The sequence below is a fragment of the Canis lupus genome, chromosome 6, assembly GCF_011100685.1.
Source record: "Canis lupus familiaris isolate Mischka breed German Shepherd chromosome 6, alternate assembly UU_Cfam_GSD_1.0, whole genome shotgun sequence".
Lineage (NCBI taxonomy): Eukaryota > Metazoa > Chordata > Mammalia > Carnivora > Canidae > Canis > Canis lupus.
Genome location: NC_049227.1, coordinates 46,531,592 through 46,675,770, shown reverse-complemented (window position 1 = coordinate 46,675,770; position 144,179 = coordinate 46,531,592). Strand labels below are relative to the sequence as shown.

Sequence of the window (144,179 nt, the reverse complement as noted above, 5' to 3'; positions counted from 1 at the left end):
AAATACATTTATCAAACAGCTCGTAGGGATAAGCTTCTCAAATGCTTTGAATTCAAGTGCTTTAAATTAAAAAAAAAAAGCAATCAAACATAAAAACTAACCAAACAACCAAGAAAACCTACAGTGGCATAGGATGTTCTTGCTATTCAAGTAGACAAGGTGACCATTATGTGGATGTCAGTTAACTTTTTTGCAGCTAAGGTGCTTGCTAACTGAGGGCAAAGAGAAAATGGAAAGGATAATGGAAAACCTTATAAATAGCCAGAATTCTGTAATAGTTATTCACATTTTTCTAATATATATGCATTTATGCCAATTTTGTTTCTTTGTCTCTGCTATCACTTTATATAAGAATTACATTGGTGAGGGGTGCCTGGGTGTCTCAGCCGTTGAGCGTCTACCTTTGGCTCAGGGCATGATCCCAGATTCCTGGGATTGAGTCCCGCATCAAGGCTCCTTGTATGGAGCCTGCTTCTCCCTCTGCCTATGTCTCTGCCTCTCTCTGTGTGTCTCTCATGAGTAAATAAATAAAATCTTTTTTAAAAGAGTTACATTGGTAGTAGCTTTATCATTTAGCCTTGAGGTTGCTAATTGTAAAAGAGGAATTGTACTAAATGGAAGAAGAATAAACTTCACTCAGATATGGAATAATTAGTTGCTATCTTTGAAGGTCTTTCCCTATTGTAAAGGGACAATAATCTTCCTATTTTTAACAGATATATGTGTTCTTGTTATCTAAAAACACATTATTGCAAAAAACACATTATTGTCTTGAAATTTAAGGACATATATTAAGATGAAATATATTGGGTATGATGAACTGGCACTAAGCATCTTTCTACTAGCCTAGTAGGACTTTCTATAAAGAATAGACTGGAAAGTTGGAAACTACTTTCCCACTCTTTTTTCATTTGAGTTCATGATGTGAATTGGGCTCTGCCAATTAAACTGGCAGCCAGTATTTTGAAGCTAGATTTTAATTGGCTTCTCCACATTTCTAGCCTATGGAAGCCAAAGTCAGAATGTTGAGTGGCATGAAGAAGGAAGATCTAGAGCATTTCTCCCTCTCTCTGCATCAGGCTTTATCTCTAATGGCTAATATAACTTCTCCATGGCTCCCACACCAAAATGAGAAACCTACCATGGTTACTGGATAACTGTGGTCTCTAAACTCTGGTGACATCTCCTCTTTATCTTTCCTTAATAGGAATAAAAGTGTTTCTTGGTTTTTAATCTTGGAAGTTGGGGAAGGGATCATTATTCACCTTTGGCTTCTCAGAAAACAAATTATCTTCAGTAATTTCCTCTGTTTAAATTCTTAGGTTGGCTTCTGTGATCCTGGTAACTCTGATTGAAATACCCCAGACATTTCTGTTCTCAAACAAAGTCTTATAGATAGACTTATATCTAGAAGTTGCTACAGTTCACTGACCAATCAAAGCTTCATTCATATAAAAAATCTATGGAGCTAGATGACCTCAGCATTCTAGATGTCTAGTCACCATTTTGTTGATGTTGGGCTATAGTTGTAGCAGTGGCTTCTTGATTCCAAATTTCAAAGATACTGAGGTTCACTAAGACAATATGTTCCCAAACTCCCTATTTCCAGAGGTGACCTATGATTTCATAAACATTTGCATTTTCTGCTAGCAAAACAAAAAAGAAACAAAACCCTAAAGTGAACTGTATTCCTGTACAGAACCCTAACTGATACAATCTGAGTATTTAAAAATATAAAATTCAGGTTAGGTTAAGATATTACATATTTTACCACATTTTAAAACATTTTACATTTTTGTCTAATCCATTTTGAACCATAATTTATAAAAGAACTAGTGTTCATATTTTACTAAATTTATGGAAAACATTTTCCTTACAATATTAAGTATTTTTTTTAAAGGTTCTAGCTATTTATAGGCCTCCAAGAGTTTCATAAACCTTGGATTGATTAAACAAATAAAAACTAAACCCTAACTTAAAAACCAATTTCAAGTGGTTATGTTGTCATGAATTCAAAATTATACTGTTAAAACAACTTTTCTCAAGGGTATCCAATAACCTGAAATATCTAACAACATAAGAAATTTAAAGTTAAAAGAAATCCAATTGCTTTTGGAACGTTGTTTTTTTTTTTTTACCCTGTTGCGTGGGATCCCAGAATTAAAATGTTAATACATTATTATATTTTCATTTGTATTTTAATCCAGCAAACATTTCTTTTAATCACAGTGGTGTTACCAGTAGTACTATGTGATCTGGAAAATGGAGCTGTCTTGTTGATCTGAATTAATAAATTTTCACAATGCTAATTATTACTCTTTACCAATAGATTGCAAACACCACACTGTATATATTACTAATTAGAAAATACTGAAAAACAGGCTACAATGTGTAGAAAATAAAAATGAGACACGGTGACTTTGTTAAAGAAGGATTTTAACTCTAAGATTTCTTTATATGATACACACACACAGAGTCAGGCACTACTTATTTATGTAGAGAGAGAGAGATATTTATAACTCTATATATGGATAGATATAGATGGATATATAATATAAATACAAATATAGATATATGGAAAAAGACCTTTAATTATTCTTGAAATGTGCATTTTTATATAATTTTAATAATAGAAAGCATATATTCACTCTATTGTAATAAGTCAGTTGGCATTTTCACAAAAATTGGTAAATTTTAATTACTATAGCAATTAAGGGGATCTTAGAAAATACTTATAATGAGCTGAAGTCATGTTTTTTGTCACCCTGGAGCTTTTAGGCACCTGCCATATGTTGCCTTTAATAATTGCTACAGTTGCCTTCTCTGTGCAGCATAAGTACTTATTAAGTTACAGTGGTTTACACAATACATTCAATTGTAATTAATGCATATTTGAAAATTGTCTGTATTTTTCTTTTTTTATTTCATTTGAAGATACTCCTCCTCCCTTAGGAAAAAAAAAATCAAAGCGATAGTCAAAGAAAATCATATGGGAAATAATGTAAGCAAACAAAAACAACCATAATGAAGTAGTGATCAGAAAACCTGGAATTTAAGAAGCCTTTATCTCTGTGGTTTGTAATTCAGGAAATAACATTTAACCTGTTTCAAACTGCTTCTCCTTTATCTCAGGTAGATTAGCAGAGATGATTTCTTCTCATGTACATCATAACCATGAACTGTAGTGGAAAAGTGAAAGACAAAAGATTATATGTAAAAAAAATATGAAGTATAAAATGAATACAGGTTTAAAGAATTTTATTACTCTTCCTCCAACGTAGTTTTGAAAGCAGAGACATTATCGACTTGTGCGATGCTTCTCATGGTCAAGAGAAATACCAAGAACTTATTTTGCAATAGAGCTTCAGCAGCTGTGTAGAAAAAGGATGACGCACCCTATTGCTTTAGCGCTCAAATGCTTCTGCCTAGGACATGAAAAGAAAACATCTATCCTCTGTTCTTGCTTATGCACTTACCTGAGGCCCCAATCCTTTAGGAGACAGAAACCTATTTTCATTGCAGACATATAGCAAAATTAATTGCTGCAATATTATATTATACATACTGCTCCATATACACACTAAATTTTAAGGGTTCTCAAAGCATGCACCAAGTCTTATTTATCTTTATATATGCAGAATTTTAAAATAAGGCCTAGCTTATAAAGCATGCCAAATGGATGTTTTACAAAGAGCCCAACAATTTGGGAGTAGAACTTACATCTCAGAAATTCTAGTTGTTAGAGTAACACTATTGATTTTATGTTCTTCAGTTGTATAATATAGTCCTAGTATATTTTCCTACAAGGGAAAGTGGTAGATAAAAGAGTAAGAAAAAATTTTAATGATAGGAATATATTTTTTTCTTATAGCCTGTACTTTATGTACATTATACAAAAGTGTCTATTTCTACATTCATTCCACATTCATCAATATTAGTTAACAGTATTGTTTCTTATTATAAAAATCTGCAGAGCAAGAAACTGTCTGCTCTTGTTTGATTTGCAATTGTTTTGTTATTGGAAGAGTTAAGTATTTTACTAGTATAAATAATGACCTTTTATGTTTCTTATTTCATAACTTGCCTAATGACATTATATCGTTACATTAAATCAACAATATTTTATATTCGAATTCATATTACTGTCATCTTTACATATTTAAGATGTAAAACTTTTTTGTCTCCATCTTGACTGCAACCTAATGATATCCCCAAACCAGAACTCTAAGCCATTCTTAGATTCTTGACACTATGAAAAAAGTAAATAAATAAAATAAATACAAGCAGTCCTCATTTTTCATGGTTCTAATATGCACAAATATCAATTACTCTTGTTTAGTTAAATAACACTAGTCCCCCAACAACACTGTTCAAATTACAGTTACCATAGCCCATTAAAGAGCCTCCTGGACCACCAGATCCAGCAAGAACAAGAGGAAGAGAGAGGTCCTCAGCTGCTGGGGAGTCCCTGCTCCAACTTAATCCTCCAACACACTGAGAATCTCCTGACCTCCAATTTACATTCTAGACCCCGAGGAAGGGGAGGGGCTTGGGGAGCCCTACCTTGTCATGTACCATCAATAAAGTATATTGTACCCAGCCCCCCCCCAAAAAATGAGTAAATACAGAATGTATGTACTTTGCAGTTAGCTTTTCAGTCCATAAGTCTCTATGTAAAACACAAAAGATGCTATCACTTTCAGTAACTAATCACTATTTCTTTCAAAGTCTGCCACTGATTGGTCACTGCCTATCTATTACTCAGTTCATTCACAGACAGCAAATCAGATAGTTGTGTTGTTTCTTTGTGTCCTAATGATAAACCCACATGTTATTTTACAAAAATGGATAACCAAAAGAGGGAATTACCCAACAAAGATGAAAATGAAACAAATTGTTAAAAGATTAAATATTTTACTGTGTTATGGAAATGACTGCAAGATTCAAGCCAAATGTAAATGAACTTGTAGAAAGAAAAAAAAAATCACCGAATAAGCCCCACATTTACTTTAATGCTTTGAAATTCTGAATACTTTTTGTCTTTGAACTTTTGTTTGTTAATGAGTTTCATGGGACAGTCAATTGTACAGGTGACCACAGGACATTCACACAATATGTGTGCTTGCCATTTCTTACTACACTATTTGCATAGGGTCTTCACAATGTCCCATACATAAAGAATTATGGTGGATCCTCCATGGATGGGAGTTCAGCAAGATGCAGGTAAGTAAATATTAAGCATATATTTCTGGGTTTGAGCAAGTGGAGGTGCTAATAGCCCATAGTCCAAACCTTTTGTTTGAACCAGGACTTCTTTTAAATGCAGAAAGAAAGCAAAAGTGTTTTAAGATACTAAAACAATCAAGGAACTCTATGGTATCCTTTCTCACTAGCGTTAATTTCCTGTCTTTATTTATACTTAAATGATGACATAGAAGGGAAGGGAAAGATACAGAAACTCATACATTCTTCTCCATTCAGTCCTTTACTTACTCATCAATACATTCATTAAGGATAGTATTGGTAGAATGAGTGCGTATCAAGAAGTGAAATAAATAACAATTGAATTGGTTTTTAAAAGTATTTTCCCTCTCTTAGTTAGAATGAAATATATATTTGTGTAATAACTATGAAATCTGATTTGTAAATTTCTGTTATTCCTTATGTGCATTAAATGACCTTATATATGCTTTTCAACTGGTATTTAACAAAATGATTGTGAACAATAAAATTCATTTCATAATTAAAAATTGTATTTTCTTTACTTAGAAAGACATGAATTAGCAAATACAAAAATACTGCAATAAGTTGAGAAGAAAAAAAAGAGAAACACTTTATATATCATTTCTTTTCATAGTACACTTTTCCATTTTTTTTGAATATGCCCTTTACCCCTGCTTTCTCCACGTATTTTCATTTTACACTGGGCCCCACAAATGATGTAAAATCACACCTCTGTAGTCACGTGGCTACAGAATGCAATGAAGTCTAGGAAATGTTGGCTATTCAGGTATTGTGTCCCAGAAAAACTGGAGATGAGATTTTAGTTAAGAAATGGCATTCACTTTTTGAGTGGGTCATTTAAAACAGACCCAAATTTGGTCAATTCATCCTAAAAAGTCTATGCTCTCTACAAGAGTCTTCTTTTAATTATCCCCCAAAATATAGAATATTAAAATCTAATAATTGGATAGATTGAGTAGTGATCCCTTCAGTTCCTAGAATGTTTATTGCAATGCCACTATGCTAATGTAACCGTTTTCCCCTTCCACAGGGAAGGGAAGAAGAAGCAGGCTGTTGAAAACCTGTGTTTATAGTAGCCATGGAAATGCAAGTGGGATGCATGGGGGAGAAACCAGACTTCCATATTTTTTATGCCATTCATGCAGTTCTGTGTATGAGCTGTATAATGCAGTATCTCAGTAGCTGCGTCATTCAGACTGAGTTCTAAAGACCGTTTTTTAATCCACATTCATGTACTCCATCAAAGCAAGTGCCAGAGTCATCCTAAATCAGGTATTACACTTTTTTTCCTTTTATCTTGTTTTCCTTACAAAAAAAAAAATCAGTTTTCACACATACAAAAATTCCTAGCAATTTGCTGAGTTTTTATTCTCAGTTGCAATATCTTCTGGGTGTCTCAGTTTTTAAACAAAGTTGGTCTCAACTTTAAAAAAAAAGGAAGAAAGAAAAGAAAAAGAAAACATCTACAGAAATGAGCGTCTTCTATAGGTATTCACTTATACACGTGTGTACGAGGTGCAGAAACTTCACGTTTACTGAAGAACGCAGAATTTTTGTCTTCTTTATACTATGATGTGCTTTAAATTATTCTTTTAGCCTGATATTATAAGAGACATTCCAATTCCCAAAGCTTTGACATCTGTGCTCTTTGCAAACCTTTGCCCAATGTTTTTATTAACTCAATTTAATGGAACCTTTTTTATGGTGACCTTAAGAATTTAATAACTCCTCAATGCAAGGACAATACCACCTGCAGGCTCCGCTGGGATTAAACCGTGGTAGTTCAATATGTCTGCTGGAAGACATTAAAGGAAAGAAAGGGCGGGGGGGGGGGGGGTAGCTGCAACACAAATCAGGCCCTTGCCTCTAACTGACAAGTTCTGCTACTGTTTATGATGGTCAGTCTGTTCCAGACACGTGTAGAAAATTTCTGTGGTTGCTAAGGCGATATGCGGCTCACTTGCAACTCCTTAATAATATTAATCTAACTTTGATCATGTCAGATAGGGTAGCGATCTTCGATTCCAAAGTGTCTCTCTTCCTGACAGACACTCTGCATATCTTATAGATGCGATCAATACGTTATTAGTCAACAACCCGACACTAGCCCATGAATTAATCCCTTTCTGTCATCCTAGCAGTTTCCAGTCTTTGTAACCTCATCCCCTCAGTATGGATGGGACCTGGCTTAATCCAATTAAGGTAAAATTAACTTTTTTCCTTGTGGTACTCTCCATCTATGTTAATTCAAATCTCGGAGGACAGCTGCTCCAAGCAAATAATTTTATGCTTGACCTTTTATGTGCAAGATTAAAGTGGTATAGATGTATGCAAGGGGAGTCAATGAGCTGTCTCTCTATTTTCACCCTCCTTTACTTCCTGGTAGGGCAAAAAAAAAAAAAAAAAAAAAAAAAAAAAATCAACCAAACGCACAGGATGGCTAAATGACAGTGATATATTTATTTGGGTTGTAAAAAGGACTCTGTCACTTTAGCTATGTGTTTAGTATATGCGGTAGCTTTGTCTTTTTGAAAGGTAAATTAATAAGTGGTGACAGTACTCTGGGCAGTATTGTAGATTTGACAAGCAAAGGATGTTAACAGTCTGTAATATGCAAGGCTAATCATTTATATTCTTGGTACTTGTGTGATACAATGATGCTACCTGCTAAGAAAAAAAAAAAAAAAACTGATGGGAAACATTGCTTCTTTCTAAGTCAAGGCATGAATGCTAGGTTTTCTCTATCATTTGACCAATACAAAGATTATATCAGGATAGTATAGCAGTCTTTATTCTTAAGAACCTGGCATGCTCAGCTTTGAGGCTCAGTGGCTATCATGCTTTAAAGATTGGAAATCTAGTAATCCTCAAGCCAACATTTCAAAGGTGTTTGTCTCCTGGGCAAAAATTGTTTCCATTCTCTATCCCTTCCCTCCTCTGCTAGGCCATCACCTCCCCTGCTGCCCCCATCCCTTAGCTGGCTTTGGTCCCCATCTAACCTCTTTTGAGGCATTTAGGGAAATCTTACTTTCCTCTGCAAGTAAAATCTGTTCTGAGAAGATGATATATGACAAGTCATTTCCACTTCTGTGTGAATTTAAGGAAATATATTGTCTCCTTGCAGCTCTGTGAGAATAAAAAATTTTGACCCTGCTAAGGAGAAGTGAAATATTGATAAGGAACAAATGGAAATAGTTTTACTTCAACAAACTCCAAATATTGTTTTTTTTTATAAATGATTATTGCAAGAAGAACTATAAGAAGCAAAGGCTCTACAAATAGCAGGAAAAATGGTCGGAGCTAAGACTAACGAAATATTAAATTTATTTTACATTTTTTATCAACCACAAAATCTCAATGTGGATATAACCTGTATGTTTACTATTGAGTGTTTTTTTTTAAGTTGAAGTAAATTAACATACAGTGTTATATTAATTTCAGGTATATAATATAATTAGTCAATAATTCTATACATTATTGATTCTATACATTAATGTAAAATGTTTTGATGAAATGGCAAACGTCTATGATTCTATACATTAATGTAAAATGTTTTGATGAAATGGCAAACGTAGAGATTTTGGCTCTCTACATTTTCATGAAGGACATTTGCTTTTATCTGTTCTACTTTCCAACCATTGGGATATTCAAATATACACATTTTTCATCAGTTCAGGAATGGCCTGTAATTTTCCCTATAAACAAAGATTCCCCATTCTTTTGTTCTTTTCTTCTGTAGTTCCAAGTAGGTGTGTTGGTATTTGTGCTCTACCAAGACCTTTACATTCTTTCGCACTTTTTTCCAACTCCTTCTTGCCTCTGGACACTCTCTGTAATTTTTAAATTCATATGAACAATTTTTTGTGGCATTTTGTTTCTTTCTCATATGTTTAAACTATATTAAAAAACTGTAACTACATTTCGTTTAAGCAAAACCATCATATTTACTTCATACAGTAATCTGAGAAATTGCAAATATCTTAAATACTGTGTATTTGCTGTGTATTGTTTCTGGTGGCTCACATTTGTTCATTCTTTCCTTGTGTGCTTTGTGATTTTAGAACTCATGGGGTCTATATTTTGATTATTGTATTAAAGGATGGCTCTTGTATTAAGAATTATGTTTGTTCCTCACAAAATTTTTTGTTGTTGTTGTTTCACCCAGTTTAGAGCAGCTCAGAGGACAAATTTCAAATGAAGTTCATAAAATTATGAATCCTCAGCAAAGACTTTCCTGCCTCTTCCAAATGCCCGGATTGAGACAGAAACCTTTTTACTATTTCTCTCTGTACATCAGCTGTATTTCCATCTCATCCTTATAAAGTGAATACAACATTTGGATTCCAGCTAACTGCAGAATGTTTCCTATTAGACTCTCACCAAATTTGCGTAGTTCAACACATTTTTTTGTCCCTTCAATTCCTTAGGGCCCTCAAAAATTGTAACTTGTGCAATCTGTGTGTAAATTGTGTACTTAGTGCAGGAATACTCAGCTATCCTGTTGCAGACTCATCCTTACTTCCAGGGTGCTTGGAACCTTAGTATGACCCTTGGCCAAACTGAATAAATTGTTCTAACTAATGATTAGAGTAGTCTTATGTAAGGATTTGAGACAAACCTAGAGGAAATTCACATCACTTTATGAGTTTACAGAAAATGAACAGATTGAAGGTTTGTTCCGGTTTCTGCATTGTTTCTTTTGGTTTCCGCTGTGGAGCATAGTAATGCAGACTCATTTTGGCTACATGAACAAAGGAGTACATAAGTCCTTCCTTCTTCAATGAGGCAAAGGTACTCCTGAGACCTAGGTATCCAGCTCCCACCCTACCTGGAACCCATTCCACATGTGGTGATTAACAACCTTAAGACCAAGTGTGAGTTGTGTATCAAGAAAGGACTCTGGGAGTTGCGTATGTAAGTCTTGGGCCTGTCTGATGTTTGCCTGTGCTTTTCTTTCTCCTGCTGGACTGTATATTTTACCTTATGTGAGTATACCCTGTGGAGTGTGGTGAGTCCTCTCAATTATCTGACCCCATGTAATTGCTCTTCAAGCATTTGACAGATACCCTGAGGGCAAAGCCCTTCAGAATGTGCTTGCCTCTTGCAGTAGTCCCAAGCTTCCTGCTCTCTGTTTTTAGCCTCTCAGAATTTCTTACTTTCCTGCCATATCAGCTTCCATTTAAGAAAATTTTCAAAATATTTTATTGAGCAGTTTTAGGTGCTTTCATTGGGAAGGTCATTTAGGATGTGGAATACGGCACACTGCCGCGGGTAAAAGTTAGTGAAAATTAATATAGAAAGAAAGAAAGTGGAACTAAAGGTGACATCACTTATTATTTCCTCATCAGAACATGAAAATAGTTTTTACTGAAATAAATTGCCGAGTGCTCATCTTGCATACCAATGCCACCAGCATTATCATACACATACATGTGTACATCTACAGAACTACCTAGCTTAGCATTACGTATGTGTTTTTATTTGATTTACATGCAGAATAAATAAGTAATTCTTAAGTGTTGGGGAATTTATGCTTCCAAAATATTCTTCTCAACTCTGTGGCTGTTGTCAGATAGTCCATCATCAAATCTGCCTGACTTTGACCTTAGGTATTATCTCATACAAAATGACAAATTATCATGAAGGACATTAAGCCTTATGCATAATTTTCATCCTGAAGTGAATGGATGAATGTATCACCTTTTTTACTGATAACAGGTGTAATGAGAAAGGGAGGGAAAAATCGATGAACGCACTGGTTAACTGGGAGAAGTCTTACAAGAAGAGAGGTGCATGAAAGGGGTGCTCAGAAAGGGGTGAAATAAGAAGGATACAGGGCACCCAAGGCAAAGTTGATCACATGTGCTTAGTTCTGGCCCAATATCCCCTGATAACTTGTAAAGAAGCATCATAGTTCGACCTAACATGCTTTCGTTGGCCAGGTTGTGTCTATTTGGCAAATAAAAAGAAAGAGATACTTTATTGCCCATGTGGGTCCTACCTGCTTGGCTTCCTTTTAATTGGCACCTGCCCTTGTTTGAGTGGTGGGTGGCGGAGCCTCAGTGAGTGCTTGCAGCTGAGCAGCTATGATGAGGCCACCTTCTTCAAAAAGAGTCTAAGCTTTATTTCTGAGTTTAGGAGATTTAGTTGGTTTCATTTGTAGAAAACCTGCAAGTATACCTTTCACCTGAATAAAGATGAAAGACGTTTCACATTGAGAAATCATCCAGGGACCCAAAAAGGAGACAGCTGGAGATAGACTATTTAAAAATCCTTTCTGCTCATTCTGATAATGTAAAAGAAGGATAAAAATTTCCGTATAGAGCTCAGAGAGGGTAAAATAAGGCACACAGTCTGGTGACTTCTTTGCCTTGGCCTCGTGCCCTTCTAGTTAGCTGAAGAATATTTTCTTCCTGAAGAAACACATTACTGTGAACCAAATTTTTAAAAAATAATAATAATGTCTCAGTATTTAAAAAATAACTAACTATTCATTACCAAAATAGGAAATGCCTTAATTGAATGTCTGTTGAAATAATAGATCTGCCAAAATATTTTTAAGGTTTAAACAAAATCAGATATATTTTAATTTAAAGTGAAGACACACTTGTTTCCAGTTTAAGTTTAGTGGGAGAGTGGGCAATGGATGCTGTCTATTCATGGAGATTTACAAATCAGCTATTTCCAGATTATTCTTAGATTCACAATAAAAATATCAATAGTCAGAACAAATGATAGTAGTTCACCTTCAAAGACAAGACCTAGATTGACTAAATTCTACCCAAAGTCATTCCTATTTGCCACAACACAACCAATAATTTCATTGTAATTTGAAGATTGTGAGCTCTCTTTAAAAGAATTTTGTGGGGATGTGTGGTGGCTCAGCAGTTGGGCATCAGCCTTCAGCCCAGGGCATGATCCTGGGGTCTCTGGATAGAGTCCCACATCAGGCTCCCTGCATGGAGCATACTTCTCCCTCTGCCTATGTCTCTGCCTCTCTCTCTCTCTCTCTTTCTGTGTCTCTCATGAATAAATAAATAAAAATCTTAAAAAAAAAGAGGGTTTGTTTTGTGAAACACACTGATTGAATGCATGTGTGCCCTGATATAGAAATGAATTATTTAAAATTCTCTTACTTTGTCATTCCATTTTTTTTTTTTTTTTTGGACAGTGGGTAGCATAGGAGCATAGGGACATTATTGCTTCACATTCAAATATGTTCCCATCCCATGCCCTCTATAGCAGTTCTACATCTCAATAAAGTGCACATCTTTTGGAGGCGAAGTATTCAGATTATCCACCCACCAGCTCTGCAATGACACCTGAAGCAAGGTACTTAACTTTTATGAGTCTTAAGCTTTTCATCTGTAAAATGGAGGTGGTCATTAACTGTATCTAAAACATAGAGTTGGGGATCCCTGGGTGGCTCAGCAGTTGAGCACCTACCTTCCGCCCAGGGGCGTGATCCTGGAGTCGCAGGATCGAGTCCCACATCAGGCTCCCGGCATGAAGCCTGCTTCTCCCTCTGCCTGTGTCTCTGCCTCTTTCTTTCTCTGTGTGTCTCTCATGAATAAATAAAATCTTTAAAAACAACAACAATAACACATAGAGTTCTTGTGATAAATGAGTTTCTGTAAAACAGTTATTAGAGTGGCTGATACAAGTCAATCCTTAATATCACTAAAAGTATTAGCAATAATTATTATTAAAATATAAGGAACTCCATTAATCTGGTGATCAATTGATAAATAAACTCAGAACGTTAAACACCTGTTTTAATAAGCCTACACCTTTGAGAAAAAGGAAACTTAATTTACCCTGTGGGAAACTCAGAAAAACTTCTGAAAATCCTGGGTTAAAAGGAAAATCTCTTATTTTGTTTCCAGATATAGTGAGAGTATTTATTTTATTACTTACTCAGGTTAAGTTACATTGAAGAAAAGTAATTTTCAAGGTGCACCTTGAAAAACATAGTACCTCATGATTATATTGTAGAGATACAAATGTATAATAATAAAACATATACAACCCCTATTATTTGTTTCTACTGTATAGATTCTTTTTGTCATACAGGTCAAGAAAATATGTGTTCTTGTTTTTTTTTTTTTTTTTTTGTGTGTGTGTGTGTTCTTGTTTTAAAAGAGATAAATTATGATTGCATCATTAAGTTATATTATACATAAAGACCTTAGTAGAGAACTTACTCATATTAAATATTCTTTAAAAAGATAATTTATTACTATCATCTTTATCATTATTACTCTTAGTATAAGCCAGTACTCGAAAACTCAGTTCCTGTTTTGTTTTGTTTTTTTGAAACAACAGTTTAATAAGAAATAAAGTACCCATTGATGGTCATCCATGTAATACTGACATTATGCAATGTTTCTGCGGCCTTTTATTCAATGCATATGGGCAAATAGACAAAAAAATGATTTTTCTTAAATAAGGATTGGGTAGTTCTCTTATACTTCAATGCTACTTCATTTATACAAACTTTGTGCAATATTCACAGAAATTCTGTTTTCAAATGTCATCCTTAAAGGTAAGAATAAGTTTGTTGATCAAGATTGCTCCCTCTCCCATGCATATTTATTACCATACTGACTATGAATTGCTGAAAAAAAACATAGGCACATTGCTAGACAATGTTACAACACACAAGATGGTCCATTTTGTTTGCCCTAAACACAAAGTTGAAGATATAAATTTAGAAAGACAAGAAACTGCAAGAAGGTGAGATCAAATACATAAAAAATAGTAAGATACTCCCTTCCTCTCCCTTCAAAACAGTTCAGAGTAATGAGAAACTATAGTAACCAATGAGAAGGCATCAGCTCTTGCAAAAGATGTCTTAACATCAACCACTCTCTAGTTTGTAATACTTGCTCAGATTACCTTAAATGTGAACTTCAAAACTTTAAAAAAACTTACTTCCTCAATATATACCCAGATTGACTAAAATATCATTTCTGACCTACTTAAAGGTTTGGTTTGTGGTTTTGATTCGCATTTCCCTGGTGACTCCTGATGGTGAGTGTATTTTCACGTAATTTTGGCCATTTATGTATCTTTGAGAAAATGTCTGTTTATGTTCTTTGTCCTTTAATAATGTGTCAAATCTCCTGTATAGCATTTTCAGCTGGTGTGGTAAATTTGTCAAGGAGGGGAATGAGAGATTTATGCATTGAAAACTATATGGCCTTTAATGAAAGAAATTGAAGAAGGCACAAATAAATGGAAAGATAACTATGTTGATAGATTGGGAGAGTTAATATTGTTAAAATGTTCATACTACCTAAAATAATTTATAGATTGAAAGCAACAGTTATCAAAATTCCAATGACATTTCTTTTTACAGATATAGGAAAAACAATCCTAAAATTTGCATAGAATCACAAAAGACTCCAAGGAGTGAAAAAAAAAAAAAAAATTGAGAGAGAACAAAGCTGGATGCACCACACTTCCTGATTTCAAATTATATTAACTATATTAATCAAAACAGTATAATACTGGCACAAAAACAGTCACAGAGACCAATGGAAGAGTAATGACAGCCTGGAATAAACCCATGCATAAATGGTCAACTAGTATTTGATGAGGTAGCCAAGAATAATCAATGGAGAAAAGATGATCTCTTTAATACACAATACTGGAAAAAATTGGATATGCGTGTGTAAAAGAACAAAACTGGATTCTTATCTCACACTACTCACAAAAATGTACTCAAAATAGAGTTTAGTCTTAAATGTAAGATTGAAACTAGAATTCCTAGAAGAAAACAGGGGAAAAGATCCTTTGGCATTGATTTTAGAAATAATTTTTTTACATATGACCTCCCAAATTACAAAACACAGAAGCAAAAATAAACAAGTGGGATTGCATCAAACTAAAAAGCTTCTGCACAGCAAAAGAAACAGCCAACAAAATGAAAAGGCAATTTAAAGACTGCAAAAAGAAACTGCAAACCACCTATATCATAAGGGATTGATATCCAAAAAAAAAATAAAAAAATAAGGAACAGTAAAAAAATGAATAATCTGAAATTAAAGGACAAAGAACTTAAATAGACATTTTCTCAAAGATACACAAATGGCCAAAAATACATGAAAATACACTCACCACTGCGAGTCATCAGGGAAATTAAAATCAAAACCCCAATGACATACTGTGTCACACCTGTTAGGATGGCTATTATAAAAATGACAAGAGATTATAAATAGTTGATAAGCATATGGAGACAAGGGAAACTGAGTTCAATGTTGGTGGGAGTGTAAATTGGTACCGCCGCTATGGAAGCAGTATGAAGATTCCTCAAAAAAAATTTAAAAAAGAGCTGTTATATGATCTGGCAATCCCACTTCCGAATATATGTCTGAAAGAAATGAAATCACTATCTTGAAAAGATATCTGCATTTGTATGTTTTATTGCAGCATCATTCACAGCAGCCGAATATGAAAATAACCTACCTGTCCATTGATGAATGAATGGATAAAGAAAATATACTCAATAGAAGTTTATTCAACCATAAAAAAAGGAAATTCTGCCATTTGTAACATGGATGAACTTTGAGAATATTATGCTAAGGGAACTAAGGAAATGAGGACAAATACTGTATAATCTCACTTCTATGTGGAATCTTAAAAAAAAAAAAAAAAAAAAAAGAACTCATGGAAACAACAGGTTGGAGGCTACCAGGGACTGAGGGGAGGTGAAGGAAGTGGGGAGTCATTGGCTAAATGGTACACACTTTCCTTTATGAGATGAATACGTTCTGAAGATCTAACACACAGCATGGTGACCATAGTTACACTGGGTTAAAAACGTGAAATTTGTTGATAGACTAGATCTTAGACATTCTCACCACACACACACACACACACACACACACACACACACACACACACACAGGCAACTATATGATGTTACCTTTATTGTGATGGCTGTATGAAATAATCTTATTATTCTAATCATTTCACAATATAAATGTATATAAAATCATCACAGTGTACCAGTGTAGGCCTAACTTGACACTATTGTTTTTCAAGTATGTCTCAATAAAGCTGGGAAAAATAAAATGATAAGTTCATGAAAAGAAAAAGATCGACTAGGATTGAGATCATACGTAACTAAAGGTCTAGCATCAAAGACTGATTAAAAAGACAATTACAGTGCAGTTTTGATTTGGAAGTATATAGGGCTGCTGACATTCGACGATTCAGATTTTAAATTGCTGAATATAAATTCAAAGTAGAATCTCGTTCTTGCGAATTAAGCAAACAAGAAGTTAATTCTGGAGTAGATGCAGGCCAGTGGACACACAGATATGCAGAAGACTCTCCAAGTGCAGAGATACCAGGATTATAGAAGTTAGATTAATTTGGGGTTGCACTGGAAATCTATAGCCTCATTGCTTAGTTCCTGTCATTCAACACTTCAAGTAACTATCAGTAATTAAAAATGTGTAGAACCTGAAATAGGATTAGCAAAACCAAAAAAAAAGGGGATTAAAAAAAAAGGGGGGGGGAGTAGCAAAACCGTAGGTGGCTGATATTGATGAACAGATTTCTATATCTTGGACAGAGCGTAGAAGTCAGATTTCTAATGGTAAAAATCAATTATGAGCCCCCTCTGGGTCTTCTTTTTAGGGTTGACCTAAATTGAAATCACTTGCAATTTGCTGGAGTTGTAGCAGGCAAATATCAGAAGGGGGCAGCAAAGAGCTATCTGGGCTGAAGAAATGCCTAACAATTTGAAAAGTGGAGAAAGAGGAGGAAGTTAATTCAGTGTGGATTAAGTTACATGAAAAACGCTATTCCAAATGGGTGTCAAATCGCATCAGAATTGTAGACCCAAGATGACCTGTGACTTCTGGATATTATGTGGCCCTGGTTTCCTCCCTATCTCTGAACATTTCTACTCAATTTTCTTGACTGGATTTTTTTCTTCTATATGCATCCCTTAAATATTTATTTTCCAAAGTCCTTTGGTGTGCTTTATTCCTACTTTCTATATTCTCTATTTTATTTTAATCTATAGTTTTTCATCCAGTTCCATGATAATAATGAACTATCAATATACCAACAGAACCTCCATGAGCATGTGAGACAGCCTAAAGGCCAATTAGAAAATTATGCTCTTTCTTGGCACATGGATTTCAAAAAGCAATCCCCACTAGGGTTAATAACATCTCAGACAAACCAATGGCTGTTTTTACTCTTTCTTCAAAGAGTAAAATGTCAAGACCCCTCAGTCAAGCCACATGTTGCAAATCATGAAGACGAGTCTTTATTTTATTTATTTTATTTTTTAATTTCTTAAAGCAAGTCTTTAATTCTCAGAATTCACAAATCCCCTATCACTAACCACTCTTTTAATACCTGGACTTCATTGTTATTTTTAAACCAGTTATTTCCACCAGCACATGTGGTAAACATGTCAAAAACAAACTCATTATCTCTCACCAAAAACACATGTTTTCTTTCATATTTGCTCTCCTGGTTAGTCATGATTCCTTATAGCCCATCTGTCAAGGTAGAAAGCTCCCATTCACTATTTCCTATTAACTTTATCTTAAAGGGACATCTCAACTTAGAAATCAATTAGCCTCCTTTCTCAAGACTTCAATTATATTGAACCTGGAGGATAACCATTAGTAATTAAAAACAGGTAGGACTAGGAAGAAAAGGTATTTTCCTTTTGCTAATCTCCATTGAGTAGTTTACACCTTCTCTCTCCATTCTTCATGCAGCATTTAGTCTTCAAACCATTGCCTCATGGTTTTCATCTTCACTCTTTATAGGAAACTATATTCTCTTCTCTTTGTGATGCCCAGTGCACACTTCCCAGTTCTTACCTTGTCTTTTCAGTATTTGAAAATATTCAACTCTACTTCCACAAAAATGTTCTGTATCAGTTTTAGGGAAGTGTTCTGTCCTGTTCGTTTCTGTTACAACTTTTTTCAGCTGGTGTGTGTGTGTGTGTGTGTGTGTGTGTGTGTGTGGTCAGTCTGTATCTCTCTGCATCTTCTACATAGATGTTATGGTCACATCCATGGCCTCAACAACTATTATATATTGAAGACTCCCCAAATTTGTACCTATATCCAAATATATGATATCTTCACTTAGAGGTCCCTTGGGAACTTGAAAATAAACATAATTAAAATATAATGTAACTTTTCCCCAACCATGATATTTCTTGAGCTGTATATATATCTGTTAGTAACAAAATCACTTACTAACTTGCACAAGCCTACTGGAAGTCATTCAGGATTCCTTGCTCTATCTCTGTCTTTCATCCCCCACAAAAAGTCAATCCCCTCTTTCATTTGTCTTCCAAAATGCCAATACTTTCTCTCAATCCACTCTATTGCTGTTAGAATTATTGTTTCTCCCTTAGATTGCTATAATAAAACTCCTAATAATCAGGTTTACTCTACTTTGACCTATTCTATCACACCTTTCTACAATGTAAATCAGATCAAATCATTACCTCCTGCATTTGTCTTAAGTGCTCTATAGAATCTATACAAAATGTACAAAATGCTTAAAGTCATCGTCCCTCTGCTCCCCATATGCTCCTCTCTCACTACAGTAATAAAAACAACTTCAGTAAAAATAATAATGGCAAATATTTGCGGGATAGTTACTATACACCAAATATTGCAGTTTCCTGAGTGTAACAGGTTCTCTCTCACCTCTTGCCTTTGTGCTGACTACATCCTCTCTCTAGAGCGCTTTCTCACCACTGTTTATTACCAGCTCCTGTCTTCGAAACCAGGGGCCAACTCTCCCTAGGTTAGGTCCTCTGCTTGTGCGCTCCTGACACGCTATGCATATTCTGTCTTAAAACAAAGGTATATAGTAGTTTTTCTCATCTGTGGTTTCACTTTTCACAGTTTCAGTTTTCCATAGTCAACTGCAGTCCAGAAGGGAATGATACTCCTGAGAAATTCTCAGGTCAATGGTAGCCTAACACTATGACACAATGTTTATGTCATTCACCTCACTCCGTCTCATCTTGTAGGCATTTTATCATCTCATATCACAAGAAGAGGGGTGAGTACAGTACAAGATGTATTGAGAGACCACGTTCACCTAACTTTTATTACAATATATTATTATAAGTATTTTATTTTATTATTAGTTACTGTTCTTAGTCTCTTACTGTATCTAATTTATAAATTAAACGATTATAGGTGTGCATACACAGGGGAAAAAACAAACTATATAGAGAGTTCTATACTATCTTTGGTTTCAGGCATCCACTGGGGTCTTGGAACATGTTCCCTGCAGATAAGAGGGAGACTACTGTACCCACAAAACCATTAGACAGTATTCAAAATTGGAACAAAACTCAAGGTTTAGAGTAGAATAGTCAACCTACCAATTTCCTCAATGAAAGAATTGGATACACAGAATTTACATTTGCTATACACATGTATTGAATGGAAGGACCTGCAGATATAATTGAGACTTAAATATATACACAACCAAGGAGAAATTGAGGTTTTGGCCTTTAGAGATTTGTCCTTAGTTATGTTTATGTTTCTTCTAGCAATGCAGTAATACATTCTACATTTAATATTATGTTAAAATTAGATATGTATTCACTCTTTATATTATCTATTGAAAGACTGTTGACATCTTGGGATCAGGCATTATTGGAATCAAGATATTAGTTTCACAATCTATAGTTGTCTTGACTACATACTTTCACTAAGGAATTTTAAAATGAAATGTAAATCCTATCTTTCTCCCTAGTCAGCTTCATTTTAAATGTCAAATTATATTTAAAATAATAAACTCAACTCTTAAACATGTGATTCAGATATTATCCAAGCATAAAATACCATAGGCAGATTTTCTCAGCTTCTAGGGAGTAAAGGTACCTGACACCTCATTGTCTTGATTTTCCATAGCCTTGAAACACACAGTGGCCAGAACAAATACAGTTGTTATTAACTATATTCATTTTGAAAGAAAAACTTTGGATATAGAAGGGTCTCCAAATTTTCTTTATATGATTTAAATCTTTAATATTATGCAACCCATTTGCTAGCAGCTTCATGCCACTCTGGAACATGATTTCAACAATTGTATTCTCCTTTGTGGAAAGGTAATCTAAGTATCTGACCCTGTGTGCAATAAAGTACATTAAGAGCTATCCAAATGGGGTGCCTGGCTGTCTCTGTCAAAGGAGCATGCCACTTTTGATTGTGGGGTTTTGAATTTGAGCCCCAAGTTGGGTGTAGAGATTACTAAAAAATAAATAAATAACTTTTTTAAAGGTCATTCAAGTGAACAAAAGAACACTTTCTATTCCATCAATGGCATTTAGGCTCCTAATTCTTTTTATTCTTTTAGGACTCTTGTCTGTTTTATTATTATTTTGTTTTATTGTGATCAAAGCACAAATATAAAATTTACCATCTTAACCATTTTTAAGTATACAGTACAGTAGTGTTTTAACTATGCACATTGTTGTGCAACATTTCTAGAACTTTTTCATCTTGCAAAACTGAAACTCTGTATCCATTGAGCATCTCCTTTCTTTCCCCTCCTCCAGTTCCTGGCAAAGGCCACTCTACTTCCTGTTTCATGACCTGAGTTGAAATCAAGAGTCAGTTGCTTAACCAACTGAGCTGCCCAGGGCCCTCTGTGCCTTTCCTTTTCATTCATTTCAAAATTTATATTGAAATTATATATTGAAATAACTCTAACCTCTACTAATTTATGCATATGTGAAATATGTTTTTGTTTTGTTTTTAATACTTGCATTATCAGCATCTAGCCAACATAGTTTGACATGTTGTAGGTTGTGAAGATAGGTTAAAGAATGAACGGTGGAGGCATTAAAAACATGTTATGAGTACAACTAAGGACTACCTGTATTAGTCAGAAAATATCATCTGGTCAGGGATTCAGCAAAGACTTGGGGCGTGAAGTGTATGTGATATTTAATAATGAAAGTCCTGGTCCCATCTGACATTAACCTACATAAACAGTAACAATGACAGTTCAAAATTATTTTTTATGTGCCTTGAAAGATTTTATTTGGTTTGTGCTAAATTTAAAAGAGTTTTATTGTACCATCCTGCTAACCATATAAATAAAACTTTTATGAAAATTCAGTACTGAGATCTTTTTATATATATATTCCTTGATATACATATGAGATCATTAAAATAAAGGAACAAGTAACAGAATTTTAAATCACCTAAATATAAAAATAACACATTTCTCCATGAACTCATTGAATTCACTTCATTTGTGCAGTTAGTATCTCTGTAAAATAGTTGGTACTCTTTATATATTTATTGTCCTTTACTCACTGATTCATTTATTCAGTGAAACAATATTTTAATGGCTATTTATTGTATATGTTATTGCAGTAATTACATTATGGCCACTTGGGGTTGGATTATTGAAAAGACTTATGTGACTACACAAAATATACTCAAATGAAGCTTTAATAAAGGCAATGTGTAAGATAGAACAGAAGAAAGAAAACATTAGGCAAACAGCCAAGTTTCAGAGATCCAGACAAAGATTTTAAAGGTCTCTCATTTTCTCAGGACATGACTCAATTCAAGATTACCAACCATGATGACATATGTGTTATGTCTTGGCATCATGGAAGCTGAGCCTAAAGCTTCTGAGGTGTTTTATTTATTTGTTTGCTTGCTTGTTTGTTTATTTCAATACTCCATTGGTCATATAGCAAAACTGGTGTTACCAGCTAAACCATTTCTATGAGCTTTTCTATGCATTTTTATAATCAATGTTGCATTGATTCCAGGGGAGTTTTAGGACTTTAAGGAGCACAAAATAAATCATTAATATAACACTTCATCTAAATCTTAAGAGGTTGATAAAATGGAGCTGTGGTAGCATTAAAAACACCACATATCACCTGGGAACTATACAGCCTTGCATGCTCTCCTTTCCCTGAAAGGTCGAATCGTACTTTAATATTTCCTATGTGTAAGCCACAGAGCACTAATTAGGGTCAAATACAGACTCTACTTTGCTTGCTAAGGAAAAAGAGTGCCACTGTAGAGTTAAGGCAGGCAGTTTGTTACATGCTACTTTCATCTGGGTGACATGTTTCTTACCCTTCCATAGCCACTTTTCACCATTCTCCACCCTGTTCTACCTGCTGGTGCTAGTCTCTGTGGACTGCAGCAATGGAGTCCCAAGCTATCTGACTTCTAATGAGAAGTCAAATGACTCTTTGGCTAAAGAGAGACACCAGAATAGAACAGGAGATTCAAAGAGTGAGATTGAGCGCTTAGTCCTAGGTCAACTGCTAAGGAATGGAAGTATATTGGCTACATCATCCATCTGTGTAATATTAGTTTATGTTTGCCTACTTTCTCCATATAGTTCTGTCTCCAGGATACAGTAACTTTTCCCTCTTTTCTCCTCTTAGTCCAAGGGGAGGGATTGCTACTATCCTGATTTTACTACACCATTTATGCTGCTTTTTCTTAAACACTGCTATCTAAGAACATTGGGAGAAAATTCTTAAACTAAAAAACTAATTACTGATTTAAATTTCCAAAAAAAGGAATATGCCTTGTCCTTCCATCTTTTGTTCCTCTTGTTTAGGACATTCTTCTTCAATCTACCCTTTGCCCATAATTTCCCCTAGCCAAACTAATTTATGATTTCCCCTTAGAAGTTACTTTCTTTAGGGGCACCTGGCAGTTGGTTGAGACTCCAGCTCTTGGTTTTGGCTCAGGTCACAAACTCAGGGTCCTGAGATTGAGCCCTCTGTCAGCCTCTGTGCTCAGCATTGAGTCTGCTTGAGAATCCCTTTCCTTCTCTTTTCACCCCACTTGCTTGTATCCCCTCCCCACCAGAATAAATTAATATCATTAAAAAATTAAAAAAAAAAAAAGAAGTTACTTTCTCTAGGAAGCACATCCTGTTCCCCATAATTAGATGGTATTCCTCATCTTTGTGGTTACATATTATACATCCACATCACAATATTAAAAACACTATACATTTTTTATTTTTGTTTTTTGCCTGAATAACTCATTAAACTGTGCCTCAGTGAGGGAAAATATATGTTTGATATAATTATTTCTTCAGTAAGTGATATCTGTGTCTAGAATATGGTGGACACTAAATAATTTTTTTTTTAATTTTTTGAATAGTTAACTAAAGGGTAAATAAAATTGTATAAGACATTCATTTAAGTTTCATGTTCACTGGTTTAAATTTACTGGGAACATCTTAAGGAGCTGAAATATCAGAATGTACTTTATTAGACACTGAGGATATTCAAATTGGAGGCTATCAGACTCCATGTTTCCCACTGTTTTGCCAGCATAGACGGATGTGTTTGTCACATTTTATTATGATATGTCTCAAGCTTAGGTTCTCTTCTTTTCTCACTTCATTTTCTCCCAATAGGGGATCACTTCCATGACTGAAATTGCCATTTACAAGCTCATTTCTACTCTTATGACCTTAACACTTAATACCTGTACCTTTCATATCCTCTTGCATGTGAAGGAAATTTCTTTTTTAAAAAAATAGATTTTATTTATTTATTCATGAGAGACATAGAAAGAGAGAGGCAGAGACATAGGCAGAGGGAGAAGCAGGCTCCATGCAGAGATTCTGATGTGGGACTGGATCCCAGGACTCCAGAATTACACCCTGAGTGGAAGGCAGATGCTCAACCACTGAGCCACCCAGGCATCCCAGGAAATTTCATTTGAGCAATTTTTTGGTCTCCTTTTGCCCAAAATAGGAGAAGGAACAACTTTTATGATAGATAGTTTTGGGAGAACAGCTGGGTTTCCATTACCTCCTTCTCTCTGGGATCTGTTTATTTAAAGAAAATATATATTCTAATATCCTTTTATCCATGTAGTAAGCTTAGTAGGGCAGGTATTCATGAGGGAGAACTATGAAATTCAAATACTACCAAAGAATGAAGACTATGTGGCTCTATGTTTTAAAATTCATTATTCAAATGACAATTGTAGCTGCACATTTAGGCCATATCCTCTAATTTTGTTTTACCAGTTTAAAACAAAAATGATCACCATCTGACTCTTACTTCAATTGGCTCTGAATTTAGGCAGAAAATACAGCATTTATTTATTTAGACTCTTTAAAGCTCCAAGAATTTCCAGTTATATTGCCAGCCCAGATTTCTCCTCTGAGCTTCATACTCACACATATGACTGAGAACTCCATCATGCCTTTCAGATATTTCAGAGACTTTACCGAGCTCAACACTTAAAAATTTTTGTAGCTCTATACTTCATAATTCATATAGAATCCATTAAAAACTTGTTGTTTAACTGAATAGTTGATATGTAAGAAAACAAATAACAACTAATGACTAATTCAGTTATGGTCTTTCTGCCTTCTGATCTTTTCCTGATACACTGAGATGCTCTGAATTGTAGGTGGCAGAGTTAATACAATTAGTCTGATAGTTCCTTCACTGTTTGTAATCTTAGGAGATAAAGATAACTTGTGGATGGTTTAAAATATCTTTTATGGTCTGATTCTTCCTTATCTCTCCTACTTTCTCTCTCAACCCTTTCACTTTACAGTCTACATGCCATCCATATAAATCTTTCTGTTCCTGGAAAAACCACTGTGTCATCCACAGGACTCTGCATTTGATATTCCCTGTGCCTGAAATTCTTCTCCTCACTTCTCTCCCTGACTAATTCCTATTGACTTTTAGAATTAACATATTTGATAAGTTCTTTATAGATCTTGGGTACTCACCCTTTATCTGATAGGTCATTTGTAAATATCTTCTCCCATTCTGTAAGTTGCCTTTTAGTTTTACTGTTTCCTTCACTATACAGAAGCTTTTTATCTTGATGAAGTCCCAATAATTCATTTTTGCTTCTGTATCCTTTGTCTTTGGAGACATGTCTAGAAAGAAATTTCTGTGGCTGAAGTCGAACAGGTTGCTGCCTGTTTCCTCCTGAAGGATTTTGATGGATTCCTGTTTCACATTTAGGTGATTCATACATTTTGAGTTTATCTTTGTGTATGGTGTAAGAGAATGGTCCAATTTCATTCTTCTACATATGGCTGTCTAATTGTCCCAGCACCAGTCATTGGAGAGACTGTCCTTTTTCCATTGGATATTCTTTCCTGCTTTGTCAAAGATTAGTTGACTTATCAAACTCAATATCAAAAAAAAAAAAATAATCCAGTCAAGAAATGAGCAGAAGACATGAACAGATATTTCTCCAAAGTAGACATACAAGTGGCCAACAGACACATGAAAAAATGGTCAACATCACTTGGCAACAGGGAAATAGAAATCAAAACCACCTCATACCAATCAGAATGGCTAAAATTAATAAGACAGGAAACAACCAATTTTGGCGAGGATAGAGAAAAAGGGAAACCCTCTTACACTATTGGTGGGATTGCAGTCTGGTACTGCCACTCTGGAAAACTGTATAGAGTTTTCTCAAGAAGTTAAAAATAGCGATACCTTATAACCCAGCCATTAGACTACTAGGAATTTACCCCAACGATACAAATGTAGTGATCTGAAGGGGCAGCAGGGTCCATAATAGCAGCAATGTTCACAATAGGCAAACTGTGGAAGGAGCTGAGATGTCCATTGACAGAGGAATGTATAAAGAAGATGTGGTATGGAATATTACTTGGCCATCAGAAATGTTGAATGCTTACCATTTACATAGACATGGATGGACCTGAAAGGTATTTTACCAAGGAAAATAAGTCAACCAGATAAAGAGTTATCATATGGTTTCACTCATATGTGAAATATATGAAACAGTGCAGAGGATTATAGGGGAAGTGAGGGAAAACTGAATGAAAAGTCACCAGAGAGGGCGATAAGCCATGAAAGACTCTTAACTCTAGGAAACAAACTGAGGGTTACTGAAAGGGAGCTGAGTGGTGGGATGGGGTAGTTGGATGATGGGCATTAAGGAGGGCATGTGATGTGATGAGCACTGGGTCTTATACACAACTGATAAATTATTGAACGCTATATCTGAAACTAATGATGTAGCATATGTTGGCTAATTGAATTTAAATTTTAAAAATTAGCATATTTGCTGTATTCCTCTTGGAATATCCCTTATCTCTGCTTTGGATAGCAACTGCATCCATCCCCCAAATTTTAATACACTCTATTTTAGAATTTTTGATTCAGTAACTTTGTTAATATGTAATTTCCCTATTTAAAAATCTGTGTCCCTCTTTAAGATTAATGACAAGGATTGTGTATTCATTAATATTATATTCCTAGGTCTTAACATTACTTCTATCATACATAAAAGTCAATAGTAAGTAAGGAGTGACCAAATAAATTTTTTAAAGTCTCACAAATTCTCCAACATAAAGTCAGCTAAAAATTACCTTGAAAAGTTGGAATCAAGAAACATAAATTTTATCATCCCTCTAATTAGCTTTTATTTTTATTTTGGAAATTTCTTTGCTTATCTTAAAAATGAAGATCATGTGTCTGGTTTCAGAGAAAGCACTAATAAGTAAGCAAAATAAATAGCCACATACAATTATAATTGCAGGAGTGAAAATATCTCTCTAAAATCAGTGCTTATCAATATGCTTTTAAAGAGCATATTGATAATAGTGAATTTCATACAGAAAGGACCTCATATCTTTGAAAAGTGCAGAAAACATTATTTAAAACTTAGGAAAGGGGCCATGATGCCTTCCCCAAAAGAGGGTTATCAAGCTAAAATATAAAAGAAAAAAAAAAGATGTAGTGAATTGGGAAACAGTTGTCCAGAAAAAGTGTCAAATGATAGGAAATTTTGATCTTATTGACAAATAAAGGATGTTGTAAAAGTTTACTCAAATAATTTTTGATCAGGCATCAGGAACAGGGCAAGGAAAATAAATATTCCCTACCAGTGATAAAAGTGCCCTGGCCATTTACATTCTCATATAATGGGGATAATATAAAAGGATCTACAATAGGGACACTTGGGTAGCTCAGACAGTTGAGCATCCAAATCGGCTCAGGTCATGATGTCTGAGTCATGAGATCAAGCCCCACTTTGGAGTCTGCCCTCAGCATGGAATCTGCTTGAGATTCTCTCTCTGCCTCTCCTTCTGCCCCGACCTCTGCTCACAGGTGTGTGCTTTCTAATTAATTAATTAATTTTTAAAAGAAGGTTCTCTAATAGCACAGTCAGAAAATGTCACAGGACCAGCCCCATTCCTTTGCTTCAATCTCATGTTCACTGAATCCAGTGAATGACTAATTGGGTTCTTAAGCCACTAACTAAGGGAACAGATGGCTTCCAAGTTGAATCTATGGAAAGAAATGCATCTAACAAAATTAATCTTAGTACCCAAATAGCCCTCTGGATTATGGATCAACTTGAACATTCCCAGGTGAACCATTAAACTTGAGTCCATGACTGTCCTCCTACCGTCTCCCAAAGACTCTGAGTGTCTAAAAGCCAGCGTTTACATGTCAATATTTTAACAACACTACATAGGAGCAGAAATAATATTATCTACCTTGTAATGTGACTCAATATGTGAGCTGATAGCCTTGCTCACATTTTAAGCTCTCATTATAAAAAATAAAAATACACAATTCAATGGAAATCACCTGTAATTTTGCATTTCATATAAATATTTTCTAAAAACCCACAGGAACCAAATTTAGAATAAATAATGTGCAAGTGCCATGAAGTAAAGCAGAAAGGATATCACATTGTAGATTGATTATACCATTAATTTATTTTAGAACACAGTTCTATCCGTGAAAATCATTTATTTTCTTTCTAGAACTCTTTAGTGCAAAATGTGTTGTGACCATTTGTAGTTTTATAACTGAAATGATTTCTCTATGAAGTAATATATATTTCTGCACTCAAATTCAAATAAAGTATTTTATGACAGCTACAAAGTAAAATAACACATAATCAAAATTAATCATAGTAATGTTAGAAAGTAAATATGTTGCTGGCAGATGTTCATATAAAATAATTTTTGGTGCTGGTATCTTGCAGCATACTAAACAAAATGCAGTATTATGGTAGGAAAAAAACTTTAAGGATGTACTAATTTTATAAAATAAAACATTCTATACAGCTTATTTTTATTAGTTTTGCATGTTTTTAATCTGACAATTTTACAAGATCATATATCTGCTAACCAAGTAACATTTTTGCCACATTCTCCTTAATTTTATAGTTATAGTTCTCCTCATTAGACTTCTTCCTGCCCATCAGGAAAATAACCCACTGGTTCCTTATGAGCCACTAAAAATGGGGCTCTTGTTAGCAGCTTACAATTGCTCCATAAATAACCTTACGAGGTAAAAAGCCTATAAAAAGCTGTTGGTATCTCAGTGTGGAGACAAAAATGCATACTACAGTCAGTAAAAGAAGGAATCCTTCATGTAGTACCAAGGGACACACTTTGCCTATTTTTCTACAAGTCAAATTACTGAGATGTGGAAAATAGAATTACGTGTTTTAAGAAAATTATAAACTTTTTCTATTCTTTAAAATTATATTTTTAAGTCATATAATTGTATGCTCGTGGTGCAATTATAAATTATGAATTTATGAGGCTACAACTATAATTTTGTAATGTAGATGCTGAAAAGTAGGTGATTGTGACTAATATTTGTGTTTTAATTTTTTTAGAACCATTTGTCTCCTAAATTATCCTGCCCTGATAATATCCGCTATAGTTCTTTTCTTGCCTGCTGGTGTTCATAGAGTTTTGATGATGGCAATGAGAGATTGTTTTTTTTTTAAAGTCCTTTGACCACATGAGGATGCCAAAGGAAAGGAAGAGTACCACCGTGTCTCACATGGGACATGAAGCTGAAGGATCCAAACTGTGTTAATATTCATGAAGCAAAACAACCAACTCTTATTTTTGTAATTTTGACTGTAAAGATGTTCCATTTTCCATTTCAAAGAGATTATTATTAGCTAAGTGATTAATATACTAAGAATGCATTCAGGTTTAGAACAGTGGCCAATGGAAGGTTGTCATTTGAGTTCAGAAGATACCTACTGGCACTTGAACATAGGCTAGTATTGCTGGAAATGTCCAGTCCCTTCAGACGTCTTCTCTTGAAGGGAATTGCAAAGCCATAATTATAGGCTTTCATTTCTCTGCGGGAATTAATTTGATATGCATTTTTTAAAATGGTAGATGTTTGTAGAGTGATACTCAGATATTTTGCCAAAATTTTCAATTTGTTTTGGTCTCCTGGTCCAATTTTCCCAGTGACACTCCAATGTCTACACACTGTCCTCCTCCACATCTTAGATCATGTATAAATTGCATAATTCTACATCTGTCAAACCAAATTCTACATGAAACCATCTCCTGCTTTGATTCTAGTCATTTTGGACTCATGGACTAAATCTGTTCATCATATGGTTGTTTTCTCTGTCTGTATGCAACCCTATCCATCCCTCTTCCTCCTTGAAGTCTTCTCTGACCAGCCATCAGAATAGCAACATACCTTACCTGTTAACTCCTTAGTAACAATATGCTCTATGCATTTTGATCCCTAATTTACTTATCTCTTTTAATCCCATATTAGAAACTCCTTGACAACAAAGCAGTAATGCTTTATTACACTTTGATTTCCTCGGAAATTAGCATGACATCTAGTATATAGCTTGTGCTCACAAAATGATTCGCTGAAATGCATTTATCTTCCATCTGCTTCTTCAAATCTTATCTGTCCTACAAGAACCACATAACCACCTACATGAATCCACTGCCAAGAAAAACCCTCATATACTATTGTCTCTTTGAAGTCATTCAATTCTTATATACAGTAACATACCAAACTATAGAAGAATACTAATATAAATACTAACACTAACACAAATATCCTCAAATAGACAATAGTATTAACACTAGCGTAGGGACACCTGGTGGTTCAGCGGCTGTCAACTCAGGGTGTGATTCTGGGTCCCGGAATCAAGTCCCACATCAGGCTCCCTGTGAGGAGCCTGTTTCTCCCTCTGCCTATGTCTCTTCTCTCTTTCTGTGTCTCTTATAAATGAATAAATAAAATCTTAAAAACACACACACACACACACACTAATGGAATTTGACAGGTACTGAGCAATTAGTATGTATTATTTAGTATGCTAAGTGCTTTTACCACAGTCAAATCTCACTAATAACCCATAGTGTAAAGATTAATATTATACCTATTTGGTTTTTAAATATTATACCTATTTAATATATGAGAAAATAAATTATTTTGTCTAAGACAACAATTTGGACTGCAGTACTTCAGAGTTAATCTGAGGAATGTTTGGCTTAATAATTTTTGAATGCTATGCTATATAGCCTCTAAAAGGATTTTGCATTTGAACAAAATAAATATTTCCATAAATATTAGCTATTATTTTACTGTCAGTTTTATCTTACATTGTTCTCCAGTTGGTTTATTGACACAAAACTTTGGCCTCAATACCATGAGGTAGAGCACATGCTTTCTTTCATAATCTTACATATCTATGTTAGAAGTGGTCCCTTAACACCTATCAAATATGTATGGGACAGAACTGTTCTAAATTGTAGCAATGCCATAGACTCCAGACCAGATGAAAAGATATGGAGGATATTTACTATATTATTTTAAAATCATATGAGCCTTGATTATCTAGTTACTAAAAATATTAAAACACAAGGTTAGGCTGAATTTCTAAGCAGATACAAAATAAAATATACTTTATAATGTAGTTTCCTATGACAGTTTTAAAAATTGAATCTTGTGTCTAAAAGATATGAGTTTCATAACTATTTTGGGTTTGAATTTCATTATATTTCTTTCCTAAAACTTTGAGGCTATATATTCTAAAGGTGACTTATGTAACCATCCCATTTATAAAGTAAGGATAATACTATATTTCTCACTGAAAGTAAGAATATGGGATTTGCTTTAAAACTCTTCAGTAAAAATTGTGAGAAAAAGCAGATAAATGCAATAAAATTGGTGACATATTCTTAATTATTAAGGCTGGGTTATGGGTATAATGGCATTCATCATGTCATTCTAGTGTTATGTTTTAATTTTTCTATAATAAAGATTACTTTTAAAATTAAAAATAAATTAATATGGTGAATGTATATGTATTCATTTCAGCTTAGATCTGTGTTTCCATCATTTTCCCAGTACCTAGAAGTCTAGATATAACTTAGTCACACAACAGAAAATGAGGTCTTATTTTGCTCTGTTTTGTTTTTTCCTAACATGACTTTCAATGTTATCAGGGCCATCTCTTTAACATCAGATTTAATCCAAATGCTAAAAAGAAACAAATATTTCTAGTTTATGTAAATTAAAGTTTAAGAGTAAAAAATTAAGCCAATGGACATGAAGTTCACCAAATTTCTGGATCTACAAGCTGTCTTTCACTGAGATAGACTGAAGGTGTTACTAATACCACTATATCAGACCGTCTATTAATCCACATGCCTCTCATTTGGAATCATATTTTAATATATCACTGCAACATATCACAAGGATAATGTGATCTTCCAGGGGTTTATAACATGGGGAATCTATTATCTTATTCTTTAATGGTGCAGAATAGACAATGATTATGAAAAGCTTAAATTGTGCTTAAAATTTGGAAACTTCCTCAAAATTAATTTCTCACTTCTTTTGACATTGTTTAAGCTTTTAAAAAATTTAAAAATAGTTACACTTTAAAAATTTGAAAAACACTAACAATTGGATGATTATAGGAAAAGCTTAACCTTACAAAATAAATATCCCAAAAAACACTTCTATTTAATTCCGTTTGATTCTAATCTTTCTTTTTTTAAAAGGTTTTGTTTATTTATTCATGACAGACACACACAGAGAGAGGCAGAGACACAGGCAGAGGGAGAAGTAGGCTCCATGCAGGGAGCCTGATGTGGGACTCAATCCCAGGACTCCAGGATCACACCCTGGCTGGAAGGTGGCGCTAAACTGCTGGGCCACTGGGGCTTCCCTGATTCTAATCTTTCATAATATATTTTATCATCCAGAAAATAAAATTTAAGGTTTTTTTTTTTTTGAACTGTACCTGGAAAAGAGATATAAATACAATAAGAAAAAGTAATTTAAATACAATTAGCCACTTGTTATCTATAGAAAAAGTCAAAAAATTTCAATTATTGTAAAAGCTCAAAAATAAAAGCAATTTCACAACAACCACAATGTGGAGATCGTATCAGCTAAATATTTCATGAAACATTTGCAGAAGCTGTAATAATTAAATGTAAGTGGTAGAGTGCTAAAGCAGTAATAAGCATCACCAGTTTAAAGAATTATGAGTCATTAGACCATATCTTGAGATTCATTACTACTTATCTGTAAGAAAATTGTGCTTATGTTTCAGAGCTAACTCACTTTGTTCCTTCTCTAATGTTAAGGATGTCAAAGAAAATATCATTAATTATCAATACTTCCATGTGTTATACATTGAAGATATCACAGAGGGTAGACTGTGTCAGATTGAATAGTGGCTCACCAAATATGTCCACATCCTAATCCCCAGAACCTACAAATATGGTAGCTTTCATGGAAAAGAACTTTGTGTATATGATATGGTTAAAGACTTGGAGATGAGAACAGTGTTCCAGATTATCTGGGTGGGATGGATTTGATCACAAGAGCCTTTATAGGAGGGCAGTAGGAGGATCCTAGACACAGATGGCATTGTGATGATAGAAGTAGGGTAATAACTTGAAGATGTCATGTTTCTTACTTTGAAGATGGAGAAAGAGGCCATGAGACAAGGAATATAGGTGACCTTTATAAGCTAGACAATGTAAGAAAACCAATTATCTTAGAGAACCTCCAGAAGAAATGTAGCCTTTCTGACCCATTTTAATACTTCTCATCTTGAAAACTGTAAAAGAATAAACTTGTATCATTATAAGTTACTAAGTTGTAATTTTTTTAAAGATTTTATTTATTCATGAAAGGCACAGAGAGAGAGGCAGAGACACAGGCAGAGGGAGAAGCAGGCTCCACGCAGGGGGCCTGACCTGGGACTCGATCCTAGGTCTTCAGGATCACGCCCTGGGCTGCAGGCCGCGCTAAACTGCTGAGCCACCGGGGTTGCCCTTGTGGTAATTTTTTTTTAATTTTTATTTATTTATGATAGTCACATAGAGAGAGAGGGAGAGAGAGGCAGAGACACAGGCAGAGGGAGAAGCAGGCTCCATGCACCGGGAGCCCGACGTGGGATTCGATCCCGGGTCTCCAGGATCGTGCCCTGGGCCAAAGGCAGGCGCCAAACCGCTGCGCCACCCAGGGATCCCCTGTGGTAATTTTTTATAGCTGATTTTTATATTGGTTGGAAGGTAATATGGTTTTCCTCTGCTAAAGACAACTTCCAACGATTCTCCAGTTGTTGATGCTAAAGGCTAAGGCTATTTTATGGGCTAAATTATGTTTCTGATTCAAATTTCCTTCCCCAAATTAGTTTCCTAGGAAATCTGACCTAAACTAGTAGTGGTCTGAGAAAGCCAAATCTAACATGAAGGACATTTTAAGTGTTCACAGTGATGTTTCCCATTACTTTCTCAACGATAGCGACAACCCCATAGTTAACTGGAGAAAGATGCATCTCTAGGTATTTCTCTACATTGATACATAGGGACTCAAAACATTTTCAAGTCCTCTAATATGGATGGGGGATGCATGGAGATCACATAATTATTAATGGAGACTTGGTTCTGTTACAAATCACAGTGTATCCACTTGGGACACAATTTCTAAATATATAACTGGAATAGACATATTTGATAATTATCATAACTCCTACATTGTTTCCTTGGCTAGGGAAGAAAGAGTTGGTGCAGTAGAGATTGGCAAGTAAAAGCTTTTCCTACTGAACCTTTTGCTAAGACTATGCAATAAAACCAATATTGTATTTGGTGGGAAACAATTCTCCATGAACATCAGCCTGACTAGAGTGAAGGATCTTTTGAAGGTTCAACTGAGTTGCCTTCTTGGGGACAGAGTTTGTGCCCTTAATTAATGCTCATGATATGATGCTACTTCCTTAGGAAACAGGAAGCAAGGGATGGAGTAGGAGTGTCGCTGCTTATCATCATACTCAGTGATTCATTTCAGCGAATTTATGGTTTATATCACAACACTGAACTCTGAAGCTTTAGAGATCCAGTCCCAGATAGAGAATTCCTTCACCAGAGGAACAGCAAGTGTCCTCATACTTCCATTTGATAATTTCAAGCAAACGGGAAAAAAATCACCATCCTGGCAGGCAGGTTATTGTTACAGGCACGCTACAATAGGGGCGAGGAAAAAAACATGGCACTCTGATGATGTACTTACTGATTTCTTGGAACTCTTTTGCCTTATTTTCATAGAAAATTGGCAAGTGCCTCAGCTTTGGACTGAGAAGGACCTAGTGATCAGAGGTTCAGACCATTCAGGAGTAAGGTTCTGGGTCATTTCAGTAGGGAAATCACTTAAACCAGCAGGAATGTTAGCTGAGGGTAAAGAGATTTTAGTATGGATATTGTAAGTGGCAACCCATGAATATCAGTTGTGTTCTTAAGAACAGGTTTAGAGATCTGCTTTATGGTTAGTCTCAGTAACCCTCTTTGTAGGATTTTTGAGGAAATGAGACTGACCAGAATACTAGAGGAGGTGTTTCCAGAACTCCTTGTATGAAGCAAGTGAATCCATGGTGGACTGAAGTCCCTGGACCCAGAACCTCCCTTCAGACTGAGATATTCATTCCCCCAGGTCTTTGGAGTGAGTGCTGCTAATTGTTCCTAGCTGAGTCCTTGTTCAGATACTGTTGGTAGTAGAAGAGAGCTGATTTACCCAAAGTCACACTCCCACCTCAGAAGCCGCATCCAAAGTCTAGTCCATGTAGCATAGGAAGCCTAGAATGGTTCCTTGAGGAATGGGTAGATACCATACCAGTTCTGGAGCTGCCTATGTTATCGGTGAGGTCTTTGTTGCAATGCGTCACGATTCCACTAGCTACCCAGTTGTCCCTCTCTGGTGCCTCCACATGTGTTGATCCCAAAAGAAACTTTCAAAAGGCTTTCTACCTATAAATCCTCATCTCTGGACCCAAAGACGAGTGTGAAGCATGAGAAAGCCATGGGATATTTTGTCAAAATATCAAATGAGATCTTTTACAAACTTCTTGTGTATGTTCTCTATTTCACTTACTCCTAATGACACATAAAATAATGAATATATGTGTGTTTATATATATCATATATGTGTGTATATGAGACTCTTGTTTGGAGCATTTATGGTTTTCTGAATTAGCCATTAGTATGACAACTACTGCTACAGATTACACTGTTCCCCTGAGAGAATTACCTGTCCTTTTATAGCAGCAGCCACAGATTTGAAGTGTGAAACTGACAACCCAATTTTTCAAATGAATTTGCAGAGACTTCAGCCAAGAGTAAGACAGAAGTAGAAGGAGTATGGTTCACACGAGAGAAATAGATTTTCTGCTTTGACTGCTTACAAGAACTTGAGATGATAAATGAACTGATAACAGTATCTCTTATTTTCAGGAAAAATATCTTTATGTTTCATTTATCTGGTTATCAAAATACACAGAATACTTGAATAGTATTCAAGAATCCACTTGTAAAAACATTGGTAACGTTTTCTCCATCCTATCTATATTCCACAGATAATACAGGATGTTATACAGACTGTCATAGATACATTTTTAGTATCTAATTACAAACACTGTTTTATCCTTTATTTTTGACATCCTTATGTCCATTTCCCCTATAGGGTTACTTATTTTTATTTACTCACTTTCATTTGTCTTCATGTTAATTGTTTTGCATATGCAATTAGTTATTTGCAATTATAAGGTTCATAATATACTTTTTTTTTTTAATGGTCTAGTTTAAGAAATATATCCAAACCTCTTAACAAAGAAGACCAGAACATATCTAAACAGTATTGAAGTTTTGTGCTTTTGCTCACTTAACATCTCTTTTTTGAAACTTTTCTTCACTAGACCTTAAATGTATACCTACTTTTGAAGTACAGCTTTTCTCCAAGAACTTAGTGATGGATCTAAATTATATATTTTATAAAAAGAATAAATCCTCTTTTCTGCATCTTTGTCCCTACATGCTTACAATTTTACATTTTTACTTGGAGTTTTTTATTTTAAAAAAGCATAAAGAGTAGAGCAGATATTAAAAGAAGTATGTCCAAAATGTTCACATTTTCCTTTATAATTTTTATCACTTTCAGTTTTCAACACCTCTTCATGCAAACATTGAGACATAGAGCATTTAACTGTTTATTTGTTTTAAAATGTAATCTTTAATCAAATTGAAATTTATTTTTGTTGAAGGATGTAAGATAATGATTTAAATTAATTTGTCTTCTCAAATTCAATCAGTATGTCCAATATTCATTAATAAATATTATCTTGTACTCCTATTAGCCTGAGATTTCTACTTTTTTTACTTGCTAAAATTTTTTTATAACTTAAAATCTGTTTGGCGAGATTATCTGTTCATTTGATGTTTGTCAATGTTATCAAGGATTTTTTTTTTAAATCATATGCTTAAATGCCAAATCACTTCAAAGCTGAAACTTGAATGACTTTGACCAGCTAACTAACCTTTTTTTTTTATTTGTAAAACTAGCTAACAAAATTTATTATTAAATCTTACTGTAAGGATGAAACGTAAGTTTAAAGTAGGTCCACAATCAGAATCAAGAAATGATAACTCCCTACTGTTTATCCATTCATGCATTTGTTTAAAACTATATGAATTTAATTATTTCACATTTTATTTCAGACACTCTGCTGGGCATTGAGATATATTAGTGAAAGCAATTTTTGAAAAAAATAACATCTGCTCCCCAAGATGTCAGAGTGTTTTGACAGGGGAGATCAAGCAGACACATTACTGTCAGTTGATATAAGTTAAAATAGGTGTGTATTTTCACGCGCTAAATTAATGAAAAGGAGTCCAAGTAACCCAATTCATAGACCTCAAAAGGATGTGTCCTAAAAGAGGTATTATTCACATTGCGCCATATATATTCTGATCATAATCACACTGTTAACCCACGGGGCCTAATTCTAAGGCATGCTGCCAACGCTCTGACAGGAAATCCTAGGTGCATTCATGTGAAAAACAATTTTGAGATTATTTTTACAAGCATCCTGCTTTTTAAGTGAATTTCACTTTTAAATGTAGAGCCTCACAATTGTTCTTAGATCTGGTAATGAACTATGTCCTTTTTTGCTACCTTCAGTTACTCTTCCAGACTACCATTTCTACTAGCTCTAGACAGCATCTCTTCCTGGCCATGCACTGAAAATCTCCGCTGGTCAAAGCTAGATGACCAGTATCCCATCAGGTTTTGACAATTTAGTAAGAAATAGTAAGAAATGCCTTTTTAAATACATTTTTTTCCTGTCTTCCTTTATTCTGTTTTCTATTTGCATTCATCAGTAGTTGTCTCAAGTTAAAATTAATATCCAACATGGAGTTTTACTGAAGTTGCATTAATCTCTAAATAGTTTAGCATCAGGTGATATCTTTATAATGTTCAATTTCCTCATTCTAGAAATCTTTTTATTGCTTTACTCGTCTTTTATATTTTCCAGGGAACTTTTTTGGGTTGATCATTTGAGTATCATATTTTATATTATGATCTTTTCCAAATATTTATTTTTTTTAATTGTTATTGTGGATAGAATGTGTTTCATCATAATCTGCTTGCTGATGGCTGCTGGATATAAACAATGTTTAAAGTAAGCCAATTCTTTGTTCTGTTTACATTTTTTCAATGTCTGAAAATCTCTTTAGTGAAAAGAGCTTCCTAAAGCCTCTAACTTTAGAAGTACCATCAACATGGTTCAATTCTTTTTGTATTAACTGCTTGTTTCAGGATCACAGAATCAGGAAGATGGTATATCTTGGAATTACACAATCATAGCCACTATTACTGAACTCTCAACAGAATTTTTCCTCAAAAAATAATTATGGTCCTTCATCTTCTTGAGAATCTTGCCACCCACATCAAGATGTGGATTTGAGATCTTCTCCCCTTGAGCCTGGGTGAATTTCAGTGACTTCCTTAAGAGACAAGAATGTAGCTGATGCAGCAATTCCTAATTGTTGAGTCTAGGCCATAATAGAAAAAAACAAAACCAAAACACTTTCACCTGGCTTCTCTTGCACATACCACATGCTTTGGAAACTCTAAGATAACATCTAGAAAGTTTGGTTACCTTGAAGTCTCTCAGTAGTAAAGATCATATAGAGAGAATATAGGGATTTGTTGACATTTATACCAGACCCTAAGCTAGTCATGTGATATGAGACGTGATAGCAGATACCTTGGAATGGACAACATTGCAATATTTCTCTAAAGAAGACACGAAATTTTAAATTCACAATCCAGGATTTTGAAATATAGGCACACAGTGTTCTACTGCAGATGTCTATAAGCTATTCATCCTGCATAAGTGAAACATTTTATCCTTTGAACAGCAATTACCCATTCATTTCCCCCTTGCTCCAGCCTCTGGTAACCACCATTCTAGGCTCTGTTTCTGTGAGTTGGACTATCATATAAATGATATAGTGTAGTATTTGTCCTTCTATGACTGGGTTATTTCACTTAGCATAATGTCTTCCAGTTTCATCCATGTTGTTACCTAGGGCAGTATTTCCTTCTTTTTAAAAAGTTTAATAGTATTCCATTTATGTAATACATTTTCTTAATATTTCATCAATAGACATTTAAGTTGTTTCCATATCATAGCTATTGTGAATAATGCCACAATGAACATAGGTGTGCAAATAGCCCTTCAAGACCCTGATTTCAACTTTTTTAGATATATACTAAATGGGACTACAATTATATGGTAGTTCTATTTTTATTTTGGGGGAAACCACCACACTGTTTTCCATAGCAGCTACACCACTTTATATTACCACCAACAGTGTACAGGTTCCAATTTCTCTACATTCTTGACAACACTTGCTATCTTTTGTTCTTTGATAACAGTCATCTTAACAGGTATGAATTCATACCTCATCATGGTTTTGACTTTCATTTCCCTGATGATTAATGCTCATGAGCCTCTTTTCATGTACCTTATCTTTTTATCATTACATTTCTTTCTAATATACTTTATTCTTAAAACTTCGTCTTTTAACCAAACAGCCCTTAATCTTTATAGATCAGCAATGATAGTGTATATTAATAAGAATCTCACATTTGTAATCCATATTTCCACTTAGGAGCTAGTGAATTGTTAAAGGATGAATGATATAACTGATTTCATCATTGTTTCTCCCTTGTAAAGTCAGCAACTACACTTGCTTCAGCCCAAGTGCATCTTAATCATTATATTCAAAGACAATTGCTTGACTCTCCACCCCTAAAGCATTCTTGGCTTCCCTCCATTTTTTTAATAGCATTAGATTTTTTTCTATATCCTCTTGGGTAAAAACCTGTAGTTAATATGCAGAGCATCTCACTTAGTAATCAGTACTTTTGAAAGGTTGTTACCAATGTTCTCTAAGGACCCCACAAATCCTGAATCAGGAGGAAACACCACGCCAATCTAATTATTCTTTGCCCTCAACCTCATATCAATGACAAAATTATCCACATACTAACTGCCAGTGTAAGCACTGATAATTTACTAAAAATTTTATTATTTTATTCAGGATGTTACAATGGCATGCACAGATATATACATGTATACTTTACATGCACATATATTGGTATGTTATACTTAAAAATACTTAAACTATATTCAGTTCTATATCAACTTGTTTAGCTCTCCATGTTCCTTAAGGAGATGCTGTATTTCATTAAGTAGCCCCTCTGGGGCAGTCTATCCTTATATTTTTTCCTCGGAAGAATTGCAAGCCTGATAGCTCTGTAATAAGCGCAAGATGCTTCATATTATTTTAAATACTATCACAGGGAAGTACAACCTGTTCAAAATCCTTTGTGTCCTATTTCAGTCATTAATGAGGTTCTTTTTTAAAGAAACATTAAAACCAGAGGGAAAGAGTAGAAATACATTGACAGGGGAAATTTCTAAACTCTTAGGAATTTAGAGTTCGTTCTGTTTACACTAAAAGTCCATGAGTGTTATAAAAGCCTAGCTACCTTACAAAAAGTGTTTCATAACAGGCTATTTGAGATTTAAAGACCATAAAATAAAAAATGCAGAAGTTTTAAGTGACTTATAAATTTGACTCAACATATAGTGTTGTGTAGGCTACATCTGAAAGAAAAATAAGAAAAAAGTATTTCTATGTTTGAATAAATTTGTAACACTCTCTGTGTCAAAAAAAATTCTAGATTCTATACAATGGGTTATTTAATATGCTATTTACCCCACTTGGGTTATAATGTCTCGTGGTATCTCGTGCTATTATTTAGTAGGTATAGGTAAAAGTGTTTTATTATAAATTTTCTTATACAAGCTGATGGCATTCCTATACTATATTTCATACTTTGCAAAATGTAAGCACATAAATAAATAAGCACCGTGATAAATCCTAAGTACTATATACAGAGGAAAACACACTTGAGAGGCAAAAGACAGATTATTAGTTACAAAAGGCCAAGAGGCTAACTCAGTTCATAACAGAAACAGTGCAAGTAACCAGTCATCATACCATAATTAAAGAAAATATAGCACATCATCAAGCTAGAAGGGAAAAAGGGATTGAAAACCAATCATGCTTGGCATTAATGGTTTCCATGCTCTCAAAGAGTATAAATCTCACTGCTGAAAATAAAAGATGCAACTTTAAACAAATAAATACTTAGGTGTGAGGATGGGGTTGTTTTTTTCCTTTTGCCAAACATTTAGCCTCTTATTACTTAACGAATAAAACACACGTTTTTAAATCCTTGAACAGGATGATTGTAACATTGAAATTATTTTATAATAAGCTAATGCCAATAAGCAAATGACAAAAGAGAAATTTTCTTTTGATAAAATAATTAGTTTTGCTGGATTTTATAAAATATTTCTTTATGAAATGATGTCTACTGGAAAATGAATTCACTTAAGATTCAGAATTCTCTTAGTGTCAATGATCACATCACCAAATCTATCTTACATTCTGATATTTCTCCCAGTAGTCTGGCTTTCTCTACTACATTTTCAGTAACATGGAGACCGCTCACAGTAAATGCTATAGAAACTTTTTCTACAAATGCTAATTTTGAAAGGGAAATTTAAAGACATATAAAACTATGAGGTGTTTAAAACCCATATTAAAAGTCAGATGCCACATTCAAGCTAAGTTATATTAGTTTTCAGGATGCTTGCTTTATGGGAGGTGCAGGTTTGTAAGGGCTTGCCAGTCTAATCGAACTGTAGGAAAAAGAGCAACAATTGATATTTTTCTGAGAATGTGTCCATAAGCTTTACCAGAAAAAAGTATTTAGTAGAGTTGGATAAATATATTTAGTTATAAATTACCAATCTTTAATTATCTAATTCAATATTTTTATTTTCTCAAATATTCAAAATTGTGATACAAAGAATTATTTCAATAAAATATTTCTACTGAAATACACGGTCTCAATAAATAGGTGATGAAATTCCATCTATGATGAAAACAATAAATGTGCTTATTTGATAGTTATAGTCCAAGGACTGACCATGTGGTTCTAAAATCAGAGGTCTAACTTAAAGGAATGAGCACTGGGTGATATGTTATATGTTGGCAAATTGAACTCCAATAAAAAAATAAAATAAAATAAAATAAAATCAGAGGTATTTTCTGAATAAGACTTTGTCAGTTTTAATTCATCATTAGAAACATAGTTTTGAATAACTTAGAATTTCAGAATGAATACTGTGTATAAAACATATTAAAATTTTCAAGCCTCACAACTAATTTGCTTCTTTATTTTGATACATTATAATGAAAGAAAGGCAATTTGGCTTATTTATTTAACAGGTGAAAAGTATGATTACCATGCATGCTAATTCCAGTTTTTCTGAATAGAGCTTTATCATTTATCTATCTATTAAAAGAATGTGTTGCAGATATTTTTGAGTGTTTGTTATTATGGAAGCAGTATGACCACACACACACACACACACAAAAAGTGAAACTAGGGCTCAGATATAGTATTGTATGAATTCTGTATTTCCGAATGAGCTGATAGATGTCTGACATTAAGCAATATGCATCCACTAAAGCTAACATTTGTCTTAGTCACAAGGTCAAGAAGGATAGAAGCTTTATACATGGACTACAATAAACTATAACTCTAAGAAAGCATTGCTATGAAAGCATTAACAAAAAAGGAACCACTGAAAGGCATTCATGGTAAATTGGAATATATTGTCAAATATGTGGTTCTAATCCTGGTTGATTTCACATTTTCAATGCCGATCCATAAACTATTCTGACTGATTGCTTAACTGGTGTCTTCAATCATCACAATATTATTACCATATCTCCCCTAACTGAATACTGTCTTCCACAGTCTTCTTGGTGATGATTTCATGATGTTTCCATTATTATCCCATTCATCTGTTTTGTTTGAAACCAAAGATTGATAATTGATAATATAGTACAATTGGGACTCTGTACTATGCACAGCATTTTGTCATACTCTTTTCCTTTCTACTTCCTCAATCTACAAATGTCTTTCAATAGAGGAAATATGTTTTTTGCCATGATTACTCCACAGTGCCTATCAAAGTGCCTTGTATTATTAGGACAATAAAGATATGTCAAAAAAGATAACTAATGATTGTCCTAGAATATTTAGTGTGGATAGAAGTCATTTCTGCTTTCTTCCCTGTTTGTAATTGCTCATTTTAAACAAACTAGAATATCTTTTCAACATTAATATTCCAAACAAGAACAAGTAGGCCCTTGATGTTTTAAGTAATCACCACTCCAAGAGGTTGTATTAGCTAAAATAATAAATATTTTCAAGTAATGTTATACATTAGATGACTTATTGAAAAAAGTTGTAAGGTTTGCAAAATAGTTATCTAAGTATGAATTTGCTATAAAAATATCACTCCGAATAGGCTATGTTAAATCCATTGCAGACAATTGGATATTTAATGCTGCCATAACCTGAATTTAATAAATGCTATAGATTCTGGTCTCAGAATTAATATAAGAATATTAATTTCTAAGCTCAATAGTTAGTACTATTATTATGAAATCCACTGCTAGATTTCTATCGCACTACCACAGTATAAACAATGGCCACAGCAGGCAACTAATGACATTGAATGGGGACAGTACCTGGAATTAGGTAATTTGAGTCCACATCTAGTTCTACTGGCACTAGTTTGTTGTAACTGAAATTAATTTCTTTCTGTCTCTGTTTATTCATCTATAGAATGGCAGTTGTAATGCAACCTTTCTCCTCTCATCCCATAGAATTCCCATGAATTTTAAATTAAATAATTTTATGTGAAAACGTTTGGGATAATGCATAACAGATAACAAAAAATTACTGAATCTTGATTATGAACACTTCTCTTTATTTATTTTTAGCACATACATAAACTGGAAGTGGGGGGAACCCTGGGTGGCTCAACAGTTGAGTGCCTGCCTTTGACCCAGGGTGTGATCCTGTAGTCTTGGGATTGAGTCCCACATCAGGCTCCCTGCATGGAGCCTGCTTCTCCCTTTGCCTGTGTCTCTGACTCTCCTTCTGTGTCTCTCATGAATAAAAAAAAATCTTTAAAAAAATAAACTGGAAGTGGATATCCTATTGTCACGTTACAAGTAAAGACTGATAATTCCCAAACCCCTATGTCAGTCTCTAAATTCTGGGTCCCAAACCCCTATGTCAGTCTCTAAGTTCTGGGCCTATCTATTCAACCACATATATCTTTACCTCCTTATATCCTACAGGCATTTCAAACTCAATATACCTAAATCGAATCCACCCTGTATTATCCACCATCTACTGGACATGTACGATGATCCTCCATTTGCAATCTGTCCTGTAAATGACGTCACCCTCTACTCATTTATTTGAGCCGGGTAATCATCCTTGATTTACCCTTTTCCATTATCTCTTACATCTCTATTTGATTGCTATTTTTAAGTCAATTTGCTTTGATTATTGCAATACTCTCTTAATTAACTACCTTGAGTCTAATATCCCTGCTTTTATACTTTCTACACAGTGCAACCAGAATAATCTTTCTTAACTTTACATCTGATTGTATCTCTTCCCCGATAAACTCTTTTATGTTTTCCCATTGTCTCCAAGATAAAATATAAATGGCTCAGCACAATATAAAAGAAACTTTCATGATTTTGAAGCATTTCCATTGTTACAGCTCTGCCATATTACAGTCACATAAATATTTTAAGTGCCTATGATTATTTTTGTCTTCTAGGTCTATTGTACATGTTTTTTTTTTCTAAATGAAATATTCTTTACCTCACTTATTTTCCCCATCTTTAAAGCTTTTACTAAGACTCAGTTCAAATATCAGCTTTGAAAAAGAAATGCTTATTGTCTCCAATTACCTCTCCCTCCTACTAACACTTGATTGATTAGGTATCTCTCCTCTTTGTTCCCAAAGCACTTCTATAATTTCCTTTAATTCTTATCTCTCTATATGGAAATCACTGATCTCCAGCATTAATCAATGACATCTTTGCATAGAACCATAATGTTTTCATATTTTCTTGTATTGCTGAATGATTAGAATGAATACATAAATAAATGTATCAAAGGGCAATACTTTAAAAATCTGAATTTCAGTCAGACCTATAAATAAATTGAGGGGTGAGCAATCAGAGTGCATTGGAATTTTAACACGGAACATGTAATAAGCATGTTCTTTGAATCTATTAATGTGCATTTATACATGCAAACAGAAGGAGTTGTCCTTTGTGGAGTGAAAATAAAGAGCAATTTGTGAATCTCTTTTTGCATACAATTAAGAAATAGGTGCATAAATGGAAGAATCAATCCTAACAATAATCCAAACTTGATTTGCCTTTGAACTTCATCTCCATTTGTGTGTTAATAGGTAATTCATACTTAACATGAATAGAAGAATTCTAGATTTTCTCTCAAAACTAGTAAGTTCATCTCTTAATTTCTCCTAACTCAGGAAATGGCACTATGACTCATTTAATTACTTAAGCAAAAGTACTGGCAGTTTTATAGGTAACTATTTTTTTCTTTAATCCCCATATGCAATTTCAATAAACAATTGTGGATTATGACCAATGTAATTTATCATGCTATGGCTGGAAATAGACAAAAAGATAAAATAACTCATCTAATATCAAGTTATTGGGTGCAGATGGCATGATAAGGATAAAGAGGAAGGTGCCAGGTGCTCCAGAAGTATAGAGGAAATCAAAGAATTGAATTGACGTGGTCAGATCCAATATGCATATTGCTTTGGAATGAATACAAACTAGAGAATGTAAAATTAGTGAGGAGCTAATCATAATTATTCAAGCGTGAGAGTAAAATAAATTAAGGAGGAAGGTCCTTTAAAATAGTTTGATTTAATGTCAAATTGAGACATTAGTCAATGCTAAGAAGATTTGTAATACTGAAGTAGAGTACCCATGTCCTTGAAGGTCTAGGTCAGGAAGACAAAAATCCTGAGCTGGACAACTCAAGTATTTTGTTTATTTAAGCAACCTAAAATAAACAGAATGCTGTGATTCTGAGTCTTCGGGGAAAGGGCCCAGGAATTCCCACTGAAGTCTAAGCTCTTTATGGTATACCAAAAAAAAAAAAAAAAAAGAGAGAGAGAGAGAGAAGAAAAACAAAACAAAACCAAACAAAAAGAATGCTCATCAGTCATGATTCAGGCCCTCTGATTAGAAAGAACAGAAGTTTGTATTATTATATACATAATCTACATACATATCATAAGTACCTATTGGGGCATACATAAGGGATCTTTGAATGTGCAGTGGATACAGTATAAATAATTAATAGGGGGCAGCCCCGGTGGCGCAGCGGTTTAGTACCGCCTGCAGCCCAGGGGATGATCCTGGAGACCCTGGATCAAGTCCCGCGTAGGGCTCTCTGCATGGAGCCTGCTTCTCCCTCTGCCTGTGTCTCTGCCTCTCTCTCTCTCTCTCTCTCTGTCTCTATGAATAAATAAATAAAATCTTAAAAAAATAATTAATAGGGAAGATATTCAAGCAACTGCTAACTTCACATGCTGGACTATGTTATTTGAGAAAAGATTACTATATTATGGAAAAAGTAAGATTCTGATTTCAAAGAATATGAGCACAGGTTAAATTTTTACTGCTCAACTTTACAAAACACAAAGGCAGGGTTTTAATTTCAATTCTGAATGAAAACATTCCAACTTCTTGCAGTGCATTGGATCTTTCCTTTGGAACTCTTTTATGATACATTACAGCTATACATTTTTACCAATTAGCTGAGATTCCTGGTTGACAGAAAGTTGATACACAGTTCTTTGAGTATGTATTTCATAATATGGGGCTAGCAGTTTCTACAAAATGGAGTTATTTAGGTCTGTGAGCATTTACATTGGCAATTTGCAGAAATTATATCATTGATCATGGAATAGACTTTTCCCATACCATCTGTTATTATTCAGAGAATTTAATTTCACAAATGAAAACTAGTTGATAAAAATCATCAATGCTAAGACTGCTGAAAGGTATTTCTCCTCTAAACATTATGGTTTATTTGCTTTCTCAACAATATGTTCTTGATTATCTCAGCTATAGAATAAGACACAATGTATTTTTCTGCCATTTCCTTACTGAGCCTAATTTACCATTTGCCATCACTTAGCAAAAAGGACATAACCAGCAAATCAACCTAATCGCTCACTAAGGAAATTTGCCTCGTGGCACAGAAAGAAATGTCTTTCATTCCAATGATACAATAAGAAAGATAATTGTCATAAAACATACATAATGCAAGGAAAATGTACTCAAAATATTATTGGAAAAGATCCAGATTATATCTCTGAGTTGCTGCCAAATTGATTTTTTGCTATTTAATATTATTCCTCACTCATAATAACTCCTTTTATCATTATCAGTGTAATCAACTCTGTAGTTGATTTGATTCAAACACTAAGCCACACAAAGCAACAGATTGATGGTTCCTTTTGCAGTCAGTGTATTATGTCCTTTCAACATGGTTCTGATTGTATAATCATTTTCTTAGGGTGAAGAATTATTATTATTATTATTATTATTTAAAAATTTTATTTATTTTTTCATGAGAGACACACAGAGAGAGGCAGAGACACAGGCAGGGGGAGAAGCAGGCTCCCCACAGAGAACCCAATATGGCATTCAATCCCAGGACCCCAGGATCCTGCTGTCAGCCAAAGGCAGAAGTTCAACCACTGAGCCACCGAGGCGTCCCCCTAGGGTGTAGAATTAATACCCAGAGATAGAATGGTAGAATTTTAGTGAATGATTTAAGTACCATAGGTTATCTTGTCTATTTATTTTATATTGTGAGATGTAAAATGTCATAGTCAATATAACTTGGACTTTGAAATCAAATTGCTCTGCATACAAATCTGGATCCTATCACTAGTCAGAAGCTTTTTGAATCTTGGTGTCTTCATCTGTAAAATGGAGATAATGGAGATAATAATAATAATTTCAGGGATATATTTTAAGATAAAGTGAAATAGCATCTGAAGAGTATTTCTTGCTAAAAGGATTACCCCAGCATCATGATTAAGAACTTGGTCTCCAGGGCACCTGTGTGGCTCATTGGTTGAGCATCTGGCTTTGGCTCAGGTCCTGATCCCAAGGTCCTGGGATTGAATTCCACATCAGGCTCCCTGGAGGGAGTCTGCTTCACTCTCTACCTATGTCTCTGCCTTTCTCTTTATGCCTCTCATGAATAAATAAATAGAATATTTAAAAAAAAGAACTTGGTCTCCATAGACAAACAAGTTGTTTGTGTGCTTTGGCCAAATCAGTTTATACCATTAATCAAAAGTTTGCTCGTGTGCAAAATGAAAATTATTCCTTCAATATTTATTGGGCACTAGCAGTGCTCTCATGGAGTTTTTATTCTAGTAGGGACATAACAGTACCTAACATTTAGGGTTATTTTGAGTATTAAAAGAAATATACAATGCTTAGCCACTAATAATTATTTTATACAAATGTTGACTACTGTCATTATTATATGGGAGAGACCTTAATAGTGTGAAGATTTAAGAGATAAAAGTAGTGGATGAGAATTAGTGAAAGAAGATGCCTTAGTGAGGGAGGGAAATAGAAGACAAGGAAACAGGAGTGGGTAGGTCGTTGGGGTGTGATGGGTGATATCTCTAATCGATTTCCTACAGCAGAAGGTCTGTGTAAGAAAGCAGTAAGGGAAAAAGTTTTGAAATATAGTGTGATTGCACTTTATGCAGGGTACTGAGGAGGTTATGCTTATTCTCTGGCCAACAGGAATTCCTGGTGCCTTCTGACGAGAACACTACTACTATGTGAAAAATAAAGTGAATGACCAGTGAGATTTCATTGCCCCCTTCCTATAGAGTGTGAAATTCTTTAGACCCCATCAAGGACATATGATTGTAGGGGATCATATTTAAAAATATAACAAATTAGTCCTATAACCATGTTACATATTATAGATTTGTGGTCTTCTGATATATCCCTCTTAGAAGAAAATAGCCTTGAACAAAGTTAGACTCTTCCCGCATAGTAAACTGTTGTTTACTTCTCCCTGTCTCTTTTATCTTATCTGAAAATATAAAGCTGGAGCTTCAAAGTCATTAGGAATAGAGAGTCTGTCCTACACTTGAATATCCTTCATATGAAGTGCACTCCAGAGGAAGAATTTAATGATTATAGTAACAGACTGATGCTCTCAACACCCCTGAAATTCTGCAATGAAGGTCATTCTACAAGGAGTTCCTAGAAGCAACAGCACACAGCTCTGCTCAAAACTCAGAGTAAGCTCCTCAATAGGTTACTTCCAGAGGTGAATCTGATCCTTAGTCTTCCTTCCTTGTCAGGCAAACATCTCCCTAGTTTTATTTTGAATTTAGGACTGTTGCAAACAACAAAAGAGAGACGTTTAGCTATAAACAATCTCTTCTTCCTAGAGGAAATACACCAAGGTTGCCTTACTGAGCTAGACACCAGATTTGTAATTTCAACCTAGCAACTAATTTGGGAAGTTAAATGCTCTTACCTCCATAAGTCACGTCCTTTTCTCCCCAGGGCAAGTACAAAAAAGCATAGTAACAGCTTACACAGAGGCATAGGATTAGTGCTTGTGTTGAAGACAAATATGTTCTTCCAAGCTTCACCAAAGACACAGTTATTATACTCTTATATTTTATACTTTCTCCTCAGACTACAAAGAGGCGATGAGTTGCCCTCTGGTATATTTTTTTAATCTTTCTAATAATAATGTTTTTAACCCATCATCTAACTCAGTTAAGTAGGAGAAGTATTCCCTTAGTGAAAAGAGATTAAAAAGAAATATGAGCATATTGGGAGACAAAGAATAGCAGACAATATTAATCAGGAGAGGCTAAATTTTACTGGAAAGATTAGAACACTATCCCAAGGTAGTCTGTGAATGATTTGAGGATATAAGAGTAAATATATCAAGAAAAATAAATCTTCCTAAAACCTGCCAACGTCAGTAACATTAAATTAATAACTACAAGAAAATTTGTAGTTTCGTGGTTTCATTCTGACTTGAAATGTTTGGATTTGTGAAGAACATACCCAGGTCCATAGTAAAGCAACTGTTAAATACTAGATACATAAGCTTCCAAAAAGTGGAATCTTTCCCAGTGTCTTCTGCAATGGACAATTACCCTGTAATTCTTTTCCTCAACCTGCATTTCAGCCTAAGTCATTACAGTTAGGCTCACAGAACTGGCTGGCCATGAAAATGGTAAGCTTAGGAGAGAATTTAACAAGGAAAACAATTCCATTTTCTTTCCAAAATATTATCTAGGTGATTTAGAAGGATATAGGAATCCATGTGTTAAAGCAGGAAATAGCCAAAATCCAATTTCTTCCCCATAATTATATACTAAAAATAGCAAGCAAATTTTTTTGTAATAAAAAAAAAACTGAGTGAATAATCTGAATCCTGGCTCTCAAAAATGTATAATAAATCAATGTACAAAAAAGCTTATAAGATGTTAAATGGTATTTGAGAGGCATGCCTGGGTGGCTCAGCAGTTGAGCATCTGCCTTGGGCCCAGGGCATGATCCCGGAGTTCTGGGATCGAGTCCCATATCGGGCTCCCTGCATGGAGCCTGCTTCTCTCTCTGCCTGTGTCTCTGCCTCTCTTTCTCTGTGTCTCTCATGAATAAATAAATAAAATCTTTTAAAAAGTGGTATTTGAGAACATACATATATTTGGAGATGTGACAGGAACTATGTAATACCAGATTCAGCTAGTTGAGATCTTTAAGTGAGATCTTTGGATTTTGATTGCAAGAACACTACATACATTCACAATTCTTTTATATTTACTTCTATCCATTTGTTTTATAATCACTAATTAGCACCAAACCAGCTATTCCTGAACATTACTAATATGAGCATTTTTACTCAATCATTTAGCATTTTGCATATCCGTGTATTTACTGTGATCCTACTCTTCCCACTGACTCTGTCATTAAAATAAAAGCATGTAATCTCAGAATTTCCTGTACAGACTTCAACAACAAGGATACATTATTAATAAAATAAAAATGAGCTTACACACTTGTTTTTAGAGCCATTACCTGCTGGTCTTTACGACTATAATCATTTCTTTTAGCCTTTAAGCAGTGCTTGTTAACATTCAGGATGTCTGTAAACACACGTAAACATCTGCTTTTCAGGAGTCTGGAGTCTGTTTATTAATGAGTTAATCATCGAGACTTCAACTGAAATGAGATCATCTCTGTGTAATCTTTACCAAATTATTTTAACCTGCAAGAAACTCAGCTTCTTTATCTATAAAATGGAGAAATTGGTACTGATCTCTTAGGGAAAATCTGAGTATTTAATTGAGGTAATAAGCATGAAAAAAACTATTAGATTGCCAGCAAAGTAATAGGTGCTTAACAAATGCATATGTGTTTTCCGGAATTTACTTTTGTATCATTGTAGGTATGATCAACTTCCTTTAGTAGTGGTATATAGGGAGACGTTTCTAGTTCTGGTAGACTATGTCCATCAAAATATTATTTTTTTAAGATTTTATTTGTTTATTCATGAGAGACAGAGAGAGACAGTGAGAGAGAGAGAGAGAGAGAGAGGCAGAGACACAGGCAGAGGGAGAAGCAGATTCCCTGCAAGGAGCTCGATGTGGGACTCGATCCCGGATCCTTGGATCACACCCTGGGCTGAAGGCAGATGCTCAACCACTGAGCCACCCAAGCATCCCATGTTCATCAAAATTTACCCATTGACTCCATTTTATCTTCTGCCATAGTTTATAAAACTATCTCTAAAGACTTATGTCAAAGCAGATTATATTTTACGTAGGTAATATAAAGTCATATATTACTCAATATTAATAGAGGAGAAAAGTATTTTACAAAGCCAGTAAAAGTTTGTATTTAAATAAAATTCTTTTTAGTCTCCTTAAAGGATAATCCTAAGCTCCCAGTTTTAAAATAGCTACCTATTTGTATTGTTGTTAAATGAGCTCTACTGGTGTCTTTAGATGATCTTGTGTTCAGAGTTTACATTGTAAGTTCCGATTAAGCAAAAATTCACTAAGAATACTCTTTATTGGGCAGCCTGGGTGGCTCAGCAGTTTGGCGCTGCCTGCAGCCCAGGGCCTGATCTTGGAGACCAGGGATCAAGTCCCACGTCAGGCTCCCTGCATGGAGCCTGCTTCTTCCTCTGCCTGTGTCTCTGCCTCTCTCTCTCTTTCTTTGTGTGTGTCTCTCATGAATAAATAAATAGAATCTTTTTTTTTTTTTTTATGTATTTATGATAGGCACACAGTGAGAGAGAGAGGCAGAGACACAGGCAGAGGGAGAAGCAGGCTCCATGCACCGGGAGCCCGACGTGGGACTCGATCCCGGGTCTCCAGGATCGCGCCCTGAGCCAAAGGCAGGCGCCAAACCGCTGCGCCACCCAGGGATCCCATAAATAGAATCTTTAAAAAAAGAATATTCTTTATTTTCTCTAATAGCTTACCTTGGCCTAGACACTAAAAACATGATTTCTGGGTCCAGACTTCCTGGTATGAATACTGGCATGGCCGATGCCTAGTTTCATGTTTCTGAGTAATTAATGTCCACCTTCCTTAATTTTTGTCTATTTAAAATAAAGATATTAATAACATGTACTGCATGAAATTATTTGAATATTAAATTATAAAATGTAATAAAATGCAATTAAATGATAAAATGTGTCATGGCAGTAAGCAAAATGTATTAGCTGCTATCATTATAGTTTTTCAGTGTCCAAAAGTGTCAAAAGAATCTTGAGAAAGTTCCAGCTTCTATTGTGTAATTTTATCCTGATCACTTTCACCCCCTAATTATGAAAAAATTTATATATTTTATGCACTATTACTTAAGTATAAGTAATAAATAATATACAAATTATATATAAATATATAATAAATATATATATTTATATATATATATAGAAGCAGCTCTTCATCAAAGGCTATCTAAGGGCATATCTTCTTGAGGGTTCTTTTTTTTTAATACTGATGAAAAGATTTTTGTTTTAATGAACACAAGTTAATAGACTTGGAATTTTGTTGGTTAAAACTCATCTCTGGCAACCAAATATATGGATTAGGATTAAATGATGCAAAAGTGTCCTGGCTCCTATCTTGGATGTAAGAGCCCTGAAAAGCTGTCACATCTAATCCAACAACAAGAACAAGTCAGAGGATATGCTAAATCATGAATCCAGAAAACAAGAGTCACAGAATAGCCAAGAAGACCAGAATTGAAAAAAAAAAAAAAAAGAATAAAATTTCAAAGGAGATAAGGGATATTTAGCATTAACTACTCTGTGGCGATAGGAGGAATACAAAGACCTCTGTACAATTAGATAGGAAGAATTCAGCCAATTCTTTTACTCAATTACTAAAGGCCAAGTGTGAAATAGTATGAGGGTATAAAATCTCAGAATGTTGTAGACACAAATGGAGTTTGCACTCACTCACAGGCTCTTTTCGATAGAGCACACTAGGTCATCACAAAGACTGATAAAACAGTAGAAAAGACATCACTTTTCTTAACGCAGAGCTAGATGAGTGGAGAGACCACTGCTACCCTACCTGGTCTCTTCTCCACTAAAGAATAAATTATTAAGTTACCAGCAAAAGGAAGAGAAGCAAATGCTTTTGAACACATGTGCAGACCCATTGCATCAAAAAAAAAAAAAAAAAAAAAAAAAAAAGGTAAAAGAAAAGGATCCTAAAAGAAAAGGATCTTTTACTCCTGGAGAAGGGGCAGGAAACTCTCCTGGGCCAGATCACTGAGGATCTCTTGCTGCAGTCCTATGTGTTGGCCTGAGATCAACCCCAAAAAGTACTCACTATGTTATATCCATTGTTTGTACATCAAAGGGATCCAGAAATATTCAGTCTCTGATGAATTTCCTTTTCCAATTTCAGGCCACCGAGGAACTGTGGAGGGAGGCTGTGCCTTTTTTTCTTCTGTTGCTACATTTATGCTACCAGTTATCTGCTAGTTGAAAAGTCTAAATGTCAGCAATATGTATTATGCTCATTCCCATTGAAGTTAGAGAGAAAACTAGAAATAGGATCAACTGTAAGCCTAGAAAGGTACCTGAGAGCTGTAAGCACTCAGACACATCTATGCTTCTCTTTTGCATTTGCCATGCATATCTTTTCTTAAAATGTATCATTGTTTTCGAATAAATTAATTCAAAGGAGTGAGCTTTTTTAAGAACATTATCATTGCCTTTATGGCCATTAGCAATATATAAATGTACTAACTTCATAACAAATTCACTAGGATTTAGTGCTCAAAAAAGTCAAATATTTTTAAAGTCTATATATATAACTGTGAGGAGTTTTTGTGGAAAATAATCTAAAATTCATACTGAAAATTAAGTTTTGTGAAGTTTTAAGGGAGAGATGCCAAAATGAATTCACAGTAAATCAGGTACATTAGACTATACTCACTCTTTCACTGCCCATCACTCTTTTCATATTTTCCCTTCCTTGCTTAGAGATGTTAGATTCTATAATGTGACACTCCCTTACAAAGATTATTAATACTTTCAACACTGGCTAATCAGTCATATCAAGTTGACAAAGCCCTAACTAGTTAAGCCCAGCAATTTACTCTTGAAAAGTTAATTTATTACCAGAAAACATCTCAAAGCAGTATTGACTGCTCTCTTTAAACTCATGACCATTAGTGTCATGTTGGTGTTCAACACTAACAAATTATAGCATCAAATTACAGATTTGGTTCAACATTTTCCATTCTCCAAACCACTTCTTAATAAATTCTCAACTCTGTTTTCTGATGATAGTATCATCTCTGATGAGAGACAAATCTAAATAATATTGGAGGATCATTTCCTTCCCCTTTTGGCAGCTCAACTGGGGGGATTTCTCAGAGGAACAGCAAAGAAGACCTTTGGCTCACGTCAGCATTCCTGAAATACCAGGTGTTTGTCATAACCTGGCAAAATGTGGACCTACTCCCCAATATTCTTCAAGTTCCTTTAAATATTTCTTGTCACTTAGAGGAAATACAGGTTCTGTAGCCCAGCTTTGGCTAACCCAGTTAGCCGGTATGGGACAGGCTTGTTCACGCTGTCATAGGTGTATCTGCAGTCTGCACAGGCTCCTCCTGCTGCAACCTTGGTCTCACTGGGTATGGGTCTACTTTGCCCAGGCTTTGCTGTGGAAAAATGAGGCTTCTGGAGATTGATTGCACTTTAATATGTTTTTGCTTATAAGATCTTCCCCCCCCATACATGTTAGATTATATCTGCTCTTTAAGGCAATGTGTTCATGACGCTCTTGAGTGACATTGAGACATTATATTATAGAGAAAATAAAAACAATCTTTCGGAAACTCACTTGTCTTTTCTCCACTAAATCTGCTCAGAGAGGCAGTTTAGCCTAATGCTTAAGAAAGTCTTTTCTGGAGCCCACCTGATGGAGTTGAATCCCGGCTCCCAGTCATCAGTTATGTGACCTTGAGCAAATTGTTTTTCTTTTCTGTGCTTCAGCTTTTTATCTGTAAAATAGGAATGTTACAACTTGTTGGGTTGTAGTGAGGATTTAGTTAATATATGTATCCTATTTAAACAGGCTCTGACATATAATAAATGAGTATTAGTGTTTGTTCAGTGAATGAAGACTATCTGTAACTGAAGCAACATTCTCTGTTTTCTGCTATTACAATGGAAGATGGAAGAAGTGGCCTCTCAAAGGCCAGCTCCACTTGTTGATTCAGATCCTATTTAATTTATAAAAATTCATTCTTACATGCATTCTCTATTTCTGCTATAATCAATTTTTCTAACTTCTGGATCATTCTGACTAGCATGAAAATAATTTTTATTATCTCTCAAATTAATAAAAATGTTTCCTTACCCTTTATCTTCTCCATCTACCAATTCAATTATCTTTCCTCCTTGACAATAAACTCATAGAAAGAGGTTATTGTGGCAGAATACATATTCCAAAAATGTCTCTAGCAATATTTCTAGATCCACTCTAAAATGTTACTGATCCCAGTAAGAGATGGGTTTTTATCCCTTCTTCTTGAGAAAGATTTTGATACTATCTCTATAAATAGAATGTAAGAAGTGATGTTACTCCAGGCATAGGTAATAAAAGATAATATGCTTTCCCCAGATTCTCTTGGGGTCCAGCCATCCTGCAATGAAGAAGGCCCAGCCATATGGGGATGTCAAGTTTAGGGGCTCTGTAAACAGCTTCAACTAATATCAGTCTTCAACCAGCTTCATCCTCCAAACATTGAGTGAGCAAGCCTTCAGATAATTTTAGCACCAAACTTTGAATCTTCTGGTTTGATGTCCCAATCTTATAGAGCAGAGATGATCTATCCCTGTCATGATCTGTTCAAATTCCTGACCCACAAGATCCACGAGTACAATAAATAATTGTTTTATGCCACTGAGTGGTGGGGTAATTTGTTATGCAGCCATAATAACTGGATCATTTGTTTATAATAATTAGAGTGAATACCTCAGGGCCTGCCAATTTTCATAAGGAAATACCAAATTGCTGGAGATATGGAAATTATAAGAGAAAAGTTAAAATAAATGAAGATATCATTCTGAAATCCATCTGACAGAATTTCTAGGAAAAGGCTATGAAACATACAATTAAGAGATAAATAAATCAAAGAAGGAATCTTCTAAAGGTGAAGAAAGATTCTTCATTTTACTTGCATTGTGATCCCCCTAAATTATCCAACTTATATAATTGGAAAATATAGTAGTGGCAATTTTTTCCTTCTACTGTTCTGTTTAAAAGGTATTTCAAACTCTCAAGAATCAGAGTGTATTAAGTATATATTATAAATTAAAATAAAAATACAAAACAAGTATAATAATGTTTCAAAGAGTTAATGGTAGAGTTTTATATACAATTTCTTTTCTTAGCAACATTGCCTTTTTAAATTGTTACCTTATTTCTATGAGTCTAAAAGAAATAGAATAACACTTAACATCATTCCCTGGAGGATTCGTGACATTTGATATATGAATTATTGACATTGACAAGAAAATTAATTTTAGCTTTCAAAAAGTAGGACATTATCTATTAATAATATGAAAACACACTGTAATTCAAGTTTTTAAAGATTGCTTCCAAGCAAATGATGAATTTATATAATTTTCTACTTTCTTTAAATAATATCAAAATTTATATCAAAATTTCACTTCACATTCTGGATGGAATGGTAGGAATTACATACTTTTTTGCTAATTATAGATGTGATTAGTCATTACTTTTATCCACATAATTTTGTCATATCTCCAAAATTCTAAATCAAATATTTTTACATATAAATGAAAATAAATATATCTTTCTACCTTGATATATGAACCATTTCAAGATTTGGTATCATCCTAATTCTTATCAATATCAGTAACAGCACCATCTACAAATCAGTAATTTTTAATATTCCTGTTTGTACACAGCTACATTTTTTTCCTTCAGTTTCCTTTTGTTGGTAACTACATAACAGTGCCTTGACTTGCTACAGACACTGACTTTACTCATGTTTTTTTTTTTTTTTCTCTTTCATCCCTTGATGCCCCTTTCTCCCTCATATATTCATGCTCCATGAATATTGTAATTTTCTTGCATATTTTTGACCCTCCAGCCTCTTTATTCTTCCATTAAACACATAAGGCAAATACCTCATGCTTGTTAATTTGAACTCTGTGCCAATCTTGTATCTACACATGAAGACCAAGCTCAGTACGCCTAGGAAAAAAATCACTCAAACATGATCTCATTTTAATGGCTGATTTCATTTTAAAATTTAAACATATCTCTCAGTAGCTCTCAGAAATTTTTACTAACTTTACCCCATTTCCCAGGATAATTTATCATCAAATACTATAGGCAACATTTTCACCTTTATTCAAACTTTAATGTCCCCTCTCTCCTTTTCATTTTCAACTATGATCCAATTTCTTTTTTTACTGAAAACTTTTTTCAAAGTGAATTATACACTTTATTATTTCCTTTTATAAAAGTAATATTGTAAGATGTATTAACTAGTTTACATTTAATCCATTCTTTTATGCTTTTGTATTTTCAAAATATATTAAAATTATCCAAATGTCTATATCAAGTGCTGTAGCAACTATGGTTCTTTGTGATTGAAGCAAGCATAACATTTGGCCAGATTTTGGATGTGAGTCCCTCTGTATTATCAATTTTGATATTCAAAAGATGTCTTGTTCATTTCGAATGTTGATGAAAAAGCTAAATAGAATGATCTCAGCATTGATATTCTGAACCAATCACAAAGTAAGAAGGTAAATGAAATAATTGCCTTAACAGTGAAGAGGTTTTTTGAGAAACTACTTTAAGGCAGGAAATAAATTACTTGAATGCTCTCTAGTTTTTATTAAAAGAAGAGCTTGCTGCCTTCCTATCATGAGTCACCATCATGGGCACTGATGTGGCTTGTCGTCAGTTCTCTCTCTTGCCTTCTTCTCAGTCCTGGCACTTAGTATAGATTCTAGGCTTCCCACATCCCCACCAAGAAGCATATAACTCTCAGACTTAAGATTTTTCTCTATGATTCAAGGTTTGTTTAGTAATCAAGATGATTTTTAAAATAACTTTTGCTTATGTACTTTATTATTTTTTATTTTATTTAAATTCAATTTGCCAACATACCGTATAATACCCAATTCTCATCTCAGCTGTGCACTCCTTAATGCCCATCACCCAATCACCCCAGCCTTCCCACCTACCTCCCATTCTGCAACCCTTTGTTTACCACAGTTAAGAGTCTCTCATGGATTTTCTTCCTCTCTAATTTTTCACCACTCAGTTTCCCCCCTAACCTATAGTCCCTTTCACTTTTTCTTATATTCCACATATGGGTGAAGCCATATGATAATTGTCTTTCTCGATTGACTTATTTCACTCAGCATAATACCCTCCAATTCCATCCACATCAATGTAAATGGTAAGTATTCATCCTTTTTGATAGCTGAGTAATATTCCATTGTATATGTTTACCACATCTTCTTTATCCATTCATTTGTTGAAGGAAGGACATTGTGGTTCCTTCCATAATTTGGCTATTGTGCATATTGCTGCTATGGACATTGGAGTGTGGGTTTCCCAACATTTCACTGCATCTGTATGTTTGAGGTAAATACCCAGTAGTGCAATTGCTGGATTATAAGGTAGACGTAATTTTAACTTTTTGAGGAACCTACACACTGATTTCCAGAGTGGCTGCACTAGCTTGTATTCTCACCAACAGTGCAAGAGGGTTCCCCTTTCTCCACATCCTAGCTAACATTTGTTGTTTCCTGTCTTGTTAGTTTTAGCCATATCTCATTGGTGTAATGTGGTATCTCATTGTGGTTTTGATTTGTACTTTCCTGATGGCAGGTGATATGAAGCATTTTTTTTTCTTGTGCTTGTTGGCCATGTCTTCTTTGGAGAAATGTCTGTTCATGTCTTCTGCCCATTTCTTGACTGAATTATTTGGCTATTGTGAGTGTTTAGTTTGATAAGTTCCTTATAGATTTTGGATACTAGCCCTTTATCTGGTATGCCATTTGCAAATATCTTCTCCCATTCTGTAGGTTGTCTTTCAGTGGCACTTCCACAAAATGACCCTTCTCAAGATTACCAATAATGATTAGGAGAATTCTCATTACTCAAATAAGATGAGCAGCAGTTTTTGAAGAATTGATTATGTCCTCCTTTTGGACACACTTCTTTCACTTGATTGACAGGTTACTGCCTTCTCCAAATGTTCTGCTCACTTTGCATATACTCAACAGCTATATGTATAAAATAAAGATAAATTAGAGCAAAAAATACTTCCTATTAAAATAAAACATTTAAAATCACAGCTTTCCTTCTCATTTTATTTCAGCCTTCTCAAACTTTAAAACTATTTGCTAGATTATGAAATAATCTAATCTGCACAACACTATTCAAGAATATAAAATTTAATTATGCTCATGTATGAATATTTACAGTTTGGTATCTTACTTTTGTCCAGGCTTTATTTGGACTTTTTTGATAAATAGTACTAATGATAATGTGTCAAGCAGTTTGCTTTGTTATTGTTGTTGTTTTCATTGTTTATTTTTAAAAGAAAATTAGATGTAAAATGAAGAAAACATTGTAACAAGAGAATTTTTAAATATCCAAGTAAGATTTCTACTCAATCCCACTGTATCCAAATGATTTGGAGTCCACTTAACTCTCATCTTTAAAATGAAAGAGACTTTTTTTTCCCTATAATTCAAATAGATTTTGGAGAGCAGGCATGAGAGACACATTCTTAGATTGCTCCTACCTCTCCTTTTATTCTTCTGCAAGAATTCAGATAGCAAAAAAGCAATTCAATAGTAATTCAATAGTGTTCAATTATTTTAACAAGTCTTCTATTCAATAAATCCTGGCAAATTCTCTGGCAGATTCACTCTGTCTACTTACTTTGTGCATAGCCCTTATTCCTCCTCAGTGAAAATGTGGTACTGGGCAGGCAGACACAAATCTATTGTCTCTATATTTATTATAATAATAATAATTAACATTATTATTATTTTAGTAGTAGTAGTAGTAGTAGTATTTTAGAATTGACTCATGAAAACATGTTGGAGATTTATATCCTTCTCTCAAGTTGTATTAGGTGCCTTGGCAGGAATAAGAACTATGAATGGGTGCTAAAACTATGAATATGTGATTAAACTGGTAAAGAGAATTCCACTTTAAGCACTTAGTATTTTAAAATAAGGAAAATCTGAATATAAGTGGGTTAATGATTCAACTTAAGAAAGATATCAAACAAAATGTACAAGTCAGGAATTGATAATAATCTGAAAATAATGAAGAAAAACAATAACAATCTTAGGGTAAAAAGAGCAAAGATTTTTTTTAATTTGTTTAAAACACTAAAACATAAAAAAAACCCTTGAAGATACAAAAATATATTTTACATAAAACATAAGAAAAACTCAGATACTGAAGATACTTAAGACACTTAGCATATCATTAAAATTACAGTCTGAACTTTGAAAATCTAGACAAATTAAAAAAAAGAAAATCTAGACAAATTAGATAATTTTTTAGTAAAGTACAAAATGTCAAAATTGACCCCGTTAAAAGCATTAAGTCTGAATAATAAAATTCTAGAGATATGGTAAAATGCAGAAAGCAGTAGATTTGGTTTCTAAACATTAAGTTAATGATATTTCCTCAGGCCTTAAAACAACTGTTGACTAAAACACATGCAAAGCTTCTCTTAATATTTTTATTAAAATCATTTAACCTTAGCAATGAAATCTGATCAAGATGGTAAAAAATACAAGTTCAAACAGTGGGATACTTTTATTTATGACTATAGAAGCTATAATTCTAAATAAAGTAATAGCTAAGTGAATTCAGCAGTATCAGAAGGATAATAATATATAGATGGTCAGAGAAATTATATTCCAATATTATAAAGATTTTTCCACATTTAGAATTCTATAAGTATAATTTACTTAGAAACTATAATTTAGTTCAGAATTTACTTAGAACCATAAATTCTATAGGAAGCAGTAATTTAAACTACAAATCTAATTAAATAGCTCCAGAAACTATAAAATTTCAATAAGAGAAATAAAGCAAAACCTGGATATGGATTTAAAAAAACCAATCAACTCATTAAAATAGCAATCACAAAGAAACATGATTCCAATGAAATTATTTAGATAAAATTATTTCAAATTTCTCATTGAAAGATGATTGCCTTAGTAGCTAAGAATTTGCAGCTGAATTCTGGGAAAGAGTGAGCTGCACCACATCAGTTCCTATATGCAGGGACAGCCATTAACAGCTATATAGTCTTGGTTTTCTTGACAAACATTTACCCATATCCTACTACAACACAGCAGAAGGCGGATGGGCTTCCAAAAAATGGTGGATGCTATTTGGAAAAGGAAAAAAGGAAAACTGATGATTGATAAATAACTATTAATGTCCAATTTGCCATGTGAAATGTTACATTTCTAAAGGCTAAAAATCTACATACAAAATGTAAAATAAGAGTGTTATAAAGACTAGATCTAAATGTAAGAGAGTTGTTGAATAAACTTGTAGTGCTAGAAATCTTCCTAGGATTTATTTGCAGTCACTTTTTCACTGAAACTACACAAATGATTCTTTTTCAACCTGCTGATAATAAATTTCACATTTACATGTTTCAGCTGAATCATCATTTATTTCATGATAACAAAGCGAAAGACGGTTTTTTTTATCTGATACAGATTAATTCTGTTAATATTTTTCATAGTTTGTACTTGGATATCTGGCTAGAAATTTTGGTTACTGAAAATGAAATTAAAATAATTCTAAATAAAAAAGATAGCTCCTAAAATAAGTACATAAATATGCTGTATTTTATCAATTTTCTTTTAAATTTTTAGTATGTTTAAAATCAGAATGGGTTAATCAGTAATTTATCATATTTAAATTAGGATACTGGTGTTGTTTCATTAGAATAGCCTAAATGATGAGTCCTACAATTGATAACATCTTGACTGATATCTAAAATTTACATATTTTATAAAGCATCAAGAAGAACATCAGAAGTTCTACAGAATAGGGGCGACCGGGTGGCTCAGTTGGCTTAGCATCTTCCCTTCAAGTCAGGTCATGGGGTTCTGGGATCAAGCCCAGCATCAGTCTTCCTGCTCTGCAGGGAATCTGCTTCTCTTTCTCTCCCTCTAACCCTCCCCACTGCTTGTTCTCTCTCTCAAATAAAAAAAAAAAAAAAAAGTTAAGTTTTATTGTTTCCATTGTATCCTACCAGTTTTATATATGGCATTCTCAATGCTATGGAGTTGTGTTTTTCTTTATTTTCATTTATTCTTCCTTCACCATGACTTATTTTCAGTATATGCTAAAATATTCAAATATATGGAATTTTCTTACAGCTTTTTGTTATTAACTTCTAATTTGTTTTTGTTACAAAAGAGAATGGGCTCTACGTGATACCAGTTCTCAGAGATAATTGAAATTTAATTTATGCCCAATCACATAATTATTTTTATACATATTATTCCCATGCTCTTTAGAAAATGGAATATTTTCCCATTGTTAGATACAGAATTTGATGCACATGCATTAGCTAAAGTTCATGGATTTTATTATCAATTTTTCTACAAATTTTCTGATTGTTTTCTATTCAATCTGTCTATAGCTAAAAAAGTATGTTGAAGTGTTATGCAATGATGTTGGATTTTTTAGTATTTCCTGTAATGCCATGAATCTTTAATTATTTTAATATTTTTAGATGTGTATACTTTAAAGTCATTAGAGCTTTTTGTCAAGTTCAGCTTTGTCTCAAAAGATTTTTACTATGTCCTCAATGATGCTTTTTATCTAAGGTTATTAGTCTGAAAGTAATTCAGTTTTATCAATATTTATTGCTCAGTGTTCATTACAATACTGAGCTAATCATAAAAACTCAAGACATTTTTGTCAAAGAAAAATTTGACATCATTATCTTTAAAAGACTGATTTTTAAGTGATTCTGGATTCAATATAGGATAACCATCCTTCAGGATGACATATGAAGATGTCATAGCACTGAAACAGCCATTAACAATTAGTCTGGATACCTTATTTTAAAACATGACTTTCTGCAATGTGGGGCACTATTATTACTGGATTTGTATCTCAGCCACAAATGAAATACAAACATAACAACAGAAATAAACTTTCCAGACTTTTTTTACAATAAAGGATATTTCATGTCTTACAGAATCTGTAGATATGTATCATATTTACAAATATATTTAGGTTTTATGTATTTAATCAAACTTTAAATAAACTTTAAATTAATGTTCAATTCATGCAAAATATGCTTGTAACCTGTGGAAGGATGGGAAATTGTGAATGTGGAGGTTCAGAAAATACTTAATTTTTTTCACTTAAATCTATTTTATTTATATATAATTTATGTATCATAAATAGCATACCTTTACATACTCTGCCTGAAGATTTTTATAAAATCTTTTATAAAATATTTTGTCTATGTCTATGAGGTCATTTTAGGCCAACCTAGGTTTTTATCAAAGATATAGATAGCACATTTCTTAAAAATGAAGATCTTCTGAAGAAAATTTAATTGAGTTTAGGATATACCTACGATATAATCATTTTCAAAAATCACACAGCTCCTTGAAAGATGATTTCTTTACTAAGAATTAAGAGCAGTGTGCTATACACTAGATATCAAAGTTTCATATTCAGCAGATCCAGGGCATTCCACAATAAGAAAATATAACTGATGGAATTATTTTACTTTTTAAATTAGAGTCTTCTTCATTTACCTTTAAGATATAGTAAAATGAATTAACAAGCAAATAACATTTGTACTACCTCACCAATTAAAGCTTGAAAGCAGTATGCTCTCAATGCAGAGCTGTTTAGTAGATAGGTTCTGAAATTGTATTTTATTTAAACATAAGTTGCAAACAGTGGTAAAAATATAGAATCCAAGATCTTCATTACCTGCTTTTGATTCAGGGAGATGAAGTACAGGTATCTTTAGACTAAATCTTCCCCAAGCAATAAGGTTGCAGTGGGTTCCAAGAATATTCTTGAGAAAGAATAGGTAGAATGTTTTTTTAAGGTGTATTATAAGTGGTCACATTTTACAGGTATATAAGTTAGGTAAAACCTTAAAATTAAAATAATTAAAATAATTAAAAGATATACACTAAGAAACTAGAAATAAATGACAATTTAACCAAGTGAGCTTGGTTTCTTAATGTCTTTAGAACATCATTGTGATCTTTAATTTGCTTTGCCAGGCAATGAGCTTTGAACAAAAGCTTGCTTATTCTGAACTGATAAGAGTACTTTACTTGAAAAATCTTTCAAAATCTTTCACATAAGCAATGATAACTAGTCAGTATTTGTATGAGTCTGAGACTGATTTGCAATACTCTCCTAAATGTGACCATCGCTTATGTCCACCATCAATCCTCTTACCTCTACAGGCCTTTGAGGAAATATTTTGCTTTTTCCAGTGCATGGTTAATAAGAAAAGGACAGCTATTGAATGTGTGTTTAACAGGATGACGAGGAGATCTGGTATTAGAGAAAGTGTAATTGAAATGCAAGTAATTGAAGCATAACAAAAATTCACCAGTAAAGGCTTTTTATCACTTCAGTGAAGAGTTCAGCCTAGCCTTCAATTGCTTCCTGTAATTTCTGTATATAAGACTTGGCTCACTCTCTTGCTCTCTCTCGGAAACATTTGTGATGTCAGAATTACAACCTGAGGTTACAGCACTGTGACACTTTCAGACTCTTCAAGGTTTGTCAAGCACAGTTAATTATATTTACTAGAAGTCTCTCACCTCTCATACTCATGCACCTTAATCATACACACAGTGGAAATCTATAAAGGCCTAGAATAAAAGGAGTGTGTTTAAATGCTGCCTTTAGGACAGACAAGAAGATATATCTGAGATTTTTAAAATAAGGTAATCTGAATATATAATTTTATGTTTTCAGTTTTTTTAAAAAGCTAGCATGAAAACTGATAATGGGGTTTTCTACATAGATTGCTATAGTTCAAAAAGTCTATTTGAAGACTATAATTACTCAACATACTTCAAGTGAATGATGAAAACTTTCTATATCTCATTTTGAAATAGTGTATATTTTCTGTAACTGAAACTATCAAAATTATTTTTAGAGTGGTGAGAAATAAAGCATTATAAGTGCTACGATTTGAAATTTCTGAAGCTTCCAATGAAAAAGGTGCTGTTTAGTAATATTCTGAGGTTATTATTCCTGAAATTTTGTTGTATTAACTAGAAAAACAATATTTAATGAAATCTTATTCAGTTATTTTATTAAAAACTATAATATCTGTTTTGAATGTTGTGTACATTGGGAATATAAAAATTTGAAGGCAATTTCGTTGGATATGAAGCTTCTGCTCATAACAAGAAAGATAACAGAATTTATAAAGCAAGAATCAATGAAGTGAGTTTTGTCATTTTGTAAACATTAGTTACAAAAATACAATAAAATCACATACAAAGATAAACACAAATATAATTTAGAACTGAAGTACATAGGAGACCAATTCCAAACATTTATTTTATGCTTTAAGTTAACAAAGGTAACACACACAATGAAGATAAGAATCCAACAATAAAGATTTTTAATTTAAAAATATTAATAATCTAAAAGCAAACATTTTCGCTCTGTGAAAGATTGTTCAGAAAATGAAAAGACAAAGCACAGACTGAGAGAAAATTGATAAAGGATTATATCCAAAATATGCAAAGAAGGCTTAAAACTCAACAATGAAAAAATACAATTAAATAACAGGTGATATGTCTGAATAGATACTTTACCAAAGAAGATATGAAGATATACAGATGGAAGTTAGGCACATACAAAAACCTACTCAACATCATTTGTCATTACCAAGTTGTCCTTCACAAAGAATGGTGAACAAACTGGAAACTGTGGTACATCTATACCACAGTGGAATATTATCAATCAATAAAAAACGACAGATGATTAAGTGAAGAAGAAGGGGACATCAAAAACTAAAGTCTTGCTATTTGCAGTGATACGGATGGAACTAGAGGATATTACGCTAAGCGAAATAAATCAATCAAAGAAAGACAATTATTGGGCGCCCGGGTAGCTTGGTCGGTTAGTGTCTGCCTTTGGTCAGGTCATGATCCCAGGGTCCTGGGATTGAGCCCTATGTCGGCTCCCAGCTCAGCAGGCAGCCTGCTTCTCCCTCTCCTCCCGACTTGTGCTGTCTCTCTCTCACAGACAAGTAAACGAAGTCTTTAAAAATAGAAAAGACAATTATCATACTATCTCACTCATATGTGGAATTTAAGAAACAAAACTGAAGATCATAGAGAAAGAGAGGAAAATCTAAAACAAGATGAAATCAGAGAGGGAGATAAACCATAAGAGACTTTTAATCATAGGAAACAAACTGAGGGTCACTGGAGGAGAGAGGGGTGGGGATGGGTGATGGACATTAAGGAGGGCACATGATATAATGAGCACTGGGTGTTATATAAGACTGATGAGTCACTGAACTCTACCCCTGAAACCAGTAATATATTATATATCAATTAGTTGGATTTAAATTTTAAAAATAAAAAAAGAATAGAACACCCAAGCTACAAAAAGATATGTATGGATATATTTTAAAGGCATATTGCAAAGTAAAAGAAGCCATTATGAAAAGGCTACATACCATGTCATTCAATTTATATGACACTGTGGAAAAGATAAAATGATCAAGACAATAAATAGATCATAGCTGGAAGGAAACATGTTGGCCTTGTCTGCCACTTCCAGATGCCCTACTAATACCTAACCTGGGTTAGGAGACAGGCATTCTTGATGATTTATTTATATATTTATTTATTTGAGAGGGAGAGAGAGATAGAGAGAGAGAGAGAAAGAGGGGAGGGCAGAGAGACTCTACAAGCCAACTCAACTCCCTACTGAGTGTGGAACTCACTCTGGGTTCGATCCTAGAACCCTGAGATCATGACCTGAGCTGAAACCAAAAGTTGATCACTTAACAGACTAAGTCACCCAGGCACCCAGGAAATGCACCCTTAAATTTTTAAAGTTTCTTTTCTCCTGCAAAGTTTGGACCAAAGTTTTATTTTTTGTCAGCTTTTTTTTTTTTTAATATTGTATTTATTTAATCATGAGAGACACAGAGAGGGAGAGAGAGGCAGAGACATGGGAGAAGGAGGAGCAGTCTCCACGCAGGGAGCCTGATGTGGGACTCCATCCCAGGACTCCAGGATCACGCCCTGGGCAGAAGGCAGGCGCTAAACCGCTGAGCCACCCAGGGATCCCTTTTTGTCAGCTTTTAAAGTTGGGGCTCCAGGAGGTGAGACAGTGACCTCACTCAACTGTCTTCCCCACAACATCCTGCACTCACAGGTCCAAGGGACTCCCCTGAGAGCAGCAGACCCCATGCTGGCCAGCCCCTCCCTTAGATATGGACCTTTTATTTTCCATGTTAAGGTGGAACAAAGGTATAAATATTTATAATTTTTTTGTATCTTTTGTAAAAGGAGGGGCACTAAGCGTGTTTTTTTTTTCTTTTTTTAAGGTTTTATTTCTTTGACACAGAGAGATCAGCATGTTTTTTAATGAAAGTGATACAGATGAATATTTTTATAATCACAAATACAGGCTCAGTATTGTGATGGGGGAGCATGGCATATTCCACTGCCCATCCCAGGGGTTATAATGCAGAGAACTGAATTAAAGTGATTTTGCAACAACAACAAAAAATAGGTCATAGTTGCCTAGGGTTGCAGGTGAGGTTTGAATAGATGAAACACACAGGATTTTTAGGGTGACAAAACTATTTTGTATTGCACTAGAATGGTGGATTCATGATACTTTGCATATCAAATCCATTAAACTTTACATCACAAAGAGTGAACCTTAATGTATGCAAATTTTAAAAAATCGTTTAGAAGGTCTGGGCACAGGATGGAAGGCAGACTGTGACAAGAGAATCTAAATGTATTATAAATGTATGAAATAATCAAACTTAAGGGAGTAGTAACTGAAAATGAATGGAGACCGTAAAACTTAAAATAAATGAAACTATGCATAGTCATTGTATTATATTTGGTAAAGTTGATTTACCCTGGGGATATCGGTTAACAGTTCTGAAACCGTTATACACATATAGTAGAATTCAACAATGAAATAAATGGATGGCAGATGTTAGGAGCCAGGTTTTTCACTGTTGGAGTGGGAAGTTTCAGACAGGCAAAGTGAGAAAGCTAGAATGATCCATATGTTAATGGATTGGAATTGAAGATAATGTGAACTCATGGTTAGCTTACTGCCGACACAGATGGATACATATAGAAATATTTATTTCTAACTTGGAAGCAATCCTGGCAGAGAAAAATGACATTAGGTAAAAACTAGAGGCATCTAAATAAAGTATGAAGGTTAGTTAATAATAAAGTGCCAATATTAATTCATTAGTTGTGCCAAATTATTATATTAAGGTAATATGTTAATATGGGGAAAACTATATGTGGGACTTATGGGGAATATTTGCACTATTATTATAACTTTCCCATTAAAATAAAACTTCTAAAACAAAAATTTATTCTTAAAAATTTCAATCTCTATTTCACCCCATAAATGTCACTTCCTATTAATAGCAAATGTTCAAATTTTGGTATACATTTTCACACATTGTTTTCCATTTTATAAATCTAAGCAAATATCAACAGTTCATTCTTTTGAGGAAAAAAATGCATTTTGTGACTACAAATTAATCAATTGTGAAGTCTGTATTTTCATATTCTGAGGAATCTCCAATTGTTTTCTTAAATATCCTTAGGCATAGAGTTTTAATGGGTGCATTTCAAGCAATCAAAATTTTATTTTGATTAAAAATTCAAAAATTTTAGTAATTTTCTATAAAAGTTACTCTGCTTTTGCATTATTTTCATTGACGTTTTGCACCAATTTGGCAATGCTGTACTCAATAATGTTCAAGAAAGGAAACAGAGATAACTCCCTCATTACTGCTTTATGCTCAAGAGCAGTAGAGTTCTGGTTACCAGTAAATTCTTTATCCCAGATACAATTAGTGAGAACACAAATCTAATATAACTGAGGGATTGTCTACCTCCTTGCAATAGTTGATGCCATCATTATATTTGAAATTAGTTTATATTTGGTGGTCGAATAATATGTGTTATGCTATCATTGGCTGATGGAGAATGTTGAGGTGAACTTTTTTGCTCAGTTATATATTATATATATATATATATATACATATACATACATATATATATATATAAGATTTATTTATTTATTTATTCATGAGAAGCAGAGAGAGAGAGGCAGAGTCACAGGCAGAGGGAGAAGCAGGCTCCATGCAGGGAGCCCGATGCAGGACTTGACCCCGGGGTCTCCAGGATCACGCCCTGGGCTGAAGGCAAGCGCTAAACCACTGAGCCACCCCGGCGCCCTGCTCAGTTATATTTAATCATTTATATAAGGACAGATAAGAAAACCAAAAAAATCAGAAGTCAAAGAAATTACGTTCATAAGAAACTGAAGAGGTCATGGCCAAAAGTATAAATAATAACCTGCTCCCAGACTAATAAGGGATAATGAAATTTAGGGACACATGTCTAAAAGTTATAGAGAGGCAGTTTGTGCTTAAAATTTCCTTACATGGGAAAATAAAAACAAAACAAGACAAAACAAAACTATAAACAGCCTACATTTTTTAACAAAAAGAGAAGGGAGAGGTTATTTAATACTCAGGTAACTCTAGCATGCATAAATGCTTCATCTACTCATCCCCAATAAAAGAAACTTTAGTATACTCCTGCTTTCTTTCCCATTGAGTAAAATTTCTAAATTTCCTAGCCAAGTTTCTGATGTTTTAGCATGTGATTGATATTTTTTTTTTTCTTGAAACTCTTTCTGCCTGGCTCTTGCCTTTCCAAGACATAAAGAGGAAAATATAATCTAAATGGAAGATTGTACGAAGTTACAGATTCCACTTTTAGATGAATTTTTAGTCTATGATAATGAAGAAATCATCTTCTCAAAAATCCTGATACTGATATCCTATGCAAGATTGTATAGAAATGTATATGACACTTTGCCAGTAATTGCATCACTTTATTTTTGTCATTGTAATAGATACAGACCATGGTTACATATGATTTATAGGCAGAACTTCATATCTAAAATCCTGTGTTCACTGTTTTTCTTTTTTTTTCCTAGTCAGTGATTAACTGGGACTAGGTTGTAAATGGGATTTATTTCATTAGGATACAAAGGACCTTTGGGATATTCTCTACTTGATTGTAGCAGTGGATCCCTTAATGTACACATATGTTAAAACTAGTTAGTGCATTTTTGTATGTGAATTTGCCTCAATAAAGTTGATAAAAAAATTCACAAAAATAGAACAATCATGCCATAAAATAATAATTATCATTAGCTATCTGATAATTACTCTTCCGTAAAACTGAGGAGTAGGAAAGAAATTTCTGCTCTAGGTATTGCTGAAATTATTTCAAGTGGCTCTTTTAAATTGAATTGGAGTATAATCTAAGGATAGTCTAAAGCCTGTGAAATAAGGATCATCTATCATTTATTTCATGTATGCCTATTTTTAATTAATACCTGGGCCCCAGAAATAGTCATCACTATATTTATGAAGCCCTACTGTTTTGATATTATTTTTCTTCCAAAATATGTTCTAAGATAAACATCTAATGATGATGACACAAAATACTGTTTTTACTCGCTTCTAAAGCTGGATATGGATCATGTCTTTCACTGTCAAATAAGCTTGGGAAATAATTTTTTAAATAATTTATAACAGAATTCTTTACTGTAGAACTTAAGTCTTTTATATACTCATATATCTCATGATTCATTTAAAATATACTATGCAGTGTTTCACATTTTTAAAAATAATTGTTTTTTGTATAGCATTTGTTTGGTGTTCTGTTTTGTGAAATAAGTTTGGGAAAAACTTATATGAATATTTCCATTCCCTGAAGGCACAGTCATATTTCTATATATTTTCCCTACTGCTGAGGAATGCAGTAAAACTCCCCAATGGCACTTGCTCTCTCCCACTTTAAACACTATTCTTTGGTTAAAAAGAACAAAATGTGGTAAGTGATTTATCAATCTTAGAAGAGTTTCCACTCTTGTTTCATAAATGATAGTTTATATAAGTTAAACTAGCTCACATGGAAAGCCCCAGGTATACTAACTATTCTTTAAAAAGTTATATATACTATAAATTTTGCTTCTCGGTGAATTTCTCCCTTTCCCAATGTATGCAAACAATAACTTCCTGTTTCCTCCTGCTTCCCATCTTTCTGTAGGCATGGTTATCTGTTTCCTCTGAACTAAGACACTGTTGTATTAGTTTCACATGATCAATAATTTTGTATGCTTTCTGGATACGTGTGTTTCTATCTATATTAGTAAATTATTATAAGTCCTTTCAAGAACATTACCAAAAGTAACAGCTCTTTGTTCTATTATCATTTGTTCCTCTATCATTAGCACTCTACCACAATGTCTAACTATATACCAAACACATTCCAAAACATTCTTGTATGGTTAGAGGCTGTTATTATCAATCCTTTTGTTTTTTAGTGAGTGTGGGGTACGTAGATCATTGAGAAAATATGACCACCAGTTGGTCCGGGAGCTAGACTCATTCCAGCTCATTTCATCTTTGTAAAATTCCTAAAAATCTGATATGTTGTGGTATAATGTTACCAGTTATAATTTAAAAATATGTGTTGCAGAAAGAGTCAAATTCCCTTGTCAATTGCATTACAATAAATTTTCATCATATCTTTAATGATGGCCATTTTTTACTATTTTGTCATTTGCAGATAGTTACTATTCTACTCTGATGTTTGACTAAAAGTATTTCTGCAAAAGCGGTTCACCTTCAAGGAGCATGATGGAAAAGACTTTGACAAGTACACGTTTCTAATAACTAAGATCAATCTGCCATCTTGTGGGAGGGACAATAATGAACCGTTCAAGTGATTCCCCAAGACTACCTGCAGAGTCTCACAATATGTCATGGGCTAGTAGCCCGAGACCTGTCCCTGTTCTTCCTCATAGGAAATGCATCCATTACATTGATGATATAATGTTAACATGTGAAGACTTGCATATGCTGCAGGACTTGGCTGGATCACTTGTGAGAAAAAAGATGGGCAGGGAACCCACAGGAAATTTAAGGCCCAAGGCACTGCCATAGGATTTTAGGAGTCATTCTGTCAGGCAAGACACATGTTTTCCCAGAAGCTCTGTTTGATAAATGCAAGCTCTTTGCACCTCTAAAGTGCAAAGGAGATGCCAGCCTTTGTAGAGATTCTGGGGTCTTAGAGGATTTTTATTCCCCACCTGGCATGGTGCCTCTACCCTAATGTAACCTGGTGAAGAAAGGGCACATGTGAGACTGGGGATAAGAATAGCTGGCCATCTTTGAGAAGCCAAAAATGCTGGAGAAACAGATTCAAGCTCCAGACATCCCCCAAGCAGGGCTACCATTTGAATGAATTGTGTCTATGACTGTGGAAGGCATGGGTCAGGTACTGAGGCAGAGACAACAGAAGGGGAGTGTGATTCTAGTATTTTAGTATCAGTCCTGGAAGGGAGAAGAAATGTGATATGCTGTCATTGAACAACAGTTCCTGCCAATGCACAGTGTTCTTCTAGGTGGACCCTCTCAAGAAAGAATGAAACAGCAGCCAATGGGATGAACACAGAGAGGTTTGGCTAGGGATCACTTATGATCTCTGGCCTTTACGCTGATAGATGGGCTGCTCTAAAGGGATTAACTCTACAGCTTGTAAACTGGAAGCTGAGGGATAGATGATTCATGAGCGGGCCCTTGCAGGGTCAGGTTGAGTGAAAAGACCTTTGAGTTCACCTGTAAGAGCCTGAGGCAATCCTCACTGTGTCCCACATCCTGCCTCATAAGGCATTGACACCCCCTGACAATCAGGAAGCTGCTGTTCCAGCCCAGCCCTAGCAACTGCCCCTTCAAGGATACAGCAGATACACACAAAAGAGCAGCCACCACAGTACCCTGATGGGATGGTATATTGCCAAGGATGTTAGATTACCCTTGAAAAAAGCAATGTGGTTAATATAGTAATAGCATGTCACGTGCTTTCTAAACAATACCCAAGGCAAATGCCAAAGGAGTTTGGGGACATTCAATGGAGTTCCCAACCAGGAAGCGACTGGCAAATTGGTTATATGGGCCCTTTTCACTCAGAGTAAGCGTTCTAAATATGGATGGATACCTTTGTTAAATGGGTAGTGATTGAGGGTCACATTTCAAATGTCATGTTACATAAGACTAGACAAAAGAATGTGACATTTAAATGGAGGGTTCATCTTCCCTAATATCTACAAGTACCAAGATTGGTAAAAAGGAAAATATTAAATTATTAATAGATAAAATTGTCTTAGTCATGTGAACTAAAGTACTGCTCTAGGCTTTAATAAATTAAATTCTTAGCTGAATATCAGCTCATTGCCTGATATACCAAAATGGGGATCCCTACCGAGGCACCCAACACGATAAAGGTATGGAGGTTGCAGGAAACTGTGTTGCTTAGACTCTCATCAAGGATCGATATACTATGCTGCTGAGAACACCAAGCCCCCAAATGCCTGAGAAAGGCATTATCTACTGGAATTTGCAATGGGATGTTTCACTGGGATGGGTGAATTACTTCGCACCCCTCCTTGAGGAAGAACTACCCAATTTTCACTGGGATTCTATTATTCTGTTGCAGGTTTGACCTGTTAAAATGCACTATGCTGACAATGGAGTGTGGACCATCTAAAGAGGGGAGAAGGTGGAGGTTGGCATATCTTGGACCGGCATATCTTGTCCCATCTCCTCACACCTTCCAGTGTTGCCTTCCCTGGCCAACATGTATGGTATGCACAACTAGATCAAGTTCTTAAGGCTGCCAACCTCTCTCTACTCAAGGCCAGGTGGACATGTTCTATTCCCACAGGTATAATCATTTGGCTGCTCTTTCTGTTCCCTCCATTGACCTGGTGGGTCTTATTAAATTCACCCTACAAGCTTTGAATGACAGCCAACAGAGCCTATCCTTGCTGAACACTGAAAAGTCTTTAATTAGAAAAGCTGTCCTCTAAAATAGAACAGCCTTGGACATTATTACTGCTTCTCAAGGAGGCACCTGTGCCCCATCCAATCAGAAAGAAATCAATCCTTATGAGGCAGGATGTGTGTGTTCATACATGAGTCTGTTAATATGTCATTATTATTACATCACGTGTGGACATAAGTGAATGTCCTGAGTGATCTGACTTCCAGTCTAGGGGATGTAGTAAATGAACAGTTCCAATAGTTTTCCATTTTTGTGGGAAAACTTGTCACTAATCTGGCTAATATTGGGTGGATTTTCTTTTTTTGAGATTTTATTGATTTATTTGAGAGAGAGTGCAAGCGAGAGAGCACAAGCAGAGGGAGTGGCAGAAGCAGAAAGACAGAAGGAGACACCCTGCTGAGCATGGAGCCTGATGTGGGGCTCGATACCAGGACCCTAAGAGTTGAGCTGAAGGCAGCAACTTAACCAACTGAGCTACCCAGGCACCCCAGAAAGCAGGAAAGGGCAGAGCGGAGGAACAGAGGGAGAGGGAGAGAGAGAATTTTAAGCAAGGGCTCAATCTCATGACCCTGAGATCATGACCCGAGCTGAAACCAAGAGTCAGATGCTAATGAATTGTGCCACTCAGGCACTCCCCTGGCTAATTACTGTCTAATCTGTGTTTCCTCTTGCATGTGTCTATTTGTTGCTGGGCTATCTGCCTCTCGCCAAGTAGCGGCCAAAGTAGACCCCTCCATGCTAGTGAAAACCATTGCTGACTGCTCAGGGCACATTGCAGAAGGAAAGGAAACTGTGTGAGATTATAAGAGCTGGTCACAATGGGCAGAGTGTTGGAAGAAGTCATCCAAGCTTATGACTGCCAGATGACCTGTGAGCTGAACCCAGGAAATAAGAGGCTCCTCACCCTCTCCCCTGTCCTTGGAATATGTGTTCTGTTTCCCTTCTCTACTCCTTGAGGGTGCCCAAAGACACATGGAAATGTGGTATTGAGACCCTCTGGACTGTATACATAACTGAACCCAGTTTAAGGCCTCTATATAAGCTTTTAGGATTTGACAAGTAAGTGTGGAAATCTATGTGTCTTGCAGACAGACATCCAAGACAAGTCCTGTAAATTCTCTTGTTCATCATTACTGCCACCTACGGATCTGAGGTGTCCTCCCTCATTCTTCCTTTTCTCTGTCCTCTGCACACAGGAGCAGTTTTCAGATGATACCTGGGAAGCTCCTGAGGAGGTTGTGAACAAATAGTGAGGGAATTATATATGATTAATGAAGTTTTTCTCCTTATGCTCTTAGAGGACATTTTGATATTTGATGATAATAAAATCACATAATTGGGTTTGGAAAATGCTTGAAATTTAGCTATGCAGAGTAACACCTTTCATGATCTTAAATATATATATATATATATGGGAAATATATATATATAATAAAAATTAAATGAAATGAAAAAATATATATCTCATATATATATAATGAGAAGATGAAAGCATTAAGTATTTTTGTCATAGGAGTGGGTCACAAGCAAGAAGTAACTGATCTGACAACATTTGACGGTGAGAGTCAAATGGTTCTATCATTTTTCTACATTAAAAAAGAAGATGAAGAAAAAAAGAAAAAGGATTCATCTTCTCACATGGCCAGTGACTCATTATTCTCCAGGTTCCTAAACCTACTGATTTAAAAAAAATAAGAAGAAAAAGTCTAACCAATGATCAAAACATAACTGTTTTAACTTAGCCTATTTTCAGTGATAAATATTCATTGGATGTTTGAGATTAACATATATGTGTAGTTGGATGGCACTGCTGCACACCTGGTAACAATATGACTTACACTTTTAAAAAAGAGGTCAAAGAATCTCATTGCTCTTTTGGGCATATTCAGGTAATACGTAGAAAGGTATTACTGTTTTAAATTAATATTTGTATTTCCATCTAATGAACTATGTGGAAAGTAAATGATACATGCCTTTTACCTATCTCCAAAAATTAATGTAAATTTGTCCTTTATCACCGTATGCACTTAGGAATAAACCCATTTATACCATATTAATTTTTTTCAATAAGAAGCTCTTTATATGCATTGTATAGAAATATTCTCAAAGTAATTTCTCTAGTTAAATATGTTCCCATGAGCTAAAGTAAAAATGTCTAGCTCTTATTTATGAGAAAAAATGGATCTCCTTAACAAGGTTAACTGATTATAATGTGAGTACAATTCTAAAATGTACAGTGATACATTTATACATATATGTGTATAGACATTTTTTCACTTAAAAAATTTCGTTCATGGACAAGCTAAATTTTAAAATAATACTAGCATATAACAACCAAGTTATACTGTTAGCGATTTGACTATATATTTAAGATAAAAATTTTTCCAAGGAAGGATGCCACAGGATATAGAATCTACTTTCAGTAAGTTAAATCAAATTTGTCCTATAATCCTATATTGTAATATTATTTATATTGTATATTTTAATAATATTTATATTCCCATTGATGTAAATATGTTTGTTTTTATATGTGTAATTGTCCTTTAAGATCAATATTGTTAGCCTTGCTTTATAGACACAACGAAGTGGACTTTTAAAAGGGTAAGTAGTTGCCCAATGTCATCAAAATCATGCTGTTGCAAAGAAGCAAAAATATGAGGTATGCCTCACTCCTAAGTATATCTGGATTCTACTGTATCATGAGTTTTTTTCTATGTTTTCATTTCTGAAACCTACAGTGTTAATGCCATGATATAATATTGATGTTGGTTATTGTGTGCTTATTCTATTCTAGGCAATGTTCTAAATTCTCTTCGATGTAGCAAAATTATGACGTAGGACCTATTATGACTTCCATTTTATGGGTGAGATAATTGATGGCTAGAATGACTAAGTAATTTCCTGAAGTTCTCACAACAGTTAATGAATAGAATGGGGATTTCCCCCACACATCCTACACTTGAGTCTAGATAATATCACAATTCTGTTTCAGAATGATTTTGAGACTGGTATGAGGGGTAAAAGGTCTCCTTTGTTCACTTACCTCATACTCCAAGGTGATAATTTATACTTTAGGATGGTTAGTTTTATGTTTCAACTTGGCCCTTCCTATTGTTAACATCATATGATGGCATGGGAGACTTGCCAAAACTAAGAAATTAAAATCGGTACACCCATCAACAATGTGGCAACTGAAAGACTTTGGCAATATCCTCTACCTGTATAAGCTCTAAATATGTATCCTATATATGGTACCCTTTGTCCCATAGCCAGCATTTTGTGATCCAGTACTCAAGAGGTGGAAGTGGGAGTGGTATTGCCCGCTATTATTCTTTGTGATCCACTAGCAAAAATTTAGCACCTTTCATTCTGCTGTCTAGAGGTCTTAGTTCCAAAAGGAGAAATGCTTCCCCCAAGAGATACACAATGATTCCACTGAATTAGTGATTAAGACAGCCACCTGGCCACTTGGAGTTTCTCATACCTCTGAATCAGGATTAGAAGAGAGTTACAGTATTGTCTCTAGTGATCCACCTTGAGTATCAAGAGGAAATTGAGCTGCCACTACCCAATTGATGTAAGGAAGAGTAAGTCCATATATAGGAGATCACTTAGGGCATCTCTTAGTACTACCATGTCTTCTAATGAAAGGCAATGGAAAATTATGGCAATCTAATCTAGGCAGGGCAACTAATGGCCCACACTCTTCAGTAATGAAGTTTTAAGTCCCTATACTAGGCAAAGAGCCATGACCAGCTAAGGGGCCTGTTGAGGACAAAATGAATATGGACACTAAAAAAAAAAAAAAAAGATTATGGAATGGGTGATGGAAGAAGATAGTTAGATAGTTATAAATACCAGCTATAGGGATCCCTGGGTGGTGCAGCGGTTTAGCGCCTGCCTTTGGCCCAGGGCGCGATCCTGGAGACCCGGGATCGAATCCCACGTCGGGCTCCCGGTGCATGGAGCCTGCTTCTCCCTCTGCCTATGTCTCTGCCTCTCTCTCTCTCTCTCTGTGTGACTATCATAAATAAATAAAAATTAAATATATAAATAAATAAATAAATAAATAAATAAATAAATAAATACCAGCTATAATGTGATGAGCAATGGAGAAAATTCTGTTATCTGTAATTTTAATTCTGCGTGGCTCAGTTAGTTAAGTGTCTGCCTTTGGCTCAGGTCATGCATGATCTCAGGTCATGATCTCTGAGATCAAGTCCCACATTGGGCTCTCTGCTCAGTGAGGAGTCTGCTTTTCCCTCTCCCTCTGTCCACCCACTTGTGTTCTCTCTCTCTCTCTCAAATAAATAAATAAAATCTTTAATAAAAAAATAAACTGTATTAATAATACTTAACTTCATATAATACTATTTAAGTTACAGAATTATCAAGGAGAAGAGCAAACATCATCCAATGATTGTATCCTTTTCTGAAGAAAGAATCAACAAGTTCTGGTTGTATACAGGATTGGTATGTCATGGTAGGAGGAAATATGACTAGTATTGTTTTTATTTGGACTTTAAGTATCTTTTAAGAATATGTGTATGAGGAATCCCTGGGTGGCTCAGCAGTTTAGTGCCTGCCTTTAGCCTGGGATGTGGTCCTGGAGTCCCAGGATCGAGTCCCACATCGGGCTTCCTGCATGGAGCCTGATTCTCCCTCTGCCTGTGTGTGTCTCTCATGAATCAATAAATAAAATCTTTTTAAAAAATGTGTATGAGTGCAAAGTCGACAAGAGGTGAACTGTAGTGGATAGTTTCATGCACAAACTTGGCTAACTTGTAGTATGAGGTTATTCAATTAAACATCAATCTAGTTGTTGAGAAGGTATTCTGTGGATGTGAATGACATCTACAATCAGTTAGCTTTAAGTAGATTTATATTTGATAAACCTAGTGGGCCTCATCTAATCAGTTGAAAGGCCTTTGAACAAAATAGGGCTTTTCCTGGGGAAGAACTAGAACTGATTTTCCTCACTGAAGAAGTGATCAGGGTGGGAAAATCTTCAGCTATTAGAATTCTTAAATCCTTGGTCAGATCTGTGACCCTTCCTGACCATTTCGGCTCATGGCAAATGAGAGATATGAAAGCGAAAGAGAAGGAATATGTGAGAAAACTACAAATGATGGAAATTTTGGCAACATTAATAAAGTTAACTGTACCACATTCATAATCTAGTAACACCCTGACCCAGCCCTGGGTCCTGAATATCCCTTTGGATGATTTTTTATTCTTGTTTTTTTTTTTTTTTTAATTTTACTTATTTAAATAATCTCTATACTCAAAATGGGCCTCAAACTCACAACCTGAGATGATGTGTCATAAGCTTCTCCCACTGAGCCCATCCAGGTACCCTGGAAGGAATTGATAGATGTTTGAATTAAACTTAGAATTTTTAAAAATAAGCCCTAATTTAAAGAATAATTTCTTCTTCCTCAAGACTGCAAAATAAGCTCTTGGCCAAGAATTTCCAGCTTGCCCAGCAGATTGTGGACTTACCAATCCTGAATCCTCAACCCCCACAATTACATAAGCATGTATGTATATATATATATATATGATATATCCCCAGCTACTCTGTTTTTCTGAATAATTGTAACTTCAAGTTTAATATGCACTTGAAGAGAAAAAAAAAAGAATAAGAAGACTATTAATTTATTAGTTGGGTCTTATGGCAAAAATGGAGAAGAAAAATGATATATGTTGTCAGTTTGCCTTTCTTCCCAGCCCTATCACCTCTTAGGATATAATCATGTTTCAGATGTTCTTCTTCAGTATGCACTTCCATGTCTTGGACTATAGCATGACTAAACCCATTTTTAGTTTATTTATAGGTTATTTCAAGGAAAGCCTCTAGGTACAGCTTGGTATCAAAAAGCAGTATCTCAATAAGCAAACTATGTGGCTGTCTGTCTGCAGGAGAGGTCTTAGATCTGGGTATGTGTCTGGATGTGTGTGTCTCTTCTACTGTGAATCAGAACCACAGTGTTTTTGACTGTTGCATGTCTGGTAAAGTTATTAATAGCAGATATGCAGCTTACTTTTCACTGACTCATTTACTCCCAGGTTGGAGAACAACTTAACTAATTATGTCTTTTATAAGAATCATATGTTCTTTTTGAGGAGGACACGGTGAACAACAGGATGGTATGTCAGCTATTGTACCATTTCACACTGAAGTGACGAAACAGCTTCTATTTTTCTTAGAGAATGAGTCATATCAATAATCTTTAGCAACTTTTTGACCACAGGCTAACACTTAGCTTCTTGTACTTGTGCACCTTCTAGCAAACCAAAAAGTCTTTATTACAAGCTATAATTCTCAGGTTATTTACCTTAAGGGTTGCAATAATAATATTTCTGAAATTGACTGCTATTGATAACAATAATATTGTTTGTACAGTGGTCTAAAAGTACTTCCTTATGTGAGATGTTATGAGTTAATCTATACCAATAACTAGTATAAAGGGAAAGCATATAAACAAAGTATAACAATAGAGCACTATATGAAATAATATTTAATTCAATCATGATGATGAAGCATGATACATTTGAACGGTATTCAGCAAAGTTTAAAAGTAAATGGTCACAATAACAATAAAAAGACAAACTGTAAACTACTCCAAAACTGGGGGCACTTGAGTGACTCAGCTGGTTAAGTCTCCGATGCTTTATTTCAGCTCAGGTCATGATCTCCTGAATCCTGGGACCGAGCCACATCAAACCGGCCACTCAATGGAGAGTCCACTTCTCTTTCTTGCCCCTCTGTGCTCTCTCTCTCTCTAAAATAAATAAATCTTCTAAAAAATTTCTATATACAATTTTTTTAAAAAGACATTCCAAAAATATTTTATAAATAGAACCACACATTAGTAGTAAGTTAATTATTTAAAGCTGTGCAAGTAGATTAATTAGTAAGAAGACTATCAGGACATGAGTTAGTGTCAAAGAGACAAAGTGTGTTGAGTTGCCAAAAGACAACTGGTTAAAACTCAAAGGAGTAATTAAAATTTCAGCCCTAAATAAAAATGAGACTACAACAAAACATTAGTCAACCATAGTGAAACGCTCCACAAATAAACATAGATAAAGAAAAAAAATAGAGTGCCCTTGCCCTCATTGTTCTTCACTTAACTAAGAACAAAATGTTCCCAAGAGAAATGTATTGACAAAACATGACCCAACCTTTTCACAAATCAGTCCTTTTAGGATGTTAATCTACCAGAACAAGGAAAAATAAGCATATGTATGTGTTTGTAAATGAACGTTAATGCTGATGAATATAGTGAAAATTGTAAGCTTTCCTCTCAAAGCAATTGTGCTTGTGAAAACAATACTCACCAATATTATTCCAGTATTATTTGAAACTGAAACAGGGCAGGTGGGCAACTTGTGGTTAATATGATACAGGTTACCTATCTAAAGAAAATGCAGTCTTTTGAAATACCAGAAGTCAAATTAAATATTTTTGAGGAGAGAGATGCCTGGGTGGCTCAGTAGTTGAGCTTCTGCCTTTGACTTAGGGCGTGATCCCGGAGTCCTGGAATCGAGTCCCACATTGAGCTCTCCTGGAGGGAGCCTGCTTCTCCCTCTGCCTCTGTCTCTGCTTTGCTCTCTGTGTCTATCATGAATAAATAAATAAATCTTTAAAAAATTTTTTTGAGAAGAAAAAATGGGAAAAATGTGTTTGTAATGCACAGAATTACATAAACATGGCCAGAAACAATGACTATATTTTTGCATTTTATACAGCTTTCATGGTGCACATAATTCAAGGGATGAATACAATTCCTCAAAATAATCAATCTGCAAACTTGTTTAGGAAGAATTTACATAAAGCTGATTTGTGGCTATGATTCTGGTGCTACCAGTTCACCAAGGGATTAAACATTGTGAAGTTTAATCAAGTTTAATAACGTTAGAATTTAAAAGGTAATTGGGGATTTAGGACCAAAAGAGAACAGGTATAAATAAGGCATTTAGAGGTTTTGGTTATGATCAATGACCATGCACCTGATTGATAGAAGGTTGTTTTCTATCAGATTATTATGTGACACACACATAGAGATTTCTAATTTCATATTCTCTGTTGAAAGAGTATGTCTCGTCCCTAAGAGTGTTAAAGGTCATCAAAATAAGCAGGGCAGGAAAGAATACAGATCTGACCTGAATAAGTACAGTTATACATTATGGTGACAAGGTTCAGCTTATGGTATGAGAGAAAACACTTTGTTATGTATCATGGATCTGCAACATTATCTACTTTAAGAGATTTTTAGTGTCACTAAAAAAGGAAAAATGTTTTCAATTATAATTATACATATTAATAAAGTTTTTTATGAATATGTATTCTAGAGAGAGAATGAATGGGACGGACAGAGGGAGAGGGATTGAGAATCTCAAGCAGACTCTGCACCGAGTGTGAGACGGTCATGGGGCTTCATCTCAGGACCTGGGGATTAGAACCTAAGCACAAACCAAGAGTCAGATGCATAACCGACTGTGCTGCTCAGGTGCCTGCATGTTCACAAGTTATTAATGTACATTATGATTTAAGACCTCTTAAAATGTGGAAAAAAATGCATCTTAGAACTGATAAAATACAGCTTTTGCATCACAGATAAATTAGTAACAAATATTTATAAAGAAATTTGAGTCATTGGGGCACACAAGCCCCCTAAATCCAACTAGTATATTTGTGTTTCTTTTCCTTTTTATTTTCTTATACTTCAGACAAATTCACCTTTGTTAATGATGCTGAAGTCCCTACACGCTATGAGTTACATTGTGTCCCTCTAAAGACACTGAATGTTCCAGCCCGCCAGTATCTGTGAATGTGACCTTTTTTTGAAATAAGGTCTTGGCAGATGGCCAAGTTAGGATGATGTCACAAGGGCAAGCCCTAATCGAATATGTGTGTCCTTGAAAAACGAGGAAAGCTTGAAAACAAAAATAGAAGCACACAGGGAGAACACCAGGTGACGATGAAGGCAGAGATTGGGCGATGTATCTACATGTCAAGGAGTGACACGGATTGCCAGCAAACCCCAGAGCTAAGAGAAAGGCAGGGAAAAAATTCTGCCGCACAGCATTGAGAAGTAACCAACTGCTGGCACTTTGACTTCAGACATCTGTCCTCCAGGGCGCCCAGGCAATAAATTGTGTGTGCTACCCCCTCTGCAGTGCTCTGTTACGGCAGCCCTGGAAAATGAGCACATTAGGATAATTTACTAATACTTTAGCAAAATGTTTTTGTTTTGTTTTTTGGGTTTTTTTTAAGGTTTTATTTATTCATGAGCGACACACAGAGAGAGAGAGAGAGAGAGAGAGAGAGAGAGAGAGAGGCAGAGACCCAGCCAGAGGGAGAAGCAGGCTCCCTGCAGGGAGCCTGACGTGGGACACGATCCTGGATCTGCAGGATCACGCCCTGGGCCGAAAGTGGCACTAAACTGCTGAGACACCCGGGCTTCCCAGCAAAATGTTTTTGGTGCTATTGTTTGAATAACAGAAATGATTACAATGTATTTTTCTATTATTCTTCAGTTAGGCAATTAACTTAATCAGAACCCTAGTATTACTGGCGTTTTTACATATTACATTTCCAGCTATTGACAGGTACTCTCCTCCTGCAGTAAGATTTTGTATTTAAGAAGTTGTAAATAAAGGATCTGAGAAAGAAATGAAATGTTTACTGCTTGTGAGCAGGCAAATAAAAATCTAAAATCATATGTTTTCTTGAATTGACTAATACTTATTATATTGATGTAAGAATGAGTTAGGGGCAGACAGGGCTAGGCAGGGAAAGATAAGGGAAAGGCCCCAGAGTCAGGCTCCTGCCCAGCCCAAGGAAACAGAGATAAGACAGTAAAAGCAGAAAATAAACCTGACTCCCTAGCTCCAAAAGGTTCGGGACTATCCCCCTTTAATGGCTACTAGGTTCACAGAAACTCTGGATACAGAGGGATATAGTGCAGGAGATGTTAACCAGAGAGAAGGGAACTCCTTGTTGTGGCAAGTCCACCATGTTTGCTGTAACCAGAGACATGAATCTTACAAATCCACCCTGACATTGACAAATTCTCCAAGTTCCCTGCTCAGTTCCCTATAAAAGACAGACCATAAAAAGCCCTTAGTGGCAACCCTGTAGGGATCCCTCTCACTTTTGAGTGCTTTCTGTGCTTAATAAATTTATCATGTTGCTCACTCTTTGACTCTTGAGACAAGAACCAGGCTCTCCTGTATCAATATGATGTTTTCCGGAGGTACGTCATGCTATACGCTGCAAATAGTTTTGCTTCTTTTAATGCATACTTGTCTCTGTACACATGTGCCTGCATGCATGTGTGTGTTTATGCCTTTTGTGTGTGTTGAGGGAGGGGAGGGCTAGATTTTCCTATTTCCTTCTTCCAGTGTATCTTTTGGTTTGGGTTTGGGTTTCCTTCATAGGGTCTACTCTTCCCATCTTTCTTATACTCAGTGTTTAAGAAAATCCCGAGTTGATTGTTAGGTGCTTGTGCATCTAAAAAGAAGAGCTGTGGTTTAACCTTAGCTTTAATCTCCATACCCAGAGGATGTAGGGGGAGGAAAGACTTCCTCTACCTTCCTAGCTTCTGTAGGGAAGGGGAAATAATTTCCCTTTATTCTTCTGAGGTTTTGGCTGAGACTCCTTTAATAAAAGGTTAGCAAGAGGAACATGAACAGAAGTTCATCAGCATGTATACCTCAAGTATATGTCGGAGACACCCAGGGAAAAGTGAGTAACTCAGAGGTGGCTTAGAATTCTAGCTTATATAGCATCTTCAACAAAGAATAATACATTTGTGGAGAAATGACAAGATGCAGGAAAGCCATTTTAGGCCTCCAAGGAATGAGATAGAAGCCAATTAGTAAAGTCAAGTACTAGTAAAGTCAAGTAAAGTCTGTTACGTAGATTCCTTTGGTACCTTCTCCAAGTTCATAGTCTCTAACTTAAGTCATGATTAACTTTTTTTTTAAGTTTTATTTATTTATTAATGAGAGACACAGAGAGAGCCAGAGACCTAGGCAGAGGAAAAAGCAGGCTTCATGCAGGGAGCCCGATGTGGGAGTCAGTCCCAGGAACCTGGGACCATGCCGTGTGCTGAAGGCAGATGCTCAACCCCTGAGCCACCCAGGCGCTCCATGTGGTGGTTAACTTCAGTTCTTCCTAGGCAAGATGAGAAGAGGGACATCTTTGAAAAGGGGATGGCAGAGGGCTTTTCTTACATCTTCTCAATTACCTTCAGTGCAAATAATCCTTCCCTCAAAATCACATATTTTAGGGGTGCTGGGTGGTGGCTAAATTGGTTAAGCTACTGACACTCGTTGTGGGGCTCAGGTCATGATCTCTGTCCTGAGTTGGAGGTGGCATCGGCTCCGCTCTGCTGGCCTCTGCTTAAGATTCTGTCTCAAAAAAAAAAAAAACAAAAAAACAAAAACAAAAACAAACAAAAAAAAAAAAGATTCTGTCTCCTTCTGCCCCTCTCCCTGACTCAAAAAAAAAAAAAAAAAAAAAAAAAATCACATATATTGGGGTATGTGGTATTCTGGTATCCTTCAGTTCAATTACTGGGTCTATGAAATAAGCAAAAAGCAAATTAGGAGAAAACATATACAAATTCATTAAATTTTAGGATTACATGCATGAAGGCATCCAGGAAAAACTTGTGAATATCCAAAATAAAGGTGAGATTTGGGAGCTTATACATCATCTTAATAAGGGAAGAGGAGGGGCCAGAGAGGCAACTTAAGAAAGAGTAAATGGCTTTTAGGTAAAATGAATGGGCCTTTACTAAGGCAGGCCTTCACCCTCAGAGGCTGCTACTCAGGCTGGGGGTGACCTCTCCCAGAGGGGGGCAGGCCGGCCTCAGTGCTGGTCCCGAGGCCGCCTCCTTGGGGGGAGTCTCACCTCCTGGTCTCGGGGCCCCCCGGGTCAGGGCCCTGCAGGTCCCGAGGGCGTGTGCAGGGCCAGGCCAGGCCGGCTTGGGGCCCCCCTTTGCGGGGAGGGGAAAGGAGGCCGAGGTCAGGGAGCCACCTACCCCTGCTGTCACACGCACCCACAGCATTAAATAAAAAAGCAGCTTCCCAGGATAGAGGCTGCGCAGGGCAGCTCTGGGGTCAGGCTGGGGCCTGTGGTTCAGACTCCTCTGCAGGCTGCTCCCCAACCCCGCAGGGTGGGAGGCTTTGAACAATAAACAGGGGGCAGCTCCTAGGCAGACAGGTCCACCTGGGGGGAGTGAGGGGGCACTCCTGAGGCCAAAAGATTTCTGTTCCTCTGAGATCTGGAGCTTTGGGCGTGGTAGTTTGTGACAGCTTGTCTGGGTGCTGTGTGGGCTTCTAGTCTCCCCTCCTGAGATAAAACTCCGTCTTCTCATGTTGATGAGATTCCTGGGGATGGGATTTAAGACAATTGAGTTCATTTTGGAGGATCTGTTTTTCAGGCAGATCGCAGGAGGTCAGAGAAAGTGTCTCCCTGCATCTACTGTTAATCAGGAGCCTTCCACTCAGAATTATCAATACATCAAAGTGGCATATTTGATGATGGCATGTCAAACTCCTTCAAGGTGATACAGTTCTAGAGAAGTTACCTGATAAACTAGGTCAAAAATCAACATATGGAAAATAACAAGAATGTTATAGATGACCATTTATATATGACTACGGTCATAATGCCTACAGATTTTTTTAAAACATTAACATCGATATTTTCAGAACCCCTACTAAGAAAGATCAAGATTTTGGTGCAAATAGTTCATTTCAGAAATAAATTTGAAACAATAGAAATGCTTCCATGATGAATTGAGGGATTATGTTCCATTTTTTCTCGATAAGTGCAATCATGTATGTTTATAACATGCCTTCTAAATGTACCATGTCAAAAACATACTAATTTGAGCTATATTTTGAGCATTTCTTTTAGACTTTGTGGTATTTTTCAGAACTACAAGTAATTAGTGTCCTCTGCTAAAACTTACTCTGGAGGGAACTCTCTTCCAGGACAGCTATATGAGGAGCTCTACGGCCCTCATCTCAGCAGAATAACCGTAACAACTAAATATTATAAAATAAGACGCAATCTAAAGTTTCTGCAAGTTATCTTAAGAACATACAGAAAAAAAAAGAAACTGTTTTTAAAAAAAATCTACTAGGCCTCATAGCGTTTGGGGCCCATGTCTTCCCATGGCTCCTGGTTAAGGGCTGTGGTATCTCTGGGAAAGTCAGGCTGCCAGCGTATTTCATCCTTCCCTGCCTTTGGCTAACTGCAGGAGGGTAAAATTGCAGAGGCTACACTTCAGTCAAGTGTGACCAATAAATCAGGGACCTCTTTCTTCCACCCACCCCAATTTGAAGGGTGAGTGGCCTTACTACAAAGTGGCAGGGGCAAATACTTGGGCCTGTTTCCCCCCCACCTCCCACCCCCGCCCCCACTAGCTCACTCATATTGTAGAGGTTCCGTCCTGACAGAAGCAGGTGGAAAAGACCAGGGTTAGCTACCTACGTTTAACACCCTGCTTAAAGCAAAACAGTCATTTCCCAAGAAGTGGGCCCCTGCCCGTAACACAGCTACAGAACAGAACCTCCGAGAGTTTTGCTCAGGGAGAGAGGCGAAGCTGTAAGAACAGAGAACACCAAAGCTCTCCTCAAGGGAACTGTCTTTATTTGGGATATAGTTTGGGAAAGTACGAGCCTCGGGATGCTATAGAGAAAGAAAAAACAAAGGGGAGATTTTGATGATAAGCCATTAAGATAAAGCTGTATTTCCTTGACAGCAACAAATTAATCACAAGCCACCTACTTTACCAAAGAGAACTAGGGAAAGAGCTAAAAAGAAGCTGCCTGTGGTCAGAACAAAAACTGATCTCAAAATATGCATATAAAGGGACTTAATTTTAACTCAAGTCCAATAATTATGTAAAAACCAATAGGGTGCTCAGCTGGAAATTAGTGGAGGTTAGCAGTTGGATCTGATCCCAACAGAAACAGACGACATAACCGGGAGATCAAGGAAAGAGACAAAGCTGTGCTAAAACCACTGTCATATTCATGATTAGCGTGTATGTACACAAGACTCCTCTTTGACGATTGGTTTTACACTGTGGGGAAAATAAACTTCACTAAATTAGTTCATCAAAGTTAATAAATAAATTACAAGCGCCACCAACAGCAAACCCCAAAGAGAAAGGGATTGTTACGCAGAGTCAGAAAACCGTCACTGTGGGGCACCTGGGTGGCTCACAGGGTTTGGCCTCTGACTCTTGGTTTCAGCTCAGACCCTGATCTCAGAGTCATGAGATGAGCCCTGCTTCAGGCTCCATGCTCAGTGGGGAGTCGGCTTCAGATTCTCTGTCCTTCTCCCTGCGTCTCATTTAGGCGTGTGCTCTCTCTCCCTTTCTCTCTCTCAAACAAATAAATCTTAAAACAAAGCAATCCTTGCAACTGTTTGCATGAGACCTTTGACTCCTCCTTGCCTCTAGACCATCACTGCTAATGCCAATCCCTCAGTGATGTTGCTGCATTTAAATACCATTGCTTTCATTATCAATGGTTTCTGCATCCAGTCTTTACTTACTTGTATGCGAAAGGTACTGGACGTGGTTTAAATATTTGTGTAATATGTTTAAAATGTTTATTTCTCAAGTAATCTATTAGCTAAGATAAATTTATCAATTTGAGGGTGAAGAGAAACAAAACATTTCAATATATTAACCATTATTCCCTCACTTAAAGTTCTTTATAAGCACTATTGATGATGGAACATGTCTCTTTTCATTAAAAAAATATAACTTTGTTAAGTAGTTATAAACCCTAAAATGTTGGTAGCTGCTACATAACTCAGCAAAAAGATGGCATAGTACATACAAACTATGAAAGAAAAATTAAGAACACAATTGGAAACTTTGCATTTACATTCAGTATCTCAATACTGAGGACATTTATGAGAGTAGAAGACAGTGACTGCATATTGGAACTATAATTTGTAGCCTTAAGAGAACTGGGAGTATTTAAAGATATCAAATCTTTGGGAGAATCTTTTATTTTTTTTATCATTTTTTTGAAGCTCTTTCTCCAGGCACCAATACCAAAGGATAAAGAAACACAGTTCAAATGACAGCCACTTCACAAGCTTTGTAAAACTTGTGAAAAATACATTTCAAAAGAAAGAAAAACTCAAGTTTTTCCCATAAGTATATACCACTGGGTTCTGTTATTATTTTTTTGTTGTTTTCTCAAGTGCAAAGTTTAAGAAGGGAGACTGAACAAAATAGAGATACTAGTTTGGGTTATAATTCAAGGGGCTTTATGATAAAAATTAAATGAGATTAGAATGTTTAAGTACAAGTTATAAGGCTTTCAAGCAAATGCCTGTGCTATTAAAATAGAAATTTAAAAAATTATTTGTTTCTGACATTCAAAATGTAAACATCTTTTTCTTATTATATCTTTCCATCATTTTTACCTCAAATATTTTGAGATTTTTTTATGTATATATATTTTTCATGTACAATTTTATTATTTGATAATTTTCTTTTTATTTTTTAAGTGTTGTCATATGTATCACATAGCAATATATACATTTTTTATTAGTCGTATTTTTTCTTGGGATGCCTGGATGGTTCAGCGGTTGAGCTTCTGCCCTTAGCTCAGGGGGTGATCCTGGGGTCCTGGGATTGAGTCCCGTATTGGGTTCCCCACGGGAAGCCTGCTTCTCCCTTTGCATATGTCTCTGCCTCTCTCATGAATAAATAAACTCTTTAATAAATAAATAAATGTAGTTTTCTATTAATGTAAGCACTAAGACTCATATTCTCAGGATTATAATAAAACAGAAAATTTAGTCCTGGAACATTAAAAAGGACATCAACTTGATTAATTCATTTTATAAAATTGAAAATATCTGCTGAGATCAAATATTATCTTTCCTGAGTTGAATTTTTATTTCAACTCCCATTGTGGACTTTCCTTTATTAAATAGTGCTAGCTCTCAGATTTTTTTGGTTTTCTAATCATTATTTTAAAATCTTACAAACATGTCTTTATTAGCTAATTATAATTGGGAAGTCTAAAATGAGTAAAAGGGGATACTATTTTCAACTATATTTTCAACTATTTATAGCAAATACCCAGTAGATTCAATTTTAAGGGGACCTAAACCGATGATGAAAGATGTGTTCACTTCCTTGTAAATTTGGCTTAGTTTGGTGTCAAAAGCACTAGGACAGCAAATTCTCAAGCTTTAACATACCAAAAAGAGAGAAACAACTTTTGAAATAGTTTTCAGAAGTCAGAAAGGACACCTGTATAACCTTGCCCCGTGTACTTGTATGGCATACCAAACACTGAGTAAAAAATTTGATTTCTGGTGCTTCAATTCAATTGTTTTGCAATAACAGCCCTTGCCACCAGTAGTGTAGTGCAAACTTCCAAAGTGAATCTGTTTAAGCTACACGGTCTCACAATAGAAATAACTTTTAAAAAGGTCCAGTACATGATCTTTCTAATGGGTTTTCATAGGACCATTATATACCTTTGTTTTTTATTTTTCATTTATTTTTTAAAAGATTTTATTTATTCATGGGAGACACACACACAGAGAGGCAGAGACACAGGCAGAGGGAGAAGCAGGCTCCATGCAGGGAGCCCGACCTGGGACTGGATCCCAGAACTCCAGGACCACGCCCTGGGCCAAAGGCAGATGCTCAACCCCTGAGCCACCCAGGCATCCCTACCTTTGTTTTTTAAAGTAAAAGTTTCAAACTACTTTAAGTTTTTGGAAGTGACAATATATAACAATGTAGAAAGGTCATCAAAATGAATTGAGAGTTAAGTGTTAAAAAAAATCATTTCTGTTTCATTTATTCCTTTTCTTAGTTTTATTGAAATATAACTGACATAGAACATTGTGTAAATTTAAGGTGCACAACATAATTTGATATAGTTATATATTGTTAAATGATGACTATAATAAGTTTAGTTAGCATCCATTTACCTAATATGGTTAACAATTTTTTTCTTGTGATGAGAACCTCAAGATCTACTATCTTAGCTAACTTTCAAATATGCAACACAGTATTGTTAACTATAGTAATTGTGTTGTACATTACATGCCCAGAACTAATTTATCTTATAACTAGAAGTTTGTACCTTTTCTCCACTTTCAACCAGTTCCCCAAAGCCCCTCACTCACCACCTGGCAACCACAAATCTGATCTTTGTTTCTATGATTTGGTTGGTGACTTTTTTTTCCAGATTTCACATAATTCCCTAAACTAATACTCAGGGAATGAGGTACCCCAAAACATTGATAAATTAGATAGAATCGGTCCTGGGAAAAAAATCAGTAAATTAGTGTTTGTTTCTTCTTTCCTTTTACCTTTTTTTTAATTCATCTCTTCCTTGACACATGTTTTACCATTCTGCTCCATAGCTATTCAAGACTTTCCAGGCACTGCTCTGTCTGGTAGGTGAAACATAAGTTTGCCTTTTTTGTAATCTCTCCCATAAATACATACCCATCTGGCATCTATTTCCACAGGTCTTTTAGAGTTTCTAAAGTAAAGTTCATTAATCTAAAAAAATAGTCTGGAAAAATGTGTTAATGTGTATTAATGGCTTACAGTTTGTTCATTCAAAATAATACAGTTGCTTTTCAAATAGATTCTTCTATGAATATGCAGCATTAAGTATAAATAATTATAGCAGTAGAAATTTTACACAATTATATAATTTTTTTTTTTTTTTTTTTTGTAAGCTGAGCCTTTTAGTACCTACTCTGATGACACATACTTTGGAAAGTCCTATAAAATACACCTCTGGTGTTCAAAATGTAACATGATGACTTTTCAGTCACATCCCAAACTTTGAGAGAATATTTAAAACCTTTGGTCTATATCCAGTGGATATTCTGGGTACTAGAATCTCATCTGCATTCATTAGGGACCCAGAGATCTGTAGCAATATAATGAATGTTCTTTTCATATAGAATGTTTTTTTCCTATAGAAAGCAGAGAAAGACTTGAGATTTATTGCATACATATGAGAATTATGTACTATTTTTCCTACATCTTAAGCTTAAGACTATATTAATATTAATATTAATATCATATATAGATTTCTTATGTTTTATGTTTTCTAATTTATTCTCAACATTGTGCCAAAATAAGTTTATTTTCTTTTTCTACTTTTGTTTTCTCGTGCAGTTAAACTTGTTTCTAGTTTTTTTCTGCATTTTTGAAATAAATTAAAATGGTTCATTTTGCATGCCATATCCTTTTTGTTAGTTCACTTTAGACACATTCTCCTATTCTGAAATAAAGGTCAAACTTTTAAAATATAGTCATTGTTAATTTATTTGTATAATTTTCTTTAACTCTGCTCCAGAGATTTCCCCTGCTTCAAATGAAGTGATGAGAATGTCCACCCCTGTGCTTTTTCAGTGAGAATGACATACCCATACCCATGATATTTCCTCTGTCTCTGAGCTTCTCTGTGCTCTCATTAGCTGCCTCTGCCTGTTACCTTGCTGCTTCTGTGTTCTCCCATAAAGTTTTCCTGATAATGAATCAGTGGAGTGATTACTTTCTATCCTATACATCATTCTGAATTACTTCTTCATTTAAAATGGATTTCCCCTTGCAAGAAACATGAATGCAATGATGCCTTTTGTGTTACACTATTAAACATCTTCTCTGGAAGAAGCATCTCAGGAATCTGTAACATTTTCATGGTCACGGTACGCATGCTATCCCTGTCTTTTAAAGATATAAATGTAATAATTATCAGTGAATTTTGAATTCCGTTTCTCCAGTTAAGATATATACATTTATACATACATAAAAATAATTAAAATATAACAAGAAGGCCCATATAGTAGATCATATGGCTATGAATTGTTCTTCCTTTTCACTATCTCGGTAATTTTCAAGATTTTCAAAAAGGCAACATGCTACAAATATTTCAAGATACTTAATATGAAATATATATAACCCATATATATATATAGATCTAGATGACACAGATAGAGTTCAGTCAAGGTTTCTTCAAGAATGCAGAAGCCTCTATATATTCCAAAAATAGCAAAGGTCAGAGGAGTCATTACCAACAATTTCAGCCAGCAGTATGAAGACAGATGGTTCTTAATAACTCTCTAGAAAGTTGCTGCAATTTATAAGGATCTTTGGGAAGTCTTCACAAATTTTGTGGTTTGGGCCACAAAAGGGAACAGTTATCCAGAAAGCCAACTGTGAATTTCATATCTGTACCTGCCATGGCCACCTCTTCTCTCCTTATATATAAATTTTGTGAGATTGCTTCTCATTGACAAATTTTGGAAGACAGTAAAGTGATGATGAACTTCCAAGAGACCACCCAGGACAAACACATATACAGAAAACTAAACAAAACTGAAATATCCATACAGCTGAGCAATAAATTATAAAGCAATCACCAATGTAAGTACCAATCAGGTAAAAAAAATAAAATAAAAGTAACATTGATGGCATCCATGAAGTTCATCTCATGCTACTTCCTATTCTCTTTTTCCCCAAAAAGTGATCACAATCACAATTTTTATACTTGTTTCCTTACATTTCTTTATTGCTTTAAATCTAGCACAATTTTTAAACATTAAGAGTTTACAAGGTCTAATTTGATCATTATATAATTTGAAACTTAAACTGTGTTGTTGTCTTGCTTCATTTACTAAGCAGTATGTTTGAGGGATTTATTTTTTTTAAAGGATTTTTTTTTATTTATTCATGAGAGACACACAGAGAGTTAGACATAAACAGAGAAGCAGGCTCCCAAAGGGAGCCAGATGCGAGACTTGATCCCAGGACCCAGGATCACACCCTGAGTCAAAGGCAGATGTTCAACCACCAAGCCACCCAAGTGCCCCATTTGTGTGATGTATTCATGTTGCTTTGCGTAGAAGATATTTATTCATTTTTATCCAACTCTTTTTGTTGTGAAATGCACATAACATAAAATATGCCATCTCTACCATTTTTAAGTGTACAGTTTAATGGTATTAAATGCGTTCACAGTGTTGTGCTACCATCACCACCATCTTTTTCCATAATGTTTTTATCTTATAAAACTGAAACTCAAAAAAATAAAACTGAAACTCTATACCATTAAACAATAACTACTCATTTTCCTCTTCACAGCGCTGTCACCAACCATTATATTTTCTGTCTTTAATTTTGACTACTCTAAAAAAATAATAATAATTTTGACTACTCTTAAGGGCCTCACACAGTGGAACCATATAGTATTTACCTATATGTAGTTATTTCCCTTAGCATTATGTCCTCAAGTTTAATCCATGTTGTAATATATTGCAGAATTTCCTTCATTTTTAAAGCTGAATAATATTCCACTGTACACATACACAGCATTTTCTTATAGATTCATCCAACAATGGACCCTTCGGTCGCTTTACATTTTAGCTATTGTGAATAATGCTGCTATAAGCATGAGTATATTAATATCTCTTTGAAATCTTGTTTTACATTCTATTGGGTATATACTCTAACATGGAATTGCTGAATCATATAAATATTGCATTTTTTATTTTTGAGGCCATACTGTTTTCCACAGTGGCTATATCATTTTACCTCCTAACAACAGTGCACAAGGGTTTCAATTTCTACACACCCTCACCAACATTTGTTCTCTTTTTTTTCTTTTTTGACAGGAACCATCCTAATGGGTGTGAGGTGATAATCTCATTCTAGTTTTGATGTGCATTTCCTTAATATTGGTGATGTTGAACATCTTATTGTTGTGCTTATTGTCCTTTTGTAAGCCTTCTTTAAAGAAATTTCTATTCAATTCCATTGCCCATTTTTTAATAGGATGTTTCTGGGTTTGTTTTTGTTTTTCTGTTGTTGAGATTTTGTAGTTATATATATACATATATATATATTCTTATTTATATTTCTTATATATATATATAAATAACTACAACTATATATATATATGGATATTAATCCTTTACCAAATATATGATTTGCAAACATTTTCCACTATTGTGTGGTCTGCCTTTATATTTTATAGTGTCTTTTGATGCACAATTTTTAAGAAAAAAATTCATAAAGTTCTGTCTATCCGATTATTATTTTGATACCTGTGCCTTTTATGTCATATCTAAGAAAGCATTGCCAATACCAATATTATGAAATTTTGCCCTCTATTTTCTTCTAAGAGTTTATTTTAGGTCTCCCATTTAGGTCTTTGACCTGCTTGGAGTTTATTTTTGTAGATGCCATTAGGTAAGAGTCAAACTTCATCCTCATGTGTGTGGATATCCAGTTTTTCCAGCATTTTTTATTGAAAAAAATGGTCCTTCCTTCATTGAGTGGTCTTGGCATCCTTGTCAAAAAACATTTGACTATGTGAGAGTTTATTTGCTGGGTTCTCTGTTCTGTGGTGTTGGTCTCTGTTAAAACCAGTATCACACTGTTTTGGTTACTGTAGCTTTGTGGTAAGTTTTGAAATCAGTAAGGGTGGGTTTGTTTTTCTCCAAGATAGTTTAGGCCATGCAGAGTCAACTTGAGATTCCATATGAATTTTATAATGGAGTATTTTATTTCTGCTGAAATCATCATTGGGATTTTAATAGGAGTTGTACTGAATCTGAAGATTGCTTTAAGTCATATTGATATCTTAGAAATATTGAATCTTCCATTCTATGAACGTGAGATATGTTTCCATTTATTTGTGCCTTTAATTTCTTTCAGCAATTTTGTGTTGTTTTTCACTGTACAAGTCTTCTACGTCCTTGGTAAGTTCCCAAGTATTTATTCTTTTTGGTACTATTCTGTATTGAGTAGTTTTCTTAATTACTTTTTCAATTTATTTATTATTGGTATATAGAAATGCAACCAGTTTTTGTGCGTTAATTTTGAATCCTGCTACTTTGCTGAATTCATTTGTTCTGACAGCTTTTTATTTTTGGAGGCATCTTTATGGTTTTTTATATAAAGATCTCATCATCTGCAAACAGAGATAATTGTATTTTTTTTTCTTTCCAATTTGGATACCTTTTATTTATTTTCCTTGCCAAATTCCTCTGGCAGAACTGCTAGTAATATATTGAATAGAAGTGGTGACAGTGACATCCTCGCCATATTCTTGTCTTATATAAAAACTTTCAATTTGTCAACATCAAGAAGGATGTTAGTTGTGGGCTTTTCATGTATAGCTTTTATTATATGGACCTAGTCTTCTATTCCTTGTCTGTTGAGTGTTTTTATTATGGAAAGATGTTGAATTTTGTTAAATGCTTTTTCTGTGTCAATTGAGATGGCTTATTTGAAGATCATTGTAGGTTCACATGAAGTTGTAGGGAATAATAAGACATCCTGCATGTCTTTCACTTACTTTAACCTAACAGTAATATCTTGCAACTGGAATGATATTTTTAAAATAATTTTATTTATTTTTTCATGAGAGACAGAGAGAGGCAGAGACACAGGCAGAGGGAGAGGCAGACTCCCTGCAAGGAGCCCGATATGGGACTCTATCCACACTCCAGGATCTTGTCCCGAGCCGAAGGCAGGCACTCAACTGCTGAGCCACCCAGGTATCCCTGGAATAATATTTTAAATATATCATTATGTTTTCATCTTCTACTTTCTGTGTATACATTTCTGCCATTAATTCAAGAAGTCTACCTGCTTTAGAATCAAGGAGACAGAAATGGAAAGAGAGAGAAGCTGGGAGAACTGTTGAAGTGGGAATGAAATAAAAAGTGGTTATCGACTCAACACTAACATTATACAGAGAACTTTGAAGCAAGACATAATCTTTAAAGTTCTTACCTGAAAAATGGACTAAAATTACTAATTGTGACTAATATGTTAGGGTCAAATTTAATGACCTAACATGAAATTTATGTAAGAAAGTCCCCCAAAATACGGGAATTGCGATGGAGTTACTGTGTCCTTTCTGTCCCAAGGAACTTTTGAGAAAAAAGAGAACTAGAAAGGCAGATTGATCTGTGTATTTCTTCTCTCCACTCTCTTGGTTTGGTTGAAAGAAAGTTTTAAGTGAAATGAATGAAACACAGAAGACCTGAGATTTTTGCATCAATGTAATCTAAATCTGTGAAGAAATAGCATCTCATTCTTAATAGTAATCTGTTATTTTTTTAAGTTTATTTTTTTAATTTTTATTTATTTATGATAGTCACAGAGAGAGAGAGAGAGAGAGAGAGAGGCAGAGACATAGGCAGAGGGAGAAGCAGGCTCCACGCACCGGGAGCCGGATGTGGGATTCAATTCTGGGTCTCCAGGATCGCGCGCTGGGCTAAAGGCAGTCGCTAAACCGCTGCGCCACCCAGGGATCCCCTTAATAGTAATTTGGAATAGCTTCTTCATAGTTATCTCAAAGTTAATTTGGCAGGATAAGATAATTATGTAGAGTGAAGACAACTATTAAATCATTTTCCGGAGTCACCATAAAATTCTCCTTTGGCTTGAATTAGACCCAAATTTGGGAAAAATTCTCAAATGCTTCCAATTAATAATACAGAAAATAGCAGAAATTAAAATCCCCAGAAGTGCATGAGGGCAGGTTAAAACAAGGATTGAATGAAAAAGCCTAAGCTAGGGGACTGGAAACAGTGATTACCTAGACATGGGCAAGAGCTGGTTAATGGCTAGAAGATGGTGATGGCTAAAGTCAGACATGGGCAAGTCAGACATGGATTACATTAGTTCTGCATAAAGACATAAGGCCACAGATTCCACCATTCACAGATTCAGCAGCAACCCCCTGCAAAGGGCTTGTGATCAAGACCATTTATGTCTTAGAGATTACTAGTTCACAGAGTAGATCAGACCGGTGACTCCACATCAGAGATCAGGCAACATGAGGACTCTGTGAGGTTTTGAGGTTCTCTTTCTCTTCTGCTGTCAATAAGGATGACATAGAGGTCAATATTCCACATCACCATGGAGAGCAACAGAGAGAGAGATAAACAACTCAGAGAATAAACATTACTTAGGCCAACCTTTGAAGTACATGCATTTAGTGGATTAGAGTAAAATTAAGTATTCCCAGCTGCCCCCTGAGTTGGCCTTGGAGATTAGATCAGTTACACATAAATAAAGGTATTTTCATCAGCAGATGTAGTGCATGATGAGTACATCTTTAATCCAGTTATGCACCTACTCATCTATATTTCCTGCCTACTCCATAGCTCATATGTCCCAACCTAGATCCTTCACTGACTTCCTCATGTAATCACTAATTATTTTTTACTTTTATTGGTATAGTACTTCCCTGATCTTTACTTATGCAAATCACCATATGTACTTCAAAATCAAGCACCTCTCTCCTTCAAAGACTTCACCAAAGACTTCACCATTGACTTCATAAAAAATACTCACTTCTCTAAGATACTGTTTGTGATTATTATCACTCAGTTTAACATAAAATTACAAAAAGCAACATATTTTACCTAATTCTTTCTTTTCTCCCATTTATCTCATATAAAGTATATATATATATATATAGCCTAGGACCTTTTAGAAGGAAGTATTTTCTCATGAAAGGCAGTGTCCGTTGTCACATCTTAGAGATTTTCTGAGTTTTTCATTGTGTCTATTAGGCTCACTCTACCTAATTAAATACATATCTTTGTGTCTCATTTATTTTCATTTGCATTTTTTACATAATTTCACAGTGATTTGAAGAACTTTGACATGTATGAAATGTATGAAAAGTCTTTAAAACTAGGAGGTGCTACAAAAACCTGACATACTATTAGATTTATTTACTGTTTCAAATTAATATTGTTATTATGAACACTCAAAAGATTCATGCCATTTGATTACACAGCCATATCATAAAACTATTCTTTTAAAAATATTACAAATTAAGTGAAGGGAAAGGTAATTAACAAATAATTGAAAAATTCCATCAATTAATAATTTTACCTCATCAACTTGATACCAAAGTAGTTAACACAAGCTTTTTGCTTTATTGTCTGTCTGATATATTGTTGAAGTGTTTAAGTACCGTCTGATTTCTTCTTTATGTAACTGAAAAACCGACAACTGTGGTTAATTCACTGTCAATCTTGTGTGTTTCTGCACAATTAATCATAATAGCAGAGAAGATATGTCTGATTGAGAAGAGGCAGAAAATGAATATAATGAAGTTTATGATCCTTAAAATAATGCACATTTACCACATCAGTCTTTCTCCGATATGTCTTATATTCACCTTGAAGAAAAAAATATAAAAATATACATATTACATCCTCATTCCATATATTCCCTTTTAACACATATGCACAATAATATTAGTTGAAGTCATTTTATAATTTTTGCAAATGATCTTACTACTATCACCCATCTTCTAAATCAGGTAATGTTTTGCAAATTAAAAACTAGAATATATGTCTTTTAAGTTCTACCTTAGTCACCTCAAATCATAACTATGAATTTAAGAAGGTAAAAAATTGATGGGCATGCTTTGATATGAATCCTATTCATTTTGATTTCATTTCTAAATAATTACACAAATTATCTTTTTTTCCCACTAAGTATTCATAAGAATGAATTATATATGCTTCCTTGGAAATATATTAAATTTCAACCTGCTCATATTATTATGCTGAAGAACATATTATTTAGTATCAAACTTAAAATGTCGATTTAGGACCCAAGTAGGGATTTTAAATAGATGCTATTATAAATGAAGATAATTTGCCTTCAATTAACATTTTCTATTTTTTTGCCACTTTAAGTTTCAAAAGAGATAGATGCATTTATCATACATATATGTGTATAAAGGATATATTACATAGTATATGTCTATATAACATATACAAATATATATTATGCCATAGTTAAAAATACATGTATATGACTGTAGTTAGAAATTGCTCCCTCAGGCACCTGGGTGGCTCAATAGGTTGGATGTCTGCCTTTGGCTCAGCAGGGCATCTGGTTCTCCCTCTGCCCTCCCTCCCTGCTCAGAATACCTATCTCTCTCTCAAATAAATAAATAAGATCTTAAAAAAAATTGCTCCCTCAAAGTGATGCCCCATTACTACCCAAGAAAAAAAGATAAGATCTAAAAAAGATCTTTATATAGTCAAAAGGATGTATTCTTTTATGGTATATGCTAAACTTAGTATGTCTCTTACCATTATAACAGCAAAATAGAATGATAATGAAAATAATCTCACCTGATGAGTTCGTTTCTTTTTCCCCTCTCGGCAATGATATCAAAATATTTAAAATATGTTTTCTTACCTAAGTACTATAAATATTATTTTAAATAAAGCCTCAATATTTTATATACATCTGAGGCTGTTCTAGTTAAAAAGATTAGTTCATCATAGTAGTGCATGTTCATTTACCCACACAATAATTTTTAAGAAATATGATTAGAATTTACTCAGCATAAATTATTTGTACTCATCTCATTACTTGCTGCTTTTGGTGGCTGACATATCTCAATAAATCAATAGTTATGTAGCTTTAAAATTTCTAGTGTTCTGATTGCATGCACCTGATTAATATATTTTGATTTATATACAATATTTAGATTAAATATAAAACATCTTGATTAGATATGTTTTATTAAAATGAGATGAGAAAAATTAATAAGGTTGCTTAAGTAAACGCATTTGGAAAGCATGCTCACTGACATTTAAAAAGGATGTTTCCTAATATAAACATAAATAGAAAATTTTAAATGCCGTTTTGGAAAGCAATACTAATAATCTGAGCTTTAATTTCTTACTCTTCACCTCTTGAGCTCATGCTTTCTGTGGAGAATACAGAGTTGATTTGAGAAAACAAGAATTAATCCAAGTGTAAAGTATGTAGTGCTGTTTTTATTTTTTTATTATGCAAAAGCCAACATCATGGAAAATTAGGAGAGGGTGAGTCCCTGCATAATACTTTTCAGGAGTATAAAAAATTACCTGGCCAAATTTGAATTATGTATTAGAAATCTTTATTTAGCCCTTAACTACCCATTCAAGACTTTTCCCCCTCAAGTAATGCTAGAAATAATCCGAGATGCAAGCTAAGGTTTGTTTCAGAGGCTGTTCATCAGAGTGATATTTATGTGAATGAAAATTCTAAGGGAAACATAAAAGTAATAGTGAACAATGTGGAAATGTTTGACTAATGTGCGGCATAAATGAATAGTTACATAGTAAGTAGAAGTCAAATATTGGTTAGTATTTAATGATAAGTAAAATATTGAAGGCATAATCAGATGAAAATGCAAAGATATAAAACTATATATGTCATCTTATTCTCAATTACATAAATATAAATTTATGCATATAAGCATAAACACACATATATACACATGTATATTAATGAAAACAGTTCTTGAAAAGAAATACACAAAGTATTTAATAAGCACTTAATAGGAGAGTCAAAATTTCTTTTTAAATTTAAAATAATCAAATGTATTAAGCCAGTAAATAAATCCACATTGTTTAGAAATTTCTCCCATCCTGTCTATTCCTATAGCTAAATTTGCATTCTTTATATATATTTTAAGGGATGCTTTAATAATCTTAAATTCAAGTATTATTCAATTATACCACTGATCTAGAAATTGAGGTTAAGGAAACTTAAATATGAAAATATAATAAGACCTTTGTGATAGGGAGTTTTAATTTGAAAGTGAGATAGTCACTAATTGGATTCAGAGTTTGAGAAAAAATTATGTGACTAACTTGTCAGAAGTTAATTGATGAAGAAATCCATAGCAGAGTACTTACCACAAAAAATAGATGAACTGAGGCACAAACAAAACATTGGGCCTTGGGAAAAATGATTCTGAGAATAGACTGTAACTTTTTTATTTGAAGATATGCAGTGGACCAGAGGGTGGAATGTAATGGTGCTCATCAGTGTGTAATGAAGCATATTTGAAGAGCTGACTTCCTGAATTGTTATGGAGAAGGTGTCAGATAAGGTAAGTTTCAGAAAAAAAACATTACTTATATTTAATTATTTTTAATATATTTAAAGGCTTAATATATCTACACATTACAATTTTGTGTTTTTTCCACTTTGTTTCTTATTTTCAATTATATGTCATCCTGATCTAAATTAAAGTGTCTAGAAACTATGGACTTATACAAATGTGTATAATATTTGATTATAGCACTATTCACAGCATAGAATGGCAAAAGAGTAAAAGAGTCATAGGAATAGTTTTGTGAAGGAGATTAAAGATTTTCTTTCTTCTGATTCTTTTAATGGTACACAAAAGGAAACTGAATACAGAAAAATGTGCCGAGAAAAAAAAATCCCTAAAATGGTTTAAAAAAGATTTCGCCACAAACACTCTACTCCTGTATCTCAGTCCTTAACATAGATAATTGTATGTTCATTTAGTCATCTCTGCAATCACTTTTAAGCTAAATATGTTTGCCTTTAAAAAACTATTCAGAGGAAGCCAAGATGTTAGACTTAGCAGGAAACCTAAGCACCTATTATAAATATGTTCAAAGTACAAGTAATAGAGTACTAGTGTAGTACAAAGTTCTCTAAATATATTCAAAGAAAACCATGTTTAAGATTTAAAGGAAAGTTTGATGGCAGTGACTCAAGAAATCAATGAAATCAAGAAGGGACGAAAATTGTTAAAAAGAACCAAATGAAAATTCTAAAATTGAAAAGTTCAATACCTAAAGTAAAAAAAAAAAAAAAAATCACTGTAGGAGCTCAACAGCAGATTTCATCTGGAAGAAGAAGTAATGAGTAAACTTGAGAATAGCCCAGAAGCAGTTATATAGTCTGAAGAACAGAGAAAAAATGAAGATGGATAGTTCCTCAGAGTACAGTGGGACACCGGGAAGCATGGCAACACACCCATAATGGGTAAACTAGAAGAGAAGAGAGAAAGAGAAGTACAGAAAAATAGTTGAAGAAATAATGACTTAAAACTTTCTAAATTTGAAAAATAAAAACACTAAGAAAATCAGCAAACATCATAGAGGATACCATAACTGATCCTCAATGAGACAGTACAAACTGTTGCAAGACACAAAGAAAAAATCTTGGAAGCAACAAGAAAAACAATTTGTGCAGCAAACCACAGTAAGGTTAGCAACTGACTTATTAGAAATATCGCAGAACTTCCTTAAGGCCTCATATTAGTCGATTGTAAAGTAAGCAGACAGATCTTGTGGTCTTCATTTAGGGTGGTAAATATCATTGTTCTGAAGTTCAGTGTTCAAAAATATCTAACATTCTTGGTTTTTGAAACCAAGTCTATAGAAGAAGAGTGGCTTGTCTGGATCTGGGAGTGAGACAAAACTTGAGAAAATAATCAATATAAGAGTTAAGTGAGGATATCAAGGTTGGTAACCTAAATGGTATGGCTTGAAATGGAGCTGGTGAGCCAGTATACCAGAGCATGGAAGAGATAGGGAGCAGAAGCATATTCCAATGCTTGGAGCAAATGAATGATAAGATCACCTGGAAAGACTTGGAAAGAATACAAATGATCCAGGATTGGATATTTTTTTCTAAAAATATGCACAGATAAACTGGCTTATTCCCATGGTCAAAGTTGGAGTGGTAACAGTGACTCAGTCCCTTATGAATAATAAAGTGATTCAACCTAAGAGACTGGAGATTCCACATAATCTAGTGAAGAGGTGGAAAGGCAAAATAAATATTATTTTTGAAAGACTGAGATGTGCCTGCAATGTCATTCTATGTCAAGAAAAAGCCAAAAAAATTTAAGAAATCCTTTAAAATGTTAGGTATGACAAGGTAACTATCAAGGAAGCAACAAAAGTGCCAGGAATATAGTTTTTTAAGGGACAGTTTTGAAAGTATAGTGAGTAGATGTAGACTAAGAAACAGTATATGTGTGTGTGTGTGTGTGTGTGTGTGTGTATATATTTTTTAAGAATTTTAAAACTTAAAAAAAAGAATTTTAAAACTTACTTGAGAGGAGTGGAGGGGTAGAGAGAGGGAGAGGAAAAGCAGGAGCAGACTCCCCGCTGATCATGGAGTCCAAAATGGGGCTCTGTCTCAAGACCCTGAGATCATGACCTCAGCTGAAATCAACAGTCAGACGCTTAACCAACTGAGCCACCCAGGTGCCCCAAGAGTAGATAGATTTTATACTCAAGAAGTTTGGGAAGACCTAAATCAATTATAAAAGACTTACGGAAGATCTCATGTTTATATGTAAGTATTTCTATAGGCTCTAAAGATGTGAGAGAATGAAGTAATTTGTTGGAAGAAAATCATAAGAGAAGTGGGAATAATTCAGAACAAGTGCAGGAAACACCTAGAACAACATGAGAGACATTTTTAATTCTTCTCAAGAAGGCAGCAGTGTGGACTACAGAGGACTTTGTTAAAGTTGTTTAAGAAACAAGTAAGTAAAGAAACAAGAAATATTTAGCCATTTAGTAAAAGAAGAAATGTTATGTACTCTCCAGCATAAAAATAGCTCTGTATTGATCTAAATATTTTTGGAGTATATGGAAATGTGTTTCTTGAGAGTAAGAATCTGAGATAGTAAAAACCTGGTGTCTGGTATTATGATTTGTAATACCTCCAAAAATTTGCATTAATGGCTGAACATTCTCCTCTGTGTCTTACTGTTATTTCAATTACATTGTCCCTTCAGTGAATTGTGATAATTTACTCCCAGTCCACATTCAGATAAATTGTATTCTTTGACCTAGAAGCTTTAAGTGTATCATTAGAGTAGACCTGTACTTTGGAAGTTGTGATGGGTAAGCAGGTGAAAGGCTTCTGTCAACCTCAAATCATTCCTTGGACGTAGACTCTCTGTGACACATTCAAAGTCCAAGTGCCAGACATGGGTCTTGAACGTTGAGATGCACACTTTGCATTTTCACCATCTCATTATTTTGACAGGGTGTCTGGAAGAGCTGGGATATACCAGCCGTAACAGGGGTTGTGAAGTTGGCAATGTAAGCACCCAAACACAGAACTCCAGAAAACTCTCTTGGATTGTATTAGTCTGAGAATCCTAGCAGGTTGTGACTCATCAATTAGAGTTTGCCTTATAAGTAAGGAAAACAAGGCCCTAGTATGACACTGCTATTTTGGGGTGGTTCTCATGGCTTTTCATAATTAAATATTTATGTGTAAAGGTGTGTGTAGATACTATATATATATATATGTCTATGTAATATTTATATGTTCATGTGCAGCATATGAATGTAAGGAACCACTAGAGCAAACTTGACACCGAATAACTGAACTCCTGTAAGCATGCCGTGACGCTTTTAGGTTTCAGCCCCGTAGCAACTGGCATTTTGCATCTATGTTGTTTGCTGCACACAGTGTGGAGACTATTAAAATTGTACGGTAATGAATAACCTTTGGTTTCTCTCTCCTCCCCATGTGTGCCTCTTATCCTTCCTTGCTTGCTTCCTGACTTTTCTCCGGATGTCAATGGCCAAGTGCTGGCTCCTTTCCCCTCTCCATCCAAGCTAGCTTTCTGCAGTCACCTAGCTTTACATCCAGATGCCCTCTTCTCCTCACTAGAATGTAATTTTGGTCCTTTATCTTAGCTCAACTAGCATTAATTTGATCAAGCATGTTGACACATTAAATACAATGAAGACCAATTACACACATTGTAGTTAGAACAACCTCCCTGAAATAATCGCAGTGAAGAACATTTGTATTCGTGGAAAGAGGATCTTTATATTTCAAGTCACAAGTCAGGCATTCCATGGAGACGGTGAAATCTGCGTTGGGCAGAAGACTGCATCTGACTTATTTACTACCCACATGTGACAGCGCCTGTTTCACATACGTGCAGAACATGCTGTGTGCAGAAGTAGCCAGGTCTGAATCACGAAACAACACTGTATTCCCTCTCTGTTCATCTGACTTTACTTTGTTACATTTTCTTGGAAAAATTGTCTCCAGGGTTTTTTTTTTTTTTAATTTTTTTTCTTTTATTTATTTATGATAGTCACACAGAGAGAGAGAGAGAGAGGGGCAGAGACATAGGCAGAGGGAGAAGCAGGCTCCATGCACCGGGAGCCCGACGTGGGATTCGATCCCGGGTCTCCAAGATCGCTCCCTGGGCCAAAGGCAGGCGCCAAACTGCTGCACCACCCAGGGATCCTGTCTCCAGGTGTTTTTTTTTTTATTTTTTTTTTCATTTATTTATGATAGTCACACAGAGAGAGAGAGAGAGGCAGAGACACAGGCAGAGGGAGAAGCAGGCTTCATGCACCAGGAGCCTGACATGGGATTCGATCCCGGGTCTCCAGGATCGCGCCCTGGGCCAAAGGCAGGCGCTAAACCGCTGCGCCACCCAGTGTCTCCAGGGTTTTTAAGCATCTCTTCATTTGTGAGGTCTTTTCTCCACTTTTCCAAGTAGGGAAACTGGCTTTTCTGATTCCCAAATAGGGACATTGGCTTCTTCTGTTTTGGGGTCGATCACTTTAGCAGAGTGCAGGCCATAGGGTGTGCTCTATAAATATCTGGTCAATGAAAACAGAATTCTTACACCAGTGACTTTTAGAAAGAGTTTTTAGGGACGCCTTTAGCCCAGGTCGTGATCCCAGGATCTGGGATGGAGTCCCTCATTGGGCTCCCTGCAGGGAACCTGCTTCTCCCTCTGCCTGTGTCTCTACCTCTCTCTTTCTGTGTGTCTTTCATGAATACATAAATAAAATCTTTAAAAAAAAACGAAATAAATACTTTTAAAAACCTCTGAAAAACATAAATTTGTGAGGAGCTAAGCTGAGCTGGGAAGACCTGAATTCTCAAGTGTTCAAGTAGCTGGTCAAAGCAGCAAATCCGAAATGAAAGTAACAATGAAACCTTTAATAACTTACTGTGATTGCACAAACAAAAGCTAAAACCAGAGGTGGTGCCTACTTGCCCTGTTCCATCTCTCCCATCCCCGTGAACATGAACTAGTACACAGGTGAGGGTCCGGTGGATCAGCAGATGCCCAGGGAATTCTGAACAAAAGACTCCTGCAGTTTTATGGACCCTGGGGCCTGGGGATAAGGAGGTAGGAGAGGCTTAGAGAGTGAAAGTACCGAGTACTAGATCAGAGAGGAGAAAGGTCTTCAGTATTTCCTCTCTTCCCCCTACCTCCTAAGGTCCCAGATAATGAGATATAGGAACGAAAGTGCACAGGCAAAGAGTGCAAATATGTGGATATGCAAATTCATCGAAGGGCCTGTGTCCTTGATGGTGACTTTCTAAGAGACTCTAATGTGCTGGCTCTGCACCAGGTCTGGAGTGAGGATGCACAGCTTTCCCCCAGGAAGCCGGCTAGGACAGTCTCTGTACTAGTCTCTGGTCAGGCCTGAAAAATCACACACAGAGTTTTCAACTAGGTATCAGGCTTCTTAAATTCCAAGTGAACTGTTGAAATCTGCATACATTTTTCAAGGCCTGTTTGGGAGTATTCTCTGTTAGGGGCTCATTGAGTTTCACTTGTCTTTAACCTTTCTTCTGGGTAGAAAAACATTAAAATACACCGCGTGGACTGTGAACGTTTTTTTCTACAAATACACAACGGTGAAGGCATACATCATTCTAAAAAAAACAGTATATATGCTTCTCCCTTATGAAACAGCTTACGTAAATAGAATCCTGAATCTTTTCAGTTGCTTTAAGGCAGCAGGAAAAACCTTGCTTAAGAGAATTGCAACATTCAGTGTTCTGTAGCAAGTCATATTCTCTTTCAATCCTCCTTATTTATACTAAACGCAAGCAAAGTATTTACTTACCTAGTTTTGACACTTCTCATAATAGTCTCTTCTTCCTAATTTTGAAAAGAAAATATAATATTTTCTCTTTACAGGTTTATTGTATAGAAAAATAGTACTGCAGCCCTGAAGACTAGAAGAAAGTAATTAGACATGTAGAGCTTTAAATATTTGGAGGCGCATCTGGGATAAGTGATGGCTTAGTCACTCTTCACACTTTCCTGACACTCAAGATGATGCTTAGTTTGCACCTAATAAATAGTCAAGAATGCATAAATGAATGGATGAGCTCCCTCGTTTTGCTGGGTTTTGTGCCCATCATGAATCTCTCCAGGGAACGACTTTGCTCTGACATCCAGTGCTGTTATCACATAACTCTGCATGTTCTTCTCCCACTTTCTATCCAGCTTGTAGTTGCAAATACAGTATCCTCTAAAAAGGTGGAAAAAAAACTTGGCAGTTATACAAAAAGCTGAGACTGTTTCTACTTAGGAGGAAGCTATTTTATATTTGTTAAAAACATGTATATAGAGGAAGATAGCTCTAGATTTGAGTCTCAGCTGTACCGTTTCAGTTTTGCTACAAAAAATAAAAAGTAAACCATCTATTTTTCTCCTCAGATGTTTTTGAGATGATTAAATATATAACGAAAACAGAACTTCTGGTGAAGTCGGAATTATAACTACTAGAATTCGGCTTTAGACACACTCTAGTCAAAACCTCAATATGTACAGCATAGTGACTATAGCTAATAATACTCCACTTTGTACTTGAGATTTGCTAAGAGAGTCGACCTTAACTATGCACAGTAACTATGTGAGGTTGTGGATGTGTTAATTTACTTGCGGTAATCATTGTGAAATGGGAACTCCCATACCTCCACTTCTGTGCTGCCTCACCTGACCCTTGACTCATGCAAAGTTCCATGGGGGAAAATGGCACAGGATGAGTCTGTTCTTCCTTTGGTTTTAGGATATTGCTTATATCATTGCAGGAAGTGAGTTGAGGTGACCCTCTCCTTCTTGGCTTGTTGCTTTAACTGACTACTTTGATACCTGACAGCTCAACTGTTCCAGCTCAGCTGAGCTCCTGACGATAATCAGAAATTGAATTGAAAACCTCCTCTGTGCCAAGTAAAAAAATATTTAATCTCATATGACACTCATACCTTCCTACAGAATAAGCAAGATGATTTTACAGTTGAATCTATGCAACACCACAGGATGCACCCCAAATCCAGGGCACCTGACCAATATTGGTTTTCAGGCTGTGTCTGTGTCTCCCCTAAATTGGAACATTATAGACCCCATAATCCTAGGCAGTAGGCACAGCTTTGTTCAGCCTCATATCATTGGTAAGGAGTCCTGTCCCAATTTTTTGCAGTGAATTTCATCACATATTTGCTTTTCTTATTTCTTTACCATGAAGGCATCGAGCTCTTAGCGACCTGCTTTTGCTTCAAGATTCATTCTCCTCATTTTGTTTGTTTGCTTTGTTTTTAGTGAAGATCTTTTTCTTGATTTCTGAAAATGACTATGTCTTTTTATATTGTCTTTTATAGTTTGTTTTCTCTTGGGATATATTGATACTTATTTGTCAGTAATTATTTGTTTGCTTGTGTTTATCTTTTGGTATTGAACAATGATGATTTTTGGGCTGTAGTTACCAGAACTACAACATCCACATAATTAAAGTGTTGCTGAATTAAGAATTAGAAGCAATCATATATTTTACTCATAATTCTTAATGAAGAACAATTAACCAGTATTTTTTGGTCTAAAACAATTGTGCCTTTTTTAAGTTGCAGAATAATTGATATAGAATATATTTAATTCAGGTGTATATCATAGTGATTCAATATATTTTTTAAAGATTTTATTTATTTATCATGAGAGACACAGAGAGAGAGAGAGGCAGAGACACAGGCAGAGGGAGAAGCAGGCTCCATTCGGAGAGCCCGATATGGGACTCGATCCTGGGACTCCAGGAGTCAAAGGCAAGTGCTAAATCGCTGAGACACCCAGGCACGCCAAAATTTTTTATTACAAAATGATCCCCATAAAAGTCTAGTTATCATCTGTCCCCATACAAAGTTATGATAATATTATTAGCTACAATTCTTGTGCTCTACATTATAACATCATGACTTATTTATTTTATAACTGGAAATTTGTACCTCTTAATCCTTTTCATCTATGTTGCCCACCTCAACCACTCCCCAATCTGGTAACCAAGAGTTTCCTGTATCAATGGATCTGTTTATGTTTTGTTTTATTTGTTTGTTTTCTTTATCCAGTCATCTTTCAGTACACACTGAGCTTGCTTCCACATCTTGGCTATTGTAAATAATACTGCAGTGGACATAGGGGTGCATATTTATCCTCAAATAGATATTTTCATTCTTTGCTGAATACCCAGAGGTGGAATTGCTGGATCAAATGGTAGCCCTATTTGTAATTTTTTGAGGGAACTCCATAATATTTTCCTAGCATTTGCACCAATTTACATTCTCACCAACAGTGCATGAGGGGTCCCTTTTATTCACATCTGGGCCTACACTTGTGATTTCTTATCATTTTGATAATACCATTCTGACAGGTGTGAGATGATATCTCATGGTGGTTTTGATTTCTATTTCCCTGTCTCTTTGGAAAAATGTTTATTGAAGTTGAGTTGTTTGGATTTTTTGATATTAAATTCTTTATAATTTTGGATGCTCACCCCTTGTTGTGTATATGATTTGCAGGTATCTTCTGTTAAATAAGTTGCCTTTTCATTTTGTTGATGGTTTGCAAAAGCTTTTTAGTTTGATATAATTTAATTATTTTAGGTTTTGTCACCTTTGCTTGAGGAGACTAGCCCAAAAATTTTTTGCTAAGACCAATGTCAAAAGCTTATTGCTTATGTTTTTTTTTTCTAAGAATTGAATGGTTTCTGGCATATATGCAAGTCTTTAATTCATTTATTTTTCCATGTGGTATAAGAAAGTGGTCCAGTTTCATTTTTTTGCATGTAGCTGTTCAGTTTTCACAACAGCAATAACTGAAGAGACTTTTGCCCACCTTATTTTCTTGCCTCTTCTGTTGTAGATTAGATGAGCATGTATGTGTGGATTTATTCCTGGGCTCTAGTCCATTCCATTGATCTGTGGGTCTGTTTCGTGCCAGTACCATACTGTTTTGATTACTGTATATTTGTAGTATAGTGTGAAATCAGAGAGTACGATACCTCCTACTTTGCTGTTCTTTTTCAAGATTGCTTTGGCACTTGTGCCCTTTTTCTTATTATATAACTATAAATGTCAATTTTCAATACCACACACATTTTCTTAGTCCCACTCCCATACATTTCAAATAAATTCATGTTAAAAGATACCTTTTTAGAATTTGTAACTTTAAATTTGATAATAAAAAAGAATCTTTGAGGAAATATGGAATTTCATAATTAGAAGGAAACTTTACATATGTTCTAGCTATAAGAACTACGTAAGGAATATTTTATCTAATTTCTACTCATTCTATCCTATTAATTCTCATTTTCCTAGCATTCATTGGTCTCTAGTACATTTCAATCAAGTACATTGCCAATTAAATAAAGCTATTGAAATGTAATTATAAAAAATATCACGTAACTTCTATCTTTAAATTTTAATGCTACACATTATTATAAATCCCTAGGGAGATTAAGCTGTATGTATAAACGATAGTAACTCTGATGTTTTTGAACTCAGTTTTTGAATATTGTTCTGTGAGATGTTTAATTAGAGATAATAAAAATAAGTTAACCTTCAAAAATTCTTAAGGCACTATGCTCAGTGAAGGAACTCAGACATGAAAGAACACATATTGCATGCTTTTATTTATATGGGCTGACCAGGAAAGACAAATATGTAGAGATAGAAAGTACATGGCTACCTAGGAAGAGGAGTGGAAATGAAGAATGACAGTAACTGGCCACAAGATTTCTTTTTAGGATGATGGAAATGTAAAATTTGATTTTGATAATATGTGGTGATGCCTTTCAAATTCTATAAATATGCCAAATTCATTGAATTGTCAAAACATGTGTATTTTGATAGAAAAAAATGATATAAGATAGTTTGGCAATAAAAAGAGAACACACACTTTATGGCTTTAGAGTGGAATGGACTTGGGTTCAAGTCACAGCTGCACCATCAATTGGTCATCTGACCTTGAACAATTTTTTTTAAAGATTTAGTTTATTTATTCATGAGAGACACAGAGAGGCAGAGACACAGGCAGAGGGAGAAGCAGGTGCCATGCAGGGAGCCCAACATGAGACTGGATCCTGGGCCTCCAGGATCAGGCCCCAAAGCTGAAGGCAGGCGCTAAACCACTGAGCCACGAAGGGCTGTCCAACCTTGAACAATTTATTTCACTTCTCTGCACCTTAGTTTTCTCATCTCTAAAATGGTAGTAAAAGTACCTACCCTGAAATGATGAATTAGAGCTCATGGAGATAAAGTAGATAAATATGTTGTATCTTTTCTAGCAAAGGAAAAGGATTCAGTTAATGGTATAAGATCTGCTTGAGATACTTGGCATGTCTTTCTCTAGGAAGGTAAAACTGGTCTCTTGAATCCACATCGTTTTTTTGTTTGTTTGTTTGTTTTTTGTTTTTCTGTAATAAACATGAGGAGCTAGATCTAATTCTCCCTGTCAAATTTTACTTATTTTTCTCGCTCTACACTATTGAAAGTTGCCAGCATTGTTTTCTCAGTTAAAAAAGAAAAGAAAGAAAAGAAAAGAAAAGAAAAGAGAAAAGAAAAGAAAAAAAGAAAAGAAAAGAAAAGAAAAGAAAAGAAAAGAAAAGAAAAGAAAAGAAAAGAAAGAAAAGAAAAGTTCTTCTGCCCTGTGAGGATGGACATTGCATACCAGACTGAATATTAATACAAGAAGGGTGAGTTTAAAAAAAAAAAAAAAAAAAAAAAAAAAAAGAAGGGTGAGTTTTAATGCTGCTGTCCTTGTTGGCATTGTTGGCACTGTTGAAATCTTACTTACAGAAAGGAGACAGCAGTAGTATCCCATTAAAACTTAACTACAATTTGAACTGCTCAATGCCTTCTGCTCGCATCTTTGTGAATACATTTGATATAAGGGCTCCATGAGAAATGAAAAGTGCTGAGGCTCTAATTTAAAAATGTTGTTTCTCTTGGGCTAACAGGCACTACAGTTAATTTCAACTATTGGCAGTAAACAACTCCAATGTGAGGACTATTAAGCTGCAATCATTTTAAGAAAGCTTCCAGGGTGACAGAGCCTATGGTGCCAGCAACACATTGAAAAGACTGAAGCCACAAATACTAAGAAAGCACAACGGAGATCCATGGATTAATGAGATATAATCATGCAGTTCAGAGGAACAAAACTTCATAGCCTGTTTTACTGGATGTGATTTTGTTAAGTGTGCCATTAAATTTGAAAGAAAGGCATTAGCTAGTCTTTGTCCCTGTATCTACGTGTTTCTGAATTAAAAATAAAGAACATACTCAGTTGTAAACTCTCAGGATGTTCTAATGTGAAAAAAGTGATAACTCTTTTCCCTTGATGTTTCCACTACTGTCTCTCTTATAAAAACCCAAAGAGATTTTGTAATACAGACACTAAATTGATTCAGATATGGTAATGCTGCATTTCAATACTTTTTATCTTTTGTGTACTCAGAAATATTAAAAATCAAACACTTCTAAGCACTTTTTCCCCCTACTCCCACAATGACACTTTAAACTGTTTGGTGGTTTCTAGGCAAGGTAATGTTGTGGCTGCTTCGTGCCATAGCCTTAGGCTGCAAATGCTCTGAGTCCTCCAATTCTATCCTTCAAAATCGTTTAAACGTCTCAGTGCTTTGTTGAGTAGCAGCACTGACTCTCGCATTAAGGCTCAACCATGTGAGCATCCCCAATAATTAGCAATCTTTCAGCTTTTAAATAGCACATTGCCAATGAAACTTATGAAATGCAGATCTTATTTTGTGTTAAGTACAAACACTGCTGCTTTTCCAAAGACTGTAATGAGTCAGAATCCAAAAGACAGATAGAAAGATAAAAAATAAAATCGAGAATGAACTCATCCTCAGGGATTAAGTATATTATTGATTACATATTCATATTATCCTAGCAATAACCGGCATCAATTTAATAAATTGAGATTGTTTATATTTCATTACTGTTGAACTATTTTTCTGAATATATTTTGCAGAGTTCACTTTTTAGAGTATGGTACCTGGAGTATTATCTTTTGAATTTTTCTGTTTCTGAGTTTGCATATATACCTTAGAATAAACACATAAGTCAGAGTTAGAAAGATTGCCCCTAACTATGGGTATGCCTATGATGGGGGCAATGAAGATGATAATGAAGATTTATGGTTTATTTTTAATTATGTTTTAAAAGCCTTTATTTTTTAGAGCAGTTTTAGGCTTATAACAAAATTAAGAGGAAGGTACAGAGATTTTCTTTATAACCTCTGCACAGCTTCTCCCATTACCAACATCACTCACTGGCATGGTACATTTTTTACCAAGGAGAATCCTACCTTGATACATCATAATCACACAAAGTCTATAGTTTACCTTAGGGTTCACTCTTGGTGTTGTATATTCTATGGATTGAACAAATGCATAATGAAAAGTCATTATAATTTTATAGAAAGTATTTTCACTGCCCTAAAAATCCTGTTCTCCGTCTATTCATTTTCTACCACCACAGCCAATGTGTACTTTTTACCAGACTGCAAACTATTAATTTTCCATGAACTATCTTATTTAGACCTTACAGCAAACTCCCTAGTTACAATTCAGTGGGCATGGAAGTCATCTCATCTGATCCAGTGCAAACAGATTCTTTCCTTTGCAAATTTGGCATTGATTTGGGGTAGATTGCAGAAATGGTTGATAAAAACTAGTAGGGCTATTACTAGACATTATGCTATGTTTATGTTTTTCCTGTGTGCAAAGAGAAGAATTAAATCATGCATACTGGGAAACATAATAAATTAGAAGCAAAAATATAATGCTTAAAGAGAAAAAAAAAACGCTGGGTTCTAGCTTTCTGATGATTTTCTAGTTTTTGACATTTGTGAGACTCTATTATATTTGAATTACAAGAGATATTTCAACATGTTTCCCTTCTTTACACTTGCTTGAATTCTGTTATTTGTGGTCCACAAAACCTTGCCTGAAGCTAGTATTTTGATTTTATGTATTCATATATCTATTATCTATCTATCATCTATCTATCTATCTATCTATCTATCATCTATCTATCATCTATCATCACCTATCTATCATCTATCTATCCACACATACATAAGTCCAACATTTCTACCATCATTTCAGATGACTGATATTTGTATTCCAAAGTAGACTGAAGTTAATTAGTCCAACCAAAAACTATATAATGACAGCAACGGCAACAAAATCAATGGTCAATATGCTTAGAATATACACACCATTCATTTGTTATTGCATTTGGGATCTTAAATAAATAATTTACCACCATTTGTAGATTAGTTTCCTAAACCATCTCGGTAGATATCAAATTATATAAGTAGTTTCAATAGTGTTTAGACTTGTCAGAGAGTTATACAAAGGAATCTTAAGAATTGGCTGAAAGGGCCAAGTGGGTAAGAAGAGTGAATGGATGGGGCTCTTTTGTCATCTGAAGGGTCCTGTTTTTATACATACACACATACTCTCACAAGACTTATGATACTTACACATAAATATATGTATTTGTAAATTCTATGTGAAAATAAATGATTCCCCTGCTTCAAAATTACTGACCTTGTAATCTCTGAAATATGTTCTATTAATATTCTGTGTTTTTTTTTTAAATACAAGCAAGTGCAGCATTCACATAACCTATGTGATTGAGAAGAAAAGTTTTAAGGAACTAAACAGAGGCTAGTCCTCACCAGTGGGCATCTTTTAAGTCTAAATCTCTTTGCTGTAGTTAGGAGCAGGCTTTGAAATTAGAAAGAGAAATCCAGGAATAGCTGGAGGGCTTGTTCAGGTCTTGAAGAAGTGTAAACTATCTAAGACCTGTGACCAGGAGTAGTTCGGAAAATAAAAAGTGTTCTTTTTCTTTAGGCTTCAATTGGCTTCAATGAATTTTTTTCCAACTAAGACCCAGAGTTGTTTCTTAGCCATGAAAAGGTATAATTAATTTTTTTCATAGGTTTTAAAAGGCAATACAAACAGTGATAAAATAAAGAACAGTAGCTGCAGAGAGTATTTTGCAGTTAAGATAGCAAGTGTTCCTATAAAATAATTAGATACTGAACAAATAGCTAAGTGTCTTTTTTCCCTTTCAAACTTCATACAATTAAAAAATTAATTAATACAGCTATAACAAGGAGAATGGTATAGGCCATTAAGAGAATGAGTTTTTTTTTTATTAGCAAATAAAAAAAAAGATAATATGGGAGATAACATCATGAAAGACAAAAGATAGGATGCCCCAGCAATCAGTCCCTTCACCAAAACTACTGAGCTGGCAAGAACTGTCTAAAGAGAACTAAGAGAATGAAAAAATAAGCCACATACTGGGAGAAAATATTTGCCAAAGACACATCTGATATTAATCAAAATATACAAAGGTGTCTTACAACTCAACAATAAGAAGACAAAAAAAAAAAAACTAATAAAAAAATGGGCCAAAGGTTCTCTATACCATATGCCATTAGAGAAATGAAAATTAAAACAAGAGCTGCCATTACATCCTGAGTAGAATGACCAAAATCTGGAACACTGACAACACCAAATGTCAGCAAGGATGTGAAGCAGCAGGAATTCTTGTGGAATGCAAAATGGTACAGCCACTTTGAAAGATGGTTTAGTAGTTTCTTAGAATACTAAATGTACTCTTACCATATGATCCAGCAATCATTGCCCTTGATATTTTTATCCAAAGATGTTTGATTTATTATTGCCAAAACTTGGCATCAACTAATGGATAAATAATCTCCAGAATCATCAGTATGTAGCCTTTTTGGATTCACTTTTTTCAGTTAACAGTATGCATTTAAGTTTCCACTCTATCTTTTTAGTCAATCTTAAGAGCTCTTTCTTTTTTTTTTTTTTATTTATTTTTTTAAGAGCTCTTTCTAATGCTATAGTTTTAGTTCAGTGGCTGTCTTCTGTACTTCAAATAATTATGTCCATATATTACTTATTTAATATTTATTGACTTTGTTTTAGTTATCTTTGGCCATCCAATATTTTTCAAAATATTTTTATTTATTTTTATTTTTTAAATTTATTTTTTAAGATTTTATTTATTTGAGAGAGACAGAGATAGTAAGGGAATGAGGAGGGAGGAGAAGGACTCCATCCCAGGACCCAGGGATCATGACCTGAGCCGAAGGCAGACGTTTAACCAACTGAGCCATCCATGCGCCCCTCAATATATTTTGAGTCCATTAGGTCATGTTAATATCTAGCTTTGTCAACTTGATTAAGATTACCCAACAATTATTTGAATTTGAAATTCCTTGGGGTTTTCTAAAATTCTAAAACTTATTTTTTAACATTTGTGTAATCTAACTGAAAACTTATAAATATGGCAACACTATTGTTGAAATTTGTTTATTTTTCTAAATGTGGCACACTTATCTGCCACCTAATTTATCTTCTCATTGAATTATGCCTAGCATTGTCAAATACCAACTTTGTATATATGTGATAAAATTATTTCTATAATTTCAATAAAAGAAAAAGACTGAAAAATAACTGAAAAATATACGGGGATGATTAAAAATTGAAGAAAGGTAGAATTAGACAAACCATCAAGTAGGTAATTTTTAGGTAATCAATCCAGTGAGTGATTAATTCAAGTATTCTGCTTTTTTACTTTTTTTTTTTTCTAAGATGTTATTTATTTATTCATGAGAGACAGAGAGAAGCAGAGACATAGCAGAGGGAGAAGCAGGCTCCCTGCAGGGAGCCCCATGCTGGACTCTATCTCAGGACCCGGGGATCCTGACCTGACCCAAAGGCAGAGGTTCAACCACTAAGACACCCAGGTGCCCCTATTTTTCACTTTTAAATACTGTGTATAATTGACCAGTTTCTCTTTGCTTTTACTAGAAAGCATTATAACTCCACATTATTTGTTGACACTGATCTCTAAATTGCAAAACGTCTAGGGCTATAAGTGGGAAAGACTGGTGGGAAGAAATGTGGAATCACAAAGCACAATATTATATCATTCTCATGAAGATATAAATGTACGTGCATTTATGAAAGTATCTTCCAGAATATAATTAATATGAAAACAATCTTATGATTATGTTTTGCTTATGATACGGTATGTGTTGAAGAACATTGTATCCAGCTTTGCTGCCCACTTCTTCAGCCCCTTCTCTCTAGCCCTTGGATCTTCAGGGGTAGTAGCAAGAAAACACAGATGAACTGAACAGTCTTTTACATTCCATCATGAAGGAAAAATGGAAACTGCTTAACTGAAACCACACTGTTAGATGAAATAAGAAAGTTCAGAGAAATGTTCATTCAACTAATGGACCATTCAGCGAATGAGTACAAATTGACCACTTACTGAAGTGGCAAGAATGAAGTTGGATCGATGAAAGCTGGTCTAACAATCCCATAAACATAAACTCTTAGTACTTAAGTGGAAAGGAATTCATAGGGATGCAGAGGAGTACCGCAGAATAAGCCAATAAAAAAGATATTGCTGTTATAAACTTCTATTCACCTAAAAGAAAGATGTGAAATATATAAACCATAGCCCACAAACTGAAAGAACTACAAAAAGATAGGGCCAGAATTTAAAAGGGTTCAATAAGAAACTGATAGATAAAGCTGTCAAAGTTTTTCCAAGGACTCCGAGGATTTAAACAACATAATGAATAAAATTAGCCTAAAATGATTATAAAATCTGTCATCCAAAAAATAGTGTACATTGAAGATTAATATAATCAAGCCAGGAAATAGACTATAAAATAAGACACAATTGTAAAGACATATTCTCTGACTCAAAATGCAATATAATAAGAAAATATTGAAGTCTAAACACCTCATGGACTAATAGAAAATCAGGTTGGACACTGAAATATTTAGCAAAGAATGCTTGGAGAGACATTATATAATATGTAAACTTGTATTTCACAACATAGAAGAACTTAAACGAAATTTTAAAATTATATTTTAAAAGAATTTTAATTAATTAAAAAAGAATAATATTTAAAATGAGCTCAGTTTTTAAATAACAATAGAATTAGTACTAACCTTATGTAAATAAGAAGTTAATAAAAATATTGGAATAGGGTCCTAAAATTTCAAAATATGATTTTAAGAAACACCTATAGCTCTATAGATAGCTCTATAAACAAGAATGATCAAAAATAAACGGGGAAGCAAAAATAACAAGATTATAAGTGATATCCCCACATATCAGGCTAAGGATTAACATCCACAATAAAAAAAAAAACATCTAATAAAAGTTGTTAGAAAAATCTACAATTCAATTGAAAACTGAGCAAAGGAAAAAAGTAGAAAACTTATATGGGCCCCCTTTTGAAAATAAGGCTTATTGAAAAGTATTTGTGGGAGGATAAATTTTTTGAAAAACCACCTTACCACCTAAGAGTGCTATTTTGCAACTATGCAACCTATATTCATTAATTCAAATTACAAATATATGCCAGGGACATTTGTGAATTTAAATAAGGAAACATAAGGATACTCATCCCAATTTTTTTGGAAATCAGAAAACTTTGAAAGAATCTAAATATCCATTAGTATGAGACTGGTTAAATAAATTTTGGATATTCACTTATTCACTGTAGATAGTTCAAAGTGAATAGGGTTATATGAAAAGTAAGTTGTGGGGAAAATTTATGAAAATTTAATTAAAAATTAAATATATCTCTTCATAGACGTGTATATATTTAAATAGTTTTATAATTCAAATTCATGGTTGTGGCTTTTAAGATAGATGCATAAAAGAATAGGATTATGAGCAGTGTAGGACCATTTTTTATTATAAAAAATAGTCTATGATTCGTACTTTGCAACATTCTGTAAAAGGCAAAACTAAGTAGACAGGAATAAAGATCTTGGTTGCCAGGGCTGAATAGGCAAAGCACAGAGAAGATTTATAGGGCTGTGGAAATACTCTGTACGATTCCATAACTATGTACTCTATGAATTTGGGTGGTAATGATGTGTCATTGCAGGTTCAAGTCTCTGTACCTTCCTGTGGTTGTACTGTGTACCTGGAACTAATCTAGAAAAGAAAATGAATTTTTTAAATGTTTTATTTCTTTGAGAAAGAGAGCAGGCGCACTAGAGTGAGCAAGAGTGCAAGGGCAGGGGGAAGGAGAAGCAGACTCCTCAATGGGCAGGGAGCCCCATTTTGGGGCTCTATCCCAGCACCACAGGATCAGGACCTGAGCCACAGGCAGATGCTTAACTGACTGAGCCACCCAGTTGCCCCTAAAAATGAAGTTCTTAAAAACACCTAAAAAATGAGAAACTCTGAAACAGTAGGTAGGGTGATGTATGGTTTGATTTATAATTATGAATAGGTATAATTGGTTTGACTGAAGTAGAGAGTAAATCAGCTGATGACTTCTGGTATTGACCATTACACTGATCAAACCTTATTAGGAGAAAAACTCTGGAGGATCTTGCTAATAATCCTATAGTCTCTGGTCTTGGTGATTACTAAGCTTGCTGCATGAGATGTTGTCTCTCCCAAAATCATAGGAGGCCTACACATGAGCATCTACCCTCACTTAGCAGATCCTGTAATGGACTATTGTTGATTCCAGCTCTTGCCAGATTGGCTAGGGCCTCCTTCCCTCACATCTGCATTCTGTGGCCAGATGATGAGCATATGGATATGTGTTTATTGTTGTGAAGCTAATTGGAGAACAACCTGGAATAAGCAGCCAAGTCTGAAAAATACAGTTCTTCATTGGAATAGACTTACTCTGATACTCACATTACAAATTGTACAAAGATTATAAAGAGTAGTCAGTATTTCTGATAATGGCTATTGCTCGTGTGAGTGTGTTTAACAGTTTTATTTATAGGCAAATTATAGGCTGTGTCCAAGAAAAGTAGTGATTGCACGTTTATTGATGTCTGTATTCTATTAGCCTGTTGAAGCAGTCTCTGCTTTACATTTGTATTCCCCTCCAGATGATGGTTATTAGGCTATTTGATCATATACAAACAAACCAAAATCAAACCAAAGCAAAGGGCATGATGTAAATAAAGATACAAGATGAAGATACCTAGGTTGTTTTCTTGACGGTTTATGGTCTTTCAGTAGTTTGTTAGTAAAGGTGCCAATCTCCAGCGTGACCATAGGCTGCAGTCATGTGGGTAAATCTGGATGGAAGCAACAGGGGGTAAAACCAGAAACCCACAGTAGAGGATGGTACAGTCTATTGTTGGAAGTAGAATCAGAGGAAATTGCATGGTACTTTCTTCTCTTAACTGATACACTAGTCTACTATAAATGCATTATATATAAGTAACATTTTTGATAGTTTGCTATTTTAACATAGGTAATTTCATGTTTTCCTCTACCAGGTGCATACCTAATTTCTACATTACCATGAACTTTCCTGTTAAAAGCCAATTACTTTCTTTTTGCTTCATATAACATTCTTCATTTGCCCTTTTAATTATTTTAATGGTCCTATAGAGTAATGCAATTACAAGAAAAAATGAATGGTTTAAAATCTGAAGTTTGTCATTGGAAAACTAGCATGAGACACATAACAAGAGAATTCTCAGTAGGAGATCAGATGAACTGAGGAGGTTTCTGCTTAGCTGACAATATTTAGGTTGTTGCCTGTTTTGTAATTTAAATTCCTCCTGCAGTTCTCTAAAGGACAGTAATTTAGATGTATCATTTAAACTTTTACTGTCACACTGCCTTCCCACAATTATTCAAGCTGATGTAAAAAATTACTCCCCAGCTATTTGTAACCTGATATTTTATCAAATAAAGGGATATATGGATTGTTCTAGGGAGCATTTAAATAATAAATGAAAAGAATTCCAGATGAATACATTGTCCTTTAAAGTTAGAAGGGTTTCCTTCCTCTGAGGAGCAACTAAGATGCCAGGGCCTCTCCTGTTGACTTATTGGTGTCACCAAAAGGAACTAAATTGTTGTACAAATACAAAGAAAATAGACATATCGTTCTCATGTGAATTATTCATGCTCAGTAGATGTATCACACAGTTTCTGCTGAAATGTAAAGAACTATATGGAGAAACAGACACACACACACACACAGCACTACACTCACCACATTAACAAATATGCTTTACCTATAAAGTATTTCATCGTAATACAAATAAGAATAACTAAAAGTTTAAAAATTAGGAATCTTATGAAGGACCAGTCTGGTTCTCACTTGTAAGTATAGGAACTTGAAATAAAGGTACGTCATGCACTCATCTAATCTGTCAGCTTTGCAATTGATAGTTTCTGTAAGGTTTTCTCTCTTGTGCTTATTTTTTTCCCTCCTCCTTTAACATAGAATGGTTAGTAAATTAATAATAAGAACCAAAATAAACATCTTCAATTTTTAAAAATATGTATTATTAAGTTTTTACCTCTCATCTTACTCCCTCTGAAAATATTTATTTCTGAGAAACTTTGGAAAAGATAACAGCAATTTTTCATCAGACTCTACAGCTCATAACACCTGGTGATTAAATCCTACTTGGCCTTTTTTTTTTTAAGACATCAACTAAATTGTGTGTTATATTCATCATTAATTTCTTCAGTGATGTACCAGGTATCCTTGAAACAATTAGGGCTTTGAAATAAGTGTACATGAGAATCTTGGTTCCCTCAATTTCTCTCCCCATAATCACTGGCAATAAAGTCTTCCTTTAATTTCTTCAACTATATAATATGACAATTGCATTACTTATTTTGCATTAAAACTAATATAACCATTTCACCCAAAATATGATTGGCTAGCTCATCTGACTACTTTATTGAAAATATGTTAATATGTGATTATTTATGATGTCATCTCTTTTCTAGATACTTGAATTCTTCTGTTAAATTAGAGAATTTCTGGGTCATTTAAGTGCTAGGAATTTCAGGGGTTATTTCTTTGGAGCATATATTTAAATTCCCCTATATGTAATATAAGTCCTATCTAGTCATTTTATTTAAAATATACCATATTGCTGAAAATCATAGAGAAGCACTTGGCCAGTGGGGTTTGTATCTCTCACAATGACCTCTTCCAACCTGTGATTGATGATTCAAATGGGACATACAGGTGTTAGTACATTTGTATTACTACTAAAATGTCTTAAATTTTGTCTCAAAATCTATCTCATGGGCTCTATTCACACACTGACAGTTTGTTTGTTCATGCCCTAAGTTGTCCCTGAAAAGTTGAGTCTAACGTGTGGCAGGAATAAACACACTTAAAACACGACTACATTTACTTTTTTAAAAAAAGATATTTATTTATTTATTCATGAGAGACACAGAGAGGGGTGCAGAGACCCAAGTAGAGGGAGAAGCAACATCTCTGTGGGGACCCTGATGTAGGACTTGATCCAGGCATCCCAGGATCACAACCCAAGCCAAAGGCAGACACTCCACCACTGAGCCACCCTGGTGCCCCCTTTCTTTGCCTTTAAGAGTTGATAATGCAATCAATTATTTGAAGTAAGAAGATTGTGGGGTGCTATTGGATTATAAATATTCGGGCTTAAATTCAGAAATTAGTCTTAAGTAGATTCATTCAATTTTATTCTTCTTAAATTGTTTTCGTATATGAAAACTTGTTAAAATATTGGGTTAAAATATGTTATGTTAAAAATTGTTAAAATATTATGTCTATGTTAAAATATTGGGTTGCTATAAATGTATCTGTAAGAAAATATATTTACTTCTCAATCCTATAAGGTGCAAGAAGTTCTTTATACATTTGACATCGCCATCACTGAATAGTACTGGGACTCAAGAGTAGTATTATTCATAATATTTCGAAATCTATTGAGGTAGGCATATGATAGCACTGAAATCATATCATACCGGTCTTTTATACACTAAAAAATTTTTGGCAAGGAAGAGTTTTTTTTCTATTACAATTGTGGAATTGTGAACATCTTATATCTGTGTGGGTTTTATCTGTATTTTTCTCTATAATTTGACTATATTTTAGCTAGTGTGTATTTATGACTCTTTTAAAATATTACTTTGTATAATCTTTTCTTAATATGAATTTTCCCACCTAACAATTTTGACTTGAGTTTATTTAATGTAGGTCTTGAAACATAAGACTTTTGGATGAGAGGGGATTGGTCTTTTGCGGGTGTATCATCTTCCATCCATTAATTCCCACTTATTCTGTGGAGTTGTATTTAGTTTCTATTACTTACCACAGTACATAATTTCAAGGGAAGCTTTCTTATTTTTAATAGATCAGCTTAACATGTGACTATAGTTATTATGGGGATTGGCAGTTCTTATCACTTCAAAAGGTACTTTTTATTTGCCATGTTTTTGTTACTTTTTTCAATTTCTTGATTTTGCAGAACTGATATAGTCCTTTTCATATACTTTTTCTTTAATGATGTATAAAATATGCACTCTATTCTTCCCATAGCATATTTAACGTTTTAGCAAAAATATGTTAATCTCTAGTCAAAATTAATTAGAATCTTTGGCATCTTGCAGAAAAAGAAAGAAAACCAAAATGGAATGATTTCTCTTTGAACTTACCTCTTCCTTTGCTATGTTATTTATATCTATGTTTTCAACTCCAGTTTGTTTTGAATAAGGAATTTGCATTTTTATTATTTATTTAATATTTGCTATAGACTATTATGCCTATCTTCTGATTTGCTGTGTGAATTTCTTTGTTTGTCATAGTGTCTTCTCCCTTTATTTTTTCTTCTCCCTTTTTTATTTCTGGATTGATTTTTGTACTGAAAAGAACTTAATGTTCTTTTCCACTTCACTTTGAAACTATGGCACCAATGTTTATTGGTTTGTTACTGTTTATAAAACATTCCTCCCTATTAATTTGATTGTCATACTTTTGCAGGAGATCTTTTTTTCTTTTTGATTGATTTTCATATTTGTCTGTGGATGTGATGTTCTGCAATTTCAGTAAGCCATGGCTAAGTGGTGATTTTTCTAAAATTTACTTAACTCGGCTAATATAACTTGGTAATGCTTTTAGCCAGGGAATTTGAACATTATTTGGGGCCAGAAGATACTCAATCATAATATTCCTTCTTCTTCACATTGTCTCCCACTATTCCTTTCCCTTCTCAGGACTCCCTCACTCAATTACTTTCTTCAGCTCTGTGGTAGAGCTATCATTCTAACCACAGTATCTCTACATGGATTTGTTATATTTTCCATTTATTATCTCTACATGCTTCCTTCTAGACTATTTATATTTATTGTCCAATTTGCTAATTCTTTTTTCAACTGTGTTGTAGCTAATATTTATTCTGTTCACCAATTGTTTGCAGGTGAATTTTTATTTAAACATCTGAATGTTATCATTTCCTAAATTATTTTCTCATACCTATTATTTCTTATTCATATATTTTCTTTTGTTGTGTGATGAATAACCAAAGTTTACTGGCTTAAAACAGTAGACCAGTAGACATTTTTGTCTCACAGTTTCATAAACCAAGAGTCCAGGCATTGCTCAGCTGGACTCTGCTCCTGGTCTTGAAAGCCTGTATAGCCAAGGGCAGCCTGTATTTTCTTCTGATGACATGTCTGGGGAAGGGTAGGCTTCTATGTTCATTTAGGTTACTGTCAGGATTCATTTCCTTGTGACTCTATAACTGAGGTCCCTGGGTTCTCCCTACTGACATTGATTTGAGGTCACCATCATGTTCTGGAGGCTGCCTGTGGTTTCCTACCAGGCGGTCCTCCCACAAACCCTCTCACCACATGGAAGCTTGCATCTTCAGGGCCATCAGGAGAATCTGTCGCTCCAGTGGCTAAGAGTCTTATATAACACACATAGTCATGGGAGTGTCATCCCAAAATCTTTGTCAGGTTCCACCTGTACTCCAGAGAAAAGGAGTGAACTAAAGTGTGACTCACTGGGGGTCACCTTACAATATTCTCAGCACATTGTCTAAAAAATGCCTTTATACATTGCATTTTCATTTTAAATTTTAAAATCAGAAGAAAATGAATTTAACAATAATGGCTGTATAACCATGATGCTAGCCTGTTATGTATTCATCTTTATAATGGCATAGGAAAAGAGGAAAGACTGAAGAAAAGACCCACAAAAAATGATAAGAACTCATAAGTGTTTCACTGGCACTTTAACTTTGACAGAGAAAAAGAATGTTTCTTGATACTTGTAGATATGTTTGGTTGGACTAGTTTAGAAGCTGGTTCACTTGCTTGGTTCTGGGTCATGATTTCTCTCATTATTTAAGAAATCCAGATCTGACTCTCAGTCTATCGTGGGGCTTATGCTAATCCATTTGCTTGTATATACCTGTGTAGACTGATCCTTATTCTCCACTGTCTAGTGTCACTGGCTTTCACCTTTTGTCTGTGACTATTCATTGCTTCTCAGAGTCATTATGGTAGTTACTATCTCTCTCTCTCTCTCTCTCTCTCCTCTCTTTCTCTCTCTCTTTTATAAGTGTGGCTGTGTGCTTTACAGTATATTTTCAATGTCTTTTACCTAGTATTTCTTTGACTTAAGAGAAAATATGGGTAGCTATGTTTTTGCTCACTGTGCCATCATGACAAGTAATCTCACTTATCTTTATAAGGAAGTGGTGTTTTCTAGTGTTTCTTCTGACCAGCAGAGGCTCATCTTTGCAGGCAAGCAGGTGGAAGATGGCTGCACCCTTTCTGAATACAACATCCAGAAAGAGTCAACTTTCCACCTCATCCTGTGCCTGAGGGGTTATATGCAGATCTTCCTGAAGACCCTGACCTGCAAGACCATTACCCTGGAGGTGGAGCCCAGTGACACTATTGAAAATGTGAAGGCCAAGATCCAGGATAAAGAGGGCACCCCCCTGACCAGCAGAGGCTCATCGTTGCAGGTAAGCAGCTAGAAGATGGCTGCACTCTTTCTGATTACAACATCCAGAAAGAGTCAACTCTCTACCTTGTCCTTCGCCTGAGGGGTGTCTGTTAATTCTTTAATCTTGAATTCTTAGTGCCCAATGATGGCATTGCTCTGGACTCTAGTCATTTGTCCCAATTTAAGTTTAGAAATTACCAGTTTCAGTAACAGCTGAATCACTGGTTTTCTCAATAGCTGTTCAAAATGTTAATACAAGTTTTGTTGCATGGTAGCATAAAAAAAAGTTTTATTTTAAAACTTATTAGTGCCTTCCAAATTACCAAACTAAAAGACATTTTCAAAGCCATTACCTTCACTGATTTTTTTACAGGTTTTTATTATTTTAATCTGTGTTTAGCACAGAGAAGATCCTGGATACATTTTTTTTTTTTTTGGAATAAATAAATCAATGAAATCTCACTCATAGACTTTTCTTGTTTGAGAAAGCATTTTCATGTTCTCTATTTTCCTCTCTTACTACTTTTAAAAAAAAGATTTTATTTATTCATGAGAGACACACAGATAGAGGCAGAGACACAGGCAGAGGGAGAAGTAGGCTTCTCGTGGGGAGCCTGATGCAGGACTTGATCCCAGGACCCCAGGATCACAACCTGAGCCAAAGGCAGACACTCAACCACAGAGCCACCGAGGTGCGTCCTCCCCACCTTACCGCTTTAATGTAGTGTGCTATATCCTCTACATTAGCCATCCATTCACTCCTCTTATTTTTCTGTTTTTGAGCCAGGAAGCTGTCCTGTGTACCAGTGACCTCATTGCTCCCCATCATCTGATTGGATTTATCCAATGATAGGTACCAGTAGAAGATTGAAGGGAGCAAGTGGTGAAAGCATTTATTATCTCATTGATTTCTCTACCCTATAAGGATTGTTGGTGGTCCTGTTTTAAGTTATCTATTACTTTACAGCAACTTTTGTCTCTAACTCCAGGTGTTGCTGTCTCCCTATCCTGGCAATGCCACCCTTCACTTGTCCTATCAGGTCCTAGAATGGTAAAGGCATTTCCCCCCAGAACTTCTCTCCTTTCACTGTTGGTAAATCCTTTTCCCATCCTTAGCTTTATAGATGGACTCTTCAGTAAACTTCCCCAATGATACCATTTGTATATTACATTGGTTTCCAGCTGGAACTCTGATTTGTATATGGAAGTTTCACTGAAGTTTTGTCCTTATACTTAGTATGTTTGGAAGTAACAGTAATCTTCTAAATATATCTGTGCTTCAACTGTTATGAAGTGAAAGACTTAATCTATCTTTACAGTTCAAATGACCATCTCTCTAGCACTTCATATTTAAAATTTCTGATACTGGGGATCCCTGGGTGGCGCAGCGGTTTGGCGCCTGCCTTTGGCCCAGGGCGCGATCCTGGAGACCCGGGATCGAATCCCACATCGGGCTCCCGGTGCATGGAGCCTGCTTCTCCCTCTGCCTGTGTCTCTGCCTCTCTCTCTCTCACTGTGTGCCTATCATAAAAAAAAAATAATAATAAAAAATTAAAAAAAATAAAAAAAAAATTTCTGATACTAAATTCTCATCTATATCCATTTATATAAAGACTTAGTCTTCTTGAATTTCTTCCTCCTTTGCTGCTAATGCATTCCTCCAGAACTCTAAAATTATTATTTCTAGCTGGACATTATAATAAAAACTGAATAGTAATAAAAATTGAACTGTTTTAAATTATTTTTTTAATCTAAGCTTTTTTAATTTAAAGCTGTCAGACTAGCCTTTCTAGGGAGTGCATGGCTGACTAGGTCAGTAGAGCATGTGACTCTTAATCTTGGGGATGTGAGTTCAAGACCCATATTGAGTGTGGAGTCTACTTAAAAAATAAAAATCAAAAAAAGATTAACCTCTCTAAATTGAGACTTAGATCTGTACTGTCTTGTATGGTAGTCACTAGCCTCATATGGCTACTAAAATGTCAATTAAATATTTTTTAATTTTAAAATTTAATTTCTCATTTATACTATCACTATTTGAACACTTGATAGTCAAATGTGATCAGTGCCTTCTGTTTTGGCTATAAATATGAATATTTCCAACATTGCAGACAGTTTGATTGGCTTAGATCACCACAGTTCTCTTTTCAAAAATAATCTGTGTTTTTCGATTGCCCACTAATTAATTACAAATGCTTTTATCTGGCATTCAAGGCCACCACAATCTTTTCATAATTTGCTTAGCCTAGATGATTATTGAAAAATAACTTTAGAATTTTATATTAAATTGAAGAGTATGGACCTTTTATAATCATATATAAGGAATAAATTATCTCTAAACCACCTTTAAAATTTTTTTCTTCTTTGGTATATACTATCTTTTTACATGTATTTGGCCTATTATATAATGGTTAATCTGTGAGGTGTTTGTGATTTAAAGTAGTATAATACAACCTTTCTCATAGAAATTATTTAATGTTGGAGTGAAGAGAGGTTTTGACAGGTGAACCCTTAAGCAAGCTATATACTAGTGATTCAATTAGAAGTTAATCACATATGTATTTAACATTGGTGCAAAATTTGTTCACTTATTTTAAACTAGATCCTTGAGGGTTTATATGGTCTCTCTATCACCTAATTTTATAGGAGACAGCGTTTCTGGATTCCTTTAACAGGAAGTTTCATTACTATATACTTGCTGCTGAGTCGACCAATTTTCTTTGCTTCTCTGTGAAGATCAACGGTCAACAACTGGAAGCTAAGCCCATTTGTTTGATTGCTTGGTCTCATGTATAACTTTTTTCATGTTTATTTGCACATGTAGTAGTTCATAAAAGTTACAGTGAACAAAGACTGAATTTTAGCCTGTGATGAGTTTTACAGGGAAAGCCCTGTATGATCAGGTCCAGTTCCTTTTATGTAATCACCTGGATTGGCAGGTTATATACCTGTGGTTGAAATGGATGTAGGTTAGGGCTAAGAAAATGTTGAAGCCTCTGGATATTGAATGTGGAAATAAAAGCCCCTATCTTCTAGATAAGCCTAGAAATTGAGGTATGGACTGGCTTCCTAGAATGCATGCTCAGTTCCATGACCTATAATTTTAATAAGAGCTGAGTAAATGATGCTGTGAGAAAAAGGGTATACTTCTTAAAGTTTCTAACATAAAGTAGACTAGTTACAGAGCTGTCTATGGAGTTAATGAATGAAATTCTTCCCTACTAGAAGCTGATTTATTTAGTACTAAGTCTGAATGTCAGATCAGAAAACTTTGGCTTTTTTAAAAAAAGGAACTTTGGCTTTAGACTAGTTAATATAAACTTGATCCAGAATCAAATTAAAACTAAATAATGGACAGTTAAACATGCTGAAGTGTTGAGCGGGTGGAGGGGGTGAGGATGAGTTTAAAATGAAGGGGTGGGAAAAATCACTTGTTTTAAAATATTTTATTTATTTATTTGAGAGAGAGAGCAAGCACAAGCAGGGAAGTAGCAGGTAGATGGAGAGGGAAAAGGAGGCTCCCCTCTCAGCAGGGAGCCCAACCAGAGGGCTAGATCCCAGGACCCTGAGATCATGACCTGAGCCAAAGGCAGACACAACCTACTGAGCCACCCAGGCACCTCAAAATCATTGTTATTAAGTATCTTTTTTTCCCATTCTGATATTCAACATTACTAAGTCCACTTTGTTGGGGTTCTCAGATGATGTCTAGACAACCATGACTATTTCAGATAACTGTAAATCCATCCCAGTTTCTAAGATTTTTTTCAGAAGTCCTCTTGCAATTCAGTCTTTCTAAAGGGTGGTACTGCCAGTAGCATTAGAATGAGAATGTGGGAATCATTTCAGGCTCTCTGGCCATGTCAGTAATATTGTTATGGAAGATGGAACAGAGTGTATTCATTAATGATCTGCTCTATGATCCTTAGTAGTGAATGAATTGGAAGGCCCATCTTCTCTTACCTACAGAGGTGGCCATACGTGTAACGTTGGCTGCTGGGTAAATAGCCAACCTGTAATTTTGTTATCTAAGTAGGCAGAGGTTATTACTAATAGAGTATCAGAGAGAAAGAACAGATAGGATGATAAAAGTTGTATCTTCATTACAAATTTGCTGCAAGAGAGAATAACCCCTTAGCAACTACAGCAGGTATTCAGAATACCCCGGAGGACCTAATGTTGTCAGCAAAGGAAAATAAGATTATTTCAACCTTCCTGCCCTGAGGCTAGTCTTTGGTTATTAGGAGCATACTACCATTCCCATGAGATGCATGAATATAGACTGATGAGGGAGTCATTAAAATCTATGGTTGACATTAAACACCACTAGGTTAAAGTTGCCTCTGTGTGTTTGTGCAAATATATTGGACTCCAGTTTGTACATTTTGGTTTAATTAAATAGGAATCTAGTGTAGAATCAGAACAAATTTCATTGGATAGCGCTATCAAAATATTCCTATTTATTCAATAAAATAGAAAGTTATCTATGCTGAAAAATAATAGATGTGGAAAGTTGCACATAATTTTAGTTTTTGTTGATAAGAAAGGGAAATTATGAAGTTTGCCTTTAATTAGAATATTTCAAAACATAATTGACAAAATGTTTTTAAATGTCATATTGAATAACGTATACCCAAAAGGCAGTTCCTTAAAAGTTTTATCCTTTGGTTTTTAACTGATATATATTGAAAACTTTAATTGTCCTAGAAAACAATGCAGTTATGTTTAAAAGAATTTAGCTTTACCTAACTTCTCTGCCTTGACTGGTGAATGGAATTTTTTTCCAGCTAATGATCTAGCTAGCATAGGAATAAGTTTTAACACCAGCTGGTTGGGGTGGCGCGGGGGGGGGGGGGGGACTTACTTTAAAAAACATGGAGGGAAATAGCCATTTTTAGCATAAAATATTTCTCATAATGATGCTTTTCTGTCATGAGACTCTTTCTCATGAGAAATGCATTCTTTGACAATAAGCATGGAATAGAAGAGATCAATTCATTATGCAAAAATTAACATTATTCCTGCAGCAGCACTTCACCACTTAAGTCTAAATTCAATCTATTCCATCACGGGTCAAAATACCCTATTTCCATCCATCTACCCTTAACGAAATTTATGAGGCAGAAAAGACAAGTAGCTCTATGTTTTTAGATGCACTGATTAGTTTCTGAAGAAAATGTTCTGTTTGTTTGGTGCCCCAGAGATTTTCATATTCCAGGGCAATAGAGCACACGGAGATTTTGGATGAATGAAGAACATGTTTCTTTTGCATAGTGAGAGGAAGTTTTCTGTTAGGGCAAGTCCAAAGATCTCAAACTCATTTCTCTAGAATTATCTTTGCCTGAATACTCTTTGAATTTATATTTTTTAGTTTCTCAATATATATTAGCATGTTTCACAGACAAAAGAATTCAATATCAGAACTTTGTTATACTTTGTTTTCCTGAAATTGAATAAAGTAGTGATTCATGATTTTTTTCATGTTTTTTTGCTTTAAATCAAAAGCTACTTGTTAGAGGCCTATTCATTCATTGTTTCTTCTCCTCCTCCTCCTTTTTCTTCTACTGCTACCTGCAGTAGAGTTAGATGTTGAATACCCTTATTCACTACCACACCTTATATTTCAGGAAAATGACAAATAAAGTGAAGAGGGAATGATAAACAATGCATTTATTCTTCTCTTTTTAATTTATTTTTATTTATTTTTACATATTTATTTTTTAAGTGATTAGCAATCTTTTTTTTAAGATTTTATATATTTATTCATGAGAGAGAGAGAGAGGCAGAGACACAGGCAGAGGGAGAAGCAGGCTCAATGCAGGGAGCCCGATGTGGGACTCGATCCCGGGGTCTCCAGGATCATGCCCTGGGCTGCCCTCTTCTCTTTTTTTAGTAAAAAATTAAAAGTAAATAATATGACTAAAATAATAAATAACAATTCTTTAATTTCTTGGAACTAATAGATCCTAACAATTTTTGTTATATTTGCTTTATATTTTCAGTTAAAAATATAAAACATTACAGATAAAGTTGAAATGTTTCATTTTTTTCTCTTTCTAGGTTTAATTGTCTTCCCCTCTTAGGACTAACTATGATTGATTGTATTTAGGTGATAAATCCTTTATGTTAAATCTTAAAAATGTCTACACTTAGCTTCATTTTATTAGCTGAATCTTATTTTTTGCTGATTAATAGTTTTCTGTTATTCTAATTTGTTTGTTGATTTTTCCCAGCTTTTAAGATTTTTCTGTTTATTATTTTTTTAAAGACTTTATTTATTTATTTGAGAGAGAGCACAAGTCGTGGAGAGGGAGAAACAGGGTTCTTCTTGAACAGGGAGCCCACAGGGGGCTCGATCCGAGGACCCTGGGATCATGACCTGAGCCAAAAGCAGCCACTTAACTAAGCCACACAGGCGCCCCATTTTTCCTCTTTCTTTTTTTTTTTTTTAAGATTTATTTATTTATTTGAGAGAGAGAAAGAGAGAGAGAATGCATGAGTGGGGAGTAAGCAGAGGGAGAGGGAAAGAAAATACTCAAGCAGACTCCCCACTAAGGTGGAGCCCAACACAGGCTTTAATCTCAGGACCTTAAGGTCATGACCTGAGCCAAAATTAGAGTTGATGGCTTAAACAATGGAGCCACCCAGGTGCTCCTTTCTCTGTATTCTTGAAGCTTTGTTATTTCACTATGATATAACTGTGTGAAAAAAAATATATATATATGCCCCTCTTGCTTGGTATTTGGTGTGCTGTCCATCTGAAGAAAGATGAATGGAAAAACAATTTGTTTCTTGTCAATTTTGGGGAAAAAGCTCAGCTCTGATCATCTAGAATATTACTTACCTATAATTTCTGCTGTTCACTCTTGCTAGATTCCCGTGTATGGGTGATGGAACTTCTCAGCTGAACTATATTTCTGCACTACTCTGTTACATATGTCTATTTATGTGCTGCAGCTCTCTTGAAATACACCCTGTTTTGAAACTGTATATATTTTTATTTTTTTATTTTTTTGAAAATATATTTTAAAAATAGTTGTGTATGCATGTACACATAGAGATATCTATATATTTCAATCTCTACACTCACACATAATATCAGGTTCAGTATCCTTCATGCAAGAGTTTTTTAATAAAATCTGTTTCATCATTTCCTATTACTTATAAGCATTATCTGTGTGTGTGTGTACATACACATGCCTGTGTGTACATGTATTCTACATATATTCTGTCTTTATTGTGACGTAGCATTGGATTTCCACATGTGAACTCATAACATCATCTTAACTAAAAATTTGAAGTTTAAATATGGGGATGTTTTAGAGGCACCTGGTACTCAGTAAAGCATGTGATTTTTTTTTTTTAAGATTTTATTTATTTACTCATGAGAGACACAGAGAGAGAGAAAGGCAGAGACACAAGCAGAGGGAGAAGCAAGCTCCATGGAGGGATCCCGATGTAGGACTTGATCCCAGATCCTGGGGTCACGCCTTGGACTGAAGGTGGTGCTAAACCGCTAGGCCACCAGGGCTGCCCAAGCATGTGACTCTTGATCCCATATTCAGCATAGAGATTACTTACAAAAAAGACAGAAAGAAAAAAGAAAAAAAAATTAATTTATTCATTTGAGAGAGCACAAGCCAGGGGTAGGGTCAGAGGGAAAGGAGAAGCAGGCTCCCCTCTGAGCAGGGACCTCAACATGGGGTATAATTCCAGGACCCAGGATCATGACTTAAGCTTGAAGGCAGATACTTAGCCTACTGAGCCACCCAACAACCCCAAAAACACAAATATTTTTTAAAACGTGGGGATGTTTTCCCCAAGTGAAATTTGGAAACATTTTTTAAATATTTTATTTATTTTTCATGAGAGACACAGAAAGGCAAAGACAAAGGCAGAGGGAGAAGCAGGCTCCCTGTGAACCCCTCGATCAGGACCCCGGGATCATGACTTGAGCCAAAGGCAGATGCTCAACCACTGAGCCACCCAGGCGCCACAGAAACATTTTAATAATACATGAGATAGTTTCTTTTAAATCTTGATAATCCTATTCCCCATTACATCTTTGATGTACTCTGAAATCCAGTGGAAAAACTGAAACAAATATTGTGCTTTGTGCTTATAGTAACTTAGTGAGAGGCAATAAAACATGTTTGAGACCAAAGTTCCAAGAAAAACTTCCCAGATTCCCACTTGGTTCTGTGTGCCTTTGTGCAATCATTAAGTACTGTTTTGCCCTGGATTCCTCAACTGAAAAGTAAGGATATCAGTATTTTTCTACAGGGTTTTTCCAAGGGGTGATGACCCTATACATATGTAAGGCAATTCGAAGAGCTCCTGACATATAGTACATAGTGAATGTTCAGTACATTTTAATCCTTGCTAACATAGGGTTAATAATTGTAGTTCTAGGCTTATGGTAATTTAGACACTATTACCCCAATTTGGCTAGTTGGTAGGAGTATTTTCAAGAACCAGTAATTTTGTTGGTCTGAATTAAAGAAAAGCATTAAGACAAATGACATTTCTTTTTCATATTTCTCTTTGGAAAGATAAAATACAAAGATTTCACTGTAATACCAAACTGTTTAAACCATTCAAACAATGACTATAGTCATTACAGGAAAATGATATATAACATAACAAACCTGTGTTAAGTACGCTCTACCAATACATGATAACTAATATCAAACAAGATCTTCCCCTAACTCCAATTAATTTTGCATACACTTTAAAATCCTGGTTTACACTACAGACTAAAAACTTCCTGTCCTTACCTTTTAATTCTTTATTTGTAAGTGACTGCTCTCATTACTTCATACATGAAGCCAATAGATCTTTGGGACTATGCCTTTTAACCTACCCTGTAGGCATCCCATCATCAAAGTTTTTAAGTAGCAACTTTCCAAAACAATCTAGCTAGGATTCTGTTTTTGCCTAATTTGGTGATTTATCTTTCAAAGCCAAATATAGTCTAGGTCTTCTTCATGATTTAACTGTATTCAGACCCTGCCTGTGGTCTCTCTCCCTGTCCATATGGTTAAATATAGGAAGGGAGAGTAATGTGACATCATGATTCCTTTCAAGTCTTTTTACATTAATCAGGAAAAATTTTATGGCAACATGTCTTGAATACATTTATTCTTAAGTGTCTTCTATATACATGGCACTGTTCTAAGCCCTAAGGATCTCATATGAAAGACGTAGTTTATTTTCTAGTGAGTGGGAGCAAGGATAAATAAATGAACTATTGCCTAAAAAATATGTTATGTGGTGATCTGTTTAAATTGTAAGTTATGCAAGATTACTATACAGTCAGGGAAATATTGAGGTTTTGTTCAGTTTCTTATATTTATATTAATATTAGAAAATTTAGCATTTTACACACTGCCATTGTGTCTAAAAAATTTCTTGCAAAAAACTGTACTTAAAATTTCACATATTAATATATAAATACTTGCTACTAAATTACTTTGTTAGTAATGCTTATGTAGAAATTACTGTAAAAATTCTATAGAAGGTTGAGAGAGAAGGTTAAATAAAATTTATGTCACACATGTAAATAAATATGCTGAGGAAATGACTACATAATAATTTATCCCCAAGTTCCTTTTAAAAGAGTTACCAGGAAATCTTGGAACCATATACAATAATGATAATTCTGTGACATTTCTCTTGCTAGATCTATAGTTATTTAATTCATTTATATAGTTAAAATGTTCTTATTCAGTATATTCACTATTCATTCATCACTTAAACTCTGCATATGATTATAAATTGGAATATGACCTGCATTTTACAATACTGATCAACTTTTTCTGAGAAGTATTAGCCAGTTAGGGTTTCTTGATACCCAAGTCATCAGAAACTTTTACCAGTTCCTTCACAAAACTTTAATAATATACCTAAATGACCTTAGTTCTTTATCTCCTTACTCAGCTGTCAGTTCAATGCCTGAGGCTGAAATAATATTCCTTGCCTAGAGCAACCCCATGCCACCTGCCCCAACTTGAACCACCTGCACTTTCTTCATCTCCCACTCTTCCATAGATTATATCACATTGTATTTGATTTTTTAGGTTGAATTTAAACTCCTGGTTAAGGTCATTCCTCCTTTTCTTAGATTTTTATTTTCTCTGCCTTTCTTCTTTTTTTAATATGTAGAAGCTAATATTTAAATTTGCAATGATTTTTTTTCTTCTCTGCTTTCTCATCACTATTCCCCTTAATGAAGAATTATTTAATGACTTCTAAGACTGATGTGCTGTGGTTTGTCCATTATTCCCCATAGGAGCATAAACCTCATATAGCTCAGTTACCTTTAATTTTAAATCTATTATAGTCCCACTGAAATAAAGTCAATAATACGTCCCTGACAGATAAGACATCTTAATGCCATTTTTGTCATCTGACTTAGTTATTACATTTAATATCTTATAGGTAATTCATGAAGTATTACCTACACTAAAATAACTTTTAGTAAAATAAGTCTAGCTCTAAATGATAACATTGCACCACTGCTTTTAAATAATAAAATTGAAGGTCTTAATTTATCTAGAAAGGCTTCACAGTATTATAGGGGAATTATAGGAGTTATATGTGTCACTTCCATAACAGAATTCTCACTTACAGAGACACTGACCAAGAAACAAGGAAGCTCGTTGAATTTATTTTTGGCTAAGTCAAAATGAGTAAAATAAATAGTAGACCCATACATACTAGGTCTTTTCATCCCCTTTGCAGAAACTCAAGCTACTCTTTTTTTCAAGATCCCATCAGTCCCCATAGACTAAAAAGAAGAAATATTGCTGTATTTTGATAGACAAAGTTGGAGGATTCTTTTTAAATATACTGGTCTAAATATAAAACATTTCTAAATGAATACTCTCTAAATATAAAATGTGGAAATACCCTGCATTTCTCATGAAAAGGCCATATTATTCTTCACCCACACTAATTAAAAAGGATATAAATACAATCATTTCATAATGATATATATGTGACTTGTCCATTTGATGAATTGCCAAAATTATACAATTTTTAAAAAACCCAAATCAATCTATGTCTAATGTTATCATGTTTGATTCTCCCCAACATCTCATCAGTGTTTTCTAAGTGAACATTTTAAACAAATTCTCAGAAATTGCCTAAGAAATGAATATTAAGTTCACCTATATTTTGTATGCAAATCTTACAATTTAAATCATCAAGCATCTACTTATGCAAGGATATGTGCCAAACGTTTCTCAAAGACCACCTCTATAAGTGATTAAGGAAATATAAATCTTTTTTTTTAAAGATTTTATTTATTTATTCATGATAGTCACACAGAGAGAGAGAGAGAGAGAGAGAGAGAGAGGCAGAGACACAGGCAGAGGGAGAAGCAGGCTCCATGCAGGGAGCCTGGCATGGGATTCGATCCTGGGTCTCCAGGATCGCACCCTGGGCCAAAGGCAGGCGCCAAACCACTGCGCCACCCAGGGATCCCAGGAAATATAAATCTAAAAGAAGTAAAGACTGGCTTTTATGTGTGTGTGTTTAAATTCAACCTAAAATTTATAAAGAATTAGTAATATCATCCACAGAAACACTGAGAAAAGGAAGAAAGGGTTGGTTCAAGTTGAGGCAAGTGTAAGTGGGTTTCTGTAGACAAGGATCAGAAAGGAAACTTTTCTGATTTATTTATTCAACACATGTTTATTGCATATCTACTGGGTACCAAACACAATTCCAGGTACAAAACTATTAATAATCCTTCTAGCACTGAGAGAAAAACACAATGAGTAAGTAAATAATATAGTATGCTAGAAAACAATAACTGCTATTTTTAAAAAAGGAAGGTGTAGGAATAAAGCAAAATAAGGATGAGAGTAGTAATTTGTTTCACTAAAAAGTTTGGGCCAGGGTGGACATTCCTGAAGGTCAGATTTGAGTCAAGTTACAAAGAAGAATTAGTTAGCCACCCAGATATCTATGGAAAGAGTGTTCAAAGCAGAAAGAACAACCAAAGCAAAGCAAAGCTTTAACGTCCAAATAGACCTAGTCAACGTGTTCAAAGACTGGAGCTGGTGATAGACAATGCTAGACCACATAGGTTTTGATAATTATTACAAAGATGTTAGCTTCTACTCTGAGTGAAAAAAAAGGAAGTTCTGTAGAACTTTGAGCTTAGGAGTAACATGATCTATGTTTAGCGTCTGTGTTGAGGATCCATATATAGGTGTATGTGTAGAAGGACGTGGATGAGATTAGAAACAAAGAAACATATTATAAGGCTTTTTCAGTCCTCCAATTAAATAGTGATGATGGCTTAGCTCTGGTGGTGGTAGCAGTGGAAGTGGGAGAAGTTATTGGAATTTGAGAAATGTGGAGCTAACAATTTCCTAGCAAGTTGAATGTGGTGCATGAATAGATTAACTCTATAAGTTATTGTCATAGCTGAGACTCCTGTGAGAAAAAGGATACTAAAATAATCAAGAAGTATAACTGTATATTAATTATATTACATTATTGTTTGATTTTAATTAATTTATTAATTAAATTATTATTAATTTAATATATTTCCTAAATAATATGTTTGCTTTAGTTTTCTATTGTGTACAAATTACCACAAATTTAGCCACTTAAAACAATGAAATGTGTTAGCTCACCGTCAGGTCAGGAGTTTGGATATGGATTAATTGGGTTCTTTGCTCAGCAACTCACTAGGCTGACGTCAAGGTTTACATAGGCCACTATATCACCTGAGGCTTGGAGTCCTCTTCCAAGCCCACTGCTTGTGGGCAGAGTTCAAGTCCTCATGGCTGTATGACTGAAGTCCTACTTTCTTGAGAGTTATAAACTGGGGGATACTTTAGCAACTTGATTTGCCCTCAGGTCCTAACCAGGTTGCCTACTCCCAATGGCAGCTAAATTAGTTAAAGCCAACAAGAAAATCTCTCTCTGGTCCACGACAATAGAATTTTTTAACGTGTTTTTATTATTATTATTTTTTTAGTGTAGTTGGCACACAATGTTACATTAGTTTCAGGTGTACAACATATAAATTCAGCAGGTTTATACATTATGATATGCTTACCAGAAGTATACCTACAATCTTTCCATACAACACTATTACAATACCATTGACTATATTCCTTGTGCAGTCTTTAATTCCTGTGACTTTTTCACTCCATAATTAGAAGCCTATATCTCCCTCTCCCCTTCACCTGTTTTGTCCATTTCCAACCCCACCAGTTATCAGTTAATTCCCAACTATCTGTATTTACAGGTCTAATTCTGCTTTTTGTTTCTTTATTCTTTTTTTTTTAATTACACATGTGAGAAAAGTCATATGGTATTTATCTTTCTCAATCTGACTTAGCATAAGACTCTCTAGATCCCATCCATGCTGCTGCAAATGGCACATTCTCATCCTTTTTAGGAGTATGTGACATTTCAGTGTGTGTGTGTGTGTGTGTGTTTATATATATATACAACATTTGTATATCAGTGGATTCAGATTGCTTCTGTATCTTGGCTATTATAAACATTACTGCAGTAAATATATAAATATATATATATATTTATATATATATACTCTTTTTTTAAATAAATTTATTTTTATTGGTGTTCAATTTACCAACATACAGAATAACACCCAGTGCTCATCCCGTCAAGTGCCCCCCTCAGTGCCCATCACCCATTCACCCCCACCCTCCGCCCTCCTCCCCTTCCACCACCCCTAGTTCATTTCCCAGAGTTAGGAGTCTTTATGTTCTGTCTTCCTTTCTGATATTTTCCACACATTTCTTCTCCCTTCACTTATATTCCCTTTCACTATTATTTTCTCTCTCTCTCTCTCTATATATATATATAGAGAGAGAATATATATATATCTTTTCAAATTAGTGTTATCATTTTCTTTGAGGAAATACCTACTAGTGAAATTCCTAGATCTATGGTATTTCTGTTTTTTTTTAATTTCTTGAAGACCCTTCTTACTGGTTTCCACAGTGACTGCACTAATTTACCTTTCTACCAACAGTGCTTGAGGATTCCTTTTTCTCCACATCCTCACCATCACTTGTTATTTCTTATATTTTTCATTTTATCCATCACTACAATAAAATCTTATATAACCTCATATAACCACAGAAGTGATTATCCTGCCATATTCACAGGATGAGAGAATTATCCAGGATGCATGTAATAGAGGGCAAGCACCTTGGCAGTAATCTTAGAAATCTTTTTGCAATTCATTTTTCAATAGAGTTTTATTATTTTAATTTTGACAAAAATTCTAACAGTTTTCTTCTGTATTACATTTAATGAGAGTAAATTGTTGTTAATGTGCTTGGTTAGATCAGAGCAGTTTGTGATAAGTAAAGGATGTGATTATTTTTCTGATAATAGTTGAAAAAACAGTTTACATAGATGCACATGTTTCCAGGTAGGTATGTATGATAGTGTGACTCTGTGGAAGTTATAGAACTAATAATTAATGAGAATAGGTTAAACCAAGAAGGGGTCTTGCTTAGTGAGGGTTGATCATATTTGGGCTAAGTTTAATGGAACAATTAGCATTTGGGTGATGCAATATACTGGCCGTGACTTCTATCTCAAAGCCAAATTCCATTTCTAATTGTCTCTTAAAATCTAAGCCAGACCCAGAAAAGAATCGCAAGGTCTTTACACAATAATGCTGAATTTATTCTAAAGATTAAGTTACCTTAACAAGTGAAATAATTTTTCCTCAAATTAAAAGCTACTGCACTGTGTTTTTTCATGGAAGACACAGTGGCCACCCCACAGTCGTTTTGAAGGGTTTTAGGAATATAGGGACATGTGATCCTCACATCCCCAATTAGATTAGCAGTGGGTATGATTTCTTTTCAATAGTGGCAAAGAAAGATCTCTTCACCACCCCCACCAAACTCCCAGTTCCAATAAAGGAATTCTACAATTGTACTTCAAAATTAGCAAATAAACATAGGAACTTGCCACATCTGGGTGACTATTGCTTATGAGGGGGTAAATAAAAAGTAGATATCTGGAAAATATGTTATCAATGAAGCTGTAAGAAAGATGAGTTGGGAAATAAAGATTGATTTATTAACACCATTTTGTCAGTAAATTCTACATTTATAAATATGATGCTACAATAGCCAACCAATATACAATGTAATGTAGGATGAATTCAGAATTTGCATTCCTAGTTAAAATTTAGTCTTACTCAAATAGAGAAAAACAGAATGAAAATAAACAGGGAATTATTATAATTGTACATGCAATGATCAATATGTCAATGTACTGGTTTTCCAAGATGCCATTGAAAAGGGTGATGTTTCAAGTTAAACCTATCCAATTTCATTTGTTCTCATTAAGGTCATACATTGCCAAGTGGCATAAGGGCCCATCACTATTGTCCTGTTGACGATTATGCAGACCATTGTAAGACATAAAAGGAAAAAAAAGTGGAAAAGAGGGAAGAGCACAAGGCTGAATTAGAAGATGTAGGTTTAAATCAAAGTACTATCTCAATCCAAGCACTTAATTCTGGGGAGGTGTTTTCCTCATTTGCAAAATGGACATTATAGAACTTACTCTGTGAATGTCGGTATGTTAAAAATCATATCAAAATGAGAACATCTGGCAGCCGGGGTGGCTCAGCAGTTTAGCGCTGCCTTCAGCCTAGGGCATGAACCTGGAGACCTGGAATCGAGTCCCACTTCGGGCTCCCTGCATGGAGCTTGCTTCTCCCTCTGCCTGTGTCTCTGCCTCTCTCTCTCCTCTCTGTGTATTCTCATGAATAAATAAATAAAATCTTAAAAAAAAACAAAAAAACAAAATGAGAACACGTAAATGTCAGTTATTTGAAAACTTTAAGTAAGACATTATTGTGATTATTTTCTACAGTCTATCTTAGTGAAAAAATGCTATGGTTAAATATTTTGTTTGTGAAATACCAGAAAAAGAAAGATTACCCAATTCATATACCTACGTAATTGTAACTCAAATGTTTAGTTTGATACTGCCACTCACAGATTAATAAATCTTAGACTTACTCACTAGTTCTAAATACCTCTCTTATAAAATAATATTTGAATGGGGGTTTTCCAAATTTCACAAGATTTCTGAGATCTTTGCCAAATAGCTGAAAAATTAGGGAGAAACATTTTAACTTACTGAGAATGTAATATAGAATTTTATACTTTGATCAGAATGATTTATTCACTATAAATTGAAAACATAGGTCATAGCTAAATTTTAGCATTTTAATTGTAATTCTCCATGTGAATTTTAGTTAAAACACAAGATTATATTAATTTATTATGTATTAGTAGATAAATTCACAAGGTTCAGAAATTATCTTGTATGGCTAATTTAGAAGCATGTCTTTCTCGGATTCATCTCTTTTCTTTTCTTTTCTTTTCTTTTCTTTTCTTTTCTTTTTTTTTTTTTTTTATCCAGGAGAGAGAAAGAAAGTGTGTGGGAATTGGGGGGAGAGGAAGGACAGAGGGAGAGGGGGAGAATGTTAAGCAGGCTCCACACTCAGCACAGAGCCCAACACGGGGCTCAATCTCACAGCTCTGAGATCCACCTGAGGTGAAATCAAGAGTTAGACACTGACTGAGCCATCCAGATCCCTCTTATTCGTTTATTTTCTTGATAAACTTTGTTT

General features: G+C 34.8%; 2 long non-coding RNA genes across 51 annotated transcripts; one reads left to right on the top strand and one right to left on the bottom strand.

The window, feature by feature from the left end:
* Window positions 1-54,273: 54,273 nt before the first annotated feature.
* Window positions 54,274-65,184, bottom strand: LOC111096509. Its single transcript, XR_005360408.1, has 4 exons — window positions 64,980-65,184; window positions 64,497-64,584; window positions 55,404-55,488; window positions 54,274-55,146 (listed from the first exon to the last, which is right to left on the bottom strand). It is a non-coding gene; the product is annotated as an uncharacterized LOC111096509 (long non-coding RNA).
* A 134-nt stretch (window positions 65,185-65,318) lies between these two features.
* On the top strand, window positions 65,319-127,952 carry LOC111096363. 50 transcript variants are annotated; one of them, XR_005361104.1, is made up of 12 exons: window positions 65,319-65,476; window positions 72,425-72,514; window positions 74,354-74,501; window positions 77,496-77,565; window positions 79,081-79,174; window positions 80,145-80,241; window positions 96,463-96,506; window positions 97,178-97,307; window positions 102,576-102,682; window positions 104,922-105,109; window positions 127,309-127,535; window positions 127,890-127,952. It is a non-coding gene; the product is annotated as an uncharacterized LOC111096363 (long non-coding RNA). The 50 variants fall into 50 exon arrangements; XR_005361113.1 differs by having other exon boundaries at window positions 79,081-79,184; XR_005361088.1 differs by lacking the exon at window positions 77,496-77,565 and adding an exon at window positions 92,148-92,180 and having other exon boundaries at window positions 74,354-74,581; window positions 97,182-97,307.
* The last annotated feature ends 16,227 nt before the right edge of the window (window positions 127,953-144,179 follow it).